Source organism: Culex pipiens, chromosome 3, assembly GCF_016801865.2.
Source record: "Culex pipiens pallens isolate TS chromosome 3, TS_CPP_V2, whole genome shotgun sequence".
Classification (NCBI taxonomy): Eukaryota; Metazoa; Arthropoda; class Insecta; order Diptera; family Culicidae; genus Culex; species Culex pipiens.
In genome coordinates, this window is record NC_068939.1 from 28713485 (window position 1) to 28835380 (window position 121896).

Genomic DNA, 121896 nt, shown 5'->3' on the forward strand with positions numbered 1-121896 from the left:
GTCATTTTGGTCATTTTGGTCATTTTGGTCATTTTGGTCATTTTTTTCATTTTGTTTATTTTGGTCATTTTGGTCATTTTAGTAATTTTGGTCATTTTGGTCATTTTGGTAATTTTGGTAATTTTGGTAATTTTGGTAATTTTGGTAATTTTGGTAATTTTGGTAATTTTGGTAATTTTGGTAATTTTGGTAATTTTGGTAATTTTGGTAATTTTGGTAATTTTGGTAATTTTGGTAATTTTGGTAATTTTGGTAATTTTGGTAATTTTGGTAATTTTGGTAATTTTGGTAATTTTGGTAATTTTGGTCATTTTGTTTATTTTGGTCATTTTAATCATTTTGGTCATCTGGTCATTTTGGTCATTTTGGTCATTTTGGTCATTTTGGTCATTTCATTCATTTTGGTCATTTTGGTCGTTTTGGTCATTTTGGTCATTTTGGTCATTTTGGTCATTTTCGTCATTTTGGTCATTTTTGTCATTTTGGTCATTTCATTCATTTTGGTCATTTTGGTCATTTAGGTCATTTTGGTCATTTTGGTCATTTTGGTCATTTTGGTCATTTTGGTCATTTTGGTCATTTTGGTAATTTTAGTAATTTTGGTCATTTTGGTCATTTTGGTCATTTTGGTCATTTTGGTAATTTTGGTAATTTTGGTAATTTTGGTAATTTTGGTAATTTTGGTAATTTTGGTAATTTTGGTAATTTTGGTAATTTTGGTAATTTTGGTAATTTTGGTAATTTTGGTAATTTTGGTAATTTTGGTAATTTTGGTAATTTTGGTCATTTTGGTCATTTTGTTTATTTTGGTCATTTTAATCATTTTGGTCATCTGGTCATTTTGGTCATTTTGGTCATTTTGGTCATTTTGGTCATTTTGGTCCTTTTGGACAATTTGGTCATTTTGTTCATTTTGGTCATTTTGGTCATTTTGGTAATTTTGGTAATTTTGGTAATTTTGGTCATTTTGGTCGTTTTGGTCGTTTTGGTCATTTTGGTCATTTTGGTCATTTTGGTCATTTTGGTCGTTTTGGTCGTTTTGGTCATTTTGGTCATTTTGGTCATTTTGGTCATTTTGGTCATTTTGGTCATTTCATTCATTTTGGTCATTTTGGTCATTTTGGTCGTTTTGGTCATTTTGGTCATTTTGGTCATTTTGGTCATTTTCGTCATTTTGGTCATTTCATTCATTTTGGTCATTTTGGTCATTTTGGTCATTTTGGTCATTTTGGTCATTAGGTCATTTTGGTCATTTTGGTCATTTTGGTCATTTTGGTCATTTTGTTCATTTTGTTTATTTTGGTCATTTTGGTCAATTTGGTCATCTGGTCATTTTGGTCATTTTGGTCATTTTGGTAATTTTGGACAATTTGGTCATTTTGTTCATTTTGGTCATTTTGGTAATTTTGGTCATTTTGGTCGTTTTGGTCGTTTTGGTCGTTTTGGTCATTTTGGTCATTTTGGTCATTTTGGTCATTTTCGTCATTTTGGTCATTTCATTCATTTTGGTCATTTTGGTCATTTTGGTCATTTTGGTCATTTTGGTCATTTTGTTCATTTTGTTTATTTTGGTCATTTTGGTCATTTTGTTCATTTTGTTTATTTTGGTCATTTTGGTCAATTTGGTCATCTGGTCATTTTGGTCATTTTGGTAATTTTGGACAATTTGGTCATTTTGTTCATTTTGGCCATTTTGGTCATTTTGGTAATTTTGGTCATTTTGGTCGTTTTGGTCGTTTTGGTCGTTTTGGTCATTTTGGTCATTTTGGTCATTTTGGTAATTTTGGTAATTTTGGTCATTTTGGTAATTTTGGTCATTTTGGTAATTTTGGTAATTTTGGTAATTTTGGTCATTTTGGTAATTTTGGTCATTTTGGTCGTTTTGGTCGTTTTGGTCATTTTGGTCATTTTGGTCATTTTGGTCATTTTGGTCATTTCATTCATTTTGGTCATTTTGGTCATTTTGGTCATTTTGGTCATTTTGGTCATTTTGTTTATTTTGGTCATTTTAATCATTTTGGTCATTTTGGTCATTTTGGTCATTTTGGACAATTTGGTCATTTTGTTCATTTTGGTCATTTTGGTCATTTTGGTAATTTTGGTAATTTTGGTAATTTTGGTCGTTTTGGTCGTTTTGGTCATTTTGGTCATTTTGGTCATTTTGGTCATTTTGGTCGTTTTGGTCGTTTTGGTCATTTTGGTCATTTTGGTCATTTTGGTAATTTTGGTAATTTTGGTCATTTTGGTCGTTTTGGTCATTTTGGTCATTTTGGTCATTTTCGTCATTTCATTCATTTTGGTCATTTTGGTCATTTTGGTCATTTTGGTCATTTTGGTCATTTAGGTCATTTTGGTCATTTTGGTCATTTTGGTCATTTTGGTCATTTTGTTCATTTTGTTTATTTTGGTCATTTTGGTCAATTTGGTCATCTGGTCATTTTGGTCATTTTGGTCATTTTGGTAATTTTGGACAATTTGGTCATTTTGTTCATTTTGGCCATTTTGGTCATTTTGGTAATTTTGGCCATTTTGGTCATTTTGGTAATTTTGGTCATTTTGGTCGTTTTGGTCGTTTTGGTCGTTTTGGTCATTTTGGTCATTTTGGTCATTTTGGTCATTTTCGTCATTTTGGTCATTTTGGTCATTTTGGTAATTTTGGTAATTTTGGTAATTTTGGTCATTTTGGTAATTTTGGTCATTTTGGTCGTTTTGGTCGTTTTGGTCATTTTGGTCATTTTGGTCATTTTCGTCATTTTGGTCATTTCATTCATTTTGGTCATTTTGGTCATTTTGGTCATTTTGGTCATTTTGGTCATTTTGGTCATTTTGGTCATTTTGTAACTACTTAGATGTTTTGAAAACTAATGATTGTATTACAACTGGGCAGGTGTGAAATGCATTTAAAACTCTTTTTTCATCAAAATGTGAGAACCATGGCTTGTTATTTAAATTTTTAGATTTTTTTTTCTGCCCGACTTTGGCCAGAGTCAAGGGACCTAACCTTCAAAAAATATTTGCAATGGCCTTATTACAGGAACTATCGGAACATTCAATATCAATAAGTGAAACGTACTTTAAGTTTTCTGATCTTTCTGATAAAAAATATAATCAAAAATTTAAATTTCAGCTATAACAGGGCTCGTGAACTTACAGTTCAAGCATTTAATTAAAAATGAAAAATAAATTAATTTAGTGAAAAAAGCAAACCTCTTTAGCATTGCACCCACCAAGTGCACTGCGCTGGAAAACTAGAATTCATAACCAAATCACACCGAAATTTGCTCCGGGACCGGGAAGCCAGCCATGACGGATGATGGCCAATGCTGGATTTCACACAATGTGCACACTCCCGGAGGGGGTCGAATTTCGAATCCGGTCGAACTTCAATTAAACTGGTGGAACTCCGAAGGTCCGTTTTTCATTATTGGCATCACAACAAACAGCAGCACTGTGTGGATTTTCCTTCCGTGGGTGACTCTTGCGTCAAGGATGGTTTACAGTGCACATTTCAACGCGTAATTGACAGCTATCTCTGATGGATAGCGTATACGCTGAAAAAGTTTCATAATTTATTAAAACAAAACCTTATACTAGAACATTATCGGCGTGTGGAAAACGTGCTAGATCAGCAAATAGAATCAACGTATCTAGCTGGTTTTTTTTTGCTGTCCGGAATTCAACCGGAAAGCAGAAAACTACCGGAGCGCATAAATGAAACTGGTTGGCCAGAGGGCATCAGTTTAGAGGGGCAGTTGGAGTTGTCTTTTTTAGATGGGAAATTTTCAAATAAAATGAGTGCGGATTATTCAAGCTTTATTTACATTCACTCACTATTCTATATCCTCGATTTAACAAATTTAAGCGAAATAAAGCAACACTTGACCACCAGAAGAACCATCCAGGCCGGTTGCATGTCATCAAATTCAAGCTCTACCTTGTTTTCAATTTCCTTTCTAGCTCTGTGGCCTAAATGTTTCCGTCGGACTGATCGTTTCCACAACTCTTTCGAACTGACGTGCCACCTGGGCCACCAGGAACAAATTTGTCGTTCATTTTTGACCGCACATTGTTTCTATTCTTTGTACTTTTCTCTTCTTCGGCGATTGACAGAATTCGAGTTTGAAGTTTTGTCACATCAGCTGCTTCCTTGCTGTGAAGAATTCTGGAACAGCATGTGAAAATAGCGGATAAGAGTTGGAATGGAAATGTTACGTTTCTTCCTCCCCTGTCGATTAAGAAATGTGTTGTTGTTTGAACATTCGTGCTCAAACTCAATCCAATTCAACGAATCATCTTTGCGATAAACTTTACGCAGTTGGCCTGGCCGCTTTAACGTTTGTGATGTTTCAAAGCAATTTATTGCATTAGGGCACTGCAATTGTTAAAAATGACAAGAGGATGAAAGGTGTTTATCAACCTAAGGCATTTTCCAGGATGCCCTCGAAAGACTGGCTGCGCTAGGGTTAGATTAGATTAACCTTGAGATTAACGCAAGGCTTCATCCATAAAGTACGTCACGCTAAAATCAGCCCAAATTTACCCCCCCCCCTCCCCCCCTTTGTCACGCTTTTCCTATACTTATAACACGCAATGTCACACTTGCTCAGACCCCCCCCTTCCCCCCTAGAGCGTGACATACTTTATGGATGACGCCCAATTTGTTGCCTCATTCGTCATTACATAATGCAAGATTTGCCAAAATTTTACCGTTATGTTCAGAATTCGCAAAAGTTTTTAAGGTTCCAATATGTTTTTCCCCATTTTCATTTGTTGTTCCAGAAAGTTTCTCAGCAACTGCAGCAGCGCATCTGTCAAATCGTCTGTTTGACAGTCGCTGATCGCTGCGGGAGAGTGAGAAGGAAGATAGTGCGGTCAAGTTTGAATTCGAGGTGGCACCACTGACGAACTGACGTGCCACCCCATACATATTATTGAGAAAATTCTGACCGCAAATTCTCAAGCGAACACCAACTCCATCTACCTTCAGGTTCGCTGAACTAATTCTCTCTTCCACACGTGTTTTCGATATTGCGACTACGCTTCAATTTGTAATCTGCGTCGTTTCAAAAAAGTATGCGCTCAGAACGATTTTGGAGCGCGCTGTTCGTTTCGGCGAAAGCGTGTGTCAGTTTATGCTGACTTCAAGAATACATTGCATGTTATTATTGGCGCGAAGCGAGAGAAGAGAGCTAGTGAAGAGAGGGAAGAGAGAAAAATCGGTTGACAGATTGTTCGCTAGAAGCAAAAACGCGAAACAAGAAGAAGACAACTGCGGTCAAAAGTGGTTTGTTCGTGGCACGTCAGTTCGTCAGTGCTTGAACTAGGATTGCTCTTGCACTCTTCTAAACAGTTAAAGAATGATTTACCAGTAAGTTTGTGACAGTTAAGCTGGTATTCCACAGCCTCAGTATTCATGTGTCGAGCCGTTTCTTTAACCCAATTATAGTTCCAAACAGTTGCTAGAATATTGACGTTAAACGTATAGAGCAGTGCTCTACGAAATCGATCTTTTTTTTGAATTTTAATTTTTGTATTTCTTAATCCGGCTGAAACTATTTTGGTGCCTTCGGTATGCCCAAAGAAGCCATTTTGCATCATTAGTTTGTCCATATAAATTTCCATACAAATTTGGCAGCTGTCCATACAAAAATGATGTATGAAATTTAAAAAATCTGTATCTTTTGAAGGAATTTTTTGATCGATTTGGTGTCTTCGGCAAAGTTGTAGGTATGCATAAGGACTACACTGAAAAAAATGATACACGATAAAACAAATTTGGTGATTTTTGATTTAACTTTTTGTCATTAAAACTTGATTTGCAAAAAAACACTGTTTTTAATTTTTTTAATTTTTTGATATGTTTTAGGGGACATAAAATGCCAACTTTTCAAAGATTTCCAGGTTGTGCAAAAAATCTTTGACCGAGTTATGAATTTTTGAATAAATACTGATTAAAAAAAACAACAAAATATTGGTCGCAAAAATTTTTCAACTTCATTTTTCGATGTAAAATTAAATTTTCAATCAAAAAGTACTTCAGTGAAATTATGATAAACTGCACCGTTTTCAAGTTATAGCCATTTTAAGGTAACTTTTTTCAAAATAGTCGCAGTTTTCCATTTTTTAAACTAGTGCACATGTTAGCCCACCTTTGAAAACAAAAATATTTTTGAAAAGCTGAGAACATTCTCTAAATTTTGCTTTATTGAACTTTGTTGATACGACCTTTAGTTGCTGAGATATTGCCATGCAAAGGTTCAAAAACAGGAAAATTGAGTTGTAAAGTTGATTGGAAAAATTGCCATTTAGAATGAATTAAATTATTTTTTAACAATTTGTTGGATTAGGGGTAAAACAGATATTCGCCTACTTGATACAGCATTTGACGTATTGATCATAGGGTAAATAAAATCTATTTCTTTTTTCAAAAATGTTTTATTTAATTATTTATTAAATCAATATTAAAACTCCAATACTTCTAACTTACGTGAAATTGTCCGAGGATTCAGAATATGACAAAATTGAGACCAAAAAGTGCCGTCTTCTTGGCCTACAGGGTAAAAACTGACGTTGTAAATTGTTTGTTCTAGAAAAATTTAAAAACTTTGAGAAAAACTGCGATTGGCCAAAAAGTTAATACCATAGGCTTATAGTCCATGAAATTCCATAACTTTTGACCTATAGGAGTATGGGTGTTGGAGGCTGTTGGAAAAAGATATTAAGGTTTTAAAAAAATCCATTTTTAACAGTAATTTGCAAAAGCTATGAGAAAAAGTCTGACCAATCTTGGATGTCTATGGCACATTTTGAAGTGCTTCAAAAGACCTTTCGAATGCAACTAAGAGAGTTGGAATTGATGAAATTTACGGAAATGCGAGCAGTTTTAAGTTTTTTTACACGGAGAGACTGTGCCCAGAAATTTTAACAATTAAAATTGTTGATTTTACTTTCGTAAATTTTAACAAAAACGTACTTGTTACTGCCAATATTCCGTTAAAATAACTAAAATTCAGTAATAATTTAATAACCTGTTTGTTGAAAATGCTAGAGGCAAAAAGCTAACAGATTTCCCGAACTCGAATGAACGTGCTCGACTGTTAGCTTTGGTTTTAGGAAAATCAAAAATTTTGTTGGTTGAATATAATTAACAATTGGTTGAATATTTAAAAGATGAACTTGGGTTTGTTTACGTCTGTCATTTGAAGTCAGGATTCGAAAGAGAGGGGTCGATTTGTGGAGTTTGTGTTGTTAATTATGAAGTGAGAGGTTATGAAAGGTGAAAATTACACTATTTGATTAATGTTGAAGTAGCCAATCAAAGTGTTGCAACTGGGGAGGTGGAATTGGTGAGTAGGTTTGTTGATGATTTCTTTGCAGGTGATAAACTATGAAAAGCAAGAGGACAACCTTCGCCATGAGGACCTCTAATGCGAGGGGACTTTATGATAATGTTTGGAGGAAAGAGAGGGGCAGTGGAAGGAAGAGGCGGACCAACTCTTGCACGACAATACTTGCACGGGCAAATTTAACAAAATGTTGGTTAATCTAAGTAAGTATGGGTTTAATTTTACACAACAATTTATCTATTGTGATATTAATTAGAAAACTGGATCATCAGGAACCTTCGTGCTTACGATGGATACAATTTAAATGAACCATTATTTTTTCAGAATCATCAACCATAAAATACATGGAAATGCGTACACATTATATCAAAATTAAAATTAGATGGTGGGAAATGTCTAAAAAAAATAAAATTTATAAAAGATATACAAATGAAGATATTAATATTTTAAAAATGCTGTTGAAAAAGATGTAACAGTTAAGGGGGGCGTGGGTGCGCTTCAGCTAAGTCGAGGCAAGGAAGAACCAACTAAAAAGAATTTGGAAAACCCTATTCCCACACTCAACGTCTGCAAAATCCAAAACCCAGGCCAGACTCAACCTTCCTTGAAAACGCTCCCGCTTTCGCGCCAGTACGGTCTCGGGACCGTACTGCGAGAGGTCTGCTACTTCCCGACTAGTCAATGCTCAGGGCAGGTAAAGGAGTCAATCAATAACAAGGCGGCAAAATGCCCAAAATCAACAAGAACGGAAAGAATAATCGAAACCAAATAGTTCTCTAGCGCGCAATAAGTTAAAACGCAAGCTTGGGAATGAACAGAAGTACCATGGGGTTTATTTGGTCCAAGTTACAGTATTTGGGGGGAACTTGCATGCATTTTCTATCTGACCTTGTTTTCACGAGTTCATGGTGTCGGTTCTCCCTGGTCGTGTCGCGCGAACAGCTGGTGCAGCGCGCGTTCAGGTAGCCGCAGATGGCTGCGGGATGCTCTGCTCACCGGGATTCACGACGCAAGCCGCAGGTGGCTGCGGGCTGATCTGCTAGCTGCGTTTCTCGAACGGTGTTCAGCAAGCCGCAGGTGGCTGCGGTGATGATCTGCTCACCGTGGTACGCGGGCGGTGTACGGCAAGCCGCAGGTGGCTGCGATGATGTCCTGCTCGCCGCGTTCGGTGATTGATGTTCGGCCGCGCTGGGCGCGCGGTCTAGACCCGGATCACGTGGCCGGTGTTCGTTAGATGCCGATTCCCAGCGGCGTCGCCGCAGGTCGAAAGCAACTTATCTTCTCGGTTCAGGTGCGTCGAGAAGATCACAACGAGATTCCCCACGTGGCCAATGTTAGAACTGCCGTCGGTGGGCTCCAATGTCTCAGGGCTTTATCGGACCCCTACGGATAACCCACTGGCGTACTGTGACAAGTGCACCCAGAGAGTGTCCACTTGGCACGCTGTAGGCCAGGCGACCGGTCACAGGACCGGATTTCCCCTACGGTCAGCGTCCACTTGCTCAGAGGCTTTTGAACGAGGACCTCTTACGGACTGATACCACGTTCTCGTTGGATGTGCGAGGTGTTGCGATATAGGGCTTTTTAACACGTGTTCACTTTACACAATCACTTTTCTGGCCGGTGAACGGCGGGGGCAAACGTGTCGTATTCTTGGAGTGCGTGCGACTTACCACGAGGATGTTCTGCGATGGCAGGCTGGTACGATTCAGCGACGTGTGCTTGCAGCGGCCGTCGTCGGCCGGCGAGGTATGCTGCGGTTAGGTCGTGCTTGGCTGGTTCACCGCGTGGCTCCACCACGTGGGCGGGGCAGGTAAACTGCGATCTTCTCCCGTAGGCCGCCGTCAAGCTCGACAGCTTTCGGCGTGTGCTCGATCGCGGGCGGACGGCAAGATGCTCAGCGCGAGTCCAGTGCGTGTCGGCCGGCAGGGCGCGGGTGTAACGTGGTGACCCACAATCCCACACGTGCGAGTGGGTGCCGACGCCGACGCAATTTCCGGAGCTGTGGACGAGAGGCCAACAAAAAAACCTTCGCCTGAAGGTTTCTTCAGGCGAGAAACACGACAACCATGAGGAAAAGGGCCCTAGCCGTGTCTAACGCACTATACCTTTGTATCAGCAGATATTCTTGCACACAATATGCGGTTTCCACTTTCGTTGTTCTTAACGTGCCTCTCGGCGCTGTTCGCCCTAGTAATTCACAACGTATTACAATTTTGCACTAAGTACAACAGAATTATACCTACTACTGATCGAGTTCAACTCGCTACACTCGATGATCTTTTCACCCTTCTAGCGTCTAAGACGTGGTTTGGCGTAAACTTCGTGTTCTTTAACTTTTGATTCGACTCAAAGCGCGGTTCGAATGCTAATGGGCTAGATCAGACAATCGTTCTTGCCTCGAGCCCCCAAAGTCTCGGATGATCGCGGAAAGCGCAAAGAGGAAAAGCCGATAATCGATCGTGGCTGATCGCGATTGGGCCACGTCATCACGTAGGTAGTATTTTTCAATTTTCTTTTGACCTTTTCAAGAAAGGCAGAGCCGGTCCTACGCCCGATCTACAGTTTGTGAGGAGAGGCGGGCAAATTCGTTTTAGTTATTTCCTTCCTCACTTTGATCTAACCGGCGCTGTGTAACCAGGAGGTTACAAAGACTGCTCAATAAACTGGTAAGTAAAACTCAAAATATTGTTTTCAGGAATCGGAGTACGTTGAATAAATTGAATCAAATGAAATGAAAGTGTGTTGCCAAAAGTAGTTGTTAAATTAGTGCAAACTTGGTAAGTAGCATTATTGATATTTCTTGTTAATAATTACATTTATTTACGTTCCTTTTATCAGTTTAGAGCTGAAATTATTTTTTTTTATTAGATTAATAATAAATTTCATATGTCTATTTGCAGCAAAAGGTTCGCCTTGGTGTAAATTGTGTGTCCAACCACAAGAAAAATAACTAAACATGAGACCGTTGTAGATGATGACGACTTATCGGATGATTTCACAGTGATGGTAAGTGAATACAACACTTAATTGTATACAACATAATAAAAATATATGCTTAAAACTTGGTGAAAATTTTACTCGGTTTCTACTTTTAAGGAATTTACGAGAAATTAAACATCTTTTTTGAACATGTTTAACAAAATTTGTAAAATGCTTTTTTTATTATATTTTTTTTTTAAATTAATCAAACTTAACATGTTTTATAATAACAATTAAAAAAATACATGTAATACAAGTACAACAAATTAATTTGTGAGGCATTATTACAAAATTAACTGCAAATTCAATAGAAATATTGCTAACAACAGCTAATTACTGACTACATGTACGAAAAATTTTCTGTATTCATTTGTATTTGTTAAAAATATAGCTAGAAATTCGGCCCAGCCTGTATCGTTAAATAATTAAAGAAAATATATATAGACACTAACATAAATTATGTTTAAATAAGAAATGTTTTGTTAAAAACCACTAATAATTTGCTGCATGCAAAAATATTTCAGTTGATACAACGAAAAAAAATGTTTAAAAAATAGTTGAAAAATATTGTCCAGCCTGTTTTTTACAGAATATTTGAAAATATTTCAGCTGAAAACAAAAAAAAATAGTTAATTTTCTGAAAAAAATATTCTAGCAGTCGACTGCTAGAATTTTTTTTCGGTCATTTAACCAACAAATATTGCAATTCTAACTATTTTTTTAGTTACTTTTACCTACCGGTGGTCAGCAATTTCGAGTTAACAAAATCAACAATCGATTGTTGAAAAAAAGCTGTTTAAAAAATTAACCCATACTTTTAGTTAAATTAACCATGAATTTCTTAGATTTGCCCTGGCCGGTCTCTCCGTGTATGTTTTTTCGACCACAAACTTCAAAGCCCGTTTTACCCCACTTCCCTTTGTCGAAGAGGGCTCATATTTGGTATGAGTTGATCTCATGTATTGACAAACAAACGCTGAAAGTTTCATCCAAATCGGAGCACCTCGATACGACCTCTAGAACAAAGCGAGCAATATTTACATATACTGCCTCTTAAATAGCAGGAAAATTGATGTTTTCTAAGTCTCACCCAAACAACCCACCATTTTCTAACGTTGATATTCTAGAAACTAATGGTCCGATTTACAATGTTAAAATATGAAAGATTCAACTTTTTTTTCATTTTTTTTTTATTACTCTTTGGTTGTAACGTCACGGCAGAATATGTCATTACTTCTTCCCCTTCCGAATCTTGTGCCAACTCTTTTTCAACCAATACAAAGTCAACTCTAATAAAAACACAATCGTACAACAGATCCACAGTGGCACAAACACCATCGCCAGCTGCTGCAACTGCTCGAACCGGATCATTTTGGGCGGTTCATCAACAACTTGTTGAAAGGACTGCTGAGCCGCAAACGTCCTGATCCAGTGCTGATTTAAGCCGGACTCGTACACTCGTTGCTGAAGCTGGGTAAACCGACTTCGAAGCGGGTTTCGTTTCCCAAAGAAGAAAAAGGCCAGGTTGCTGCCCAGACGTTCCTCGAGCATCACGAAGCGAGCTCGACCTGTTCTCCGATCGATGTTGAGTTGCTTCTGCAGGATGATGTGAGCGATTTCATACTGCGATACAAATCCAGTGTTGGGTGGAATAGTGAACAATTCTTCCACAAGTGAAATGTTTGTCCTTTTTATGAGAGCACGAAGCCTTGAATCGTTGAGAATGGACTCTGTTAGGTAATTTGATAACAGGAGAATTTTAGTATGCTGCAGTTCATCAATTGAATTTATGTCTGGATTATAAGGCCAATCTGCCAAAAATGATACGAGTTTGGCCTCATACGCAGATATAAGTAGATATACTAACATGATGAAACCAAGGATCAGCAATCGTTCTGCTGGTTTCTTACGATCAATTATTGATTCACCCAGTTCGCAAAGTATTAAAAGAAGCAAGTTCACCGCAGAATGCTTCCAAAAAATTTGGGCGGCCATCAATCCCAGAATCGCGGTAGATATCACTACCTTCCAAGCCAAAGTAGCGTAAGGAGCTTGTAACAGCTGAAAAACGTTCAATGGAGCTCCACGTGGAACAACTACCACAATCTCTTGCATTGGCAAAATATGAACACCATATTCTTCATCGCCTAACACCCACCGTCCAAAATGAAATTTGCACGAATTTCGAATAATATGACGGTCTATACAACTAACCTCCTTAACATTGGGATCACATGTTTCATAGTGAACCTGCAGCTCAGCATTCATCCGACCGATTACCAATTTCACCAATTGGACGTCGAATCCCTTCGGTATTCCACTCAGCGGATCCAACTCGGAGTAAAATCCCGTATGACCAGTGCAAGCACTTATAGTTTTCCCTTGAAAGACCATTTGTTCGGGGAACATGTTTTGTAGTTTTTTGTAATGATCAATCATCTGGATTCTGTCACTGTTAACCATGAAGTTGAATGCTGCATGATCATAAGAATCAACAAAGATAGCAATGTACATGACATTGACCAGGCTAACACTTCTGAAGAATTCCAAAATTAACTGAAAGTAATCGATGGATTCGAATGGAAACAATACAATTAGTTTTGTTTGATCGTTGATTCGCACAAACTGGGCAAACAATCGAGATCCAACTGCGAGCTGTAAAAGAAGTCACTCCGTTACAAAACTCAATCAAGGATTAATCGAAACTTACACTCTCATTCCCACCGAAGAATGCAATCACCAGCGCTGGTCTACCGAAACAACTACCAGCCGCACTAAACTCATCGAACAAGATCTTAGGATGTCCAGCAAACGGTTCCGTAGTGATCAACCTTTCCAGCAACGCTTCACTGTACGTACCAGAGTCCGAGCTTTTAAAGAACCAGATCTCCATTCGAGACTCCTCGCAATCTCGAACCACATCGCTTCCCACCTGGACTACCTTCGCCACCAGTGACTCCAGGGTGCCCGGAAGTTGCGATTTTACGGCCTCTCGGAACGTAATGCAAACCAGAGCTAGTAGAGGTAGAACCTTCGAGTTCATCGCTGCGCGAGTGAATGAATTATTTGAATGAAACAAGCTGCAAACGGAAATATACTGGAAACATGTTTTGGTTCACACGATTTGCTGTAATCGTTTTGTTTTTGAATGTATAACGTTTCCAGTTTATCAATCATACTTTTCTCACTTTATGGTAGTCGAGAATTGTACTTTGTGACTCATTTGCAGATTTTTTCAATTATTTTTTTTGTAAATTTTAAATAAGATTAATATTTGAAGTCCTCTTTGACCTAATCCCACTTCAGCCTGAGGCTTAAATCATAAAATTTGGCAGATATCTATTTTTCAATTGTGTTTGGCAATAGGGGAAATATACCCTTTCTAATCAAACACCTATCTTCGTCATATGGAGAGTTTGATGCTCGATTAAAGCTCCAAAAATACTATTTAGGCTATAAACTTACCAGCAACAGCACCGCCTCGAGTAAGCACGCAAATGTATGCCACTTACTGGCCAAAAAGATCAAATTTAATGCACTTTTGATCATAATTTCTATTTTGCGAGACCATTTCTCATCATTTTGGTGGCACACACATCCACACGCAAGATCAGAGGTTAACTGCTTAACGAAAGTCGCCATCAATATCTTTTCACTTGCGCTAACGATTTCAAAGCGCTTAAGATATAAAATTGCTTCCAACTACCGGCAACATGTTCTTTTGACCGTTAGTTAGTCACTCACTTGAAAAATAATCCCGAAACATGTACATTAGGGTGGGTCATTTTTTTTGAAAGTTCTTGGATCCGGCTGAAATAAAGACCATCTTGTAGAGGGTACCCATAGGGACTCTCACACCAAGTTTGAGCCCATTTGGCTGAAAACTGGCTTGTCGCTCGGGGGTTAAAGTTTACATGGAAATTACTATGGGAAATGCGCGATTTTGCTTCAAACGCTCCTACAAGCTAAGCGACAAACTTTAACCCACACTTACACTAGGTAGCCGTGTCGGGGGTGGTCCAAGGAACATTTTTCTCTAAGGGTTCATGGTCATCCGTTCAACCCTGAGCTTGCGCAAACCCGAAACATCCGGCGACGCCAGAATCCTTCGAAATCGCAGTTTTAACGGTCATCGCATACTGCGAAACTATGACAAGCCTCATGTGAATGAACGGGAAAAACGACGCCAAACGTCAAATCACTAAAATGGAAGCAAAAAACAACAGTTCATAATTGTTGTTTTTACTGTTAGCATCTAAAGACAAATGATTCAAAATAAAATATTTATGTTTTTCGTTATCAAAAGCAACTTTTTCTTTTTTATTTCTATATAGAATCAATCGAATAAAGATAGGCAAGAAACTTAATTGAACAAAAAATGTGGCGGAAACAAGAGTTGATCGAGCACAGGGCCAGCGGGATCGCCGGCGGGGGGTTCGCCTCGCAACGCAAGCGGCATCGACGGCGAGGGGGATCATCGGGTTGGACTGGTAGATTCATTTGGACTTCGTGGCGGAAACAAGAGTTGATCGAGCACAGGGCCAGCGGGATCGCCGGCGGGGGGTTCGCCTCGCAACGCAAGCGGCATCGACGGCGAGGGGGATCATCGGGTTGGACTGGTAGATTCATTTGGACTTCGTGGCGGAAACAAGAGTTGATCGAGCACAGGGCCAGCGGGATCGCCGGCGGGGGGTTCGCCTCGCAACGCAAGCGGCATCGACGGCGAGGGGGATCATCGGGTTGGACTGGTAGATTCATTTGGACTTCGTGCGGCGGAAACAAGAGTTGATCGAGCACAGGGCCAGCGGGATCGCCGGCGGGGGGTTCGCCTCGCAACGCAAGCGGCATCGACGGCGAGGGGGATCATCGGGTTGGACAGGTAGATTCATTTGGACTTCGTGGCGGAAACAAGAGTTGATCGAGCACAGGGCCAGCGGGATCGCCGGCGGGGGGTTCGCCTCGCAACGCAAGCGGCATCGACGGCGAGGGGGATCATCGGGTTGGACTGGTAGATTCATTTGGACTTCGTGGCGGAAACAAGAGTTGATCGAGCACAGGGCCAGCGGGATCGCCGGCGGGGGGTTCGCCTCGCAACGCAAGCGGCATCGACGGCGAGGGGGATCATCGGGTTGGACTGGTAGATTCATTTGGACTTCGTGGCGGAAACAAGAGTTGATCGAGCACAGGGCCAGCGGGGGGTTCGCCTCGCAACGCAAGCGGCATCGACGGCGAGGGGGATCATCGGGTTGGACTGGTAGATTCATTTGGACTTCGTGGCGGAAACAAGAGTTGATCGAGCACAGGGCCAGCGGGATCGCCGGCGGGGGGTTCGCCTCGCAACGCAAGCGGCAAGCGATCATCATCGGCTTACCTGGATAATAATCCTATTTGTAAGAAACATACTTAAAAATTATAGCTTATAGAATACCATTTTTTTGGAAATCTCTTCCGATGGCTTTCGATCACCTGCAGCATAAATCCTTGCTGCGTTGCATCACGAGTCCCTTTATCGTTAAAGTCTGCGATCAGCTTCACCCCCCTCTCAGCAACGTCATTTAGGACTTGTAGCGAAGCCGACCGTTTCTTCCCGGTTTGGTAGCTTTCTTCTGCTGGCCACTCACTTTCGTTTTTCGACATGAAATCAGTTGAAATGCTCATAATTTCGAAAAATTCCTTGGTGTCTGTGGTTATGAAAGATGCTAACGTATCGGATGTGCGGATGCTGGAAGCACGAGTAAGCACTTCTTTCTTTTTTCTTTGATCCTTAGCCACAGATGCTAGGTAAACATCTTTCATTTTTCTTTTTTCTTCCGGAGCTACCGCATCATCAAAAAAAGAAAGCGCAACCAGGCGTGGTGACAAATACCACAGATGTTTTTGGAAAGCACGTGAGGCTGTCTCTCCGTAATCGGCGTAATCAAATGTAGAAATTGATTTCCAAAATTCGATGTCCAGCCTTGGTGCAGTGATCTATAAATGTATAGTAATAACGATTATTGTAAAGATTCATCCAGTTGCTCTTTTTGAAGTAAAAAGTTTAAAGTAAAGATAAAACAAAAGACTATAGACAAGAAAAATAGAAAATGGAAGAAAATATCTGCAACGTGTAAGGAGGATCATACTTAGTAGTATGGGTCATTTCGCGCCAAGTGATACATCACTCGAAATTGATCTTCTTTTTTGGCACCGCCCTCCATTAAAAAAAAACTTTTTTCAAAAAATCTTTGAAACAAATTAGACGAAAAAATAAAGGGTGGTCCGTTTTGGTACAAAATCACGAATCTTAAATGTTTTGAAAGTATCAATTGTTAGATAAGCGAATGACCAAGAAGGTTAAAGCTGCTAGATATAAATGTATTTAAAACAACAATTTCAATTGCTCCTCCAAATTAGAGCTAAATCATTGAAAGTCAATTCGAATTTGTACTTATTTGTGTACAGTTGGGGTGAAATGAATCGCAAAAGTATAAGAAAAATTTAAATGACCCACACACTTACCGCATTACTAAGTCTGAACCAGTACTTCGTGTAACATTTTGAAATAAATAATGCCAGCTTTTCAAAATGATCCATAAGGTCAAGATCAATGGTTTCGATTTGCTTGTTGACCATCCAAATCTTTAAAATATAAATCGCTCGTGCCATCCACCGGGCCCTGCTCAAACTTCCTGCTCGTCGAAACTTAATCCCCTTTTCCGTATCTCCACCAAGAAACAGAACCACTAACTCGAGTAACTCCATGTAATCACCCCGGGGTTGTTTCTGCTTCATGCACGACAAACAAAAATCAATCACGTTTTGGCGCCAAGCTGAAGTAATTTTTTCAAGAGCAGGAACGTGCAGTACGCTCCTGTACTCTATAACTTCGTGCGATTCCAGTTTGGCGTTGTACTCCTCTTTGAACTTCTTGAAGTTGTCAAGCTTGTCTGACTGCGACTTATCCCCCTTCATCTCGTAACAATGCTTTAATACAAGCTCGGCCACATGATGGCGACATGCCAGCGAAAGTAATGGTTTTTTCAACATCTTTGGCACCCTAGTGATCATTCCGTTTTTGCATCCCGAGTTTGTGTTTGTGGTATCAAAGCTCATGGCCACTATCTTATCCTTCAGGTTCCAGTCCTCAATCGCGTTGACGATTGCCCCGGATCCCTCTGCTGCCTTACCGTTGGGCAAAGCTGGAACGGTCAAAAGTTTTGACGTTCCTTCGCCTGTAACCAATATCGGAAGCCGTTCCTCCTTCTTTCCGGTGACGTTGTTCCTGATAATCTTTCCGTCCCAATGAATCGTAAGTGGAACTTCCGGATTGAACTCTCGCTTCACCTTGATAAAATTTTTTTTATTAAATTACATTCAAACATACAACAAATGGCAATATCATCGGGGTTCAAACATAAAAGTGTTGTGTTGTTACGCTAAAAATTATTAAAATAATACATTATTTTAAGTGTAAGAACAACGTAATTGTAGGATCATGGACCATATATTGCCTAAGTTAAAGAAGGTCCAATTTCAAAGAGTTGACCCCGATTATGTTGCCTTGTGTAACAATACCTCTGCCGCAAACTTGCTCCTGTAGCGAATCCTTGCCCTTCTGATAGAGTTGTAGTCCAGCACGTAATCTGACACGTCGTGACTCTTCGTGTGCTCATCCATAATTAATGCTTGGAAAAGCATAGTTGCGTTGCGATTCGATATTCCACAGCGATCTAAAACTTCTAACACACGCGGAGAAGTGAGGCGTATTTTTCTTGAGTTGTTGATAGGGCCAGATTCTAAGTAATCTTCATCGTAATCGTCATCGTCATCGTCATCGTCATCGTCATCGTAATCGTCATCGTCATCGTCATCGTCATCGTCATCGTCATCGTCATCGTCATCGTCATCGTCATCGTCATCGTCATCGTCATCGTCATCGTCATCTTCATCTTCATCTTCATCGTCATCGTCATTGTCATCGTCATCTTCAAAGGCTGGATGATCTTGATCGTGATCGCCATCCGTAGAGCTCGATTCTTCTCTTCGTTTTAACGTATACCAACTTGCATCTGTTCGGACACTTCGACACTATAAAAATCATTAGCTTAAAATGTTATTTATGAAACGAAATTAACACATACAATCCAAGAAGAATCACACGATTGCTCCAGTTTAGCAAGGAAATGTTTCCTGTCCTTATTTACTTTATCTGAACTTCGGGTTTTGCTCTTCGAAAGTTCTAAAATATTATCATATGAATAAAATACATTTGTAAAATTCAAAATGTAATAAATTACTTTGCCATAAAACGTGCAATCCTTTTGCATGAAACTTAATTTTCCATGCTGGTAGATTCAGAGCTTTGCCCACTGAACACGAGACATCCAAGATAGCTTTACCAAATGGCTGTTTTTGAATACGATGTCGGTGCAAAATTGCACTCAGCAACTGCCGATTGTTTGGAGCGCAATCCAAACCCACAAAGTCTTCCAATACCCCTACCAGGAAAACTTTATTATCATCGTCCTCATCTTCGTGAACATGGCATTGATCAACATCGATATCATCATCCTGGTGCTGAACATCGTTGGAACAAATCACGTCTTCAATTTGTCCACCTGTTATGGTTGAAGAACAATCCAAACTAACGGAAGACTCATCCTGATTGGCTGTCTCCGTATCAGTTGCTGCATCTTCTGAACAGTGGATCTGTAAAATAATTTTCTTTGTATGTTTCTTGTCTTTTATTCTCTGTCTATGATATAAAAAAGTACTTATTTTTGCTGCCGAAATTTCTTTAAAATTGATAATTGAGTGGTTAATTCTACAGATTTACATATCACAAAAATAAACATTGGTTGTAATTAAATTATTGAGAGAAATTAACATTCCAATCATTTGATTGTTAAGGTTGAATAACTACCATGATATAAACACAATAGTTTAAATTTATATTCATACTTTCCACGTAGAATCACACTTCTGCGCCAATTTAAGCAGGAATTGCTTCCTGTCCTGTTCTGCTTTAGTTGAGTTTCGGTTTTTGTTTTTGTATAACCCTAGAATAGTTAAATGTGCTAATTTATCATTCGAAAGTCCAATTTACTTCAATTACCTCTCCAAGAATCATACAACCCTTGAACGTGCTGCTTAAGTTTCCATAATGGAAGCTTCAAAGCATCGCTCACCTTCCTTGAAATGTCCACGACCGCCTTTTTAACTTGGTTTTTACCTTGACGATTCTCCCACAACACTGCACACAATAATTCCCGGTCGGTGGGTGTGCGGTGGAGCTTCAGATTTCCATTAATCTTTCCAAGTAGGAACACTTGGTTGGAGGAGCGCAAACTATCACTTCCTGCTTCCATTTTAGTGATTTGACGTTTGGCGTCGTTTTTCCCGTTCATTCACATGAGGCTTGTCATAGTTTCGCAGTATGCGATGACCGTTAAAACTGCGATTTCGAAGGATTCTGGCGTCGCCGGATGTTTCGGGTTTGCGCAAGCTCAGGGTTGAACGGATGACCATGAACCCTTAGAGAAAAATGTTCCTTGGACCACCCCCGACACGGCTACCTAGTGTAAGTGTGGGTTAAAGTTTGTCGCTTAGCTTGTAGGAGCGTTTGAAGCAAAATCGCGCATTTCCCATAGTAATTTCCATGTAAACTTTAACCCCCGAGCGACAAGCCAGTTTTCAGCCAAATGGGCTCAAACTTGGTGTGAGAGTCTCTTTGGGTACCCTCTACAAGATGGTCTTTATTTCAGCCGGATCCAAGAACTTTCAAAAAAAATGACCCACCCTAATGTACATATTTAGCAAGCGCCATAAAAAAAACAAACGCGCTAAGTCTTTTGACGTTTCAATTTTGACCATCCATTCTAATCGAAGGCTGAAGAAAACCGAGCGAGAAGCGAAGGCAAATAAAGAACAAAGGGTGGCCACCAACACCACCAGCAGCGCTTGTGGTGTTGCCAGGAAACTTTCTCTATAAATGCTACTTTTCGTGAGTGTTCGCTCGAAATTTCATCAATTTTGGCAGCACGAAGCAGACCCAAAAGAGTGTAGGAAGAAAAAAAAACTAAGCTGAAAATAGAAAGATGGGCGTGGCCCAATGCACTCGACTGATTAGAATGGGGTATTGAAAAAAAAAATTCAAATGCTTGTAAAAGGAATAGCATAACTTTTAATAAAAGTGAAAATAAACAGAAATGTTCACAATAAGTTGCTCTACTCGTTGGTGTACTTGATTTTAGTGAATTTCAAGGAACACTCCAGATTATCCAGCATCATTCAAACAAGACCGCTTATTAGGCTTAAAATGGGTTTATTTCCCCTAGATGTTGAACTCAACAGCAAATGTTTATTTAACCCCATCACCCTCAATTGTTCATTTCAGTTTTGATGCTTGAGCACGTGGAGGGGGTCATATTCCATACATGTCGTTCTATGATTTTAAATTCATGCACATTCCTGAAAGCATACATAGTTTTTTTTTTCTGCGTGAAATATCAGTTGTTGTTTTGATATCCAATAGAGTTAGTTAGCACATTCATGTTATCAGCTTGGAGCGTTTTCTGATTATATTTTCCGGAGTTTTTGAGGTTTTTGTGACTCTTTTCAATCATATCAATTGTTTGAAGAGAGTTGGCAAAATTTAATAATCTGCTCGTAGAGGTTATTTAACAATGCTTGGCAAGATTTTCAGTCACCCGAGGCCAACATTTTTTTAAATTTTAATTATTTCTAGTTACATTTATGAACTGATCAAAGTGTCATCAAATCAAATATGATTTAAAGTAATGTAAAACATATCTTTTTTAAGCAGTGTTGCCATTCATTTGAGACTGAGACCCAGATCGCCATCAAACTTTTTCCTTTCTTTTGAAACAAAGAAAAGCACCCAAACATCCTGCAGATGAGAGTAGCTTTTACGACTACATGCACTAATACTGCCAAAAAGGTCATTTTCCCAGCCACAAAAACAGACACACAGCTCCAAGGTTCTGCTCTGTTTCGCGATGCCAAAACTGTGCAACTTTTTTACGACTTGGGCGCCATTTTTTTTTGCTTCTTTTCATTTCTCGTCAGGACGTACAATAATGAAATCAGTGCTCAATTTAGCCAAGGACGCACCGAAGAAGCCAAAATAAGGAAACTTCCCGCACACCATCATCGCAGGCAGTGAACAAGCAACCGCGACCACTTCCGCCGTTTGCGATCAGCATCCGCTTTCAGCCCTGCTCGCTGCAACTAGCATCACTTTTTATTCAATTTCCTTTTCGAGACCATCTTTCTGAGCATGAAATAGCAGCAGAGTGCAGCACACCATGAAAATTTAAAATAAACAAAGTTTGTACTTTTTGGAAAATTTTCCTATTTTGGTCCAAATTTCCCTTTTCTATCTCAAAAAGAACAAAAAGAACAAAAAGAACAAAAAGAACAAAAAGAACAAAAAGAACAAAAAGAACAAAAAGAACAAAAAGAACAAAAAGAACAAAAAGAACAAAAAGAACAAAAAGAACAAAAAGAACAAAAAGAACAAAAAGAACAAAAAGAACAGAAATCTAAAATATTAAAAACTAGTTTAAAATAATAAAACACTAAAAACGAAGTTGACTTTACAGCTGTAAGTCACCATTGCTAGTACCAACCAATACTAAAATACTAAAATACTAAAATAATAAAATACTAAAATACTAAAATACTAAAATACTAAAATATTAAAATACTAAAATACTAAAATACTAAAATACTAAAATACTAAAATACTAAAATACTAAAATACTAAAATACTAAAATACTAAAATACTAAAATACTAAAATACTAAAATACTAAAATACTAAAATACTAAAATACTAAAATACTAAAATACTAAAATACTAAAATACTAAAATACTAAAATACTAAAATACTAAAATACTAAAATACTAAAATACTAAAATACTAAAATACTAAAATACTAAAATACTAAAATACTAAAATACTAAAATACTAAAATACTAAAATACTAAAATACTAAAATACTAAAATACTAAAATACTAAAATACTAAAATACTAAAATACTAAAATACTAAAATACTAAAATACTAAAATACTAAAATACTAAAATACTAAAATACTAAAATACTAAAATACTAAAATACTAAAATACTAAAATACTAAAATACTAAAATACTAAAATACTAAAATACTAAAATACTAAAATACTAAAATACTAAAATACTAAAATACTAAAATACTAAAATACTAAAATACTAAAATACTAAAATACTAAAATACTAAAATACTAAAATACTAAAATACTAAAATACTAAAATACTAAAATACTAAAATACTAAAATACTAAAATACTAAAATACTAAAATACTAAAATACTAAAATACTAAAATACTAAAATACTAAAATACTAAAATACTAAAATACTAAATACTAAAATACTTAAATACTAAAATACTAAAATACTAAAATACTAAAATACTAAAATACTAAAATACTAAAATACTAAAATACTAAAATACTAAAATACTAAAATACTAAAATACTAAAATACTAAAATACTAAAATACTAAAATACTAAAATACTAAAATACTAAATACTAAAATACTAAAATACTAAAATACTAAAATACTAAAATATTAAAATACTAAAATACTAATATACTAAAATACTAAAATACTAAAATACTAAAATACTAAAATACTAAAATACTAAAATACTAAAATACTAAAATACTAAAATACTAAAATACTAAAATACTAAAATACTAAAATACTAAAATACTAAAATACTAAAATACTAAAATACTAAAATACTAAAATACTAAAATACTAAAATACTAAAATACTAAAATACTAAAATACTAAAATACTAAAATGCTAAAATACTAAAATACTAAAATACTAAAATACTAAAACACTAAAATACTAAAATACTAAAATAATAAATAAATAAATAAATAATAAAGTCTGTTGGTGAATCAAGAAGAAAACTGATTTTTTCAGAGTTATTTTTTTCAATATTGGAAAAAAATGATCAAAAATATACCGATTGAAATATTTTTCAACATAAAGAATTTAGTTTTATTAGCAACTGGCAACATTTTCTCCACACGTGAATTTTCAACGCATTGCACACTTTTGCTAGCCTCCGGGGTAGGTTGCAGAGTTGACAGTGCCTAATTGGATCGTAAAATTAAGTGTCCAAAATGACCACCGGACAAGGGGCTTGCAAGGATCAACAACGGCAGCAGTAGCAGCAGCTTTGGGGGCCATGAATTTGAGTGTTGAAATTGTCACCAAGCTGGAGGAAAACATGTTTTGCTGCTCCCCTGATGGTTTTAGGGCAAAATGTGGTTTGCATGACTATTTATTACTTTTTTCATTTTATATTTTTTTTAGTTTACATGAATTTTAAATTGTTTTACTTTAATATTTGTGACAAATAAACGTTCATTTATTTCAATACTGGTTGAAAATTCACTTCCATCAGCCAAAGTCACAGGGTCAATGCATCTCCCAAAGCGGACATTCTGCTCATAAAACTGTTTGTGTGCGGTGGCGATGGCCAACCGACGAAAATTGAATTATTTTTCTTCTCCAGTACCCAAGAATTAAATTATTCATGCCCCGGTGGAATCAGTTGCAGTCAGCTCCTTCAGGAGGGAAGCAGCACTAAAAGAAAAGTGTCATCGTCTTCGTTGAGTGACGAAGACTCTCGAGAAGGATGTTTGAATTTTAATTTTAATTATCCTCTTAACGTGATGCCGTTTTTTTCTCTGGGTGACCGTAGATTGAAGATAGTTTAATTTCCACCGTGGTGTGGAATCTTAATGTTGGTTCAAGATCCGATAACAGAAGCATTTGAAGAAATTGAAATTCCACCAACTTTCCGCAAGTTCGCTTCGCTGGTACACAACTCTGCATCGAAGCAATTTTCCGGCAGGACGGCGCGCGCGGCGGCAAAGTATTTAATTGGACAAATTAGTTCGCAGGAAAAGTTTAAACGGTGCTGTAAGCAAGGGAAAAAGAATTTTCATTTTCCTTTTTCACGCAGCCCCGACCGCCTTGAGTGATGTCGGCGGAAGCCCCCTTGAAAACTTTTACTCGGCTCGGTATGGTCTGTTGGGAAAACAAGAAGAGCGATGCAGACCAATCTAAAGTAAATCATTGGATTGCAATTCTTGCGATAAACGATGGTCGTTTGCTTTTCATAGAATAGCGCTCGGAAATCTGAGCAACTTTGCCGAAGAAAGCAGGGCAAAAGGCGTCTAGGGAAGCGAGATATAGCGCTCGGAACATTGCACCGGTGTAAATCCGGAACGGATTTAACCGGTGGCCACTTTACAAAATGCATGGAATGGGGCCGTGTTGCGTGTCAAACTTTTTATTTTTTCTCGTAGAATACGATTTTGGCAATTATTCTTTCTCACTTGTCAGTATTCTTTGTCTCGATATTTCCCTTTTTCGATTAAAACTTTTTTTTCCTAACTGCTCACTTTGATGATCTTGTTGAGTGATTCTTCCCTTCCTCAATCGGTATCGAAAGTTATTAAATTTCTTCTTCAGCAATTTCAACTTCCCTTCTTCAAAGCATGTTTTCCCCAAAAAGAATATCTTAAAAACAGGAAATCTAAATCGAGAACATGGCGTTTACGTCATTCCATTATTTCCCTTCCTGACCAACCTCCGCGAGAAAAAAACGTGTTTTGTGGTTCGCAGAGATGCCCACGCTTACAAATACTCTTCCTTGGCCGATGCCATGTTTTGCGGATGTGCCGGATTGATGGCACAGGAAATGATGGAAGCTTTTCTCGGAAGTTGTTAATCTGAGCTGGCAAAAAAAGGAGAAGAAAAATTAAGGTGTTGCCAGATGTAAAGATATTTTTGAAGACGTTTAAAAGAAAGCAGTTTATTTAAAAATTCTTCAAATTACTGTGGTTTGTTCTCAATTACTTATGCCTTGCACAACATGCCAGGCAATCAACAATCAATAGAATTTCAAAAAGTTTCGAATTCAATCCACTTTGAATAATAAAGTGCGTATTTTCCAAAACCCCAAAAACTCTCAAACCCCCAAAACTTCGTTTGATCCCTTTTCAACCTCGTTTTTTTATTCTGTTCATCCCCAAAATCATCAAACACAGATGTCCTCATGAATTTTTGCAACCCTCCTAGCCAACCAAACCAAACCAAACCGAACTAACCGACCCGGCGACGGGACACCTTCTGCACAGCATTTGGCCAGCAGCTGCCCCGGGAGGGGAAATACGGAGACTGTTTCAACGGTTGGCTGAACTTGCCGTCCGAATTCGCCGTGACCCTGCCCCTGGCGCGTGGTTGTGACCTGCATTTAACCGACTTGAAAAACGCTTGAGTTGAGGAAATTTTGGTCAGTGGGGTTTGTTTCGAGAAAAAAAAATCCTAGAAGAATTCAATTTAACTCAATTTTATACATTTACTGATATGTACAAAAAATACACCCAAAAAAACTTGTGAAGAACCCCTGCCAAACATATAAATCATGCAAAAAAAAATCTTCCTGAGGCTACTTGCAGCGGTTGACCGCAGCACGGAGGGCAAAGCCTAGAAGTGGCTCACCAAGTAGATGACTCGAGAGCTGTGACTGCTGATCCCAGCTGGTTTTGAAAAAGTTCAGTCGTTGAACAGGAATTATGAATGTGGGCGTGCTTCAAGAAGAGTTTTTAGTAAATTTTTCGATTTTTTTAAGATACTAAGCTTTAATTTGGCGCCCCTTTAAAGTTTGCTGATGTTTTTCTTAAGTGCATCGTTTTGGAGTTATTGTCACTTTTAGGTTATTATTTTCAGATTTCTTAGAAGCCCGAACAATTTTCTCTTTGAGACTTTGAAAACTAAACAATTAGTTTCTGAGATACAGTCTCACAAAGAATTCGAACTGATGAGACGGGAGTAAATTTCCATTGTCGGTATTCCGAATACTATTGGGTTGATTTTCAATGTTAAAAAATTAATCTTTTGTGATTCATCCCGGGAAATTTTGAAACAGTCATCATAGAATTAGCTCAATACTGATAATTGGTGATAATCTACACTTAAATCTAAACTAGGACAGCATAGATAGTTTGAAATACATTTTTTTTGTTCTTCATTGTGCTATGAATTTTAAATGAACTTCAATTTTTAATCCAGCGTGATTCAAATCAAAAAAAATCTCATGAATTTATTTCTTTTATTTATTTATTTTTATTTGCCATGACTTCAAAAGCTTGAAAAATGTTTTTGAACTGTCTAAAAAAACAAGAAACGAAAACAAATATAATTATATCAGACAAGGCAAAATTTAAGATAAGTTTAGAATGTCATGTTTTTACAAAACATATTTTACAAATTTTCTTTAAGTCACTACAACCATCTGGGGAAAATCGGAACTACAGTCTGAATAGGTGCAGGAGATTTTAGAGCAATAAATTTGGAAATTTTTTTGTTCTGTTCCTGTTTTAACCGAGATCTATAAAAAAAATCAGAACACTGTGCAAAAAATTCAGCTTAAACAGCTGTCTTAATTCGTTACTTTTATCCTTATTTGCTCCAGATGCCGGTTTTTGAAAAAAAATAAATAATCGAATATGATTTTTTTTTCAAGTTTAAAATCATAATATATTATGATTTTACCATCCCTCTATTTTTTGCACCGCCCTCTTTTTTGGCGATTTTCTAAAAAACTTTTTTTTTCTTTTAATCATAACTTTGCAACTATTTGAGCAAAAGACTTTCTACAGGTTGCATTTTATAGAAAATTGTCCAAGGAATTCGATAAAAATAAAATTTTAACCCTTAAATGGCCACTTATATTATATTTTAACGTTTTAAGTATAAAAATTCAGTTTTGACCAATTGATTATATTTTTATTTTTTTTATTTTATCGCCATCGTGTTCCCCGGACAATTTTACATAATAATCAATGTAGACTTCAAACTAAAATGAACTATTGGCGAGATACAGCGATTTTACTGAAAAAAGTTTGATTTTGCATTGCACTCTGTCCTATGAATTCAAATCCGAAATAAGTTTCTCACATATAAAAACCGAATTATGCGAGATTCATTCCTTTTTGTTGAAAAGTACACCATGAACTTCCGAGTGCTGCGCAAAATCAAACTTTTTTCAGTAAAATCGCTGTATCTCGTCGATAGTTCATTTTAGTTTGAAGTCTACATTGATTATTATGTAAAATTTTCCGGGGAACACGATGGTGATAAAATAAAACAAAGAAAAATATAAGCAATTGGTCAAAAATGAATTTTTATACTTAAAACGTTAAAATATAATATTAGTGGGCATTTAAGGGTTAAAATTTTATTTTTATCGAATTCCTTGGACAATTTTCTATAAAATGCAACCTGTAGAAAGTCTTTTGCTCAAAGAGTTGCAAAGTTATGATTAAAAGAAAAAAAATATTAGAAAATCGCCAAAAAAGAGGGCGGTGCCAAAAATAGAGGGATGGTCCAATCAGCACCAAACTTGGGATTTCTGTTAACTATCGATAGATGAACGTTCCCTCCAAGTTTGGTCCAAGTCGGTGAAGGTCGAGTCCAAAAGTGTACTCAGTTGACCTGGAATGACCCATATACGTAAATATAATACCCAGTCTTTTCAAAATATATAAAATTTCATAAAAAATATTTAAAGCGCTGAGCATTTTGCGGAAATGCAAACGAAAATTTTAATAATTTTCCATAATAAGCCAAATTAATGGTGATATAGGCCGAATGCAAATTTCAATGCTTTAAAATTCTTATAAATAACTTAGTATTCAACTGTTCATCTATTTAATCAACAAAATCGGAATTTCCAAACCTAAATTTATTTTTTTAGATTTCGGGAATTCCCGGGACAAAATATAAAAAATCCCGGGATTCAGGAATTCCCGGTTTTGGAAAAATCCCGGGAATTTTGTCCCGGGAATTCCCGGGATGGACGCACTAATAAAAATAGTGTCAAAATTATAAATTTGGACTGAAATATGAAATGGGGCAAATCGTCTTTTTGTAGACCTTTTCAAAAATTATGCTTGAAACCTTAAATCCAAGTAACAATTTTAAATTCAGAAAATAAAGAACTTTAAGCGCGCAACGTTTGTGAACATTTATAAATTGGTTTTGAAACACTAAAAATTTAATATCTTCGCAAATTTCAATGAAATTAACAATTATATAGTTGCAAACAATTTAATTTTTTAAATGTTTTTTTTATTTTGCAAAATATTTAAAATTACTATCTTTTTTTTTTAATTTTAAGATGTCTCATACTATAAACATTAAAATATTGGAACATTGTACTCCAAAATGCTAGGAAAAAATTTCATATCCGATTCCGGCATAAGCTTTTTGAAAAAAAAAAATTTCAAATATTTATAGATTCACACTACTTCTTTATAGGTGGCAACATGTGTCTTTTGGCTTTGCTGCAAAATCTTCATGGAGAATTTTTTTGCGCAAATTAAAAAAAGCATCTTTAATCAAATGATAAAATCTAGTTCTTTTTAAACGTAGCTCAATAAAGGAGCTTAAAATGTTTAAAATGTCATATCTCAAAAAGTGTTTATTCAGGAGGTATTCGAAAATGGCAAACAAACACAAACAAACAAACGAACTCGCTCTTTTTGATATTTTGACAAGTCGCCTGCTTTGTTTATTTGCCTGCATTTGTTTGCAGAAACGTCAGCCTGCATACATCTTGCCAAGTTTGCGAGTTTACCGCAAAACAAGTTTGCGAGTTTGGAAAACTGTCAAACACGAAAAAGTGCGAGTTTGTTTGTTTGTCGTAGTCTGAAACAAAAAAATTTGGGACTTAGAAAATTTTTGGGAGTTTGGAAACATGATAAATTGTTTTGATGTTTATTTTGCTTTGAACCAAAATTTCGGAAAAATCGTCGAAATTAAAAGAAATTTTCGTCCGATTTTTGAAAAAACATCAGTTTGTTCCTAAAATAATGTCCCTAACAAAACGTCTTCATTGAAATTTTGAAATACGAAAGTTGGTTTTTAATAATTATTGATATACCCCCTACAAAAATCGTTCCGGCACTTAGAAAATTTACGGGATCCGTATCACGACGGTGGGTCTCGTGGCGCAGGGGTAGCGGCTTCGGCTGCCGATCCCGATGATGCTATGAGACGCGGGTTCGATTCCCGCCTTATCCACTGAGCTTCTATCGGATGGTGAAGTAAAACGTCGGTCCCGGTTTCTCCTGTCTCGTCAGAGGCGCTGGAGCAGAAATCCCACGTTAGAGGAAGGCCATGCCCCGGGGGGCGTAGTGCCAATAGTTTCGTTTAGTTTCGTTTCGTATCACGACAAGATTGTTGGTAGAATTTAATAGATTTTCAGGACTTTGCGAAATTTTTGCTCTCAGCCAGTTGAATATTTTTCAACATTTTGAAAAATTATTTTGATAAGAAACATTACCAGGCTTTTTGAAATTTTACTGTGGATTTTTGGACTTATGCAATTTTAGGAATATTTTCATAGACTTTTATTTTTAATTTAAAAAAAATGGAATATAGAGACTTTGGATTTTTCGTGATTTGGAAAATTATTGTGACATTTTGGCAATTCAACGCTTTCTCCACAATTTTTTAATGAGTTTTTAAAGTAAAATAATTTTTCAACTTTGAAAAATCTTGTTTTGATGTAAGTGCGTATATTCCACAATTTTTTAATGAGTTTTTAAAGTAAAATAATTTTTCAACTTTGAAAAATCTTGTTTTGATGTAAGTGCGTATATTCCTGCAATATTACTCATATTTGTGAAGAGAAAGAAGGGGGGGGGTCTGAATAGTGGCGGGGTGCATTAAAAACCAATAAAATTATTTTTGGGATCAAAATCTACTTTATGAACTTGATATGATTTTTGGAAGATTTCAGTTGTTTGCTACTATAAACTCAACTTGATGTGGCATTGTTGGTCAAATAAACTCAACAAGATTTTTCGCAGATACACCTCGAACAATTTATGTTCGTGGCCATGTTCGGTTATCTCTTAACCATACCCTGGGGTGAACTTGACTTGTTCGTGTTTTTACGAACATGGGTAGATTTTTCCAAGATGCAACTTTCTGCCCGGGAGGATATGCGTCAAATTTCAAGCTGGACTCAAAAAAGGATTCCATTTACAAAACGGTAAAAATTACTTAATTTTGAGTAAAAATCCTTATTTTTTCGGTTGTTTTTCCAATTAATAGTATATTTTATTACACATTGTTGAAAAGTTGAATCCATTACGACTATGACTATGGAAAATATTTTATTTGCCAAAAAACATGTTTTTTCTCTCCGTTTTTTACTTTGATGTTCTTCCAGTGCATTTGTAGCCTTCATCACCTTCAAACGTCGGATATTTTTAAGTTAGAATGTTACGTACTGCTCTGTTTGTCATTGTAACGATAGACAATGATGTGTTGCGTATTTTTTATTTGCAAAGCCTATTTCTTACCATACGCTTAAACATTCCTTAAACACCAAAAGCGATTAGGATTGCTAAAGAAAAATGTAATTTCATGTTGATGGATATCTTAAAATATAGTTTGGAAATTTAACTAAACAAGTTGAAATTCTTTTTTTTTCACTGTTGTTATTTCTGGAAAAATTAATTGCATTCAACAAAATAACTTTAAACTACCTTTAAAAACATTATTTCAATGGTAGTAGACAGTTATTTTTGAATAACATTTTCAAAAAATTTTCTCATTAATATTAACTGCTAAATCATCTACCCCTTTCCCTCTAGACGTTTCACCTTTGTCCAAATGCTCAAATGTGCAGACGGAGTACATAAACCGGTCCACAACCGGATAAATTTATATAGCGTCATCATGTTTTTCACTGCGTTCTCCTCCGCAGCCCTTCACCTTCATCCCAACTTTCCCCCCTGCAATTTTCCCGCCTCACACATCTACCAACAAAAAGGTGTTTTCCCACACGCAGAACCCCTCATTTCTGTTGACAAGAACGACTCTCTTCCAACAGGTTCCAGCAATCACTACGGAACGTGAGAGCCGCGAACCTTTTCAGCGGATTCAAGGATCAGCTGTGGAAGCTGTTCAAATTCATTCAAACTCTCTTTGTTCGAGCAAAAGAAAATCCAAGAGAAGAGCGCGCGCTGAGAGTGAGCGCCACAGAGCTTTCGCTACCGCCCGACAGATGTCGCCCGCGTGTGGCAGGCTTGTTCATTTTGATGCCCCGCTGTAATGCATCGCTAATCCTTCCTTTCAGAGTGTGGAAGGAGATTTTTTTTGTTGCGAATCCCGTGGTTGTGGTTATAAGGACTTTACATTGGCGACGGCGGGATAAGTTTGTGTGCAATTTGAATTACAAATTAGTGCTCAACTTTTTCGTTCCCGTTCCCGGCGCTGTTCATCAGCATAAACATATGATTTTGCTCGGGGTTTTTGTGCGCAGTTGACGGAAACTGTAAATACTGGGACAATATTTGAATTTTTTGTTCTTCTATTGCATTACAGAGGCTGACAATACGTGGTTTAGGGATAGTAAAAGGGGAGTTATGCTGCATGAGTTTGGGTTGTTGACTAGTTTGGCTCAATATTTGTATTAGCATTATGTTTGTGTTTTGTGAGTTTTATATTTTTCAAAATGATGCCGAAAAGCTTGATGTTGTTTTATGTTTTAATTACTTACCGGTTATGAATCAATTTGAATGTTGTTCCTTCCTGGGAACATTTTTCCCAAGAAATTTGCATTTTTCCAAGCCATGTAAAATTAACTCACCTACAAACCCAACAACGCTGGTCCCCAAACCAATTCCAATGATCAACCAAGCAACTTGCATGTCGTCAAAGTTCAGATCATCTTTGTCAGCAGAGCAGTTCTCTACGGAATCGGTCTTTTTTCTTTGATTTAAATTTTTGTATTTTTTAATACGGCTGAAACTTTTTTGGTGCCTTCGGTATGCCCAAAGAAGCCATTTTGCATCATTAGTTCGTTCATATAATTTTCCATACAAATTTGGCAGCTGTCCATACAAAAATGATACGTGAAAATTCAAAAATCTGTATCTTTTGAAGGAATTTTTTGATCGATTTGGTGTCTTCGGCAAAGTTGTAGGTATGGATATGGACTACACTGAAAAAAAATGATACAATGTAAATTTTTTTAAAGATTTTTAATTTCACTTTTTGTCACTAAAACTTGATTTGCAAAAAAAAATATTTTTATTTTTTTTTGTTTTTTGATATGTTTTAGAGGATATCAAATGCCAACTTTTCTGAAATTTCCAGAATGGGCAAAAAATCTTTGACCGAGTTATGATTTTTTGAATCAATACAGATTTTTTCAAAAAATCGGAATATTGGTCGCAAAAATTTTTCAACTTCAGTATTCGATGTAAAATCGAATTTGCAATCAAAAACTACTCTAGTGAATTTTTGATAAAGTGCACCGTTTAAAAGTTATAGTTATTTTCAGGTAACTTTTTTGTAAAACGTCGCAGTTTTTCATTTTTTTAAATTAGTGCCCATGTTTGACCACCATTGAAAAAAATATTTTTGAAAAGCTGAGAAAATTCTCTATATTTTGCTTTATTGAACTTGGTTGATATGACTCTTAGTTGCTGAGATATTGCCATGCAAAGGATAAAAAAAACAGGAAAATTGATGTTTTCTAAGTCTCACCCAAACAACCCACCATTTTCTAATGTCGATATCAGTGCTGAAAATGTCAGGGGTCATGACTCGAAAATCGGCGACGCTGACACGAATTTTTGAGATCCATTCACTGAACCGCAAAACCGTGACATAAACAAACCCGGCGCAGTCGTGAGTGCCCTAGCTCATTGAGCAGCTGCAATGCGAGGCAGTAGTCGACCAACACTCATTCGACGTTGCACGCACACACATAAAGAAACAAGTTTTTCCACAAAAAAAACGTATTTATGCGTGGAATTCAGAATATAAGTTATGGTTGTTTTAAGTGTTTTGCACAGTCTACAACCATTCAACTGTTTGAAAATAGTCAAAATAGTGTTTAAAGAGGATTTTACGAGTCAGTCATATGACACGAATTGAGTGAGTGTAGCTCATTTTTTTACGTCTCTCATTCTCCAGCAGCCGACCGGCACAAGTCAGGTGGCAGTGGTTGAATAGACACAGTAGGCTTGCAGTCACATGCTAGCAGTTAACAGACATTTTGGTAAAAAGTTTGACTTTATCATTCATAGTTTTAAATATTTTTAACATCAAACTTTAAAAATCGATTTTCTCGAAAAGTACTAAATGGTCGTTGTCACAAGATAGCACACAACAGGTGATTTGATGTCCTCTAAAACATATAAAAAAATAGTGTTTTTTTTGCAAATCAAGTTTTAGTGACAAAAAGTGAAATTAAAAATCACCAAATTTTTTTTACAGTGTATCATTTTTTTTCAGTGTAGTCCATATCCATACCTACAACTTTGCCGAAGACACCAAATCGATCAAAAAATTCCTTCAAAAGATACAGATTTTTGAATTTTCACATATCATTTTTGTATGGACAGCTGAAAACTTTTTATGGAAAATTATATGGACAAACTAATGATGCATAATGGCTTCTTTGGGCATATTAAAGGCACCAAACAAGTTTCAGCCGGATTAAAAAATACAAAAAAAAACGAATGACCGAAATCTCAGAGAATTGCTTAGCATTATCCGCTCGGAGCCCTTGAAAATCAGCACCTTGGTTGTTGGATCGAATAATCTCATTACATAAGCCAAACTCTCCATAGTTTCTTTGCGTTTGAAATATCTTAAATCCATCCCAGAATGGACCACCACAAGTGTCGGATTCAGGGGTAGCTTTTCCAGGTTTTCGTCGTACATTCCACTGATGACATACTTGACGACGTGGCCTAATCGTGGTTAAATCAGCAGATTTTTTGGGGGCAACGTCGTAGAAACAACAGCTGAAAACTCCGGTGTGAACACTAGTGATGTGCTCAAGGGTTTGAAGGACATATTTTAGTCCGATTTGACAACAAGAAAAATTTATCTGTACTATTAATATCAAAAAAGGAGCACATCTGTGTATCTTCATAGTTGTCAGTGGACTGACGGTCATAAAGCACATCAAAACACTTTAGTTGATGAAATTCACAAAAGTACAATCTTGAATTATATTAAACAATTAAAAAAGTAAAACTTATGAAAAACCATTTGAGCAATTCTCTACGAAATAGGCCGATTCTGACAATTTTTATTTTTTGTATATTTTGATTTAGCTCAAGCTTTGTGGGGGCCTTCCCTATAACCAAAGAAGCTATTTTGTGTCATTGGTTCACCCATTCAAGTCTCCATACAATTTTGGATGCTGCCCATACAAAAATGGTAGGAAATTATTCAAAAATCTGCAAATTTTGTACTGTTCAATTTGGTGTCTTCGGCAAAGTTGTTGGTATTTTTGAGAAATATCCAGAAAAAATAGGTACAGGGGACAAAAATTTGTTGATTTTTCAATTAACTTTTTTTTACAAAAACTCAATTTCCCAAAATACGTATTTTTTTCATTTTCAAGATTTTTTTTTGTTTTAGGGGACCAAAGTATGGTCAAACATTTTACCGTCGAGTCATGAATTTTAAAAAATTGTGAAAATATTGAAACAAAATTTTGTACATAACATTTTCTTGACCAAATTTCTTAATGTAAAATTGATTTTTTTGATATAGGGCTCCGTTTTCAAGATATAGGAACCAAAATTTGGATTTTAGTGAAATATTTGCAGTTTTACGATTTCAAAAAATAGTGAGCATGAGTTAGGCCGTTGCAAATATTTTTCAATGTTTATATATGTCCAAAAAATCAGGGGGCAAATTTTGACAAAGAACTTTGTCCTAAGGTTTCTATACGTGGTGTCAATCCAAAATTTTCGCGTAGCGAAAACGTTACCCTCTCGGCAAATTTTCCCTCTTTTTGGTGCACGCTGGTTGGTTGAACAAACGTTTCCCAATCAGTCAATATAGAGACGTGAGATTGATGTATCTAAAATCACCCCCACTCTACCTCATAATTTTCGGATCGTCGACGGGCAACAAGCGAATAAGGAGATGTAGGAGAATGGGTGCAAAAAGGCGGGGCATACGTCCCCGATCTAAATTAACAAAACGCGGCTCGGTCGGTCCCGAAAATTCATTCTGTTGCTGGACGTCGACGAGAACACATCAGGAGCAGATGGCCTGGTGGCCCGTTTGCAGACGGCTTGGAGGCCCGGGAGCAGATAGCCTGGAGGCATGTATACGCCAAGACATGCCAGCCGGCATGAGCGGGAATTGATAATTGGAATTGGCCACCACTTGGAGTGGCCGGAGTCCCCGGCGGGTGTTCCGATGTTTGCGGAACCATAAGAGTTGGGGCAATATGGGTATCAAACTTTAGGGTTTTTGATACTGGACATGAAATTTGACATTTCGGCAGTAGTGGCCACCACCTGGAGTGGCCGGAGGCCCCGGGGATGTTCCGATGGGGGGACATTTGCCGAACCATAAGAGTTGGGGCAATATGGGTATCAAACTTCTGAAATCTGTTTCTGGAAATTTAGAATAACTATTTCGTAATCAATTAGAGCCCTGAAAAGGGCAGTTCAGCTTCACTTGCAATTAGTTCGATAGGACGTTGATATTATGTCTTGAAACTTTACAAATCAAACAGCCTGTCTCAGAGCCATGAAATTGACCACAAAAGAGTTGTCTTGTGTATAAGGGGAAATCATGGGGAAATTTGGACCGGACGTTCTAATCGAAAATTCCAACAATCATCTAGCAAAGTTCTTTGTCATACTGGTCATGTGTAACATAACCACCTGCACCTTTTTTTTCTCAAAAAACTTCAAAATTTTAATTAAAATTGAGGTTTTGCAGCGCGACTGTGTTTCAAATGTAGGTGGCGCCAAAATGAGGTTACTTGCCAAAAATCGCATTTCTTTCTGTTGGATTGAAGAACAAAATCGCTTATTTCTCATGATTCCCTGCATCAATCTTAATGAAACTGGTTGCAAAAGACGAGACAAATTTTTTGCTTTAAAATAATGAACATCATTTTTTGGGCGCGCAAAAATTTGTGACCTTTTTCTTTAAAAACATGTTTTGGAACACGAAAAAATGAGTTTCCCCGTTTATATCAATGAAATAAACAGTTATATAGTTGATAACAGATGTGTTAACGTATATTCAACAATTTTTATTGATTTTTGACAGACTGTCTTGCCAAATACTCCAAATTACTATCTTTTTCTAAATTTACAGTTATCTCATAGAAAAATCAAACAAATATTGGAAAGTTGTACACCAAATGGTTGGAAATAATTTTTCTCATTCGAATCCGGCATAAGTTTTATAAAAATGTTGATTGTGAAGGAAAAACACATTTTTTCAAAAAATCATAGGTTTACGCTATTTGTTCATAGGTGGCGACATGTGTCTTTTAGCTTTGCTGCAAATTCTCTATAGAAGTCTTGTCAACTGAAAACTGTAGTAAACAGTCCTTTTTTTCTATTTTATTCAGCCATCTTGAAGATGGAAACTGAAATGTCGTCAAACGACCATTCACTGCAAATTTTCAAACCAGACTGAAGACCTGGCTCTGGCCACGATCATTCCAAGAGCGCACACACACAAGCGACTCTCTCGTGTGCATCGCAGCAATCGATGACTTTGCTTGTCGCTCTCTCTCTCTTTTTTTTCTCAACGACGCTTCGCGTTGCGCGGCAGCAAGCGTGAGGCACTCACACTCAAACGGTCACTCACGCGTTGCTGGCCCAGTTCACACAGCAATCAAAAAGCGTCGAGTATCGACTCTAACATTTCAAACGGCCATGCTTATAAGTAGCATTTATTTTGCATTAAATATTTCGTTTTATTTAGTTATTTTGCTATATTGACTATCCTCGTCTTATTCTCTACATTCTCCCCCTTCTCTACTCTTTTCTTGTTATTTAAGATATTACCATTTTTTTTATCTGAAGTAGCAAAAGTTAATATATGGTTGAAAAGTTACATAAAATGTCTTCAATGTTTACGTTTTTCTCACTCACACTAGCCCTCAAGGCGGCTGCTGATTTTTTACTATGAATTCTCATGCCTTTCCTGAATTTAAAAACATTTGCTGTATATTGTTTTATTTATTATTATTTTTATATATTTTTTTTTTTGCATCTGTTTTTCATTGAATTCTTTTCAAATCAATCAATTCTCCACACTTTTCTTTCCTGTTGTCGTTCCCGAAAATTCAGACGTTTGTAAAGTTTTTAGCCATCTAGACATGAGTCTTTTTATTTAAACTAACTTAATCGTTATATCTCTTCTCTTCTTCTTTAATTTCCCGTTCTCTTATTTTCATTTTCTGAATTATTTGATAATTTGAAATAGATTTTCAAATTCGATAAAAATCATTGAGACAGTCCCTTTCTTTATAATTTTCGCTAAAATACTTAGTCCAATGATCACAATTTCAAAACTAATGATTTTTCATTTTCTCCTATATATTTTTCATTCCAAGTTATCTAGCTCTTTCCTTTTCCTAAGAAAAAAATCATTTTTTATGTTCCCTCCAGAAATCCAGTTCAATAATAAAATATAAGGTGCGCTACAGTTTTTTTTAAACAGTCAGCAATCATTCAAAATTGTTTTGCGCTTTAATTTCCTGTAGAAAAATTTCCCCTTTTATTACTTCCAGGAATTCAGAACAAATTTTCAAAACCTATTTCACATTATGTTGTTAGTATTAGCTTGAAAAATCTCTTTGATACAATATTCTCGAAAAACTCCGTCTAGTGATCTTATCAAAACTAATGTCTCTTACATTTTCTCTGTAAACTGACAGAAACCTTTAGTCCATGCATGCTGTTTTTTTTTTTAGAAATTCATTTTACTGAGCAAACATGAAAAAAAAATTACTCCTTCCAATTCCAAATAATTTGGTCACTTTTATCTCATTTCCTACAATAATCACTTAAGAAACTTCCAAAATTATTCAATATTGTTTTGTTTCTCGTTTCTAGGAAAAGAATACTTTTGATTTCCCCCTTTTTTTGAAAAAAAGCAGCTAATCCAATTTTACCGAAAAAATCAGTAAAACTGTCAAAATAAGGCATGTAGGTCTCTATGATATAGATTCTACTTTGTTTTTATTTCTTGTCCAAAAAATCAAATATTCTAATCCTTCAAAAAATTTAGTTCAATTATCAAAAATAAGGAAAGCTGTTTTTCAAGTTTCCATACTTCTAAATTTTCGTCTATTTAATTTGTCCAGATACGTTTATAAATCTAAGTAATTTTACTCCTTCTTTTGAGAAAAGGATCAATTCTTCTATTTCTCCTAGAGATGTAACACGTTTCGATTTCCAATCTTTTCTCCTAAAATCATTCTTTTTTTTCTCTCTTGCATCCTATCTTAACTTTCTTTTTTATTTTCATCGATTCCATTTGAATTTGTTTTATTTTAATTTAAAGTGCCAATATTTCTTTTTTTTTCTTATGGACAATTATACTCTTCCTGAATCCTAAATCGATAATTCTTAATGAAATTGTAGAAATTTTATTCAAATTATCCAGAATGTTATTTCTCATTAAAGCGATAAATATTAATTCCAAAGTTGTCGTAGTCAAAATAATAAATTGTCGATTTTTTTTTACTGTCAAAATTATGTTTTCTCGTGTTCTTTTCATTATTTCAAATTGTTTATCTGTTTTTTTTTTTTAATTTTGTATTTCAATATTTTTTTTTTTATTTTACATGTTGTATTTGCCTCTTTTTTTTAATCCTGTTGTATTTGATAAGTATTTCAATCACTCTGATTTTCATTTTCTGATTCAAGAGTTTATTGTTTTCAGCAAATTCACTCTTTGTGACGCACCCAACTTATTTTTTTATTCATCTCCATAATGTTTATAATTTTTGGGTAATCGTGTACCTTTATTCTTAAAATTTACTGACCTTATTATTATTATTATTTACGAATGATTGGGTACTTAAGCCCTATGTCAATTTGTATGTACAACGGTAAAAAACACGATTAAAAACCATTTCTGATCACTTTTTTTTATTTTAATGCAAAAAAAAATTACAAGACAACATTTTTTCGATGGATCAACTATGGTCCCCTTGGAACGAGCTGTCAAGTAGTAGCTTTTCTGTCAAGAATGACCGCGAGGTTAATTTTTCAAAATTGATTTAAAAATCCATTTTAAGCTCTTTGTGGTCGTACAAAGGGTCATTGTACTCAGAAAAATAAGCTTTATCGCTGTAAACAGTAATATCAGCAATCTAAGTTTCATTTTAGGACCCAATTATTTACTTTAAATTACTAAATTATTATATTGCGTTATGTTTCTTTAAGTGGCAATTTTCTTCAGAAATTCAGAAGTATGCGTTTATTAAATTGTTTCGCTATCCAAGCTTTCGTACATTGACGTACATTTACATTTTATATATCAAAAAAAAAATCACTTTTATTTTATTTCTACAAATATTTACTTTTGAAACTTCCAAAATTATTCAATATTATTTGTTTCTCTTTTCTTGGAAAAAAATTACATTAATTTAATTTTCTCCAGGAACTCACATGAAATTTTTGAAATCATTGAGAAATCAATTTTGAAATTTTCCCATTGCATTTATTTTATTTTCTCTTTAAACAAACTGTATTTTTTTTTTGCTCTGTCACTTTCTACTTTTTTTCAGAAATTCATTTCACTGACCAAAAAATTAACATTCTCTTTAAATTAATAGAATTCTTCAGAATCATTCCAAATTATTAGGTCTTTTTCCGGAGACAACTCACTTTTATTTCATTTCCTCCTAATATTCAGATAAAAATCTTCCAAAATCTTTCAAAATTATTTTGGAAACTCTGTAAATGTCGATGATAAACATATTGCGTGAAGATAATATAGTAATCGTCTCTTTATTATTATTTTTTTTTAACCGACAGAAACTTTCTAATCATTACGAACCAAGAGCCAAATCTATCCTTTTCTATTTGATTTCCTCCAGAAATTTTGCTCAGAATTTCCATAGTAATTTCAAGTAATTTTTTTTATTAATTTTTTTTTAATTTTTTTTTATCTGGATAAAAATCAATTCTTTTATTTTCTCCAGAAATTCACATAAAATCAATATAAGATGTAGATTTCCAAACTACCCCTTATTACAATTTTCTTAAACCGCCAAAAATTTCCAGAATTATTCCAAATTCAGGGAAATTTTCGTATTTTTAACAAGATAAAGACGCGGGTATCATTCCATCCATTTCATTCCTTCTTTTAATTTCTTCAGAAATTTAGATCGGTTATCAAATATAAAGCATGTACGTGGATTTAAAAATGTCCGATTCTCACTTGTTCTGCTTAACACATTTTTCGAGTAATTCAAACTTATAACGTTTCTTTCAAATTTAGAAATACTTTGATTCAGAATAACCCACCAATGCAATGGTCACCTTATAATTCCACGGTGAAATCACAATACTCTTCTGAATGTTCAAGCTTCTTCCCGGATAGTTCATTTTAGAACATTTTTTTTCATTATTACCTTTGCTTACGTCCAATCATCTTGTTTGTTTTCAATCCAAATTACGCACATAATCAACTTGTTGAGCCATCGTCAACAGTTTTTAATGTGTCCTGAACTTGTAAAATGAACAAAATACCATGCCATTTGTGCAATTCATGATGCATCTTACTGACCGCCATTTTGGTTTTTTTTAATTTTTTATATATATATATATTTTTTTTGCCCTGTTTTCCATTCTGACCGGTGTGATTGAGGCCCAAGTCACAGCCAAAATCCAACAATTTTACAGGCTCAATAAGTCGGGCCATTTGCAAATCCAAATACTTCTCCCTTTTCTGCCCGTGTTCAGTGGTGATTGAGGGCATACGCGCAATCACCATATTGATTTAAAATTCAATTCTACCACTGATTCATCTAGTTGAGGCATACGTCAACAGTTTCTTTGTATAGTTGAGGCGTTCGTCAACTTTTTGTATGTTTCATGACTAGTTCAGTTGAGGCGTTCGTCAACTGCTAATGGATGTTTATCGTAAGTTCAGTTGAGGCTTTCGTCAACTAACTCTATCTCATTTTTATCATTCAACAGATGTTTCTTCAATATCCTGACCTAACTTACCCACCAACTGCGCCATGTAGTAAACAGTCCTTTTTTTATTTAATTCAGCCATCTTGAAGATGGAAACTGAAATGTCGTCAAACGACCATCCACTGCAAATTTACAAACCAGACTGAATAGACTTGGCCCTGGCCACGATCATTCCAAGAGCGCACACACACCCGACTCTCTCGTGTGCATCGCAGCAATCGATGACTTTGCTTGTCGCTCTCTCTCTCTTTTTTTTCTCAACGACGCTTCGCGTTGCGCAGCAGACAAACGTGAGGCACTCACACTCAAACGGTCACTCACGCGTTGCTGGCCCAGTTCACACAGCAATCAAAAAGCGTCGAGTATCGACTCTAACATTTCAAACGGCCATGCTTATAAGTAGCATTTATTTTGCATTAAATATTTCGTTTTATTTAGTTATTTTGCTATATTGACTATCCTCGTCTTATTCTCTACAAAAACAATTTAAAATGCATTTTCCTGCGTTTAAAATCATATTTAGCATGTCTGGGATCGATCACAAATATTTAGATTTTTTTTTTGTAAAATTCCGTTGTACAGCACTGCAAAAAGTTTTTTTTTCGGCGAAAAAAAAATTCGTCAATATTTAGATATTTTGAAAACAAATGACAAAACAACTGGGCAGATGTCAAATGCATTTTAAAACACTTTTTTCATGGCTTGTAATTTCAATTTTCATATTTTTTAATTCCCCCCCCCCCTTGACTCTGGCCAGAGTTGAAGGGCATAAACTTCAAAAAATATTTGCAACGGCCTTACCATTTCTGAAAATATTTTGTTAGAAAAGTTCAGATTTTTTTTAAAACTAAGATTTTTCTGGTTTTTTTAAGCCGCTGTATCTACCCTATATCAAAAAATCTATAAAATACTATTCGATTGCAAATTCAATTTAACATCAATAAATTTGGCAAAAAAAAATTATGTATGAAATTTAGTTTTTTTTCTAAAAATCACTACTTCATAACTTGGCAGCAGAATTTTTGACCATACTTCTCATGGCTCAAAAGTTGCGGGTTTCGGTCCCCTAAAACAAAAAAAAATCTTGAAAATCAAAAAATATGTATTTTGAGAAAATGAGTTTTTGTGAAAAAAAAGTTAATTAAAAAAACGGCAAGTTTTTTTTCTGATGCTCCTCAACAATACTAATAACTTTGCCTGTAACACCAAATTGATCAGAAAATTCATTTAAAAATTACAGATTTTCGAATATTTACGTACCATTTTTGTATGGACAACTGCCAAAATTGTATGGAGCCATGTATGGGTGAACCAATGCACAGTGGGAAAAAAGGACCCAAAAAATTACCGCAACATGATTTCGCGCAAACCATCGATTGCTATACACCAAAAGCTTTGTTTTTGCACCAGGAACAATAATCCGATTAAAAATCGCACTGCACGGACCGGTGGCCGGAGTACAGGCCACCGAAAGATCCGGATTTTTGGAAAAAGTGTCAGATTTATCCAATTGTGAACTGATAAGCTTTCTTCTACCATGAAAAGTCATGCAAACTAATCCTAGAATAATATTACATACCATATGACCCATCGGAACCGGTTCCACCGATCTCCGGTGGCCACATCCGGAACCGCATTAGGAAACAGCGTAAACTAGTCATGCGACGTATCAAACTTCTTGATTTTGGATGGAGAGTATCCTTAAAATGTATTTTTGCCTCCGGTGACCGGTTCCCAGGTTCTCCGGTGGCCACATCCGAAGATCATATTTGGAAAATTCCTGGAACCACTCTTGCGACATATCAAACTTCATATTTTTAAAAGAGGAGTGTATTACTCATATCCCCATCCAAAATCAAGAAGTTTGATACGTCGCACGACTAGTTTATGCTGTTTCCTAATTCGTTTCCGGATGTGGCCACCGGAGATCGGTGGAACCGGTTCCGATGGGTCCTATGGTATTTAATATAATTCTAGGATTGTTTTGCATGACTATTCATGGTAGAAGAAAGCTTATCAGTTCACAATTGGATAAATCTGACGAAAAACGAAAAAAAAACGAAACTATTGGCACTACGCCCCCCGGGGCATGGCCTTCCTCTAACGTGAGATTTCTGCTCCAGCGCCTCTGACGAGACAGGAGAAACCGGGACCGACGTTTAACTTCACCATCCGATAGAAGCTCAGTGGATAAGGCGGGAATCGAACCCGCGTCTCATAGCATCATCGGGATCGGCAGCCGAAGCCGCTACCCCTGCGCCACGAGACCCACCCACCCTAAATCTGACACTTTTTCCAAAAATCCGGATCTTCCGGTGGCCTGTACTCCGGCCACCGATCCGTGCAGTGCGATTTTTCATCGGATTATTGTTCCTGGTGCAAAAACGAAGCTTTTGGTGTATAGCAATCGATGGTTTGCGCGAAATCATGTTGCGGTAATTTTTTGGGCCCTTTTTTCCCACTGTGCAATGATACAAAAAAGCAATTGAGAAGGCTCCAAAATATGCAAATAAAATCCATTTCCGGTTTTGGTAGAGAATTGCTCATTTAATGATGAATTTTTAATCAATATGACTATTTAATATTTTTTAAGCAAATTCAGAGAATGAATATTGAATTGCAAAATTACCCATTTTTAATAATCACGAAAATAAGAAAATCATAAGCATAAGCATAAAAAACCGTTTTAAGAAAGTCATTTCAATTTAAAACTAAGATTACTAATCAACGTTAAAATCACAACTTTCAATGCAAATTACTCTTTTTCTTCAAATAAAAAGTGCAAATCCGCTTACAGCCAAGAAATTCCCACCGATGAATGCTTAGCCAAACGGTACTCCCTGAACTATTTATCCATTTCCCTTGGCATTAAAAAACGGAAACCGGAAAGATTTCTTCGCTGAAAAAAAGGACGCCGACCGACCGGATGCTACGAGCAAGAAGTTCAAAACAGTTGCACTTTGTGTCCACAAATCGCAGAACTTGGAAGGACCAACAAGGACGACGACAGGCAGCTCAAATTGAATGCCATTTTCATGCATTAATCCTGAAGAGGGGTAAATTGTTGAAATGTACTTAAATGTGAATTTTGCTAAATAGTGCTATGATCAAAAATTTCAAAACCGAGTAAAATTATTTGTAAGAAATTGTCTAGAAGATGAAAAATAACTAATATATGTCGAATTACCCTAACAGTCTGACTTGATGAGTGAATGCATACTTACAGTTGAGACCTGTGAGTGACTGCTCTTAGTTGGCACTAAACTTAAGTTGGAAATGGATTTCCGTTTTGTTTTACTTTACCTCACTTCTTTTTTCTCATCTTGGAAAACTGTTTTACGCCAAACAAGAAAATTTCAGTTGTGTTACTTCAATTTTGTGAAAACCTTATGCCTCTTTTGCATTGTTAACAACATTAATTAAACTTACAGTCTTGGAAAAAAATTGACAAATTTGAAATATAAAACCACTTAACCCCAGTCGACGGTTCGAAGCAATTCAAACTCATTTTTACTCATCGACTACAAAAAGAAGTAAGGATCTACCGGTGGGAAAACAAATCTCTGCTGCCAATGTAAAGTGTTAAAAGGAAGAAAAAAACACAACCGGAAAATCACTTATACCGACTGCAACTGCGAAGGGATAGAAAGTGCAATCGATTACGGAAAAGTTTGTCAGGTTCGAATTACGAGGAAAAATCAATCGCTTACACCATGTTTCTTCAATTTATTTTTTATGATACTGTACTGTTGAAAGCTGAGAAGAGTAAAAGATCCAAAAGGAATAGTTGCTGGGAAACATCATTTTGTTGGAATTTTTTCTTCAGTTTTTAGTTTTTAGTTTTTAGTTTTTAGTTTTTAGTTTTTAGTTTTTAGTTTTTAGTTTTTAGTTTTTAGTTTTTAGTTTTTAGTTTTTAGTTTATAGTTTTTAGTTTTTAGTTTTTAGTTTTTAGTTTTTAGTTTTTAGTTTTTAGTTTTTAGTTTTTAGTTTTTAGTTTTTAGTTTTTAGTTTTAAGTTTTAAGTTTTTAGTTTTTAGTTTTTAGTTTTTAGTTTTTAGTTTTTAGTTTTTAGTTTTTAGTTTTTAGTTTTTAATTTTTAGTTTTTAGTTTTTAGTTTTTAGTTTTTAGTTTTTAGTTTTTAGTTTTTAGTTTTTAGTTTTTAGTTTTTAGTTTTTAGTTTTTAGTTTTTAGTTTTTAGTTTTTAGTTTTTAGTTTTTAGTTTTTAGTTTTTAGTTTTAGTTTTTAGTTTTTAGTTTTTAGTTTTTAGTTTTTAGTTTTTAGTTTTTAGTTTTTAGTTTTTAGTTTTTAGTTTTTAGTTTTTAGTTTTTAGTTTTTAGTTTTTAGTTTTTAGTTTTTAGTTTTTAGTTTTTAGTTTTTAGTTTTTAGTTTTTAGTTTTTAGTTTTTAGTTTTTAGTTTTTAGTTTTTAGTTTTTAGTTTTTAGTTTTTAGTTTTTAGTTTTTTGCTTTTAGTTTTTAGTTTTTAGTTTTTAGTTTTTAGTTTTTAGTTTTTAGTTTTAGTTTTTAGTTTTTAGTTTTTAGTTTTTAGTTTTTAGTTTTTAGTTTTTAGTTTTTAGTTTTTAGTTTTTAGTTTTTAGTTTTTAGTTTTTAGTTTTTAGTTTTTAGTTTTTAGTTTTTAGTTTTTAGTTTTTAGTTTTTAGTTTTTAGTTTTTAGTTTTTAGTTTTTAGTTTTTAGTTTTTAGTTTTTTAGTTTTTAGTTTTTAGTTTTTTAGTTTTTAGTTTTTAGTTTTTAGTTTTTAGTTTTTAGTTTTTAGTTTTTAGTTTTTAGTTTTTAGTTTTTAGTTTTTAGTTTTTAGTTTTTAGTTTTTAGTGTTTAGTTTTTAGTTTTTAGTTTTTAGTTTTTAGTTTTTAGTTTTTAGTTTTTAGTTTTTAGTTTTTAGTTTTTAGTTTTTAGTTTTTAGTTTTTAGTTTTTAGTTTTTAGTTTTTAGTTTTTAGTTTTTAGTTTTTAGTTTTTAGTTTTTAGTTTTTAGTTTTTAGTTTTTAGTTTTTAGTTTTTAGTTTTTAGTTTTTAGTTTTTAGTTTTTAGTTTTTAGTTTTTAGTTTTTAGTTTTTAGTTTTTAGTTTTTAGTTTTTAGTTTTTAGTTTTTAGTTTTTAGTTTTTAGTTTTTAGTTTTTAGTTTTTAGTTTTTAGTTTTTAGTTTTTAGTTTTTAGTTTTTAGTTTTTAGTTTTTAGTTTTTAGTTTTTAGTTTTTAGTTTTTAGTTTTTAGTTTTTAGTTTTTAGTTTTTAGTTTTTAGTTTTTAGTTTTTAGTTTTTAGTTTTTAGTTTTTAGTTTTTAGTTTTTAGTTTTTAGTTTTAGTTTTTAGTTTTTAGTTTTTAGTTTTTAGTTTTTAGTTTTTAGTTTTTAGTTTTTAGTTTTTAGTTTTTAGTTTTTAGTTTTTAGTTTTTAGTTTTTAGTTTTTAGTTTTTAGTTTTTAGTTTTTAGTTTTTAGTTTTTAGTTTTTAGTTTTTAGTTTTTAGTTTTTAGTTTTTAGTTTTTAGTTTTTAGTTTTTAGTTTTTAAATTAGTGCGCTGACCACGGGGACGCGCTGTCTTGTTTTTGCATGCTCATTTTCATTTCTTTTGTGTCGCTGTTTGTGTGCATGGGTGCGTGGTTATTATATATTAATCTTCTCATTGAAAAGTGCCGGCGACAAAATTGGGCGAAAAGTTCACCGCCCGGAGATCGCGAGTTGGCGCGAGCGAATGAACACCGCGAAAAAAGATTCGGGGGTGCATTGGGGTTAAATGATCATTTCGTCATTCGGTTTAATTAAAAAATAATCATTTTTTCGTAAATATCGCTACTTTGATGCGATGTAATTCATTTTTACAGTAAATTAGGCATTGTTACATTAAATTTGAACTTTCAAACGCACTAGAATGGCCAAATTTTAAAACATCAATGTTTGCCAATTTGACCGTTTTACCCCCAATTCCCCTTGTAGAACAAACGAAAAGTTCATCCGCGGTCTGTCAGCAGCGCGCTGTTTTGTTTGCTGGATCAACATTTGGAAATGTCGAACGTTGAAGGAAATCGCTCAAAAAATGGAAAATAACCGATTTCAAATGTTTGGCCGCAAATGAAAGGTAAGGGTGGCTAATTTTTTATTCCGATCTGTAAAACTAGTTCTGGCGAGGGTTCTGGGCACTGCGGCAATCGATTTTACCGACGGGTTGCTTCCGGTTGCATTTGATTTGAGGAGAAGGTTTTTTAATCCACCAGGGGCTTATTCAGGGGCAACAGTTTCGGTAATCCGGAACTTCCGGTAAGTTTCATATTTGCAGTGTTTAGCATGAAAAACAAACTTAGACCAATCTTTCAAGTGTGCGCTCTTTTTGAGGAGGGGGCGCAAACCGAAGAAGAGCGCAACTCGGGGGAGTGTTATTTCGGAGTTTGAGCGCAAATCGAAGGAGCGTTATTGCGGGGTTTTGGCGTAAAATGGGATTTTCTTTTTTAATTTAATTTACAATTAAACGAAACATTTATATAAGGGGTCATCCACAAAACACTGATAATGGGCCATCCTCAAATCTGGGTATCCAAGAACTCCCGGATGTCATGGCCTAGATAGCTACCTGATCAACGGAGGTCTATATGGGTGAATTAACCATCGGTATAGCTTCAGATAGCTTTAGTGAACCACGATGGATACCCTTCGCCATGTTGGATTATTATGGGTCCTCCAGTAACTCCTGGGAGTTATGACCTGATGATTTACCTGACTTCCGAGAGTTCCTGGGAAACCCATAACAATCCAGCATGGTGCAAAGTGTCCATCATGGTCCACTGAAGCTTCTTGAAGCGATACCGATGGTTGATATACCCATATAGTTTCGCGTTGATCAGGTAGATCATCAGGTCATCACTTCCTGGAATTCTTGGATGATCGATAACAACGTACCCCAGAGTATCTATCGTTGTTCACTGAAGCTACCTGAAGCCACACCGATGATCAATTCACCCATATAGACAATAGGGTCCTAAAGCCCTGAGTCAATTGTTATGTTCAACGGTAAAAAACAGATTAAAACCCATTTTTGATCATTTTTTTTCATTTAAATGCAAAAAATAGGACAGGACAACATTTTTTTGATGAATCAACTAAGGTCCGCTTAGAACGAGCTGTGATTTTTTTTTAAATTGATTTAAAATCGATTTTAAATCCTTCTCGGTCGTACAAAGTGTCATTGTACTCAGAAAAATAAGCTTTATCGTTGTGAACAATAATATCACAAATGTAAGCTTCACCTTTGGGCCCAATTGGGTACTAAACCCCTATGTAAATTTGTATGTACAACGGTACAAAACCCGATTCAAAACCATTTCTGATCACTTTTTTCATTTTTATGCAAAAAAAAGTTACTGACAAGACAACATTTTTTCGATGGATTAACTATGGTCCCCTTGGAACGAGCTGTCAAGTAGGACCTTTTGTTTTTGATTTAAAAATCCATTTTAAACTCTTTGTGGTCGTGCAAAGGGTTATTGTACTCAGAAAACTAAGCTTTATTGCTGTAAACAATAATATCAGCAATCTAAGCTTCATTTTAGGACCCAATTGAAACAGAAACATATCAAACGAAATATTTGAAACCAAACCTGCACAACAACAAACAAACAGAAAAATGAGGCGTTAATTTGGATTCAACAAAGTATTTAATTCCTTTCGTTATTGCAAATCGACTTTTGATTGCATTTTCAGATTTGTATGAAACCTTGTCCATTGATGTTTTTTTATGATCAAAATAGTTATTGTGCACTATTGCCTCATATTCTTCATACAAAATGGTGTCTGTCTATACACAAGTGCTGTGAATGTTTTCGCAAATCTGTATCTTGAGATAAGATTTTCTGAATACCAACCATTGGCAAAGTTTTAAGTTATGACCAGGTTTGAATTAAAAACTTTTTTTAGTCTAAAAAAGATTATAGTTACAATGGTTAATACACCCATATAGACCCCCGTTGATTAGGTAGATCATCAGCATGGCTTTCTACCTAAGGTACTCGCGAGTGTGTAGTAGTGCGGTTGTCAAAATCGTTATCTCTGACTCTCTCACTCCACTGCCACTGACATTGTTTATGTTTTGCTTTTCCTGGCACGTTCCATTGTTCGTTTGTTATTGTTTTGGTTTTAGTGGCACGGAGTCATGCACTCACACTAATGCAAAGCAAGATCGTGAGTACCTATGATATACAGCCTTGGATCATCAGGTCATAACTCCCGGGAGTTCCTGGAGGACCCATAATAATCCAACATGGCGAAGGGTATCCATCGTGGTTCACTGAAGCAACCTGAAGCTATACCGATGGTTAATTCACCCATATAGACCTCCGTCGAGACCTCCGTTGATCAGGTAGCTATCTAGGCCATGACATCCGAGAGTTCTTGGATACCCAGATTTGAGGATGGCCCATTATCAGTGTTTTGTGGATGACCCCTTATAAAAATGTTTCGTTTAATTGTAAATAAAATTAAAAAAGAAAATCCCATTTTACGCCAAAACCCCGCAATAACGCTCCTTCGATTTGCGCTCAAACTCCGAAATAACACTCCCCCGAGTTGCGCTCTTCTTCGGTTTGCGCCCCCTCCTCAAAAAGAGCGCACACTTGAAAGATTGGTCTAAGTTTGTTTTTCATGCTAAACACTGCAAATATGAAACTTACCGGAAGTTCCGGATTACCGAAACTGTTGCCCCTGAATAAGCCCCTGGTGGATTGAAAAACCTTCTCCTCAAATCAAATGCAACCGGAAGCAACCCGCCGGTAAAATCGATTGCCGCAGTGCCCAGAACCCTCGCCAGAACTAGTTTTACAGATCGGAATAAAAAATTAGCCTTTCATTTGCGGCCAAACATTTGAAATCGGTTATTTTCCATTTTTTGAGCGATTTCCTTCAACGTTCGACATTTCCAAATGTTGATCCAGCAAACAAAACAGCGCGCTGCTGACAGACCGCGGATGAACTTTTCGTTTGTTCTACAAGGGGAATTGGGGGTAAAACGGTCAAATTGGCAAACATTGATGTTTTAAAATTTGGCCATTCTAGTGCGTTTGAAAGGTCAAATTTAATGTAACAATGCCTAATTTACTGTAAAAATGAATTACATCGCATCAAAGTAGCGATATTTACGAAAAAATGATTATTTTTTAATTAAACCGAATGACGAAATGATCATTTAACCCCAATGCACCCCCGAATCTTTTTTCGCGGTGTTCATTCGCTCGCGCCAACTCGCGATCTCCGGGCGGTGAACTTTTCGCCCAATTTTGTCGCCGGCACTTTTCAATGAGAAGATTTATACAGGTGGAGGGATTTTATGAAATGATCATTATATTGCATAAATATATATATTTGATTATATAAACACACTATATTTTACACTTAACACATTATATAAAAAACATATGAAACTGTAAACTGGAGCGTTTGGTACGGTATGTCCACGCATCCTTCCTCCCCTGTAGATTCTGTGAAAAGTGATCCGTTCTCAGAATCCTCTCTGCGGTAAACACAACGTAGTAGGGCTGGCCGCTTTAATTTTTGCAATACATTTTCGGGTGTTCTCGGATGTACTGCAATTATTAATAATGACAAGAAAAGTACTTGGGGCGTAATCTAATCACAAGACTTTCCAGCATGCTTTCATCGGACTGGCTGCGTTTGTGTTAGATTAGAGATTAGATTAGATTAGATTAGATTTAGTTTTTAGTTTTTAGTTATTAGAAACCGTGATAATTTTCTTTTATACCTCTTAATTAAGCACTTCATCCTATACTTGTTTGCTCTGGTAAGTGATCCAGTCTAACACTTTTTTAAACATTTTCGAACGTGTTCAAATACTCGCCACGAATCCAACAATTTCTTCACGTGTTCACCAAAAAATCCCATCACTGCAATGCCAAACCCAATCGCCAGCACCATCCAGGCCGGCTGCAAGTCGTCAAAGTTGAGGTCTTTCTTGTCACCGTATTCTTGCTTGAATATATTTCCGTTATACTCGAATCGCATATTGTACAGCCGGTGACGCTTCCAAAGGTTAAATAGTCCAGCTTCAACCAACTTTCCATGCATGCTGCGAAATGGTTCTAGGAAAATAGATCGCAGATTCGCCGTGAAAGTTTCAGGTCCTTCAAAACTAATGTAATCTAGCACATAGTAGAATGGTTGCAAGTTCTCAGAATCAAAAGAAATTTCTTCGATTATTTCAATGAAATCCCTTTGTTCAATTATCCCAACACCAGGTGTTTTATCAAAAGGATTGGTAGGTAAACCCTCAGTCATTATTTTCCCAACGACAAAATTTCTCGCAATGTAGGGATTACCTTCCAAATAAGCGTAAAACTTAATATCCGAGCTTAACACATCGTCCAATGTCTTTATCCGTTGAGGCGTCGGCCTATTCGTCATAAGAGACACAATTTTTGTTTCGAAAGCATTTGTTACGAAAAACATCAAGACGATCAATGACAGGAAAATGGTCTTCTCCCATCGACCTGCCTGATGGAGATTGTGTCGCTCGAAGCCGCACACTGCCAATAAAAATGGATCATTTTGAAAATGTTCCGGATAAAAATGCTTAACTATTTCGGATAACATAACGATTACTATAAGAACTGTCCAGACCTGCCAGGATAACGGCATCAAAAAAAGTTCAGCCACATTAAATGGCCTCTCTCTAGGCACCGCTATTCCCATACCCACAGGATTGTTTGTAATAATTTGGTAATAGTATTTGAAGTTGTGCCGAGTCATCCATCCCGGATAGAGCAATACATCGAAATTTCCTTGACCATTTGGCAGGTTTGCTAAACAGTTCAAAAACTCGTCACTTGATTCTTCAAGGCAATTATGCTGAATTTTAAAAGCCTCAGTATGCAAATATCGAGCTGTTTCCTTAAGCCAAATAAGATTCCAGAATTGGTCAAAAGAATCATGGCCAACGTAGCGTAGTTTGTGTCCAGTCATCAAACGGCGACCTGTTTCGAATAGAAACATAGGATGTGGTGCCTTTGGCAATCTTCTGTAATGTACTCCATTGTCATAAACCAAAGCCATAGTATTAATGTCCATGAAGACCGAATAGGTGAATTTAGCATTAAAGACAAGATCTATTATTTGTTGCACCAAAATCCGAGTGCCATGTTCAAGTATAACTAGCACTTTAGTGGTCGGATCAAATGAGCAGAAGAAATTTACGATGTTTTTCGCTATTTTATAATTAGCGAAACTGAGAAAATCTCTTCCAATGTGGAGTAACAAAATCGAAGGTTTTCTGGATAGCATATTGTCCAAATCAATGTCATCCAATTCTGGCTGAGCTTTAGATCCGCTGACCACGTACTTGGTGACGTGTCCCAAACGGGGTGATTTCAAAATGGCTTCGAAGATGTTTTCAAAGGGATGTTGCGGGGCAACGTCGTACAAAACACAGCTAAGCACTCCAGCGTGAACATTGGCCAGGTATTCGATTGCCCTTAGGACGTAGTCTAGCGCTTCCATTTTGTAGGCCAGGATTGGATGACAACCAAGGAAAATTAGCACGATACAAGTGGAAAGCTTCATGCTTGCACTTCATGCACTTTTTTCTGCTTCACTATTAGCATCTGGGTCTCCCAAGGTTCAAATAGGAACTGATGTGTCCTGCATATCAAATTGAAATGTTTACTTTTACTGATTTGTTGTAATCTCAGTAAAATATATTTCAATTTACATGAGTGACCTTTAATCTTTTTTTTTTTTTTTATTTTGGCTCAAACTTTGTGGATGCCTTCCTATGACCAAATAAGGCATTTTGTGTCATGCAGCAGTCTATACAAAAATGTTACGTAAGTATTCCAAAATGTGAATCTTTTTCTGTTTGTTTTTTAATGTTTTTTAATATGAGCAATTCTCTACCAAAACCGGAAATGGATTTTATTTGTATTTTTTGATTTGGCTCAAACTTTGTGGGGGCCTTCCCTATACCCAAATATGCTATTTTGTGTCATTGGTTCACCCATACAAGTCTCCATACAATTTTGGCAGCTGTCCATACAAAAATGGTATGTAAATATTCAAACAGCTGTAACTTTTGAGTGAATTTTTTGATCAATTTGGTGTCTTCGGCAAAGTTGTAGGTATTGTTGAGGACTTTTGAGAAAAAAAATAGGTACACGGAAAAAAAAATTTGAGGATTTTTTTATCAACTTTTTTTTACTAAAACTCAATTTCCCAAAATACGTATTTTTTGATTTTCGAGATTTTTTGATATGTTTTAGGGGACAACATTTTAAAAGGGCCAAACATTGAATATTACGCCCATTTAAAATGCTAGTCTTGATTTAAAAATTTTCATAATATTTTTTTCGAAAAGATCGGAAAATTTCACAAATGTTTCATATATTAACATTGAAAACCGGACCATTAGTTGTTGAGATATCGTCATTAGAAAATGGTGGGCTGTTTGGGTGAGACTTAGAAAACTTCAATTTTCGTGTTTCTTTTTCTTTAAGCCGCTGTATCTCAGCAACCAAAGGTCCAATCTTCAATGTCTCTTAGACAATTTTATAGCAAATTTTCTGAACTTTTCAAAAAAAATATTTTTAGAAATGGTCACTCATGGTCACTATTTTTAAAAATTGAAAAACTGCAAATATTTCGCTAAAATCAAACTTTCGGTGGCTATATCTAGAAAACGGAGCCCTTTGTCAAAAATCTGTAAAGTACCTTTCGATTGCAAAATCAATTTTGCATTAAAAGATAACGCCAAATTTGTTTTTGCATGAAATTTCGAGTTTTTCCAAAAATTACTATTTTTTCAAAAATTCATAACACGGCGGCAGATTTTTTGACCATGTTTCTCTATGGCTCAAAAGTTGCGGATTTTTGTCCCCTAAAACATATCAAAAAATCTCGAAAATCAAAAAATACGTATTTTAGGAAATTGAGTTTTAGTAAAAAAAAAGTTGATAAAAAAATCCTCAAATTTTTTTTTCCGTGTACCTATTTTTTTCTCAATAGTCCTCAACAATACCTACAACTTTGCCCAAGACACCAAATTGATCAGAAAATTCACTCAAAAGTTACAGCTGTTTGAATATTTACATACCATTTTTGTATGGACAGCTGCCAAAATTGTATGGAGACTTGTATGGGTGAACCAATGACACAAAATAGCATATTTAGTCATAGGGAAGGCCCCCACAAAGTTTGAGTCAAATAAAAAAATAAAAAAAATAAAAATGGTCGAAATCGGCCGATTTCGTAGAGAGTTGCTCATGGTAATTTTAGGAATAAATAAAAAATCAACAATTTTTTTTCTTCACTTTTACCTTTCTCACCTCACTGAAGAAAGGCTATAAAATCACTTGGAAAATTAACATCCTTATATGACCTCCCATACACATCATACCGTATACAGATCTAGAGTTTTTTTTTTGATTAGGTCCTATAAACATATGAAAGACATTAGCTTATAGGTCCTTTTCAAAAAAAGTCTGGATATTAACTCAGAATCAAATTCTGAGCAAATGTATGTGTGTTTTTATATGTTGATCAACATAATTGCTCTCAATTATCTCAGCACTGACCGGACCGATTTGAACCGAAGTTTAGTAAAGTACCTCAAAAGTTATGCTAAAAACATTTTTTACTTAAGTCCGGCCAGTTGAATAAAGACATGTTAAGGTGTAATGATGCCATTTTGGTGTTTTAATTTTGAAATCAAATTTTCAATTTAAAAGTACTTTCCATTTTTTTCACAATAGAGAAATTCTTTGAGATTTCAGTCATTCGTTTTTTTTAAGCATTTTTTAATCCGGCTGAAACTTTTTTGGTGCCTTCGGTATTCCAGAAGCCATTTTGCAACATTAGTTTGTCCATATAATTTTCCATACTAATCTGGCAGCTGCCCTTACAAAAATGATATATGAAAATTCAAAAATCTGTATTTTTTGAAGGAATTTTTTGATCGATTTGGTATCTTCGGCAAAGTTTTAGGTATAAGGACTACACTGAAAAAAATTATACACGATCAAAAAAAAATGCTGAGTTTTTAGTTATAGCCATTTTTAGGTAACTAGTCGCAATCATATTTTAACATCGAAAATCAGACCATTAGTTGCTTAGATATCAACATTAGAAAATGGTGGGATGTTTGGGTGAGACTTAGAAAACATCAATTTTCCTTTAAAACCAATATCTCAGCAACTAAGGGTCGTAATTTTTTCAGCTTTTCAAAAATGTTTTTTTCAAAAGTGGGCAAACATGGGCACTAATTTAAAAAAATGAATAACTGCGACTATTTATAAAAAAAATACCTAAAAATGGCTATAACAAGTAAATGGTGCACTTTATCAAATTTCACTAAAGTACTTTTTGATTGCAAATTTGATTTTACATCGAAAAATGAAGTTGAAAAATTTTGCGACCAATATTTCGATTTTTTGAAAAAAAAATCAGTATTGATTCGAACATTCATAACTCAGTCAACGATTTTTTGCCCGTTCTGGAAATTTCTGAAAAGTTGGCATTTGATGCCCCCAAAAAATATACAAAAAATAAAATTAGTGCTTTTTGACAAAAAGTGAAATTAAAAATCACCAAAAAATTATTAAACGTGAAGCATTTTTTTAGTGTAGTCCTTATCCATACCTACAACTTTGCCGAAGACACGAAATCGATCAAAAAATTCCTTTAAAAGATACATATTGTTGAATTTCCACCAAAAAAAATTCAGCCGGATTAAAAAATACAAAAAAAAATCGAATGTCCGAAATCTCAGACAGTTGTTCATCTATATCTTGAAAACTACACATTTTATCAAAAAATTTGTTAAGTATTATAGTAAAATATAATTTTTAAATTATAAACTAATCTAAAAAACATAGTTTTCCAAAAAAAATCGTCACTCGGTTTTGTCCTTTAGAACTATAAAAAAAATAAAAGTACGGATTTTAGGAAATTATGTTTTTCTGTAAATAGATGATATTTTAAAAATCACGATTTTTTAATTTTACGTGTGACTATTTTCAGAATGGCCCTCATCAATACGGAAAACTTTGCCGAAGCCACCAAATCTATCAAGTAAATCGTCCAAAGTATACTAAAATTCCAATATTTACGTACAATTTTTGTATGAACAGCTGTAAAAATAATATAAAGCCTTGTATGGGTGAACCAACGAAACCACAAAGCCACAAAGTTTAAGACAAATTAAAACAAATACAAATAAAATCCTTTTTTAATCGAGCAAAAGTTTAAAGCCAACATTTTTATTTTATTTTATTTGAAAACATTTTTTTTGTAACGATGCAATCAAAGCCAACATAGAAGAACTACTTCTTTCTAGAAATGGATGCCTCACCGACCAAACCGTCGCACATCACGCGCAACAGTGTTGCGCGACACATTTTCGCACCAACATCCCCAAGCCATGCAACACAATCAAATTCAAACGATCCGTTTCTGAACACATTTATTTAAACAAATAAAAGTACGATACAACGTTGGAGATTTACATAAAACTACTAATCTGTCTCGACTTGGGTTTAAATATAATATATCTATGTTTACATATTATATACTCTAAAAACACTACAACAGAAAGAAAGAAAGGGAGCAAGAAAGGGGGTTTTCAATCGTCCGCAGACGTGCTACAAACGTTCATCATGGAATTTAGATTCTACACATTTCGTCTCGCACTGTGCAAGACACTGATATATCAATCAAATTTGGCACCATAGAATTTTTACACAGAGCAAAGCTGCTGGGTTTGGAAGCTTAACCGTTATCCTTAACACTAGCGGAACCCTACACGCGAAATTGTTTTTTTTTTTGACTTGTTGAGAATTTGAACACTTTTTGCTGAATACATTGTTTTTTTTTATTGCTTTGCATTCGTCGACTAGTGCTCTTCGAAACGTCGGTCGTCGTTCGCTTGTCGGACATGAAATTGGGCAGTTTTTTCGTTTTTTCACGATTCGAAACATTCTTTTTGCCTTTTTGTTGGAGTAAATACGCAGCTGTCAAAGGGTGCTGCTTCACTTTTTTTCTTCTTCCTAATAGTTAATACTGTACATTTTCTCTCCGTGGCACGTGACGCGGCGCTCAACCGGACCGGCGACCGTACGGCGGGTACCGCCGGCTCGGATGCGGAACGTACCCGGTTCCGACGATCATCTCCTGTAGCTCGCCGACCTGCCGCATCGGTTTGACCTGCTGGTGCACGTACGGCAGCGACGCCAGCACGTAGCTCTCGATTTCGCACTCGTTCTGGCCGCGGACGATCCGGAAGCGACCGTTCTCGCCCCACCAGCGGCCCCACGAGTTGACGGCGACCTGGGAAGAAGGAGGAGGGGGGTGACGTTACTATTACGGACTTCAACGTTGAGGTACCTCTCATAGTTTTCTCTCATAGTTGAAGTGAAATCGGGTAAGTACAATTTTCAGGTTAGGTGAAATTTCAGCTGGTAAGTACGAAAACTGTCAACTCTGTCAACTGTCAAAACTCTAACGTTGCCATGCATTGAATTCTGTCACCCAATTCAATGCATGCAACGCAAACGCCTTCAGCTATGCAACCGACCACTCATGGCACTCACCCAGTACTTGGTCGTTTCGTAGCCGTTGCGCTCCTCTCCCCAGCCGATCAGCCGCACTGAGTGGTACCCGGCGCGCTCATCTCCCGCCGACGAGGCCGCCGAGTGGCGGTAGATTCCGCTCTTGTACGAGAAGAAGTCCCGGTGGACGCGCAGGATGGCTGTGAATTAGATAAATTTTGGAGATTCTAAAAAGTTTTAAAAGCTGCCGGATTTCATACCTTGCACCGGTCCGTGCTTCTTGATCTCGATCATGATGTCGGTTTCGTTGTTCAGGCTGAAGGCCGGTCCCATCTTGTACATGTTGGTGCGGTCCACCTTCGTGGGCAGATCACAGTTGGCGGTGATCAGCGTGTCCGACGGGCGGATCTTGCACGCGTTCTGAGCGGAGATGTACGGGTAGCACTCATCGTTGACGGTTCTGCGGAAGGCTTCTCATTAGGATCTACAGAGACAAATGAGATGTAGCTGCACTTACCCAACTTTCCGGACGTAGTTCCAGGCGGTATCCAGGTGTCCTCCACTGCAACCCTGACTTCTTCGGACGCACGAGATGATCTGCTGTGGGGCGAGTTGTACGATCTCGCGACCCTTAGATAGGATGGCGAAGCGATCCGATGCAACGGAAGCGGTCGAAAGAGCCCAGGAAGATCCGCACCATCCTGGCAAAGAATGACAGTTAGAACAGAGAAGATTCTCGCGATCGTCAAAACCACCCACCTTGATCCTTGACCTCCCCGATGAAGCCCGGCCAGTACGTGGTGGCGTCAAAGTGCGTCGGCAGATGCTCCTGGCCGTTGGTCAGCCGGCTCATCGACTTGACCTTGAACTTGGGGTAGAACGTGCCCAGCCGGAAGGTCTTACCCTCGTCGTACTTGTGGCCCCACCATTCGCTGTAGTTCGTCGCCTGCCAGCCGATCGAGCGTTCCAGGTGGTGCAGCTGCCGGAGCAGCGCGTCGTCCACCAGGCAGACGTCGTCCGTGCAGCTGACCGTGCCGTCGTTTTGACATTTGCTGGCAGAGAGAAATTCATGGTTAGAACTCATCCTCAGAAATTTCTAGGGTCAACTCACCAAGTGTTACAGTTGTCCACAACCGGCGGATCGAACGGCGTGAAGCTGTGACCCTTGTGGCTACAGGCCTCCTGCAGTGGTTCCGGCGGAACTATCCCCAGACAGACCTCCTCGTAGTCCGGACAGCAATCGCCGTGGTCGCCACGCTCGCAGAACTCGTCACAGTAGCAGAGGGTCGCTGAAAAAAATGGTAGGTAAGGTTTTGTTCAGAAGAGATTACGGGCTCAACTCACTAGAAATAGGCTGTGCACAGCCGTCCTGTCGATCGTGGCAGCATTTGTCGTAACGCCGCGAGGCGCAGTACGGTCCGGGGTACTCTGAACGGAAGCGGTTAGCTTCCACCAAGCTGAAGATCAGCACAACTGCGGCAAGTTTGAACATGTTGAAGATCTGCAAGTTGATACAAAAAGCCAGCGTTTAGAGAAAGTCATGCCTCGTCTCCAACCGCACCCATAAATCGATCAACGTAGGCGTTGACCGCTAATTGCCGAACCCAAGCAGTGTGGTCTCAACACTTAATCCCCCTCGAAGCCGATTCATTCAAGATGGTTCGCCAAAACGGCTAATGAGTTGCCGGACCGTTCAAGCACCCTTCGCCCCGGGAGAAACCCAATTATCGGTCCGGGTCAATGGCCTTCCCAAACTGTGTGGTGCCACTTGACGCTGTAACGGTTCGCGCAGAGAGGTTCCAGCTGTTTGCAAAGTGACCTCGCGAGAGCATAACCAAATTTCGAGAATGACATCAACATCGCAGTATGTCACGGAACCAAACCACTCCATGTCTGGGGAGATTCCTGCGCTGCAGGTGACCGGCCGCTCCGTCGAAGCAGGCCCCGAAAAATCGCAATCGATAATCGCATCAAACTTCTTGATGAAGACCAAAATAAACAGCAACGCGAGTTGGATGCTGTGCGTGTGAGCAGTGAGTGGTGAGCGGGTGAGTTTGCGGGTGGAGAGTGAGTGACAAGAGCGCGCGCGCACGCGGGTGGAGTTGAGTGTCACCGGCTGTTTACTCTCTTCACCAGCGGGTGTTTGTTTTGTTTTGTTTTGGTATCCACGCGGATGGGGAGGTAATCGCGGTAGTCACATTGACATTGACTGACATTCTCTGATGGACAGAGCAGGCGGTGGGTCGCTGGACGGAGAAGACGCGGCCGCCGGCTGTGAATTTTGCTGAGTAGGCGATTGAGACGTCCTGCGACGCTACTGTGCGCTGATTTGGAGCGGACAGCCGTGAAATTGCCTACTTAGATGAATTTCATTTGACAGGCGTGCCAAGATCGATAAGTGACAGGATGTTTGGCGAATTCTACAATGTGGTAAGGTTCAGCTGAGTATTGTTTAACAGATCTTCAATTATTCTTGATTAAATCCCAAAATCGCGTCGTCAATTTGTACCGCCATGTACCCAATTAGCGCCCTGTCTGTTCCGCTCAGATGTAAATATTTACCTCTTCTCCACAGTCTACTTCACAGCATGTCAATTTGTCTGCTCACTAATCAGAAGTGGGCATTTCGCACCAAAGTGCAAACTTCTTGCTGGTCAAACAGCAGCACTACGGTGGGCAGCATGCAGCCAGTGATGCACTCACCGTTTGGCTCATTGGCCAAAAATAGCGGGTTCAAAAAGGGGACTTTAGTCACTTTAGCTTCTGACTTTAGGACTTAGAAGTGGCCCATCAATCAAATCAAATTTACCGCGGCTGCTGGCCGCGGTGAGCAGATGAAATAATTTCTACGCCTTAAAAATAAACCATTGTCGGTTCACGGCGAGGATTATCTCGTTGGATTACCTCACCTTTCGTTTTTTTTTATTGCGCTGAGAAAACACGGAAAAAGGTGACAGCTAAAATATGGTGTCAAACCTCACCTTCACCATCACACATCCCTTGACCAAGGTTCTCAATTTTCAAGGTGCACCATCTGTCAAATTTCCAACTTTCCGTGTCACACAATTACCCTCTAAAACACCCCACAACCAAGAGATTGCACTCTGCTCTCTGGGTGTGTGAGCCTCGGTTCACCAACCAACCAAATTCCGTGCATTGCAACGGCTGTCAACGCAGCTCTGACGTCTCAGTCTAGAGGGAGAGGAATTTGTTGTTTTTACTACCTCATCAAGCTGCGGCGACGACGACGATGATGATGTCTCCGTCGGCAGCAGCAGGGAGCGATGGGAGTATTGTTTTGCCAAATGGGACGCCTGGTTTCAGGGCGGCCTCCCGTTGGGACCAAGGATTGCAAGATTGGGAGGGAATATTGTGTAGCGAACCCGTTATGAACCGGGTTTTGGAAAATTTGGCATTTTTTTCAAATTTTAGGGTACTTACACACTCAGATTTTTTACCGAATTCGGTTAAATTTACCTAATTTTCAACTGCTGAACAGTTCGGTAAACCGAAAATTACCGAATTTCGGTAAGTTTTTACCGAAATTCATTATTACTCATCGTACAACCGAAATTCGGTATTTTTTTTCATTTTGACTGATGACCGATCTAAACTTTACCGATTTTGCAACTACCGAATTCGGCAAAAAAAATCTAAGTATGTACTTTTAGTGGAGGTTTAAATAAATACTTATGTCACACAATTTTCTGATCGGTTTGGTGTCTTCGGCAAAGTTGTAGTTCATAATTAGGACTTTTCACGCGATTTTTGTTTTAACTTTTTATCACTTGAAGTTGAATTCCCAAAATAAAGATAAGGGGACTAAAAAAAACTTCTTTTGAGCCAAAGTGCGTGATGCTGCAAATCTGGTCTATGTGGTATGAAATTTGGAAAAACGAGTTTTTTTTTGAAATTTTAACATGTAAATTTACACATTATTAGAGGTAAAATTAAAGCTTTTTTCTGACATAAAAGATGTACCCCTTTTTAGATGTAATTTTACCATGTTTTTTTTACTGTGTATTTGACCAAAATTCGACCTCGAATAAAAAATTTCGGATCCAAATTTGACAGATTTCTAGCTTTCTTTGAAATGACCCCAAAACACAAGCTGAAAAAGTGAAAACATCAATGCGATCGACTAAAAATCTATTCTTTTGACAATTTGTCATGAAAGGATAGCATACAAATTTGAGCTGCTAAACTAAAAGAATTTCATTGAAAAGCTATTAAATACTCAAAAGGTTACCAACATGTTTTTTTTTTCAATTCTCTGCCATATAAAATCTTTAAATTTTAAAACACTTTCGAATCAATCAGATTGTAGACAACAGTTTCCAGAACAATTTCTCTAAAACAAATTTGTTTACCTTAGCAACTTTTAAAGCAAACGAGTTTGCTAAGACAACAAGCGATTGTATCCAAATGTGCAACCCATATTTAGAACCAATAATTCACAAAACTCAAAATGTTACAAAAAATATTTCAACCTGAAACTTTATGGTGTGTAAAGCGTTTAGAAAACTCAATAAAAACTAATCTAGCAGACCAAACACTAATGAATTTCTGAGTAGCTTAGATTTTTCATCACGTTTTTTGTTTACTTTCATATCTTCTCTTGTCAAATTGAGAGATGGCATGTTTTCTTTTCACTGCTTGCAGGGTGGAAAGACAAAATTTGCCTTCGAAAATGACAAATTCTTTTTTCGATTCTTCATAATTGAGTTTAAAATACCCAAAACCAACCCATCATATTCGCTCGAACCATCTCGCGAATGAAGTTCACACTTCCTCATAACTGATTTTCCCAAAACCCAAAAGAGCAATTCTCTGAGATTTCGGTCATTCGATTTTTTATGTATTTTTTAATCCGACTGAAACTTTTTTGGTGCCTTCGGTATGCCCAAAGAAGCCATTTTGCATCATTTGTTCGTCCATATAATTTTCCATACAAATTTGGCAGCTGTCCATACAAAAATGATATGTGAAAATTCAAAAATCCGTATCTTTTAAAGGAATTTTTTGATCGATTTGGTGTCTTCGGCAAAGTTGTAGGTATGGATATGGACTACACTGAAAAAAAATGATACACGGTAAAAAAAATTTTCGTGATTTTTTATTTAACTTTTTGTCACTAAAACTTGATTTGCAAAAAAACACTATTTTTAATTTTTTTTATTTTTTGATATGTTTAAGAGGACATCAAATTCAAACTTTTCAGAAATTTCCAGAGTGGGCAAAAAATCTTTGACCGAGTTATGATTTTTTAAATCAATACAATTTTTTTCAAAAAATCGAAATATTGGTCGCAAAAAATTTTCAATTTCATTTTTTGATGTAAAATTGAATTTGCAATCAAATTGTACTCTAGTCAAATTTTGATAAAGTGCACCGTTTTCAAGTTATAGCCATTTTTATGTGACTTTTTTCAAAATAGTCGCAGTTATTGATTTTTTTAAATTAGTGCACATGTTTGCCCACTTTTGAAAAAAACAGTTTTGAAATGCTGAGAAAATTCTCTATATTTTGCTTTCTTGGACTTTGTTGATACGACCCTTAGTTGCTGAGATATTGACATGCATGTGTTTAAAAACAGGAAAATTGATGTTGTCTAAGTCTCACCCAAAAAACCCACAATTTTTAAATGTCGATATCTTAGCAACTAATGGTCCGATTTTCAATGTTAAAATATGAAACATTTGTGAAAATTTCCGATCTTTTCGAAAACAATATTTTCAAAATTTTTAAACCAAGACTAACATTTTAAAAGGGCGTAATATTGAATGTTTGGCCTTTTTGAAATGTAAGTCTTGATTTGAAAATTTTGAAAATATTGTTTTCGAAAAGATCAGAAAATTTCACAAATGTTTCATATTTTAACATTGTAAATCGGACCATTAGTTGCTAAGATATCGACTTTATAAAATGGTGGGTTGTTTGGGTGAGACTTAGAAAACATCAATTTTCTTGTTTTTAAACCTTTGCATGGCAATATCTCAGCAACTAAGGGTCGTATCAACAAAGTCCAATAAAGCAAAATATAGAGAATTTTCTCAGCTTTTCAAATTATTTTTTTCAAAAGTGGGAAAACATGGGCACTATTTTTAAAACATCAATAACTGCGACTATTTTGAAAAAAAGTCACATAAAAATGGCTATAACTTGAAAACGGTGCACTTTATCAAAATTTGACTAGAGTACAATTTGATTGCAAATTCAATTTTACATCAAAAAATGAAATTGAAAATTTTTTGCGACCAATATTTCGATTTTTTGAAAAAAATTGTATTGATTCAAAAAATCATAACTTGGTCAAAGATTTTTTGCCCACTCTGGAAATTTCTGAAAAGTTGGAATTTGATGTCCTCTTAAACATATCAAAAAATAAAAAAAATTAAAAATAGTGTTTTTTTGCAAATCAAGTTTTAGTGACAAAAAGTTAAATAAAAAATCACCAAAATTTTTTTTACCGTGTATCATTTTTTTTCAGTGTAGTCCATATCCATACCTACAACTTTGCCGAAGACACCAAATCGATCAAAAAATTCCTTCAAAAGATACGGATTTTTGAATTTTCACATATCATTTTTGTATGGACAGCTGCCAAATTTGTATGGAAAATTATATGGACGAACAAATGATGCAAAATGGCTTCTTTGGGCATACCCAAGGCACCAAAAAAGTTTCAGCCGGATTAAAAAATACAAAAATTAAAATTAAAGAAAAAAGACCGATTCCGTAGAGAACTGCTCAAAACGCACCGATCTGCTAAACGATTTTGTCCCAGCCGGCACTGCAGTGTGACACGGTTTTGGGCATCTCTTTCAACCGTGCATCGCGTCGACGTCGAAATTTATTGCACAAAACAAGCAATAACTTGGCCACCGCCGTCGTGACACTTTTGGCGTCATCATCGCCGCCACCGTTTCTGGTTGCGGCACATTGCTCATCAGCAGCAGCCAACACGTGAAAATCACGCACGAACGCCTCACGAGTCGCGTCGCCACCTTGCCAGCTGAGCCGAGGAAAATTAGCTTGCGAACGAACGAGGGGTGCAACGATGGTTGGAATAAAATATATTAATTTCAAGAAAATTATTTAAAAAAAACTATTTAGATTCTTCAAATTAATCAAGGTGTGAAGAAAAAATCTGAAATGTAATTAAAGTGTGACAAAACGTCGTGATTCAAACTTAACCTCAATTTTCCAATGTCATTTGGTGATAACTGTCAACTGCTTGTTCATCGTTTTGCATCCGCATGGCTCAAAATAGTACAAACACATCACATTCAGCGGTCGTTTCCAGGAATAAAATGGAACCTCACTTCGACTCATTCGGTGAGTCATTGCGGAGGTGGTGGCGCTACGGCAGATAAAGTCTTCACACAGTTGACTAATCTTGAGTAGCACCACTGCGCCGGTTGTCGCAGTCTTAAGGACTCGATTATGTCATTTCAATCAGCTTTATGGCACTGAAAAGTGTTGGACGTTTTACTGCGTGTCGTAAAACAAAAATTGAGCATGGCAAGTTGTCGTCAATTAATTTGAGTCTATCGTAAATAATTCTTGGTTATTTGATTTTTGAATCCGTTTAAACGCTATTTCGTTTCTTAAAAATAACTTTGTTTTTTTTTTTCAAATATTTTGTTGTTTTATATCATTCGTTCAACGATAATCTAAATTATTCAATTAAAAAAGTTAAATTTTGCAATTTCCTTTCGAATATTTTTAATTTTATATTGTCGTTAGTGGCGAAACAGCCTGTTTATCATTACAGTTAATTTATTTTAAAATTCGGTTGCTATTTATAACGGAAAGACGAAAGTTTAAAATAAAAATTTACATTGAAAGAAAGAGAGAGTGTTAAAAGCGTTATTCAAAAATAAAACATACTTAAATAATTTAAATTACTAAGGATAATGAGGCTTCAAATGAAAGTCGTTTATGGTTGTATGGCTTGTTAAGCTTTTTATTAATAGCATTTTTACAGAAAAAAATAAATACTTTATCAAAAAGTAAAATTCATAGTTATTAAATTGATTTTTTGATCAATTCCATCAAAACTGCAAACTATTTGAAAGGTAAAAAGAAAGTTTCTGATTTCGTATGGCAACTTCTTAGAATTCATGTGAGTTTGCCGGAAATGACCTAACAAGCGCATGATTGCTAAATTTATCATTAATGTAGTAAATAATAATTAGGTTTTTGCCTGCAGCTCTGGCGATGTAAAGAGGCGGGGAGCAAAAAGTAAAGATTTTTTTTTATTGTTTCAAGCCCAACTTTTCGATTTTTTAACGAAACATTTAACAAAATGCTCGTGATTGTTGAAGTTAAGCTACTGTAAAAAAAATCAAAATATCACGGAATTAAAAAATAGTAGCTTATGCAACAAGTTGCAAAAAGAGGATTTTTTCAGCGCGAGTCGTACATTTATCCAACGAGGTTCACCGAGTTGGATAAATACGACGAGTGCTGAAAAAATCAAGTTTTGCAACGAGTTCCATACAACATTTTTTGCAATTTCGAAAAACACCCATTGAGTGAAATTTTAAGTCGAATTTTCATGTATTTTGTCAATAAATCGTTTAAATCAAAAAAATGTTGAAAAGTGTTACTTTTCGAAACAAGTGCTGAAAAGTTCAACTTTTCAGCACCCATTTCAGTGCTGAAAAGTAGAACTTTTCAGCATTTATTTTGAAAAGTGTTGCTATTCGATTCTGTTATTTTTGTTACAGAAAAGTAGGCTATTTCGTCGTTCAAGAATGCCAGGAAAAGTAAGTAGTTTCACGACGGAATTGCAAAAAATCCATTTTTGTTTCTTTTATACGTTTTTATGACAAATTATTATTTTTTTAAGGCAAAACAAAATGGATAGCGTGAAACCTTGGTTCTTACTGAAATTCTTCGCAATAAATTTAAAAACTCAATTAGTTTTTTTTAAATCAAGGGCAGTGCTACACATAACTCATAAAAAAATGCATTACCTTTAATTTAAAAAAAAGAAGCTTATTGAGAATTACTATTTATGACAAGGAATTTTAAAATTTATGGCACATCTGAATTTAAATAGAAATTAAGTTACAAGCAATTTTACATTAAAAAATACATCGAAATTTGTCATAAAAATGTTAAATTTACCGTCAACTATCAATATCAATAAGTTCACAACTTATTCAGAACAATCTTTCTTTTTTGAAGGATTTAGATAGTCTAGTGACTAGACTTTCTATATCCTTCTAAAAAGAAAGATTGTTCTGAATAAGTTGTGAAAATATTGATAGTTGACGGTAAATTTAACATTTTTATGACAAATTTCGATTGATGTTTTCAATGTAAAACATCGATCAAATGACTAGACTCTAGTCTAATATTTTTATTATTTTTTTCAATTAAATAGTTGCTTGCATTTTTTTAAGTTGTCCATTATTCTGATGAAAGGCAAATAATTTTTATGTTGGTGTTGAAAATAATGCACACTAATTATAACTAAAAAATTAGAGAAAAATACGGCCAGAACAGGCATGGAAAAAGTTAAAAAATAATTCGTTTGTAAAAAAAACGTTTTGTCAAAAAATATATTTTATGTAATGTTCTGTTCTCGGCAGAATTTTTCCAAACTCGAAAATCAAAAATTAGTGTGTAAAATAATTTGGAAAATTTAAACTCAGCTTACGAAATGTTTCAACGAAAGTTTTCTTACCGTCGATTATTTTCAAATTCATAAAAATAAAAAAATAAATCGAAGAAAAAAAATTGCCTGTTTGTAGAAGTTCTAAAAAAAAGTCAAACTCTTACTATTTGTAAACTGGTTCAATAATGCTGAAAATTATTAAAGATGCAGGAAAATGCATTAATAATTATGTTAAGTTTAGAAGAGTATCGCGATAAACATTGTCCTAAATTTTCAAGCAAATATAATAGGTGGGAGCTACTGCCTAAGATTAGTCCTTGTATAACATTTGAGACTAACAAGCCAAATATATTTGATAAGCTTTTGGCTTGTCGACCAAAAAACATTATTAATTTTATTGATTTTAATCTTTTTTTGTATTGTATTTTTTTTTTTTCAATAAATGCAAGCTGAAATCAAATTTTTGATATTTTGTTCACCTGAATTCTTTTGAATTTGCCAGAAACACTTCGAAAATTTTCACAAAAACCAAATTTATCTCCATCAACTTTTCCGTACCTTTTTCTTCTTCACGAAAATTTCCTCAAAAAAAACCCTTCAACCTCAAACGAGGAAGGGTCCGCTTTCGTTTCAGGTTGCACACGCAATTTGTCACTCTCACTTTCTTCACGCTGTTTTTCTTCCTCTTCTTATTCCCTCGATCTTGTTTTAATCGCTCAAACGAGCCCCAGCAAAACACTTTGAAAATTTCACGCGCGTGTCACTGAGAAGCCGATCACGAATCACTCAGGCGCGCGCACTCGCGATTGAAAAGTTCTTCCGATCTGGTCGCCGTTCCGAAGCAGACTGCCCGTCCACAGCGAGATCAGCGAACCTGCTTAGCTCACCATTTCTAGTGAGTGGGTGAGTGTGTGTGTGTGCGGTGACTAAGAACGCAGTGAGTCGGTGTGCGGCTCACAGCTCATTCACGAGTGAGCAAAAGCGGGAAAATTATGCAATCTAAGCGCATTGATCTAGAGCGCTCTCTGACTTTGCAATTGTGTGGTGATTTGAGTGACTTTCGCTCTCGTTTTCGCGAGCAATCGAGCTGGGTTGCCTTCTCTTTTTCTCCAGAAAAAGGATTCGACAGTTTGCCAATTTGTGACTGTTTGTGAATCGACTTGGTTACACATGTGTGACCGTGAAGGCGAAAGGGGGCTATTATATTTAAATTTGTCATCATATGTCAATGAAATGAGATTTATGGAAGTGTTAACGTTGGCATGAAGCAAATGTCATTTGTGTAAGGTATTTTGTGAAATCAAACCTTCTTGTTTAAAATGAAATTTGAGCAATAATGTCAGAACTAGTCATCAAATTGTTTACTAAAATGCATTTGCATTTCAAATTTCATGCATAAATATAAATATTTTTACCAACAGAATCAAGCATTGTCAAAAATGTGCAATATTAAAATGAATTAATGAAAAAAGAATTGGCCATAGTGTTTCGTCGCAAAATTCAAAATTTACGAAAACCTCTAAAAAGGTTCGATTTAATGAAAATTGCAAAAATAGTCGCTAAACAAAGTTTTTGAAATAGTTTTCAATCGATTACATAAGTATTTTTTATGAAAATGTATTTTTTAACTTTAATATTTCCGTTGATTTCTAAATTCGAAACACATTTCAAATAAAAAGTAAAATTGATTTGCTGAAAAAATATATCTCAAAAAAAGACCATTTTCATTATCAAGTTATTCTCTATCGCGTTTCGTGATAGGCGTCATCCATAAAGTATGTCACGCTTTAGGGGGGGAGGGGGGGTCTGAGCAAGTGTGACATTGCATGTTATAATTATAGGAAAAGCGTGACAAATGGGGGGAGGGGGGGGGGGTAAATTTTGGCTGATTTTAGCGTAACGTACTTTATGAATGAAGCCATAGGGATGTCTCTTAAAAAAAAACTTTACTTCTCTTATTTCATATTTTTCCTAATCCTGTTTTATTTTGCATACCTTTATCTCTACAATTTGTTGTTTTACGTGGTATGAGTCCTGTTCTACAATCTCAAATTATGCTTGTTTAGTTTTTTCATATTATTGGAATAGAACAAAAATTAGCACGGCCAGAGATAATCTTAGAAAACACCTTTTTCAAAACATTGACAAAGTTGCATGAAACCATCAAATCCAAAATTTTGAAAATTACATAAGTTTTGGTTTTTATGAAATAAAAATAACCAAAAAAACACAAAACTTTGAAATGCGAGATTCTTGACGTCAAAACTGTTCTTTCAAAGCTTGAGTTTGATCAGAGAAAATCGATTCCAAATTTGTTTATGGTATGTCCACTCTTGTCGGGAAATCTGGAAAGTCGGGAATTCACGATTTTTTTTGTCAAAAATCGTTTTATCTGATTATTTTAATTTTATGTTTGGCAAAATTAAAATCCAATGCATCTAACAAGACAAGAATTTAACGGCTATTTAAATGTCTTAATTAAAATCCTTATATATTTATATTGGATGCTTATGAAGGCATCCATTAAACTAAGATTTATTATCAAATAATTTTGATTTATATTTTACTAAATTTATTAAATAAAATGGTAACAGTAATCTTTACACAACATTGAAGCTATTGAAAACCCAATTTGAAAATAGAACATTATTTCAACAATTAAGACCATTATAAAGTTATAAAAATGTTTCATTCTGTCTCATTACTTAAATGTTTGAAAAACGATTCCATTTTAAGTTTAGAAAACTTTTTTTTAAATAAATTGTTGAATGATATCGTTTTTTGGAAAACTTTTTTTTAACATATGAAAAATATAAAAAAAATAGAATGACACTAGAAATTTAAAATTTGTATAAAGACCAAAATTATGTTTATAGCATTTGCTACTCCAAAAATTTGCATAACATGAAAAATTAAGAAAGTATTATTATCTAACTGGCTTTTGCACAAAAAAAAACTAAACATTTGAATACTCACAACTTGATACACACAACTTTTCACACGAATTCATAGATTTAATTCTAAATTTTGATAAAATAATATTTAACCTTTTGAAAAAAATATATAATAAACTAGGTTTCAAATTTAAAATTAAGCTATTTTTAGTAATTTTTTTGTTTAGCTTTTTTAAAGTAACCATTGAAATTTTGTTTATTCTATAGTTTTTTCATTATTTAAAAAAAGTATTTTTGAAATTTTTCTTTTAAATAAACTTATTTGTTAAGATTCTGTTGTAGTTGTTAAGTTTTTTTTTATTTATTAGGTAATTGTGTTTGTTGGTTGATATTGACATTTTTTTAGAGTTTTTGATCGATCTACAACCATTTTTTGGATACGATATGCTTATAATTTGAAGTTCTTTAAAAGTTGAGAACTCGGAAATGGGATTGGAGTGGGCACCCTGTTTTTTGAAAATACTTAACAAAATGAAATTGTAAAACCTGCAACAGAGATTTAAGACGTTCCCAATTTAAGGTATTGCAAATTTGTTTCATGAGTTAATGTATTAAAAAAAATCACATTAAATAAGAGGTAAAGCATGAGTTCTTATCAACCTGGATTTTTCAATGAAATCAAATTGAAAAAGTAAAATACTATCACATTCATTTTTAGAATAAAATTTCAAAATCAGCAAAATTGAAAATTTGAATTTTTGAAAGAATAATTATGTCCTTTATTTTAAAATTTATTTTAAAAAACACACAAATTCAGTGAATTATAATTTGTTGACATTCTCTTTTTTCCTATTACAACTAGAGAAAAAAAAACTGTATGTTTGTCAATTTTTAAATGAACTAAGATTTTTTTTTTGGTTTTGAATTATTATTAAATTTCTTTAAAAATGTTTTCTCTCAAAATCGAAAGTAGTGGTCATATTACCTCCAGTTCTAAAGTTTATCTGAAGTGTTGTTTGTTTTTTTTCGATTTAACGGTACACATCAACCAGAGCTTTTGCACCCAGATTTTTGATACAGACATTTTAGTATCTTCAAGAATACGGGAACTATCGATATGATTTTTTATTCATCCCCTAAATTACTGACTTCCAAGTTATTTACAACATAGTTTGACTATTTTTGCAATCAGATTCTTGCAGGATTGGGTCCGTAAGTTTGACAAATTTGGAATAAGAAGACAACAACTTCCTTGGTTGCTGTGCACCCTTAAGAATATTTGTCGGCATTTTTCTTTATAAAAAAGTTTCCGATTTTCATTTTTTTAGGGTAGGGTCTCAAAACAAAATAGCACGTTACCAAAATGTTTTTTAAATGTTACTTTTCATAAGAAATAAAAAAAACTAAAAATGATTTGTTAAACGAAGTCAAACATCTCAATACAAACTTTGAACCCAAAAAAATAAAAAAAGCCCCCATCCAAATGATATTACCATCAACAGAGACATCATCCCAAGCAAAAATGACCACCCAACATCAAAAGCCGTTGCACTTTTTTATTTCGACTCGCTTCATATGCTTTGATTGATTGCTGGCACTGGTGGTGACTGTCGCTGATACACTCAAGTGGTGACTAAGTGGCGATAAATCGCCCAAATTGGTAGCTCACCAGAGGCTAAATTAAGGAACCGCCAAATTTGATGTCTTTTTGCGACCTTGCCCACTTTGGATGCAGTTGACCCACGCTGGGGGTGACATTTCGGGACCAGAAATTGCGACACTTACATGGCGTATCTGTCAATTTGTCATATTAAGAGGCAATTTAACATATTTATAGGGGAGCGGAATCGAATTAAGTTGGGCAGCATGGGTGATCCGTTACAAGAAAATGTCGAATGTTTGATTTGAGATTGTCCTTGAAACATTTAAGGTTTGAACAAAAATTTAAAACTAATTTGTTTGAATTTTACTTCATTTACTGAACCCTTGAAAACAAACAAATCGCTTTGACAGAGCCTTAGATGATTATGCAATCTATTATTCGATACTTGCCTCATACACTTTTGATGAATGCTATTTAACGGTTCTGAAAAAAGAAAAAAAAACCTTAATTATTTACTGTTTGAAGTTTGAAAGTATGGAAAATCAGCACTGAAACGGAAGTCCTCATCAATTACTTCATCCCAACCCAAAAAAATATCCTTAATTCACTTAATTAATTCCAAACTACTCGAAAATCCCCTGAAAGCTCAACAGCTCATGCACCAACAAAAAACAACAATCTCTTCGTTCAGATCAGCAGCAACAGAGCCAAAAGTGCATACCAGCTTGTTGCTGTCAGCATCAATAAATTGTAATCAATCAGCTTACGAAAAAAAGAAGCAGAAAAACCGGCAGCTAGCATCAAACTGCACTCAAAAGTTAGCACAGGGACAGGGTGGGGTGAAGGTGTTGGGACATGTTTGATTTTTTTTTGAGTATTGGTATAATACGGATTTTCAACAGGGCATGTTGGTTTGAAGCCCTGAAAATTTCAATTAAATCCGTCTTAAAAATTCAAAGAATTTCAGTAAATTTGTCGCAAATCTTGTCCCAGTAATTGATTTGTCTCAAAAGCTGACCATAAAGGTGCTGGGACAGATTTTTTTTTGTTAATTTATACAATGGTCAAAATAACCACAGGTTATTACACAGGTTTTACAGAGGTTATTCAATTTTGAACCATAAAGAATTTCTCATAAAACATGTCTCAAACTTTTAAACTGTAAACTTGTCTCATTATTTTTTTTTCCAATACATGACTGTCTCAATTTTTGTTTTTTTTTAAATTTTTTTCAAGAATAACCTTTTTAACCAGATTCTTTATAACGGTAAGTTTTTTTTCAAGACTGCTTTCAAAACATCTTTTTGTCTCAAGATAAGTCTTTAATATCTTAAAACTAGTCCTTTTAGACAAGTTTGTCCCAGAAGTGTCGTTTCAACTAGGGCGTCCAATTTTCCCGGGTTTTGAATTTTCCGGGAAACGGGAAAAATATTTTTTCCCGGGAAATTTTTGAAGCAGCCATAAAATCTATGTTTTCATTTTATTTGTCATGTTTTTCAAGCTTAAATCATAGAATTAGCTCAACAATGTTAATTGGTGATAAGCTACACTTCAATCTGAACAAGGACAGCAGTTTTCAAAAAGTTTAAACACATTAAAAATTGTTTTTGCTCTTTGATGTGCTTTGGAATTGAAATGAACCACATTTTTTATATATTTCTTTCATTTATTTATTCATATAACATGTCTAAAAAAAAGAAACGAAAACAAATAAAATTATACCAGACAATGTAACACTTTGGATAAATTAAGAATTTTATGTTTTATATTTAAAACATATTTTAAAAATTATCTTTAAGTCACTACCGCCAACTGGGGATGATCGAGAATGCAGTCTGAATAGGCACAGGAGATTTTAGATGCCGGTTTTTGATGAAAAAATTTTTTTTTTATAATTTTTTTTCAAATTTAAATTGATGAATATACGTGAATATACTACCAAGCCTTTTTTGAATAAATGAAATTTAATAGAAAATATTTTAGGCGCACGGCATTTTCTGGATCTGTATACTAAAATTTTATCAATTCTCCCATATTAGCCAATAAATGCTGATATATGCCGAATACAAATTTCAAGGCTTTAAAATTCTTATCGATCACTAATTAATCAATTGTTCATCTATTTCCACAACCAAATCTGAATTTCTAGACCAAAATTTGATTTGTTCTCAATTTCGAGAATTCCCGGGACAAAATATCAACAATCCCGGGATTCGGGAATTCCCGGTTTTGGAAAAATCCCGGGATTTTTGTCCCGGGAATTCCTGGGATGGACGCACTAGTTTCAACCAATTTTTCAATCTTGTGATATGATATCTTCTTGTATGTTATTTTTGTAGAAACAGTGATTTGACTTGACATTATGGCATTTTTTGTCTCAACATTTGCCACTTCTTGTCCCAAACATGTCCTGTCCCACCAACTTATCTTCAAATTGTCTCCTAAATTTAAAAACGTGTTCTTCCAATTCAACAAACTTATGTTCCTGTCATCCCACTTATCTCAAAATCATTTTCGGTCACATTTCAACCGACCTGTCCTTTCGACCAGCCTTATCCCAAAACAACCTGCACCTGACTGTAGAGTGTGGGTGCATTCCTGTCCAGATGGGATCGCTTGTCCCGCACTCGTGCATGCAATAAAGCGGACAGTTTTTTTCGAGCATTTTTTTGCTGCACCAGATTGCAATCACTCAACCCGCCCGGGGAATGACAGCTAAATGACTTCATCGTGGCCTGGTCTCCTGAACCAGGGATAAGGTGGCGCGGTGAAGTGCAGCAATTGGAATGTTGATAACAGAAGGTTTTCGCGGGAGATGGAGGTGGTGGGGTCCGTCAATTAATTAAGCACTTTTAAAAGTTAAGGAATACGCGGGGAGGGGAGAGGGGGAGCAAGGTGTCATTGTAGCATTTATTACTCACACGGAAGAAGGGTTGGTGGCGGTGATTAATGGGTATGCAAATCGGGGTTCGTTCGTGAAGTGATTCCACTTAACATTGAACTGAGGCAGTGGTGGCGCGCGGCACGCAGTGTGTGGATTGAGTTGTGTAAAGTTTGAAGTCCGGGAGTTGACACTTTTTCCAAAGAGTTGACTCAACACGACGAGAGATCTAGTTCAGTAGATAACGATACGTTGAGGGGTGACGGGGAGGAAGGGTACCAGGTAAATGCGTTCGAAGTGATATGCAAACAATGGGAGTTTGCAAAAGTGATAGCCGGAATGGAATTTCTCAGGAATTTCGCAATATTATTTACGTAACTGGTCCAGCGAATGGGAAAGGCAACCAGGAACTTGGCTTGGAGTGGGTTGATTTGATGAATGAGTCATTTGGTCTATTCTTGGATTTGTTGTTGAATTTCTGCGATTTCCTATAAGTTCGATGTAATCATAATTTCTTGTTTTCTTTTTTATTTCATTCGATTGATTTGAATCTTTTAAAATATTATTTGAATAATTTGTCACACTCAAGAATGTTCCAAAGATTCAGTGGACAAAACAATATTTTTTTAAGACACTTTCAAAATGTGATGAAATTCAAAGTGCAGTCAACGCAAAACAATCCAAAATACAGCCTTCAAAAATGTTTATTCTTTAAAAAAATTAAGGCCGTATTTTTTACAGTTATTTTTTTCTGGTATTGTACATACCAGTTTCAAAAACATACTGAAAATTATACACAATAAACAAACATGTACTAATTTTTTTCTGTTGCACTTTTAAATTCAACGAAATTCTTGAAAAACAAACTTCCATTAAGTTCTTGAAACATTTTATAAAAAGGAAGGAGGACTGTTGAAACAGGCGGGAAGGTGCTACTCCGGGCACCGTTTTCGTGAGCAGGGCGAAATAAAATTATTTTATTTCCCACATGCTGCAAAACTTTAATTTATTAAATAAACGAATTACAATCAGAAAGTTCACAATTTAACAATAAAATTACAATTATGGTGTCTTTTCGCAGCTGACCTGTCCAGCTGCGCCCGTGCTCCCGCTTGCTCAGATTGTTTTGATTCTTCTAATTGTTTGCCAAGCGACAGCACGGGCACCAGTGAAACAAACAAAGTGAAACAACACTAGCACTGACGTAGAACGAAGGGATTGCTTCGGCCGTATTTGGGACGTGCTCCGTCGCAACAAGGACGACAAAATCTTTGAAAAATATTAGCAGCAGCCTTATTTAAATTTAACATTTTTCTTCATGAATTTTGAAGTTTTGCTGATTGAATATTATTTGATACCTTGATTTGCTTTTTAACTGGGATTTTGTGTGGTTTGGTTGGGCGGTTAAGCAGGGATTTTTTATTATGTACAGCTTGAATTTAAAAAAAATCAGGGGGGGCACTCAAATAATATTCCCAAATTCACGACATATTTTGAAAGATGTTTACACCTAAACGACCAATAAATAGAAATCTACCGGAAAAAGGAATTACGTAATAAAGTGCATTACCGTTAAACTTTATCCGATTTCCGGAAAAATTGGTTCACTTCGATTAGCTTTAGGATAGAACTAAACTTTATAGATATTGCCCCTTCGTAAACGTATAGTCTTCTACATTAGAAACACTAAATTGCGAAAGCTACATTATTATATCAATACATAAAATACTCGTATTTAAGATTGGGGTCAAAAGTCACCGATTGTGATTTAACACTCAATAATATTTTAACTGAATTCTGAACTGAATAATATTATTTGAAAAAAAAAATACAAATTTTCAACTAGCAATTTTGTGCCCTATTTTTCCGATTTTTTTAATTTTCCCTTGTTTGGGAGGTCATTTTGAACAAATTGTGTTCTGTGAAAAACTTTACTTCTCTTACTTCTCTAGTTTCATGTTTTTCTTGTTTTATTTTATGTATTTTAATTAACATGTATATTGTTTAGATTATATTTGTTTCTGATAGTATTTAGTTTATTCTTCCACCTCCGATCATTAAGTTTTATATTTTTAGTTTTATCATGTTTTTGAGACCTTTTTTTTTTGCTTGTTTGTTGCAGTTTCGTGTATTGAACGATACTATTTAGAGGCATAATATGAGACATTGCAAAAATTACTGCATAGTGATAATTGAGGTTTTGCAGCGCGAGGTTACTTGCCAAAAATGGATTTCTTCTGCTGGATTGAAGGACTAAATCGCTTATTTCTCATAATTCCCTGCATCAATCTTAATGAAACTGGTTGCAAAAGACGAGAAATTTTTTTTGCTTTGAAATAATGAACATCAATTTTTGGGCGCGCAAAAATTTGTTAACTTTTTAAAAAAAAAAACATGTTTTGGAACACGAAAAAATGAGTTTCCCCATATATATCAATGAAATAAACAGTTATATAGTTGTTAACAGATGTGTTAACGTATATTCAACAATTTTTATTGATTTTTGACAGACTTTCTTGCCAAATAGTTCAAATTACTATCTTTTTCTAAATTTACAGTTTTCTCATAGAAAATCAAACAAATATTGGAAAGTTGTACATCAAATTTTTGAAAATAATTTTTCTCATCCGAATCCGGCATAAGTCTCATAAAAAAAAAACTAAACTATTGGCACTACGCCCCCCGGGGCATGGCCTTCCTCTAACGTGGGATTTCTGCTCCAGCGCCTCTGACGAGACAGGAGAAACCGGGACCGACGTTTTACTTCACCTGTAACCGTTCGGAACCTCACTCGTGAAGGTTATCGCGATTTACGCGATTTGTTATTCGTTTTCTGTAAAAGTTGGGAAGTGTTCGCGTGTCAAGTGTTTTGTCTCCGGTAAACGACCCAGCAAGTGACGTCCACCAAGAACGCAGCCAGCAGAAGCTTCCGAAACCGACCACCAGAGGACCTTGTCGGCAGTGGGCGGTAGAGAGGTGACATGACGGTAGGTTGGAAGGTCAGGGAAAAGGCACGGAAAGAGGAGGGGAAAGACGAAGACCGTCAACCGCCAAGGACTCCTCAAGACTCGTCCAATTGCCCGGAAAGAGTCATAGCGAACAGTTGGACCGCTACAACTCCACTGTTTCGCCAAGTAGTGTCAGTGCACGGCCACGGCCGTGAGTGACAGTGCCAGCGGGAACCAGGAGTGTTTGGAACCGCTGAAGGACATCAGGTATGTCCACAAAACCCGCCACTTTGCCAACCCTAACGACCCCATCCGCCTAATCAACAAATCCAACCGTCATGGCTCACCTAACCTCAACCGTCACCTCCAGGACCCCTCGTACCTTACGTTAAGTGCCAGTTCGGCACCGCCTCGTAACAACCGTGTCGAGAACACCAACCGGGGACTCGCCGCAACCATCGAGTCACCCCCAGAATCCAGTCCGCAGCCGGACGTAAACCCGCGTCGTACCTGCGCCTCATCTGGGTATTCCGGACACCCTCGATGGTGCTCCGAAGGTTGTAGGACGCAACCAACCACGACAGAGGACAGGACGACAAGAACCGGTATGAGTGGGACCCTTGTACGACCGCAACCGGTCGAGTACGCCGCGAAGACCACAACCAGGAGGCTGCGCCGTGATTCGGCGAGTGCCAGAACAACAACAAGCGGTTGCGCCGCGTAGCGGCGAGTAGCAGAAGCAACAGGAGGAGAGGAAGCGACGTCACCGGAAGCAGTGTCGGAGAACGGGGCCCCGAGAAGAAGGAAGAACGACAGAACAGGTCAGATAGATGTAAGAAAGTGGGAGTAAATAGAATGAGTTCGATCGAAGTTGTGGAGTTTTACCTTGGCCGAAAGCATTTCCCAAGCTTACCGCGATTCAGGAACGCAGGCATGCCGACCCTGAGGCTACATGAGGGAGTCTCGGTAGCGCTCGTGAGCCGGTGGTAACCCGACAGTTACACACCATCCGATAGAAGCTCAGTGGATAAGGCGGGAATCGAACCCGCGTCTCATAGCATCATCGGGATCGGCAGCCGAAGCCGCTACCCCTGCGCCACGAGACCCACAGTAAGTCTCATAAAAATGTTGATTATGAAGGAAAAAACACATTTTTTCAAAAAAAAAATCATAGTTTTACGCTATTTGTTCATAGGTGGCGACTTGTGTCTTTAAGCTTTGCTGCAAATTCTCTATAGGAAATGTTCGTAAAAATTCACAGCCAGAATTGACTCCTGAAAAAATACGATTACATTTCAAACAAGTCAACAAGTCAAATCTCCAAACCTTAAATTTTCTTAAATTTCAAGAATTCTTCTTTCAAAGGCTGATGATCACCGATTTTTACTGTATTGGCCTCATTCGAATCGTCTTGGGATCCCATAAGTCCCTATTGAAATTTATAAAATTTAGTCAAGCACATCAAAAGTTATGCTTAAAAAACTGCTGCATATAAACTTCACAATTTGCAAAAAAGGGTGGTTTTTGCATGAAAACCTGCCATATTATATATTTTCAGAAAGGTTATGAAATGACCTTTCTTGTGGATTAGGAATTTTTCAGATCTGGTTTACCTATCTAAAATTACAAGCAGTTTTAAAATGGCCTGAATCCACATAACCTCAATCTATTTCCCAAAAGGTTTTTTTTTTGTTTTTGTTTACTTTAAATCGATTGTACAGGGTGATTCAGTTTCATATATTTAAAAAATGACAGTCGATGATCGACGAATAGGGCTGTGCAGTTTAGTCCAAGCATAACAATATAAACGGATCAAAAACGTTTTACAAGCAAGCACTGCTTCCTGTTTATTCCCAATCTTTCCTAATGGAAACATAAACTGACGTGAGGAGAATCGTTGACATGATATCGAATTGGGTCCTAAAGCCCTGTATAAATTTTTGTATACAATGGTAAAACCATTTCTGATGTGAAACGGAACCACAAAAGTAAACAATACTAAATATCAATTATAATAATGTTTAATAAATATGAGGAAGGCATCATCCACCTGAAGGTGGATTAAGTAACGTTTTTTTTCCTTCTTCTGGAAGTTGTAAAACTGACATATCTTGAAAAAGCACAAGCCCGGTTGCAGTCATTTATTTTCTTCAAGATCTAGGGCTCGTGCATAAACCACGTGGCTTTCTTATTTGAAATATTAAGAGAAAATACATCCCAAAAATATTCCTAGAAAGTTAGATTTTTTTATACCCCTAGTCAAAAACCAGCATAATATAAACTTAACCAAGCTCCAAAACCGCATTTTTTTTTATTTTTATTTTTTTGAAAAAAACAATTATCATTTTATTTTGCATTAAAGCCTACTGTGCATTTCAAACATGAACTCCTGACCATGGGTATTTGTATTTGTTTCCAGTGAGTCTGAAAAAGTTTTGAAAAATGTTTTACCAACTTTTCTAACAATGTTTTGAGACACAACTTAAATGCAGTATTTTCGTAATGCCTTGAACTACTCTTCACGCAGTTGGTTTTAAATTTAATGCTAATGATTTAACTTTAAAGCAAAAACTGCTACAAACAAACCGAGCATATCAAGGTAAAGTGACTGAAAAATATAAATAAGACGAAACAGGTTAAATGTGAGTGAACGATTGAAGGTTGTAGAATATTCCTCATGTTAGTCAAACATAATTTTAAGCGGGAGTCAAATGTTTGGAATTTCACTAACGAAAAATGTTTTTCACTTATTTTTGTTAACTGTTATTTTGTTGTTTTTTTTAAATGCGTACAAAGACTCAAATAAAGAAGAAAATAGCTAAACCAAACAAGTGATGCAGAGGGAACTTGATTTGTGCACTTGATTTGTTTTAAAATATACAAAACAAATCACTTCTTTTAATTTATTGAAAGGTCAAATTTTCCATGAACGTTAAGAGTTAAGTTATTTAATCAAATTAATACAAAATGTATCGATTACAATCACATTCAAAACCGAAAGTAAAACAAGTTTCCGCATTCACTTGAAAACAAAAACCTTTCAATTTCAATTGCACCTTCCTCTTAAGAAAAAAATCGATGCCCTTCAACCATCACCAGTCAACGCAGCTTCCCATTCCATATGCAAATTCCATCCAATCCTTGGTCCTCCAAAAAGTGCTCACCTCACGCAAATAAAGTCCAATAAAATATGTATCCATTGACATTTCCAACCTGGCCCGGACGTTTCCTGGTGGAACCAACCAAACATGACACAGAACACGTGCCCCAATTTATTACTCGGGCCCATTTCTGGACTGCTCGAAATTCGAACCTTTTCTGGGGTAATTGCTTTGACAGCTCAGAGCAGCAGCCGGAGAACCACCTTCGTGTGACACCTTGGTTATTGTTTGAAGATGAAGTGTGGTGAAATTGCTTGAAAAAAAGTATCTTCAAACAAAAAAAAATCTTAATTAAGGATAAAATGGTAAAAGTAACAAAAATAATAACACCCTTGAAATAATGAAAAAATCTAAGAAAACTGATGGGTAAATGAATCAAGTTTAACTACATTCCAGCACCGCGTCGTGCGTCTCACAACCTGTATGGGCTGGCGAAGGGAAAGAATTGGATTTTTTGCATAATCAACCGATCGCTAGACGATTTGCGGGGGCGTCCGGCAGAGTGGCGACCCGTTCCGAACGCGCCATTCCATATTCCACCCATTAATCTGCTGCAGTTTACTTCAGAGCTATGAGTTGAAACAAGTCAAAAAGTAGAGTTGATTGAAAGGTGAAAGATATGGGGCATTTTTCTTGATGTTCGTACCATTTTTTTAAATTTATTTTTGTGGTAGATTTAATTTGAAGATTTTAGGAGCATTTCGTACGGTATGTCCACGCATCCATCTTCCTCAGTAGATTATGTGAAATGTGATCCGTGCTCAGATTCCTCTCTGCGGAAAACACAACGCAGTAGGGCTGGCCATTTTAACTAACCCTAAGACTTTCTAGCATGCTTTGATCGGACTGATTCGGAAATAATTCAAATTTAAAAAAACTTTTTTTTTCTTCTGTTGCATAAAACTTCGCAACAAGGAAATTAACTTATATAGTGAACAAACGTTGAAATAAAATCCCAAGATTTATTTCTAAACATGCTTCGACTAATTAACAACAATCCTTTTCAAGTATTGCTCATCTGCCATAAACAAAAAAAGCCGTAAACAAAAGCATTTATAATTCGTTCTCGTGTTAACACGCTCTCAAACTTGCCAAAAACAAATCCCACAGATGTCCATATTGCAACGGGCTCTGCCAAAACCACCAACTATTTTTGGCAACGACCAATACTCGTACAACCTATTTCGAGAGCAGCGGAATTAATACAAGTGGTTTAATAAATTTCGCTTTTCTCACCCCGACCCCGCCCCGCCATTTTAGTCGAATGCCAGGAAGAGCTAATTAAAATTGTTGAAATTTTCAGCTTCTGCAGTGCCACAATTCCTTTGTGAGAGTGAATTTTGGCGACTTTTGTTTTCAACGGGAACAGTGCTGCCAGTTTGACAGACGGTGGGATTCGTAACGCCCGAAGCGTTACGCGAATCTGTCAAGTACACGCTCTAGAAGGACTGACATCGTTCCTTAAAAAAGAGAAGCGTCATTCATTAGTGCCATCAATTGGCAACGCCTCACATCAAGTCATTTGTTGTTGTCCACGCGCGTTGGGGGACGCAATTTGTTTTCATTTCCAAGCTTCCAACCTAACCTCACATTGTGTATCTTCCTCCAGGCCCCGAGGAACAAAAACGAGAGGCAAAAGACTTAGCCTCGTGCGCATATCAATTACTCACGCCAACGCCCCCCCTCAATTCTGCGACGTCCTCCGGCTAAATCCGACGACCGCCGCGGTCCAACTTCAAACAAGCGAGAGCTGTCTTAATCGGCGCTGCAGCGGCTAAATACCGTCAATTTGCTCCAAGATTTCCCGGTGGGCGTTACGAGGATGCACGCTCGTCCCTGGTCAACGTCAAATTCTGATGTAATCTGTCAAAATGTTTGACATTCCACGCGATGTTTGCGCTGCGGTGAAAGTGAGAAACGGCAAGCTTGGACGGCACGCGATTCGCGCGCGGGGTGTATCTGATTGTTTGTGTTATCTTTCCTAATGGACTCTGTTACAGTTTCAGATGGTATCCTGTTTGGACCTGGCAAATGAGTCCATCTTAACCTGTTTCACGGACGTTACGCCGAATTGTCAAAATGACAATAGGATGTAACGCCTGCGTGAACGAAACGTGAACAATGTTCATGAACCTTTTTCCAAAGTCAAAGTCCAAAATTGTGTCACCGCAGCGGTTCCCCGCGACTGTCTCCGGGTTGCGTTGGCGGCTTGCCCGTGAGAGGAAACCCCGTGTTGACACGGCAAATGCGTCGCAAAACGGGTTGCGAAAACGACCTTCACGCTTAATTATTTGCAAACAACAACAAAAACACGACGCGAGCCAAGACCAGCTGATTCGGGATTGCAGGGATCACAGAGTGACAGATGGGCGTTTTTGACGTTTCAACTGTCAAACGTGCCGCGACTTCTAGCGGCGAGGACTGGAACTAACCAAACGTCAACGAGCAATAGTTCGCATCCAGTTGTCTGTGGAGGCACGTTTTCTGCCGTGTTCACACAAAGTGGCAGAAAACAGAGCAGATGATTGGACGATGTGTGTCGGATGCTGATGAGGGAAAATTGCGACTGAGGAGGTGGGAAAAGCGCTCATGTGTTACTTTCCTCGTAGTCGCCTCAGCTGATAAATGGACGGTTTTCTGTTTTTCGCGAATGACGCGAGCAGGGTTGCCAGTTCGGATCGTGCCAAATGGAAAATTCCACGTTTTGACAGCTCATCGACTCAAATTTATTGACGCGAGAGCTCAAGAGCCTGCCGATAGCTAAAGTCCAGTAGCAAACGTCATCGCAGGCGAGTTTAGAGCAAAATGTCTCAATACCGCTCAAAATTTGCATCTCGTTACCGGCTCGTTCGCGAACAAGAATCAACGCCGATTATCAGCCCGGCTGGATCACGAAATTATGCTAGCAATTAGCCAATTAAGACAAATCAAAACAAACAACAAACATGAGCAAGCACGCGCGCGCGCGCGGCAGATCAAAATCGGGCTGATTGTTGAACTCGACGCGGTTCGTGTTCCGCGCCGGAAAGATCAGCAAGTCATGATAAAATAGCGATCCAAGCAAGCGCTCGCTCGCTCGCGAATCAGCTGTTTCATGGTGCCCTGCTGAAATGTCACTGGGGCTTAATTACGTCGAGTTCACGTCAAAGGCACTTCTAGGCTGGGGTTGGCGAAACGTTAAAAAGACCCCGATGAAAGTGGACTTTAATTGATCCGGAGTCTAAACGGTCCTAACCCATTGCTCGTTAGATTCTAATCGGGAGACAATAAATTTTCCACCACCTCCACGAGAAAGTAACTCTTTTTGCGCTCGTTTCACTTTCCTATCCCCCGTTGCGTCAGCCACCACCGCTTTCTCACCAGACTGTCAATCGCTGGGCAACCTTCGCGAACCACCAGATAATGTAACGCAGTAGGCGTATTGGTTCATTTCCGCGGTAAGCTTGATCTGCCCTCCAGCACCTCCTGCAGGCCCGTAATTGATCCCGCACGACGACGTCAGCGGCTTGGCGCCACAACAACAGTTCACCGCCACCGCCACTACCGATCGAGAACCGATCGATTTCACCTTCACCGATCATCACCGAGAGATGAAAGAACCTCTTTCATTGGGAGTGATTGCGCAACTTCTTCGTCTGCCAGCGGATCTCTTTGGTACAGACGTGTGTTCCCAGGCGTTCTCCGATCTAACCGGGCGATAAATCAATCAGACGCACTTTTTGCCTCTTCCCCCACTCCGTGTAACAACAAAAACATTGACACGCTGCTGTCATCGGCGCGGTCTGAAATCGATCTGCATTGTCACGTGCCCGATGGAAATTGGGTCATCCGATCGGGAGCGCGACACATGATAGCAGGCTGGGATTGCTCTAAGCAAACGGCAGCAGCAGCACCAATCAGTGTCAATAAATTCGTTACGGGTGTCAATTACGGCGCCGGGGACCACCCGGCGTGGCCGTGGCTCCCGGTTGATGCTGGTCAGGAGCGATCGTAATTGTCATCATATTTCTTGAAAGCTTAGAAAATGTCCACGTTGAAACTGGTCAGGAACACTAATTGGGTACTAAAGCCCTATGTCAATTTTTATGAACAACAATAAAAAACGCGATTAAAAACCATTTCTGATCACTTTTTTTTTCATTTTAATGCAAAAAAAATATTGACAACGCAACATTTTTTCGATGGATCAACTATGGTCCCCTTGGAACGAGCTGTCAAGTAGGACCCTTTCTGTCAAGTAGGGCCGCGAAGTTAATTTTTAAAAATTGAATTAAAAATCAATGTTAAATTCTTTGAGGTCGTTTGAAGGGTCATTGTACTCAGAAAAATAAGCTTTATCGTTGTGAAAAATAATATCACAAATTTAAGCTTAATTTTAGGACCCAATTGTGATCATGTTTCGCACTGTCATCACTGATAAACAAAGACTGCTTGGATGAGAACACACGCGCGTTTGACAACTGACGCACGCGCCCTCCAGAAACGTTCACGCTACCGAGGTGACTAGAAAGAGGTGGGAATTTGGCGAAAGCGTTCCGGTAGCACCAACTTTTCTTTTCATTATGCAAAGTAAGATATATGATCTATTCGGCGATTGTTTCTGCGGCGTAACCACTTGCCACACAAAACCGCCCTGAGGCATGCCTCGGACAAAGATTCGGAGATTTGCACGAAACGTTTTGCGCCGTTCCGTCTCCATATCTTTCATCGTCTCGGTTTGCCCACCGGTTTTTTCGGTCTGCTTCCTGGCCGGTCTGAGGATCACGCGCGCCCTTCCACCAGTGGCCAAGAGGGCAAATGGGGTTTGCTGCTCCCCGCCGGTCGTCGGACGGTGGCCAATATTAATGGGATCAAACGTGCAATTTTAAATTTGTGCTATTGAAAAAATAAAGATGGAGGCTGGGCAGGACCGTTTGATTTTGCTTATGATGTTTTGACGTTTTACACCTATCATTATTTTTGGGCATAAATCTAGCCGTTTGGGCGGTTCGGCCAGACTTTTCCGGGGCCCAGGTCGGTTTTATGGTTTATTTTGGTTCGGTTGTCCAATGGTCCGGAATGGGTGTTGAAGATTTATGATAAAATTTCAGGTTTTCAGCCGGCGGGGATCGGGCCCGATAAACGAAATCGTTTAGCGCGTCAAATCGCGGTGGGAGTGCAAAAATGTGAGCCGTTCGGCAAGGGCGATTAACTGCCACTCCTCGCATCCGTTCCGTCTGAGGTACACTGCAAATTGAGCGTTGATACAAAGTGGGCACTTGAAGAGCCGATGTAAACAATGGTCCTCGAAAAGATTCTAAACCATCCGGATTCCAGCCTGTCAGCTGTCAGCAGCCCAAGCTACCAGCTGAGCAGGGTTCCCCTAATTGATGAAAACATTTTGCAGTGTACTCCTTCCCTCCGTCCCCCTTCGGAAACGGTCAGTTCCGCGTAGCCTTCCCAGAAACTTGGTCACGAGGCCCCCGTACAATATTGATGTGTGCAATTAGATTTGATCCAATCGTGACACTGCTTTGCATTGGCCCAAACGGTCCTCCCCGCTCAAGATTTGCATGTGCACTCTCACTTTCGCTTTCACCGCTGCGCTCTCTAGCGGCGATCGTGCCAACTACTCTCGCGTGTGCGAATTATTTGCTTCCTCCCTGGTAGTGGCGGCGGCCACTTGATGATCTGCACGCCGCCGTGGAGTTCAACGCCGCAAGTGTGGCGCCAACCGGCTATCAATCGGCCAAACAACTTTTGGCTTACGGCCCCGGCGGTCATTTTTCGCAACTCTTCTCAGCGGGGCGGCAGCTTACCGATCTTGTAACTGATCGCCATGGAAAGTGCACGTCCGGCGACTGATCACCTGGTTGACATTTGGGCTTGGTGAGGCATTTTGACAGTGGTCTATACCCCTTCAGAAAAATCAAGTGGTTAATGGTGGGAACGACAACAAAATCCTTATTAAGTGCCAAGGTCGATAAAAAGGTGGGAAATCAATGTCACGTGCCTTTCATTCGCAACTTTTTATGTACTATCTCCCCTAGGAAACCGTCAAACTAGCCAATAAATTTTGTTTATTTTCACTTTCCATTCATGGATCGTCCCAACTACGGATCCGATTCCCACAGCCACCAACTGGTCACGGCGTAGCGGAAGACGCGTTCAGTTTGTTTTATCGCATTCTTCAAGAGTGTTTAGCGCAAATATTATGACCGCGCCGGCGTAAACAAAACAAGTATTAGAAAGAGGCCGGGCCGAGCTGTCAGCGCTAATGAAATCGGTAAACGATCGATCGATCGGATTGTGGGTGAGATTTCTTGTCTAGACGGTTCCACTTGAGTTTTGAAGAGCGCGATGATTGGGCGAAATTGGTGGATGACATATGAATTTGTCAAGCTGCCATAATGGCAGATGCTATAAAAATCAGTTAGGCGCTTTTTCTTTGCCAAGGTCAATGTAAGGTGGGATAGTCTTTGTTTACATTCGGCAATGTTGCCAATTTCGTCAGAACGATCAAAATGAAAGATGCTATAAAAATCTGTAATGCGATTTTTCTATGCCAAGGTCAGTGCAAGGTGGGAAAGTCGTTGTTTACATTCGGTAGTGTTGCCATTTACGCCAAAACGATCAAAATTCCAGATTTCCGTTTGCGTCAAAACAACAGCATTCCAGTCACGACTCAATCAAAATTTCGCAAGGTCAATCCAGCCGATTAAATCGCCCACATTTTCCGCTCCAACTTTTTTCCTATGGTCGATTACCCACTGAGCTTCTCTTCGCGAAATTTTACGCCAACACGCCAGCGTCACAGCCTGGCCGTCGTCCGGGGGTAGCTGCTCAAGCCATTAACACCTCGCATGGCCAAATATTCCGAAAATTTCACACCAGGCCAGATTCAAAGAAAGCTGAAATTATGTTATTTTCAGCGATGCCTTCAGGTACGCGCCAAAAAATACCACTCGCGAGCGCCCATAAAACAAATCCATTAGGGAAAATCCGGCAATTACCGTTTTGTGTCTTCGGTAAAGTCAGATTTGTTTGGTGCGCAGGTAAACAACGAAAAAAGGTGAGTTATGACGAGCATTTTAGTGAGAAATTCACATTTGCTTTTTGCAAGCGATTTGCCAAATCGACGAGTTGCCAAAAATTGTTTACAAATATCAACTATAGATGTCGTTGCTGAAGAAATGTCTTGTTTGAAAAACATAGAAAAGTTGGCAGCACTTCACCCTGAATACAATCAAAACAAACATTTAAAATGCTTAAAATTGGAGACAGTGTTGCCAATTTTTGAATTTCTCTTCATTTTGACAGTTAAACTAACCTCAAAATCGTCTTGAACTTTACTCTATGGCTAAATCCGTTTACGATGCACTATCGTAAATTTGCGCAATGAACCCCGTTTGCTGAAACCCAACAAAAAAACCCATAATGCAAATAATAAAAATCAGCGGAATTTCACAGTTTATTGCACTCACACACTCTCTCGCTCGAACGACGCAGCTCAACGCGCTCTTTGTTCGCGCGCTTGTTTGTGTTGGTAGAGGCGCGTCACAAAATCACACGGTAGCCATGATCGTGACCTTGGCATTGCGCATCTTTTCGCCCGGCATGCTTAGACCGTTGGTTGGGTGGGAAGAATGCGCTCGGGGTAATTTGGGCTCAATTGAAATGGCAACACTGCCGGTCGGCGTGTGACAAAAATAAATGCCATAAACTTCAATTGATTTATAGGAATTTCATTGGGTGCCAATCGGCAATTGTGGAAGGCGCCGATGATAAAATAATTATGGCGCCGCGCATGGACTTTGTTTGAGGTTATTTTTAGTGGGCGAACGCCGCATTGATAACAAAACAATTTCGTGACAGGCACGGGTGTCTGTTTGTTTTTCGAAGGCGTAATTATAGCAACGTTGATTCGCGTTTTATGGCGTCATCACTTCATACTGTTTTCAGAGAGTTGTCAAACAAGCTGTTTGATGGTGATCGCCATTATGGCAACAATGACAGCTCGCTACAAAATCCACTAGAATGACTCGTTTTGCGCTCAAAACAGCCCATTCGGATCTAGGCGGTCAGCTACCGTGAAAGTGATTTATTCTGTATGCAGATACCGTCGCCGGCCATTAATTTATGGACGGCACCGCTGGGCACGCCTCGTCAGATGACACTTGCTCAAGTGCCGACTTTGAACTCGACACAACGCGACAAACCAGCTGTAACTATCGGGGTACCCCTCGAGTACCAGCGCTTGACCCTCAGGGTGGTCCCCTAGAAAAAACATCAACCGTTCCGTTACAAATGGCGCTCACGGTGGAATTTCCCATCGCAAAGTGTCCGACTCGTTGTTCACCACTTGAAACGCTGCCAAGGTGTGCCAAATCAAGAGGAATTATGTGGAACGAATGGAGTATTGCACCTCGCCACCCCTCTACCTGAGTACCTGAGCAGGACGATCTCATTAGGTTAACGTGACAAATGATCACCGGCGCGAATAATTAACAGTGGCGCCAATCAATCAAAACACTCTTTCAGCTGGGCGCACTATTTCTCCTCTCAGGTGTTGGCAGCAGATCTTGGACGGCTCAAAACAACACTACTATTTAGCACTTCATTCGCGAATTGAGCGTGACGACGACGACGACGCTGAATAAGTAATTAAAGGTAAACAATCCACCGGTGACAGTGACGCCAGGGTTGACACTTGGCCTGCCATAATGGCGGTTTGAGCATGAAAAGTGACAGTTTGTTGAGCTTAAGCTGCGCCATAATGGCGCCCGATCTGTGATGTTTGAAAACCAGTTAATGATGGTCAAAACTGCTGACTGCTATAAAAAATGACAGATCAATCGTTATTGTTGGTTTTTCCTTATCCCATCATCCAATTCTCGCTCTATTTACCCACTCAATCGCGATTCAATAGACTTCGTTACCCTTTTAATCCCGGCACCCTTGGTCAATCTCTTTACAAACCCGCTGACCCGATCGCACCTCTACGCGAATGGTCGCCTTGTTTAAACGCGAACGCTTCCGTTTGACATTTCGCAAAGTGTTTGTTTTGCTTTACGAGCGCGGCGCGTCGCGCACGCTCCAGTGTTTACATTTACACATCGTCGCCTCCGTCATCGCCGGCGGATAGTTTTCGAGTTCGTTATAGCGGTCCGTTTTATGACGGTGTGAATTATGGCGCTCTCGGCTGTTGCTAGGAATCCCATTAGGGAGCCCGCCTCCTTTTAATGTGCGATTTTATAGCGGCTTTTTCGATAGCTGTCATAACCGGAGCAGGAGGGAGCTGCACCCTGTGCGCGGATTTGCACACAATCCATAAATTGCTTGACAACCCATCGGTGGCGCGCGAAATTGGTATGTAAAACAGGTGGGACTGGCACTTTTTTGATATACAATCGCGCGAATTCGATCGCCGCACCTGCGGCCGCGTCGTATGTGGTCATCTCTAAATAAAAACATTATAGCAGCTCAGCCGAGCTGTCACCTGGGGAGAGCAGGCAGCTTGATGTCAATGTCAATGGTGCGAGGAAATTAGAATTTTATTTTAATTTTCGATTGGATTATTGATTTTAAGAGTGTCAACGTTGCTGCGCAACAGGTTGCAAATGTCAGTAAACTGACTCACAGAACTGAAAAAAACAAGTTTTATAGCTTCTTTGTGACATTTATGGCATGTTTTGAATAATTCAATTCGTTTGTTTTCATTATATAATACAACAAATTTGAAAATTACATTTGCTATAACTTGAAATGAAACATGTTGGTTCCCACCTTTTTCAAACAACCTTATGATAAATATCTTTTGAAGCTGGTAAGAATTCAATTTGTTTTAAATTTTCAGAAAGTTGGGACTGGGATTCTTTACAAAATATAGCAGTCCTTGAGCAAATACGAATCCCTCAACTTTCAAACGTAGGAGTTTACGGCAGTCTTGCTCTAAAAATTGCAAATTGACAGTTTCGCAACAGTGTTGCCAACTGCTCACACAGAACTCATGACGCATCGTTTCATCGGCCGTCAATCCATGACGTGCACACTGCGGCGGATTGAAGTGCTTCGAGCAATTCCAAGTAAAACGATCTGCCAGCCCATCCCGGCCTAATCTAATGACGCCAGCCAATGATATCATCTGGAAACGGACTCACGTGTCCGCTTCGATTGGTTGTTTACCAGAGCAACCTAATCCACCCACGGCCTCCGCTCGGCTTATCTTTTCGCTCATTTCTCTCCAAGAAACTGCAAAAAATAACGTGATTCATGTGCTAGGAATTTCAATTTCCCGACGTCTCCCAAGTAAATCATCTTTCGCAGGAATTTGCCGATGCTTTGGGTTGGCAGAATCTTGTATCCATTCTTCCTACTCGAAGCGAATTCATTCAACTTTTTTTTCGTGAATGGCGTACCATTAGTCACAACTGGTGCGGTTATTTCGAGTGTGTTTACACAATGATACCGGCAGTTGTACTATTCAGGGACGACCATTTCAGTGTTTTGAAGGTCACGTTTTATCAGCTGTAACCATAAAACATAACCTCGCACAACACAACACAGTTTTCGGAGGCGTTATCTTAGACAAATTCTAAAGAATCATTTGCCATAATGACGCCAAAAGCTATGACAGCTACAGTGGCAGCCATTATGGCAAGCGAAACGTCTGCGTCGCAGACGTCCAAATTGAGATCTCAACAATCAAAAAGATGGGCCAACATTCTTTGGCAAACGAACTAATTAACATCTTCCTTAATTGATACTGATCCTGCGCTGGCAACGCTGCACTTGAAATGACCTCGTCCAATCAAGCGTCATCACTGCAGCAGAACGAATTGAAAACGACCAATTGGTGGCGAAATTGCATGATCCGGGATTGAACCCTTCCAAGGCTAGTCACGCCAAATTTTTAGTTTGCCATAAATATTTTTGGCAACACTGCTCAAAGCGTCAAAGTTGGCGATACACCGAGAAAAATCTCAACGTTGATTTTCTTGTTTTGATGTTGAATTTCTGTCGTCGAATGGGTCTAACCAAAAGCGGGGAAATTCCATTATCCCGAAATCGATTTGTCCCGTCAAAAGTCACTGAACTAAGGCACAGTTGTGCGTGCTAAAAAGCCCCAACGAAATTTGCCGCCAATTAAAGCTGTAAATTAAACCTTCTAAAAATGCTTTGAAGTGGCGAACACGCTTTCCAATTCCAGTTCTAGTGGTCCAGAACGGCTCCCGCGGACAGCGGGTTCTAAATGGGTAGAGATGACCTAAAAGCTTCGAAAAACGATGATCTTGCGGGAAGTTGCACGTCGCAGATATTCCGCGCGCCGTGACCGGGTTTGGTCCATTAATCAGATAAGCCGGCTCGTAGTTTACGAGCCGCGTATTCAAATTGGCCGCCGGTAGCCGCTGACGACTGTGATGGCGGATTTTGAGTGGTATCAGGTGTCACCGTTGCTGGAATTCCGCGGCAGCTATAATCGGTGACTATTTATTTCTAATTACCCTTTTGCCATCGCCTAATGCCTTCGGGACAAACGTTTTGCACGGAATCATGCGATATTCATGTTAATAAGCTTGTTTGGTTGACATTTGTGATTTTTTGTTTTTTAGCAAATGAAGACGTCAAAATGTTGGCCATAATGGCGGATGCTATAAAAACTTTGTTTGATTGATGACATGTGTGACGTGACGCCAATGTGACGACTACTTCTTATGCTCGAATGATCCAAAAGATAACTTGTTTTAGATGCCATAAAAAAGCCACAATAGTGGATGCCATAAAAAACTATAGCTTGTTGATCATTTGATTTTGTTTTTCTATAAAATTTAGGATTTTTTTTCATAGTAAGTTTATTATTCTACTTTCACTGAAATAATTGTCCTCAAAATCAAAGAACCATTGTCTACTCAAAGAATCTTCAGAAGGTCCCATTCCCATGCGGTGACAACATCAATAAAACCGATGATTTATCATGTTTGCATTGGTGCATTCCGACGCGACCGGCAATCAAAACCGGCACCGCCTCAAGAACGTGCAAATGGGTCAGTCACTTTCATTGCTGCACTGAATCACCTGGCACCGCTTGGTCACTCCAAGAGGTTCCATCGTTATGACAGGCTAATCGAGGTTATCCGCTCGAAAAACAATTCCGTTAAATTTATTGGTTCTCGTCGAACAAAATCCCAAAACAATCGCCCGAAATAAATCACCTCCCATAATCGCACGCCCGTCAATAACGCGTGAAAAAATGTTTGATTTGTGACTTTCTGGTGAGATATTGACCTCGGTGCGAGGAATGTAGGGGCGGCGCCACCACCGCCGTGCCGTTTGTAATTGACACTAATAAATCTCACGCCTCTAAACGCCACTTCTGAGCGGTTAAGGTTGCCGCGGCGATTAAGGCGCCACCAGCTTGCGTCAATGAGCTGAAAGAACCTTCCTGACGAGTAGCTGCGAGCGATACTGGGATTTGCTACTCTAGGATTAATGAGACCTAATTGAGGATGAGGCTGACGACCAACTGGCAGCAGTTGGCCACCCATGGAGATTCTAAAGAATTTGCATGCGGATTTGGTTTGATGTAGCAAGGGGAGGACATCAACGTTTGTGAGTGGTGAAATTAAGAGATTGAAATTATTGACGAAATGGTTGGAGTTTAAAATAGTGACCTTTCTTTCATTTCAGTTTAAAAAAACTGTTTAAATTTTGAAGTTTATTTTCTGTAGCTTTTTCTTGATACCTGAAACCAACTCAATACAATAATAGAGTTTTTTTTTATTTCACTTTTTTTCACTTTCGATTTTCCAGAGTCGTTTGAATGATTTGAAATTGGCTTTCTAGATTTCTCCATTTGTTTTACTTTCTGATAAAATCTGGAGTTTTTTTAAAAGGTCTGATAAACAAAACTTTAATTTTTTGCTTGTGGACGTTTTTGAAATCGCATTGAATGAGGGGAATTCAAAAATACTCAAACACTCAAAACACAAAAAAATAAAAAAAAATATTTAAAAAAAAACTCCAGAAGATACTTTCATGTAAAAGCCGCTAAGTAGTTTTGTTCTATAAAAATCTTCTGTCTATTTTTCATAAAATTGTTTCGTTAGGTTCTTTTCGGTGCTGGGAATCATCAATCTTCTGTATTTAAGGTAAATGCAAATAAAAATATGTTTAGTTTTTTTTTTGTGCATTTATCTTGTTTAGTCCGTATTTGTTTATGGTTGTCCGTATTTTTTTATGGCTGTATTTTTAAAAAAAATTCTAGTAGCTTCTTCGAATTATAATTTATTTTCACATTTTTAAATATAAAATTAAACCTTTAGCAATTCAATCGCGACCAAGTTAGCCTAAACATAATTAAAGATAAAATTACTGCATACTTTGTTCGACCAAATATATAGGGGGTAATTAGTAACAAACTCTGTGAAGGATGACACTTGTAAAACAACATTTTTCAAAACATTCGTAAACAAGTCAAATCGCACACGATTTTCTAAAAACTATTTCTTCCAATGTCTTTTGAAAATCAAATAGGGTATTTTCCATTAGTGGACCCCCAAGTAGGGCAGAAGCAAATTTTTCACAAATTTTCAATATTTTAAACACTTTTTCATAACCCTTTGTACAAAACAATGAAATCTGAAGTCTTTTGAACAATTTTGACTATTTTTTTCTTCAGTTATTTGTTATTGAGCAGAAAAATAGCCATTTGAAAAAAAAGATTTTTTGCCTGTTATGGACCCCTTTTTCCTATAGTGGACCCGGGTCCATAATCCGATTTTGGACCCGGGTCCACTATAGGCAAGCTGTTATTTTTATACCAAATTTAACCGATATTTGATGATGATGGCCTAATGATAGTTATAATGAATAAAAGATGGATTTTGCTCACATTTCATCATAAACAAATATGTTTTGTTAACAAATTTGGCTTCAAACAACAAAAACCTGACAGACATTTAAACACATTTATTTCCGAAAAAGATAAGAGAAAACGTTTCAAAAACCACTGTACACATAAAAATATAAAAAAAGTAATCTTGATGTAAATTTTTTCATATTAATTACATAAATGGTTGACCGAAATAAAACAATAGATTTGTTTACAGTTGCTGATAAAACCACGCATGTTTATTTAAAAAAATGTTTTGTTATTGATTTATTATTATAAAATATCATTTTAAACTGCAATTATGATGCTTCAGTTAAGTACAATTAACTATAGTTTTGATTAATTATAAATTCTTACGACTTCAGCATTTTTGGTACTTTTAACATGAAAACAGCTATATTTATACTCATAATTGAAAAAAAAATATGCGTTTAGGTTGATAACAACAAGCATTTATTGTATGTTTTAGAGAAACTTTGGCTTGAATACACAGTTTTCTTAATTTTTGAAGGTTTAATCAACAGGGGTCCACTTTTGGAAAAGTTTGGATTTTCGTTGTCCTATATTGGACCCCCCTTATTTTTGCTCGAAAATGGCAGTTCTTCGCTTTATTTTAGTGCAAAAAAATAAAAAAGTATAAACATTTAAAAAACGAGCCATGGTTTCAACATTTAAATGAAAAAAGTGTTTTAAAATGCATTATACACCTGTCCTGTTGTTTTGCAATCATTAGTTTCCAAAATATCTAAGTATTGACGAAAATTTTATTTTTTGCGAAAAATGAAATTTTTGCGGTGCAATTTCATAAAAATTCAAAATATTTTTAAACAAGCCCAAACATGCTAAATATGATTATTATTGCAGAATAATGCATTTTATTTTGTTTTCAGAAGATTAGACTTCTATTTTCATGGAAATTTTGAACTTTTTTGGAAAAATATTTTTTTTGCCCTCTGATTTTTCAGATCAATTTTGAAGGGGAGGAGGGGCGACATAAACTTTGAAAAATATTTGCAACGGCCTAAGTGAGTAAGGATTAGTACGATTTTTTATGCCTAAAATTAAACATTTGTGATTTTTTCTTTCTGATTTTTGTTTAAAAATATTCTAAATCTCAAACCATAACATCTCAAAAGGTCCAACGTTTAGTTTTATTTCGGTCTGTCAAAAGAACATGTGCTATTCCATATAGATTTTTAAGATTTTAAACTATGAATTAACATAATGTCTAAAATTTTAAATCAAGCCTAACATTTTGATATGTCCAAAATATTTTATAAATCTAAGCTTGATTTTAAAAGTAATTTCAAAAAGCAGACATTTTAACAAAAAGTTTCATTTTAAAACTATGAAAATCTAAGCAAAAGCTTACAATTTATCGTTAGTTGATAAATTAAGGCTCATTAAATGACACTAAAAAACTAATTTTCTTTTTTTTATTTATGTAGCATTTTTTCTAAGCTCGTTAAAAATATGTTTTTCATGAAATATTTTCAAAATTGTGAAAAATCTACAATTTTGCAATATTATGTTCGCTTTTTAAAAAATCATGCTTTTCAAATCTTAGCTCTTGTACACGAGAGACGGTGTGATTGTCTATTAAAAAAAATTTCAAGGGTTGTCATGAGCACAAATTTATACTTCTTTTTATATCTGTTTTCAGGGCATTAAAATATGCATTCTCAACTATTCACAAAATTCATTTGAAAAAAATGCATCTTTAACTATTAACAATATTCATTTAAAGACATTTGGTTGTATCATACTACTCCATAGTAAAAAGGTTTACGTTTTTGAAGGCAAAAACATGTTTTTAAATGTGCCTCAACATTTTGTGCAAAAAAAAAATGATAATTTAAAAAATACTGCATTTTTTCCTAAGTTCGATTTTTGAAGCACTCTTCGTATTTATCTAAATCGTCAGGGCCTCGCTGAAAGAAAAAGTTATTTTTTTCGGATTTTTAACTTGCACTTTAAAAATATTTGCAAATATTTTACTGTGTCCGTACAAATTCCTCCAGATGCATTCGCCAAACCAGACACAAGTGTGCAGACTTTGGCAAATATTAACTTGAATAATTCCCGTGTCCAGACGGTACGGACCACCGCCAGCGTTGTGCTTGACCTGTGCACAAAGACCCATGTACCCAAATAAACAATCTTCGAACCAAAAAAAAAAACGGTCCCAAAATTGACATCATCAATCTTGGTTATGCAAATCAACACCCATCGCGGCTTGAAGATGCTCACACATTTCGTTTAAAAGGTTTAAATATCTTCAGCCAAGTCAAGGTTGGCATCCGATTTTTGGGAATTAAAACGCGATAATGCGATTAGACTTAAAAATTCTTCGATTTAAAATCGATAAAGCAAAAATCTGCAAAAACCATCAAACCATAAATCTTTCTCCCCCCGCATCGCAAAACGGCGCGATTTTCGCCGGCTTAAGGTGTTGCTCACCTGTCCGGCCAATTTCAATAACAAAACGGTGCCAATTTGTTATGCTGATGAGTCCGGAAAGAAATCGATCATTAGCCAAATGAAGCTCCCCGAGCTGGGGTGCACATTTCTCTAACTGGGGAGATGTGGAGGGGGGAGACATGGTAGAGGAGTAAACATCAAGCTGATGTGATTCAACAATGGACGGGGGCCATAAAGATGAACAAACCATAAAATAAACCACTTATTTACGAGTGTTTTGACACTCGAGAGGGCATCCTAGCATTTGTGTGCAGCGCAGCCGAGCTAGTAGATGACGCTACTGAGTTGGTATCTTGCTAGCTGCCATAATGGCGCCGATGCTATAATAAAATGACAGTTAGGCAGTCAGAATGGATGCGTCGAATGACGATAATTTACAATTGCGAATGCTTCCAATTGAACTCTAGTTAGTATTATAGGAAATTTATACCATAGCCACCGCCATTATGGCACAGCTGTCAGAATCGAGTTTGACGTTTCAAATTTATTTCCCACATTCCCACCTAGCAAAGTTCACTATCGATCTAACCCGAAAACACTTTAAAGGCATTCCAAGTGACGCCAACACCGCCAAAGTGCCATAAATTCAATTTCAATTTATAGTGTGACAGATCGAGAGATCACAATCGGCGTGCGCACATATTGGTGTTTGTCGAATTTTAAGCGCCGACCCAATTCACGCGCGAGGGGTCCATAAAATTTCGCACCCAATGGTCAATTTTTGCGATAAAATTCCAGGCTCGAAACGTAAATAGTGCTATAGTGGCAATAATCATATCCAATCTAGCACATAACCTAGAAGTGCGCGACGGACGGGCTCTTTGGGGGCGAAAACAATTGAGTTTTGCTGCAGGGAGCAATTGAAATTCCGTACGGATCTCTGGCCCCGGGACAAGGGTGTATTTCTTGGCAAAAATATGATCAATTAGATTGAGGTTATGACGGAACCATCGTAGAGATTGGAAGAGCTCTTGAGCCGTCGATGCATTCGAAAAGGGAAAATGGGTTTATTGATCCTGTTAGAAGTGTTTCAAATGCTGATCATTTTAGAAGTGATCATTTTGAAAACAAATGCTGGAACTTTAATCTGTTTCAAACTGTCAAAATGATTTTTTTTATGGCATTTGCCATAAAGCTGTCTCCTTCTAAGGTTGAACCATATTCTTAAACTTGGTATAGATTATTTATTGGCCAACTTTAAAGATGGAATGTAAAGTTAGTTTTCATAAGCTAAAACCAAACCCAACCACTCCTCTCAGAAACGACTATCCCGAGGGCAATCGCAGAATCAATATATCGGAACGGCATCAATCGATGACGCCGCCATATGCATCGCAGTCCCAACCCCGTGTAATCCACCCCAGATGGTGGCCGGAGATAAACCAACAAACCACCCTTAATCACAATCACTCCTAATTCAAGCTTGCTACAAAGTTAACTGCTACTTGTATGCAAATCCCTGTGGTCCGTGCCCAGAACGTCGTCGTCGCCGTCGTCAGAAACAATCTGATAATTGTTTGAAAATTACTGCTGACTTGGCTCGAGCTCGATTCTATAGTTTTCTGTGTCAACTCAACGTTGTAAGGCGGGCTAATTCCGTGTAAATAATTTAAATTTCATAAAGTTTGCCGCAGGCTATGATTTGAAACCGACTCCAAGAATTACCGTAGCTTTAGACTGTCTCCCTCAAAATTAGTAAGAGCAATACGCCTAAAAGTATGCTCAAACGCCACTCCATCTAACGGTAAGTAGCCCCACTAAACGCGAAATTACAGGGTTCGCTAACTTTTTGCCAATCAATCCCAACTTTCGGACTCGCCCGACAAGTAGATAATGGTTGCACACCCCGTTGAGCCTGGAGCAGCGATTAGCGGATTAGTTCTTGGCTGAGTCCGTTCGCCGATCTGCATACATCGAACCGTATCGATGCCGCGAAGGCATTGACTCACATTTGCATAAATTACAAACCTCACTCTGCTGGAATGCCATGGTGACGACTTGGAGTGATGATAACTTGTGACAGCCCGCGCTGAGCAGCTGATTAGTGCAAAGTCCTGCGAACGCGGCTCGGAACACGCGATTCGCATTAGTTCTGGGCCATCAAAATGGGCGCTAATGGACTTTTCCGATAAGCGGCGGGTGTCACACCCGCCTGGAGGGTAGTCATAAAGGGCGCGCGAAATCTTGTACGGAAGTGAAGTGGACACGTTGTTACAGCGTTAGTACTACGGGGAACATTTCCGTGAACAATTTTTTGAATTAAATATACTTTATTGAATCTTTCTTATAATAATTACATTTGGTTTACATAATAAGTGGTCAGCTGTGGCTCTTCAGCTTTAGTTTGCTTTTCGTGATTTAAACACTGTTCATTTTTATAACTTTAAAAGTATATGATTTATCATTTTTGTAACACTAGGTACAATGAGGAAAAAAAAATGTTAAGAAAACATAACCTAACCTAAAACTAACTTAATCTTACCATAAACTAAACCAATCCTTGAATCAAGGGGTATTCAGATATAGCACATTTTTCCCTGAATTTCAAACATTTTTCTTGAATCTTCTGATCCAACATTTTAACTTCTGCTAATTCATGAACCTCACTTGATCTTGTCCAGCCAGGAACATTCAAAACCATTTTGAGTACCTTGTTTTGGACACGCTGGAGCTTCAATTTATGAGTTCTAGCGCAACACTCCCAAACAGGTACTGCATACTCAATAACGGGGTAAATTATTTGTTTGTAAACTGCTAACTTATTTTTCAAAGATAGCTTTGATTTTCTGTTAATTAAAGGATACAAACACCTGATGAGAATGCTGCACTTGTTCAATATTTTATCTACATGCTGCCGAAACAAAAGTTTCGAGTCAAGTATGAGACCTAAATAGACAACTTCCTTTGACCAGGGTATCGAAACATCATTCATTTTAATCAAAACATCATCCTTTGGGACAAATCTGGCCGATTTGGAAAGTGGAAAAATGATGGTTTGAGTTTTGGCTGCATTTATGCGAATTTTCCAGTCGCCAAAGTATTCGGAAAGAACGTCAAGACCCTTCTGAAGACGGCCAACTAAATATCTGGTTATTTTACCCTTATAAATAACAGCAGTGTCATCAGCAAAAAGTGACAACACACCATTACCAGGAAGAGTAGGCAAATCAGATGTAAAAATATTGTACAGAAGTGGGCCAAGAATACTTCCTTGGGGAACCCCAGCATCAATGTTGAATAATCCAGATGAAATCCCATTCAGAAAAACCTTGAACGATCTCTCCGAAAGATAGTGCTGGATAATTTTGATAAGATACATTGGAAAACCGTATAAATACAGTTTATGTATCAAACCATCATGCCAAACATTGTCAAAAGCCTTCTCAACATCCAACAAAGCCATAGCAGTTGATTTAGACTCAAGCTTGTTCTGCTTGATGATTTTGGTTACTCTCGTAAGCTGATGAGCAGTATTATGTCCCTTTCGGAAGCCAAACTGCTCGTTTAAAATTATATTATTATCGTTGGTAAAATCCAAAAGCCTTGAATAGATGACCTTCTCAAAGAGTTTGGACAGACTACTCAAAAGACTAATGGGGCGATAACTTGTTGGCGATGTTGGATCTTTTTGAGGCTTCAAAATTGGTATGACTTTGCCCAGCTTCCAATTGGTGGGGAAGTAACCAAGTTGCAAACATTTATTGAAAATATTGGCTAGATGTTGAAAGAACTGATCACTCTGTTTTTTCAACACCAGATTAAAAATGTTATCAAAGCCTGGAGCTTTCATATTTTTCATTTGTTTAACTGCAACTTTGACTTCCTCATCAGAAACATGGGAATCTGCAGGAAATTCAAAGGTAGAGTCATTGATTGTTGAAATACTATTGGCAACTGATGTTTCTTTACGGCTGGTCATGGAAGCGCCAAGATTATGTGAACTAACAAAATGAAGCCCAAGTGCATTTGCCTTTTCCTCGGATGTAATCAAAGGAGAATCCTCAACAATAAGAGGAGGAATAGGCTTTGGTTTGTTTTTAAGAACTTTTGAAAGTTTCCAAAATGGTTTTGAATAATTCCCAAGCTGGCTTACATGTTTTGAAAATTCTTGATTTCTGATATTGTCAATTCGGTCTTGTATGATTTTGTTCAAATTGTTCACTGAAATCTTTTTGTCATAGTCCCCAGTCCGTTGATATTGTCTCCTATAAACATTCCTAAGTCTAATCAAGTGTTTAGTATCTACGTCAATATCAGTTACCTTAAAATTAACAGGAACCTCCCGAACGTTGGCAGCCTCTGCTTGGTTGATAGCCTGCTGGATCACCTCCAGCGAACGATCAATATCGGCAGAAGTTTCCAGGTGTTGATCATAGTCGATGTTGCTGTCGACCACTTGCTGAAACTGCTGCCAGTCAACGTTGTGGTAATCTTTCCGGGTTGGTTGCCGCTGCGGAGTAACGGAAGCTCCAACCTCCACAACCACCGGATAGTGATCAGAACTCAACTCTTCAAACACCTCAGGATGAGCCACGTTCTCAGCCATATTGGTAATGAAGAAGTCGATGATTGAGTGATTCCCAGACCGAGCCACCCTCGTTGGACGATCCGGACTCACAACGTTGTAGTATCCGTTTTGCAGATCGTTGTGCAGAATCACTCCGTTCCGATTCCTCCTGCTGTTGCCCCAAACTTCATGCTTCGCGTTGAGGTCACCAGCGATGATGTACTTTGCGCTCCGCCGTGTCAGCTTCTGGATATCGCTCTTCAGTTTTGCTGCTGAACCATCTCTGGAATTCACCTGACGTGGGCAGTATGCAGCAATGAAGAGTACTGGGCCAACCGAAGTGGGAATTTCCACTCCAACGGCCTCGATGATGTCCAGCTTAAAGTGTGGCAGCCGGCGTGGCTTGAGATCACGATGAACAGCGACAAGCACACCTCCTCCTCCAGAGGTGGTCCTATCGAGCTGCGTCGCGATCTTGTAGTTTTGCAGATAAACTTTTTCACCGGGCTTCAGATGAGTTTCCGTGATGGCGGCTACGTCGATCTCCTTCTCGAGAAGAAAATCCACCAGCTCTAAATTCTTCCTCCTAATGGAGCAAGCGTTCCAATTCAGCAGCTTGAGGGACCTACGATCCATACTGGATGACGAACGAGGTCAGCACTTCAATCTGCTGGGTCTTGGTTTTGCATCCACGCAGTGCAGCGGACATCTGTTTGAAAATATTGAGGAGTTCGGTTGAGGTGTAAAGATCATTACCGTTTTCCTCAACTGCTGGTTCTTGGGTTGGTCTTGGCTCCTGGCTGAAGCCCGGTGGTGGCGGTCTCGGCTCCTGGCTGGAACCCGGCCGTGGATGATTCACCTCAGCTCTCTTCCTGGGATCCAACGGCAACGGTGCCAAGTTTGGGACCTGGCGTCGCGGTTGAAGAGGTGGAAAATTTTCCTCCACCAGGGCTGGAGGAGTTCTACGACGCTGAGGCTGATTCTTCGTCGATGCTTGCTGCCGAATTTTCACGAACTCAGCTCTCTTGGGGCACTTTCGGTCGGTTGACGAGTGCTCACCGTTGCAGTTGAGGCACTTCACCAGCGAATCTTGGATGCACTGGGATGTGATGTGCGCATCGGTACCACATTTGGCGCAACGACGCTTCAGGTGGCAGTTCTTACCTCCGTGCCCGAAGCCCAGGCAGTTGAAGCATTGTGTGACGTCACGATGCACTGGTCGGTATCGCTCCCACGACACGATAATGTTGAAAACCGCTCGAATTGCCTTCAGCTCAGGAAGCGTCGTCGATCCCTTAGCCAAATGCAGCAGGTAGAGCTGGTCACGGTACTTGATGTCTTTGTTGCGTCGGCTCATTTTGTGCACGGCCAACACATCCAGTTTCAAAACTTTTAGCTCGGCAGCTAATTCCTCCACTGGCATGTCGTACAGACCTCTGACGACGATTTTGTACGGCTTATCCATGGCGACATCATGGGTAAAGTACTCCGCCTCGTTTTCGGTCAAGTAATCCTTGACCAGTTGATAGTGCTGCCTGGATTGCACCAGCACCTTAAATCCGTCCTGACACAGACGAATGTTGCCTAGGACTTTCCCAGACTTGATGAGTTCAACCAGCCCCGCTCGAAAGTCGATCGTTGCTGCTGATTGTCGCACATAAAAAGGAGGCAGTTTCTCCTTTCGCTGTTTCACTTCATTCTCCTTTGCTTCCGCTACCTGGTCCTCGTCAGGCAGTCCAGCGAACTTGTTGTTCTTCAAAAGCTGCTCCTCGTGCGATGAAGAGTTCTCCTCCTCCTCATCCATCGGTACAGTACCGTCGCTCTTTTTCGTCTTTTTGCTGTTCGATGTCACTTCCAAAAGCACCTTCCTTTTGGAAATCCCCGGTTTTTGGCCATCAGTTGAGGCCTCAACCTTCCTTTTGGAAATTCCCACTTTTTTGCCTGCTTGAGCCGCAGGTAGGGCAATATTACCGGCGTTTTGCGCCGGGACGCGACGAGTCATGTTGATTCAGACAACCTTCACCAACGAATGCTCGGATAACAATGTGATTTCCGTGAACATTGTATGCTTAGGTAATGAATTTGTAGAACTTAACTGTGCTGTGTGAAAAATTGCTACCAAGTCATTATCCCTAGTTTTCATCAAATCGGTAATTCTGATCTGGCTACCTATTTATTACCATGTGATCTAGCTTAGTTCGCTACTATTCTTTATCCTAGTGGAAATCATAGTCTTGCTACCAATTTTCGCAGAAAACTAATATTTTTTTACAATTTATCATACTGATCTTGCTAACATTTTACATTCAAGTGGTCATAGTAGTCCTGCTAACAAATTGTCTACCAATTTATATCCTTGTGATCTAGCTTAGTTTGCTACCATTTTTTAATCCTAGTGGAAATCATAGTCTTGCTACCAATTTTCGTTTTTTTTATTTTTTTACAATTTATCATACTGATCTTGCTAACATTTTACATTCAAGTAGTCATCGTAGTCCTGCTATCAATATTCATCTAATCGGTGTAAATGGTCTTATAACCAATTTTCATCCAATTAGCTTTTCTGACATTGCTACCAAAATTTAACCAAATGGATGTACTAATCTTGCGATCAATTTTTGACTACTATTTTGTTGAGATATATTTCCTTCCAATCGAGCACTTGTTCCAGCTACCAATTCCATTGTGATCTTGCTACCAATTTTATTTCAAGTGTTCAAGTAGGTCTTGCTACCAGTTTTGTTGAAAGTGATCAAGATGGTTCAACTACCAATTTCGATCTTATAAGGCGGTCTTGCTGTCAATTTTCTTTCAAATGTTCAAGTAGGTCTTGCTACCAATTTTATTCAAAGTGACCAAGATGGCTCAGCTACCAATTTCAATCTTGTTGGGCATTTTTGTCTTGCTACCAATTTTCAACTAGGTGGTTGCTCTGGTCTGGCTACCAATTTGCATCCAAAATTTTCAAGAAGGTCTTGTACCGATGTTGTTCAAAAGGATCAAGATGGCTCAGCTTCCAATTTCATTCTTATTGGGGATTCAGATTTTGCTACCAATTTTAAATCATTGGTTGCTTTGCTATTGATACTAATTTTCTTGCAAATAGTCAAGTAGGTCTTGCTACCAGTTGTATTCAAAGAGATTCAGATGACTCAGCTACCAATTTCAATCTTTTGGAGCATTCTGGTCTTGCTACCAATTTGCATCCAAAGTCTTGCTAACAATTTTATTCAAAAAGATCAAGATGGCTCAGCTACCAATCAATATTGAGAATTCTGGGTTTGCTACCAATTTGAAAATCATTGGTTGCTTTGATATTGCTACCAATTTTGTTTCAAATGGTCAAGTAGGTCTTGCTATCAATTTTAATTAAAGTTATCAAGATGGCTTACCTACCAATCTCAATCATATTGGGAATTCTGGTTTTGCTACCAATTTAAATTATTAGTTGCTTTGCTATTGCTACCAATTTTCTTTCAAATGGTCAATTGTATTCAAAGTGATCAAGATGGCTCAGCTACCAATCATATTGGGAATTCTCACCTGCTACCATTTTACAACCAGTTGGTTGTTACGCTCTTGCTACCAATCTGTATCCAAATTTTCAAGAAAGTCTTGCTAGCAATTTTATTCAAAGAGCAGTTCTCCCAGATTTCAGTCATTCGATTTTTTTTGTATTTTTTAATCCGACTGAAACTTTTTTGGTGCCTTCGGTATGCCCAAAGAAGCCATTTTGCTTAGTTTGTCCATATAAATTTCCATACAAATTTGGCAGCTGGCCATACAAAAATGATGTATGAAAATTCAAAAATCTGTATCTTTTGAAGGAATTTTTTGATCGATTTGGTGTCTTAGGCAAAGTTGTGGGTATGGATACGGACTACACTGGAAAAAAATGATATCACGGTAAAAAAAATTGGTGATTTTTTATTTAACTTTTTGTCACTAAAACTTGATTTGCAAAAAAACACTATTTTTAATATTTTTTTTATTTTTTGGTATGTTTTAGAGGACATCAAATGCCAACTTTTCAGAAATTTCCAGGTTGTGCAAAAAATCTTTGAGCGAGTTATGAATTTTTGAATCAATACTGATTTTTTCAAAAAATCGAAAAATTGGTCGCAAAAATTTTTAAACTTCATTTATCGATGTAAAATCAAATTTGCAATCAAAAAGTACCTAAGTGAAATCAACAAAGTTCAAAAAAGCAAAATATAGAGAATTTTCTCAGCTTTTCAAAAATATTTTTTTCAAAAGTAGGCAAACATGTGCACTAATTTTTGTAAAGAAAAACTGCTACTATTTTCAAAAAAGTCACCTAAAAATGGATTAAACTTGAAAACGGTGCACTTTATCAAAATTTCACTCAGGTACTTTTTGATTGCAAATTCAATTTTACATCGAAAAATGAAGTTGAAAAATTTTTGCGACAAATTTTTCGATTTTTTGAAAAAATCAGTGTTAATTCAAAAATGTATTACTCGCTCAAAGATTTTTTGCACAACCTGGAAATTTCTGAAAAGTTGGCATTTGATGTCCTCTAAAACATATCAAAAAATAAAACAAAATAAAAATAGTGTTTTTTTGCAAATCAATTTTTAGTGACGAAAAGTTAAATAAAAAATCACCAAATTTTTTTTTACCGTGTACCAAATCGTCCAAAAAGTTCCTTGAAAAGATACAGATTTTTGAATTTTCATACATCATTTTTGTATGGACAGCTGCCAAATTTGTATGGAAAATTATATGGACAAACTAATGATGCAAAATGGCTTCTTTGGGCATACCGAAGGCACCAAAAAAGTTTCAGTCGGATTAAAAAATATAAAAATTAAAATTTAAGAAAAAAGACCGATTTCGTAGAGAATTGCTCCTAAGTGATCAAGATGGCTCAGCTACCAATTTCAATTATATTGGGCATTCTGGTCTTGCTACTATTTTTCAACCAGTTGGTTGCTCTGATATTGCTACCAATTTTCTTTCAAGTTTTCAAAGAGCTACCAGTGATCAAGATGGGTTAGCTACCAATTTCAACCTTATAGTGCGTTCCAATTTGCTATTTTATTCTTGTTACCAAAACCAGTTCCAGCTCTGGCATTGCTACCAATTTTCATCCACATGATCCTAGTATTTATGCTAAGTGTTCAAGCGGATCTTCAGCTACCAATATTAATCCTAATGGGCGTTCTGGTCTTTCTACCAATTTTAATCCAATTGAACATTCTCGTCTTGCTACCATTTTACAAACAGTGGTCAACTTGGTGTGTCCTGCTACCAATGTTCATCCTAGTGATCAAGATGGTCTTGAAAAAAGTTAAAATCGTTTTAGTGAAAGTCTTTTTCATGCTTCCAATGGACCAATTTACAATCAAATCCAGTTGTCTTCACTGCTTATGAAGCAAAAAAATCAACCACTAGTTGCTTCGTTGACCTTGAAGTCGTACTCAAAACCTTAACCTCACTCATTCCTACCAGTTCTCGCCCCGTCACCATTCATTCAGCTGACCAGATCGATCAGATGAATCAAACAAGTCTGCACTTTGAAGGTATCCATTTCCAAAAACTGTAATCAGTTTCAATTCCCGTTCCCCTCTAACGAAGTTCGTTCCAGACTGATGTCATCAGACTTGTCGTCGTCGACGTCAACAATTGCCAGACACAATCGCCAAAAAAATGAACAACAAGCCGTTGCAAACCACGACCACCACGAATGTGGGTCATCATCTGTTCCCCAGGCAGTGCCAAAATCGATAGACTGCAATCGAGACGACCGTCGACACTTGCCAATGACCGCCAACGTTGGCGTTGGCGGGAAGAATTTGGGGAACCGGGTTCTTTATCTGGCCAAATGATCGATTGGGTGCTGGTTTGCGTTCTGTTAACTGGTTCCAATTGGCGATGGAATTGGCGCGGCTGTCCCTGGCAATTTGCAGCTTGATAGATTGGTCAGGCTTTTGAACCGGGAAGATGCGGGAAAATCGGGCGTGGACCCAGGGCGAAATTGTTGTTAAATATGGGGAATTTGAGAATTTCTTGGAAGTCTAAAAGTTAGATTTCAGAAATTCTCAGAAATCTAAGGTTGACAATTGATAGATTTGACAGATTGACAGAACACTTCACTTCTCCAACTTGCACTTTACACTTCACTTCACTAATTCACTTCAATGCAGCAGTCTTCTTGCTCTGGAACCTCGTTTTTGAAGTCCGTAATCGAAGCGTTTACTAACTCACTTTGACGCTGCTACAAATTGCTTCGATCGCCTAACCTTGACGTCCCCAATCCAAACCTTCACCAACTCATAACAATTTGTCACAGTTCCCAACACAAGATCGGCTTTTACATCCCGAGTTGAAACCCCAGCCAAGAGAACATGCCCCGGTATTTACACAAATTAATCCAACCACTTGTCAGAAAGGTAAACACACTTGTCGTCATCGCTGCGGCGGCTGCTACGATGCGTGTAAACGATATAGATTGTGATGCACACAGTGAGGGGGAGTTTCATGTTTCAATTAATCCACATGTCAATTGTGCAAGCCCGGCCTGCTTCGATCTGGCGCACGTTGCATAGATCAACCGAGAAGGGGGCCGTCCCTTCTGCTGTCATCACTGCTGCCGGTGCTGGTGTGTAGTTCCTTGGAAAACCTCAAAGAGAACGACGACGACGTTGCAACCGATGATCGGCTTGGGTTTCAATTAATTTATGAACGACCTGCCTTTTTGTTGCCACGCTACAGGAGCAATAAATCGCTCTAGGGCACGTGCTTCCAACTCACACTCCCCCTGATGGAACCTCGTACTCCAAGTCAAGTGTCCAGCAGCTTGGGAATCATTGATTGTTGCTGTCAAACGCAAAAATTTATAATTGCCCTCAAAAGTGCAAACTTATACGAGCGAGTGATCGCCCCTGGGTGTGGGTGAGTCATCCAAGTAGGCTTTGCCTACTTGCCAGGGGTTACTGGGATCGGCCAACCAGCGACTAAACGTGTCGTGCAATTTAAAAACAATCATCTACTTAATCAAAGTCGTGTCTTTCGCGCGCTTCGAGTGTGTCCCCGTTCAATTAAATGGGTAAAAAATAGTCAATGTTTTCACTGTTTTCTCTTTCGGACCGTTTGTTGAACCCGCTCGAGAGCTGAGATCACTTCCAAGATTTCTAGGAAAACGACCCCCACTGTAAACAGGACCCGTCCGAATGTTTGCCCCACAATTTCAGTGTACTGCGCACCTTGCGCGTATGCAAATTGAAACATTGCAAACGAAAACAAGCGCGTGACATCATCCCGGCAGGAAACCTCCAGAACCCGGGCGGCATCAATCGACGCGATTGTCACATCCAGATCATGAAGACGTCAAACAGGTAGCTGCGCAACTTCCACATAAAAAGTGACAGCTGAAAAGGTAGCAGACTCACCTCGGTGGTAACCGCAGAAACACTAGCCCGCTTGCAGCAGGACAAAAACCGGAGGTTCAAGTCCAAGTAGGCTGCGGTTGACCGCAGATTTGTACAATCTTCTTGGAGCGCGTGCGAAATCGAGCGTCGTGTGGAGACTTGGCTGATCCTGTGCGGAGGAAGAGACGGAACGGAAGGTGGGTTAGAGTAGGTTGAGGAAGTCGGTGATGGTGTAACTCTACGCTGCGCGGAAGATTGAGTCAGCTGGGAAGGTTTGCGTGATCTCGATTACGGACGTCAATGTTGAGGTACCTCGGTGAGAGGAGCGTGAGAAAATCCGGGATTTGGTGGAATAAAGGTAAGTTTTATCTGTGAATCTGTCAAAACTGTCAACTTGTCAAAACTGTCAATCTGTCAAAACTGTCAACTTGTCAAAACTGTCAATCTGTCAAAACTGTCACACTATCTGTCAGCTTGTTACTGGAGGAATGTCATGTTTTTCTCCAGAATATTCATGTAGTATTTAAGGATCTTCGTTGTTCTTTTTCAAAGTCACTCATCTTAGTCAAATATTGCCAAACTGGTACCATCAGCCACGCTTTGCCAGCTTTATTGGTTCAAGTGCTGGGTGGCATTCCAATGACATTGAATCACTTGCCAGACTGCCAGTCTCACCCGAATATCTGCCAGAATGTCTCTATTTTGAAGATCGTCGAAGCAATAATGAACTGCGCAAATCTTCCAAGAATTTCAATACACATTTTGTTGCTCTTTAAGTCGAGCACTTTCCGAGAAAAACAGGTTGGCACCAAAGTGTGATGACTCCAGGTATTGGTCCCGAAAATGTAAACAGCTGCTACATGCAAAAATTTTGCAATTTTTCTGCGAAATTGTTGCGCTTCCTCTGACGGGCAAATTTATTGGAGCGACGTGCAAATTGAGCTGGATTGGGACATGGTTGAAATTTAGCAGTGCTCAACGGGGTTTCACGGGTTTATTCAGCTTTCAGCATTGAGTTGCAAATCCTAATTAGCTAAGTTAAGAAGTCTCCAGAATTACAAATTAGTCCAGTTTATTAGAATCGATTCTTCGTTATGTTCGAAACAAGTGCAAAAAATCGGTGAACTTAAAGATACTCTCACTTAAAAGTTTTTGACAGCCAATTTGTCCCAATTTGTTCATGGCTCAGCTTGTCATGTACAATTACTTCAATGACATTTCGAGTCTCCTCAGCCCGATCGTATCGTCCAAATCCCCCCAAATTCATCTCACTTTCGATCCCCCCGAAAAAAAATCCAATCTGGCCAACCGCCCAAAAGTAATCGCAAAAAGGTCATCGATTCCCCCAGACATCCCGCGCGACCTGTGGCTCTTTCTTCACCCACTTGAACGGTCTCTGGCCAGACGTCGATTTGCCAGCCAGAGACAGAAACAAACACAAACGCCAAACAGGATGCCAAAAGAGAAACCCCAAGAATTAAACATCTCGCCAAGTGATGACGGTGGAAAAGAGTTTGCACAAGCAAAAAAAAATCAAATCAAGATCAATGAAATCCAGTAACTCCCCCGAAAAGCACGCAACTCTGTGTGCGAATATCTCTAGGTTAGGTTTCATCTGGTGGGCGATTTTCGGCGTAAACAAACTTCAAAAATGTGACGAAATTTGATGTCTCGATTATGCTAATCCCACCTGTGAAGTTGCGGGTTTGAAAAATGCAACCCCCGTGACCATGACCTATGGGGAAGGCACCAAATTCAGGTAGCGAAATAGCTTCAGGTTTGAAAAATGATGATGTATGATGCGGTTGACCCCTCGCAGTAGGCGCGAAATCGACATCAATCAGCCCGGTAGCAGCCGGATCTTGGCAGGCTAGAAGCTTCCCCGCTGCTTCCAAACATCGAGCCGTTGGAGGACCCAGATTAGTTCGGGACGTCGTCCCGCGAAAGGTTGAGGCTAAAACTGCTTACATCATGCATAATTATAACGATTAGCAGCAGCATCATCACCTTCGACGACTCACGTGCGCCCCGCAGACGAATTCCAACCGGTGTAATACCGGTAGCCACGTGCGAACTTTACGGCACCATAAAGCTCGGATGAATGGCAGTGCGGCGACGCGCAGGAAAAGGTAATCAACGCAAAATGTTTACCCGGGCAATTAGGTCTTCAAAAGTTTTGGTTTGTTCGGGGAGAAATTATTTTGAAACGATATCTCGATTACGGACGTCAACATTGATATACCTAGAAACACAACAAGGCGAGCTTGACGTTTAGTGATGCAGGTAAGTGAGTGTGAAGTGATAAGTGTCAAAGTGAATAAGCATTCTGTCAACTGTCATTCTGTCAATCTGTCAATTTGTCATTCTGTCAATCTAGCTGTTCAGTAACAGTCTAGCTGTTCAGCGACAGTCTAACCGAGCAACTCTCTACGAAATCGGCCGATTTCGACCATTTTTATTTTTAGTATTTTTTGATTTGGCTCAAACTTTGTGGGGGCCTTCCCTCTGACCAAAGAAGCTATTTTGTGTCATTGGTTTACCCATACAAGTCTCCTTACAATTTTGGCTGCTGTCCATACAAAAATGGTATGTAAATATTCAAACAGCTGTCATTTTTGAGTCAATTTTCTGATCAATTTATTGTCTTGGGCAAAGTTGTAGGTATTGTTGAGGACAATTGAGAGAAAAATAGGTACACGGAAACAAAAATTTGCAGATTTTTTTATCAACTTTTTTTTCACTAAAACTCAATTTCCCAAAATACGTATTTTTTGATTTTCGAGATTTTTTTATATGTTTTAGGGGACAAAAATCCTCAACTTTTGAGCCATAGAGAAACATGGTCAAAAAATCTGCCGCCGAGTTATGAATTTTTTGAAAAAAAAGTGATTTTTGGAAAAAATCGAAATTTTATGCTAAAACAAATTTGGCATTATTTTTTAACGCAAAATTGAATTTGCAATCGAAACTACCATACAGATTTTTTGATAAAGAGCTCCGTTTCAAGATAAAGCCACCGAAAGTTTGATTTTAGCGAAATATTTGCAGTTTTTCGATTTTTAAAAATAGTGACCATGAGTGACAATTTCTAAAAACATTTTTTTTTTTGAAAAGTTCAAAAAAATTGCTATAAAATTGTCTAAGAGACATTGAAGATTGGACCTCGGGTTGCTGAGATATAGCCGCTTTAAGAAAAAGAAACACGAAAATTGAAGTTTTCTAAGTCTCACCAAAACAACCCACTATTTTCTAATGTCCATATCTCAGCAACTAATGTTCCGATTTTCAATGTTAAAACATGAAACATTCGTGAAATTTTCCGATCTTTTCGAAAAGAATATTTTGAAAAAAATTATATCAAGACTAGCGTTTTAAATGGGCGTATTATTCAATGTTTGGCCATTTTAAAATGTTAGTCTTGATTTCATTTTTTTTTGTTTTAACATTGAAAATAGGACCATTAGTTGCTGAGATATCGACATTAGAAAATGGTGGGTTGTTTTGGTGAGACTTAGGAAACTTCAATTTTCGTGTTTCTTTTTCTTAAAGCGGCTATATCTCAGCAACCCGAGGTCCAATCTTCAATGTCTCTTAGACAATTTTATAGCAATTTTTTTGAACTTTTCAAAAAAACAATGTTTTTAGAAATTGTCACTCATGGTCACTATTTTTAAAAATCGAAAAACTGCAAATATTTCGCTAAAATCAAACTTTCGGTGGCTATATCTTGAAAACGGAGCTCTTTATCAAAAAATCTGTAAAGTACTTTTCGATTGCAAATTCAATTTTGCATTAAAAAATAACGCCAAATTTGTTTAAGCATAAAATTTCGATTTTTTCCAAAAATCACAATTTTTTCAAAAATTCATAACTTTGCGGCAGATTTTTTGACCATGTTTCTCTATGGCTCAAAAGTTGCGGATTTTTGTCCCCTAAAACATATAAAAAAATCTCGAAAATAAAAAAATACGTATTTTGGGAAATTGAGTTTTAGTGAAAAAAAAAGTTGATTGAAAAATCAGCAAATTTTTGTTTCCGTGTACCTTTTTTTTCTCAATTGTCCTTTACAATACCTACAACTTTGTTGAAGACACCAAATTGATCAGATAATTGACTCAAAAGTTACAGCTGTTTGAATATTTACATACAGCCATCCCTCACATTCGGAACGGTTTACAGATCGGCCAATGTTCAAAAAATCATAGCAAATCGATAATTGAATTTAATGATTCGCTTTTACCTTCATTCGAAAGCTTTTCTTGCGATCTTTCGAATGCTGTATCGAACAACTGCAAATTTAACTTTTATATCAAGTTTTTGAAGAAAAACTTTGACCCTTGAAATCCACAAATTCGGAACACTTTTTTCTTACGGATGTAAACAAACTTTGGATCTCTCCAGGAGTACATATTTGTAACAAAATAATGACTTCACACACTACAACCAGTGAAACTCATGCTTAGTGATGTTTTATCCATGGTTTGATAACTTTTTTTGTGAAAATATCAGTTAAATTCAGGTGTTCCACAATTGTGGGAGGCACAATAACATCCCACAATTATGGAACAGGCAATTTGGAGGCAGTGTTTTGCTGCTCAGGATAAAATAGTCTTGAAATTAAGTTTTTTGTTCACAAAGTACTACTTTTACCAGTGAAATAGCAAGAAAATGTCCAAATAAAGGTCCTAAAAATAGTAGGGTCGACAGAAAAGATGCATTTGGCATGTTATTGATAAATTATCACAAAAGTGTTCCGAATTTGTGGGTGTTCCGAATATGTGGGATGACTGTACCATTTTTGTATGGACAGCAGCCAAAATTGTATGGAGACTTGTATGGGTAAACCAATGACACAAAATAGCTTATTTGATCATAGGGAAGGCCCCCACAAAGTTTGAGCCAAATCAAAAAATACAAATAAAATCCATTTCCGGTTTTGGTAGAGAATTGCTCAACTGTTGAGCGACAGTCTAGCTGTTCAGCAAAAGTCTAGCTGTTCAGCAAAAGTCTAGCTGTTCAGCAAAAGTCTAGCTGTTCAGCAACAGTCAAACTGATCAGAAACAGTCTAGTTGTTCAGCAACAGTGTAGCTGTTCAGCAACAGTCTAGCTGTTCAGCAACAGTCTAGCTGTTCAGCAACAGTCTAGCTGGTCAGCAACAGTCTAGCTAGTCCGCAACAGTCTAGCTGTTCAATGAAAGTTTTGCTGATCAGCGACAGCCTAGATATTCAGCGACATTCTAGCTGTTCAGCAACAGTCTAGATGTTAAGCAACAGTCTAGCTGTTCAGTAAAAGTCTAGCTGTTCTGCAACAGTCAAACTGATCAGAAACAGTCCAGTTGTTCAACCACAGTCTAGCTATAGTTAAACTATCATACAAAGTCCACTGCTGACCGTGAATCTGACCAATTGCCCCCTGTTTCAAGCAAACCAGCAATCTAATCGTTTTCCCGCCCAAGATATCGCCCCAAACTTCCGTCCTCGCGAGTTTTCTTCCTTCCAGAAATTGTAAACACAATGCCCGGGAATAAACAAAATCCCTCGCCGTCCATTCGCAATCAATCACAATTCATTACGTTGGCATTATGCCGGCCGGGCTTATCGGTTGTTTACACAAAAGTTAACAATCCTGGCTCGTCGTAACCTTACACGTTTTGGTGAAACGACATTGTCTCCACTTGGTGACGTTTCGTGGGCAAACCTACCTAAAGGTACAACCCTTAAACAACCTGCTGCAAAAGTTGTTGTTTACAAAAAAAAAAGTGTTGTGCAATCCAGATTGTGGCATTCTCGGAACCACTAACTCGAGACAAGACCGCGTGCGTGGAGGTGGAATCGTCGTCGTCTTCCCCCCCCCAAGATAAGATAAGATAGTACAAAAATAAAAGCATCCTTTTGGACGCAAAGTGCGCGCGACCCACTTATCACACAGAATTGTCACTCTTCTTGTGCGAAGAATGTGCGAAATTCAAATTTGAAGGCAGAGTGTTGCCAGGGGTCGCGTTGAAATGCGGAAGACTGCAGTTATCAGTCCGGCTCAAGTGGAATCAGCTGTTTTTCCAGCGGGGGGCCACTTGAGAACATCTCTCGATACTTGACGGCGCGACTAGGACTCTAGTCAAGTTGTAAAAGTTTGTTGTTTGTGTTTGAAATCTGATCGTGCGCGTCAAGTCGTAAAACTGCAAACACTGCGCGAAATGGACTGGAAAATGTCGACAAGTGGTTTGTTCGGTTCTTAAAAATGGGAGATGGAGAGGGTGTCGTTGGAACTACCTACTGCTTTAATTGCTTGCTGCGAAAGGTGTCACGATAGTGTGATAGTGGCTGCTTTAAGCTGTAGATCTGGAGAGCAGTTCGACGATTGATTGAGTGACGGGGCAGTTTTTGTTTTTGGTTGATTGGCGATGAAATAAAAAATATGGTCACATAAAACTTGATTTAGTTTATCAGTTTATTGGTTTGAATAAGTTTACTCACACGGAGTTGTTTGTTATGAAGAGGACTCCAAAATAATCTTTGAAATTTACGCATAATATTTAAGGAAGCAAAGACCAAAAAAAATACGAAAGAAGTCATTCTGATCATAAGTTCGTACATACAAGTTGGCAGCTATAAATAAAAAACGCTTTTTAAATATTCAAAAATCTGTATCGTAAGAACGGATTTTCTGATCAATTGGTGTTTTGAGCAAAGTTTTTAAGGATTTCTTTAAAAAAATGTATGTTCTCAAAAAGTTACTTATCTTTTTTTTTTAAATGCCATCTGTTGAGCTATGGCACAAATTGCTCAGCACCCAAAAATATTTATTTTTAATGATTGGGTTGATTTAAAAATTTTGAAAATATTTGTATTCGAAAGCTTGTAAAATTTTACATTTTTTTATTCTTTTTTGTCACCTAAAAAATACATTTAAATGAAAGATTTCAATGATGGACAAATTTTTGTATGAAAAGTCCAATTACTCACAAGACATATGCTTTAAATCTTTTAAATTTTCTGAAGCAACAATTCAACAAAAGTAATAAAAAAAATAATGTATGAGCCATGGTTTTAACATTTGAATGAAAAAATAGTTTTACAATACATTTTAAACCTGTCCAGTTGTTTTGCAATCATTTGTTAACAAAATATCTATCTAAAATCCAAATGTTTCGCTCTACACATTGCCTTGACGTTCTCGATTACGAGATTCCTACTCGAAACTAGGTGTCCGAAGGCTTGATTGATGAGGCAATTGCAAACCTCTTTCTAACCTAAGCTTCCATCCACCCGGGATTCAAACTGACGACCTTTGGATTGTGAGTCCAACTGCCTACCAGCGACTTCACCGAGACAGTACCCAGGGAGATGACCTGGACAGAGCTAACGACCTAACCTCTAAGGCGTGATCAGACAATTCTTGAAAAAGGCCACCGGGACCGTCTGGGATCGAACCAAGGTCGACTGGGTGAGAGGCAACCACGCTTACCCCTACACCACGGGTCTCGGTCCCGGTCCCGGAAAATAATAACTACACAGATTGTATCAAAATATTGATTCCGATGTTATAAATATGATGATGAAATGAGATATTTATTGTGTCTAAATTAAATTAAGTAAGTTATACAATTTTTTTCAAAAAATGTGTTTTAATAGACTTGTCAGGAAAAAAAACTTTTGTTCATAACGCAATGTTTTCAAAATGAAATGAGGAAAATGAATACGATTTAATTATTTTGTTAGCTCTGGTCAAGGTCAAGAAAAGGGGCCAGAAAAATTTGAATCCAAGTTTTCAATATTTTGAAGTTAGAGGCTTAGGTTTCATTAAATTTGGCCGTTAAAATGACTTAAATCTTGTTTAGATTGAAAAACATGTAAAATGGATTGTAAACTATTTGCAATAATTTGTATAACGCTTATTTTTGCATTTTTTTTGACAAATGTAGCCTATTAAATCTTTTAAAAGTTGTTGTATTTTGGGGCTACAGATCGGTGAAACCCGTCAAAGTTTAGGATTTTTTCATTAATTAATTGATATTCAGCCAATTTGTGTTAGCAGCATAACATAATTTGAAAATCATGCTTAAAACTTGAAATTATTTTTTTTTCAGAAACCTGAGCCGAGGGTCAAAATCTTTTAATAAAACTTGTACCAGCCTTAAGCTACTTTCCAAAATTGCAAAAATATCAATTAATTCACGAATAAACGGAAATATCAGTCTTTTATAATATTTTAGTATATAATATGATAAATAGATTAAACAAATTTGATTAAAAAATGGCAAATAAACGAAGTTTATTCATAATTGTCGAAATTGTTTACATTATTTGTTTTTAAGCTGATTTTTTTCGGAAAATTTTAAAGCGATTTTATTTTTTTATATTTTTTTGACCCCTTATTTTTAAATAAATTTTGAATGCTCGATTAAATTTTCAAAAGGCCCTATCTGCATAGGAAACCCATGAGGGATAGGTTGTTTTGAAAATTTAATCTAGAATGGTTCTAACATCAGTTTATGAAAAAATGTATACACTTATAGGGTTTGTTCAAATACTACGTCCAGAGATTTTCGGAATATCAGATCCCCCCCCCCTCGCCTGTCACGCACTATTCATATACTTTTAAAATGGGATGGCACAAACCGCAGTCCCGCTCTCCCCTCCCCCTTTTTTTGGACGAACCCAAAAGCCAAAAACATGTTTAAATATTTTTTCCAACAAATCAACGATTTTTGTAAAATGTAAAATTCTTTGATATTTTTTCAGGAGTCTATTATCCAAAGTTTTTAATAGTAATTAAAAAAAAGAATTCAAGAATAAGACTTACTGAAAAAATCAATTGATAATATATTAAAAAATTATATATGTATTTAATATAAGAGATGCAATAGCAAAATAAAGGAAGCATTATTAAATAAAAATGTTAAGTATATCAAAAATAAATATTTCAAAGGTATTTCGAATGCCAACGCAAATTTTGTTTCAAGCCCCAACTTCTTTCAATATTTCCACAAAAAATCAGAGGGCAAAACAAAATAACATTGCTGCGACAAGAAATTTTCATTGAAAAATCGTTTAGGCTTGTTCAAAATGTATTAAATTTAAAAATTTAAAATTTCAAGCCCAGTTATGAAAATTTTAAAGCAAAAAAATAAATTAAAAAATGCTCTACACACTATTAAAGTTATGCTTCTACCAAAAACTTGCAAAATATTAAAATTTATGAAAAGATTTTTTTTTCAGAAGCCTTATGTTTTTTTTCGAACTGTGGTTTCCTATTTAATTGAAAATTAAAAAATGAACATTATTGTATTTTTTGAAATAGTTTACAATCAATTATATTCTTTAATCAACTATCATAAAGAAGGTTTGATTTGTTTTCTAGAAAGTCTAAATGATAAACGCTTATTTTAGCATTTTTATTTGAAAAGGGCATTAAACATATTTTTTGCAATTCCGTTGTGAAACTACTTACTTTTTCTGTCATTCTTGAACGACGAAATAGCCTACTTTTCTGTACCAAACATAACAGAAGCGAATAGCAACGCTTTTCAAAATAAATGCTGAAAAGTTCTACTTTTCAGCACTGAAATGGGTGCTGAAAAGTTGAACTTTTCAGCACTTGTTTCGAAAAGCAACACTTTTCAAATTTTTTTTTGGTTTTAACGATTTATTGACGAAATACATGAAAATTTGACTTAAAATTTCACTCAATGGGTGTTTTTCGGAATTGCAAAAAATGTTGTATGGAACTCGTTGCAAAACTTGATTTTTTCGGCACTCGTCGTATTTATCCAACTCGGTGAACCTCGTTGGATAAATGTACGACTCGTGCTGAAAAAATCCTCTTTTTGCAACTTGTTGCATAAACTACTATTTTATTTGTGAAATACTGTTCGGAAAAGAGGGTGTAAAAAAATAATAATAGCTTTTGTCTTTTTCCTCATCTATGAACCACGCTTTAAAAATATCTTTAAAAAGGAAAGTATAGTTGACTGTAAACTCGTAAATTTCCATTTTATAACATTGATTTTTGCAATATAATGAAATGAAAACTTTATTTTAGCGTTCTACACACTTAAATATTGGGACCGTAGTTCAGAAAAGTTCAGAAATCTTCAGGTTTTTTTCATAAGTTTATTTTTTATGCTTTCTCCCTTAGACCTTGACAAAGAAAATTAATCTGTTTTTTTGTTATATTTCTCTTTTCTGATTTATACAGAATAAAATGTGAAGGAAGGGGACAAAAACTTTAAACAACTTTTGAAGTGGCCTTAAAAAAGAAACAAATAATTAATATCTATTTAGAGTAAAAGTTTGTCTCTTTTATTTATAAATATCAATTAAAACCGAATTTAGAAATTAAGAATTTAAGAATTTTGCAAATAATTTCAACAAACCAGTTGCTGATTCTTAACCCAAATGATTCTCGTCTAAATTTTTTTCTTCAAAGGCTTCCGCACACCGGAGACCGGAGACCGAGTTCTGTGTGTGGGATTTTCACCTTGCCTCTCGAAAGAAAAAGAGAATAAAGAGTTGCTAAAACAAGAACAGTTTGCAGTTTGCAGCACACAACAACAAAAACCAACAAGACTCCACCAAATCAACAAAACAGACCCCGCATTTCGCGATATTCGCGTTCACTCATTTATTTGTCACACTCTCTGATGGAATCAATTTGCAAAACCGTTTTAAGGTAGGGTAGGGAGGGCTATTATTGAACATATTCTTTTATTATTTCAGATTTTTTACAAAAATGTCAATTGTAATTTACATGTTGTTTAGGTAATTGTAAATTTTATGTTTTAAGCTATTTTTGAAACTTTTTCTTAGATATCTTTGATAGCTACATAATAAATTTAGACTAATTTATATCTTAATTACTTACTTAAATTTTCAGAACCACTAGCTTCCGATTGATCGTTTTGCCAGATTTTCACTCAATCACATCAATCACTACACTTTATTATTCTTTTTCCAGTGAACTGTTTCAACGACGGCGCAAAAAAGTGCTGACCAACTGTGGAAAGGCCAAATTTCACTGACGTCTTCCAGAATTATCCTCCAAAAAACACAATTTTTGCACAAACACTCTGTAATTGGCTAGTGCACACAAACACACATCCAAGCAGGCACCTGTGTTCACGTTACAGACCTAATGTTAGTCGATTTCAGCACTTTTTCCATTCAGAACTTGGCCCCGCACCAGCCACAGTAGGCCGAATCCAAAAGTCCACCACAGAACAGCACTCCACTCGATCAATCGAAGCAAGCCACCCTCAGCGCCCACGATGTTCAACGCTTGGCACTGCGGAAAACACTGACCAAATTCGCTCTCTGCAAACTGTTGATATTTTGTTGTTCAGAGGACCCCGGGCCGCTTCCACCCCGTGCAGGCACACCTTCCACACACAACACCTCTAGGAAGGAAGGCTGGATCTATTGCCGATTGCCAATCCGATGTGAGAGTTGCAGAGAGTGAGTTGAGGGAACTCAAAGCAGCGTGCAAGCGATTTCGGTGTTGGCGCGGTTTTAAGTAAGAGGCGGTTGAGTTGCCTACTTGTAGGCGCAGTCGTTTTCAGACCAAATATATAAAATGATTCAGTCGAATACGATTTTCTTCAAACACGCGGCGGAAAATTGAAAAGGCGTTTATTGTTGTCGTTGATTCGTGGGACCTTGAGCGTCACCGGTATAAATATTTGACGAAGAGTAAGGAAGTGAAAATTTGATTCATAACTCAAGTGTAGGAGAGAGTAAATAAAACTCAAAGTGACTGAGGAAAGCAACGAAAATAGAAAGGTTTGCAATAACTCAGGATGAATGGCACTAGAGCTATTCTCAGGTTAGTTTTCAAAAGAACGCAAGAGGCATTGTGGCCTCTCAAAACAAAATAATAACAGTTCAGACTCGATTAACCGAAGGCCTCGGAAAAAATTCACTTCGGATAATCGAATCAAGACAAAAAATAAATTTTTCGTTGTTCTGCTCTAAAATGATTTAGAATATTGAAAGACAACCAACAACAACAACTTCGACTGAAATGGGTTTGCAGGACTTAATTTTGATGATAAAACTAAGAAAATAAAAAAATGCGAAAAATGAAATCCTTCGAATAATTAAAATTTCGGAGAATCGAGGCTTCAGATAATCGAGCCAATACAACGAAAGGTAACTAAAGTGGACATAATTGAAATCTGGTTCACTATTATTGACTGAAAATTGAAGTATCAAAAAAAAGTACAGGTAATCGCTATAATTTTAAAATTTTAAAACTTATCCTAATTTTGAGTATAATAGGTAAAATTTTCCGAGCAATCCAACAAAAAATTGTTCAGGCTTAAGCTCTATGGTCCAGACACCGCAATCACCGTTAAAACGGCATTTGAAGTTTTCATCTAACTTTTTCATGTGTAAGGCTAGATTTTCAAAACTCCAAAATTTCCAAAAGATGGCTTTTTGCAAATTTAATTTTTGAAAATAATACGAAAATGGTTTTTTTTTTTGACCAAAATTTATAATTTTTAGTTTCCTAGTTTTTATTTTTCTAGTTTTTTAGTTTTTTTAGTTTTAGTTTTTAGT

At 37.2% G+C, this 121896-nt stretch overlaps 1 protein-coding gene and 1 long non-coding RNA gene across 4 annotated transcripts; both read right to left on the reverse strand.

Annotated features, from left to right (window-relative positions):
• Window positions 1-18641: 18641 nt before the first annotated feature.
• Window positions 18642-19974, reverse strand: LOC120426422 (uncharacterized). Its single transcript, XR_005606696.2, has 3 exons — window positions 19423-19974; window positions 19269-19366; window positions 18642-19016 (listed from the first exon to the last, which is right to left on the reverse strand). It is a non-coding gene; the product is annotated as an uncharacterized LOC120426422 (long non-coding RNA).
• Window positions 19975-56868: 36894 nt separating this feature from the next.
• On the reverse strand, window positions 56869-120635 carry LOC120426030 (uncharacterized peptidase C1-like protein F26E4.3). 3 transcript variants are annotated; one of them, XM_039590711.2, is made up of 10 exons: window positions 120203-120635; window positions 109361-109508; window positions 72547-72580; window positions 59314-59470; window positions 59081-59258; window positions 58729-59021; window positions 58487-58670; window positions 58230-58429; window positions 58012-58169; window positions 56869-57748 (listed from the first exon to the last, which is right to left on the reverse strand). In XM_039590711.2, the coding sequence occupies exons 4-10, from the start codon at window positions 59459-59461 to the stop codon at window positions 57518-57520; spliced, it is 1392 nt and encodes a 463-aa protein (XP_039446645.1). In that variant the 5' UTR covers window positions 59462-59470; window positions 72547-72580; window positions 109361-109508; window positions 120203-120635; the 3' UTR covers window positions 56869-57517. The 3 variants fall into 3 exon arrangements, with proteins under 3 accessions (XP_039446645.1, XP_039446653.1, XP_039446662.1); XM_039590719.2 differs by lacking the exon at window positions 109361-109508; XM_039590728.2 differs by lacking the exons at window positions 72547-72580; window positions 109361-109508; window positions 120203-120635 and adding an exon at window positions 68159-68430.
• Between the last annotated feature and the right edge of the window lie 1261 nt (window positions 120636-121896).

Coding starts and splice junctions, on each gene's coding strand:
- LOC120426030 (XM_039590719.2), bottom strand. CDS start 59,461: ATGTTCAAACTTGCCGCAGTTGTGCTGATCTTCAGCTTGGTGGAAGCT. Junction 59,259..59,313: donor CTGTGCACAGCCTATTTCTA/GTGAGTTGAGCC, acceptor CATTTTTTTCAG/CGACCCTCTGCTACTGTGAC. Junction 58,170..58,229: donor GAAGCACGGACCGGTGCAAG/GTATGAAATCCG, acceptor TCTAATTCACAG/CCATCCTGCGCGTCCACCGG.